Below are 144,179 nucleotides of genomic sequence, written 5' to 3'. Positions count from 1 at the left end.
AATTTTTTCAAAAGAACACTATATCGAAAGTACAATACATTTTATCGTCTGCTAGGGAAAGTCTGTGTTGAGGCGATAGTAGCGATCCTGGTGGCTAGCAACTATCTAGGATGCATATTTCAACTGTATATGTTTGCATATTTAGTAAGTATTGAGCTTCGTGACTGTATATACTAGGTGTAGTCATAGGTTAAACTCAAAGACGTTGTAGTTATATATCTAGACACATAACTGGCGCTGGTGTCGTGTACAAATTTGAAACCTCTCGCGCAGGTTCGCGCGACGCCATGTTTGGGGAGCACAAATGATTGTTTCTATAAATCATTCCGAGTTTAGAAAATACCATTGTGTATATAGGCGTTTTCTTAGCGGACATCCAACTGCACTGTAATATAACTAAACTTATTTACGTATTTTCTAACGTATAATAAATAAATATAAATACTGTAACTAAGCATTGCTTTAAATATAAAAGCTTTATATTGCTCATAAATAGACTTTTTAGTTTATTTATATTTCCAATGACAGAAAACATGGGATGTTTTTACTTATGTTATTTTATATACGTTAGAAAATACGTAAAGAACTTATTTAAGTTATATTACAAAGAGGGGGATGTCCGTTAAAAAGATGGCTATATACTCAATGGTATTTTCCAAACACATAACGCACTTTAATAATAATCCTCAATGTTTTGAGAATCAGAGGCGATATCACTCTTTAGAACTTTCAACTGCAGACATTCATTGCAGTTCCCTCATTCTTACATCATTCTCAATGACAATATTGTGAAAATGTGTTTGCATTGCTCGCTTTGTTCTTAACATTAAGAAAATATGGTCAATTTATCGTACATATTAGCAGTAAACAAAATCTCTTTTCTTTTTTCTTTAACGAAAGAATAATCGGAATCTTATCATATCATCATTTGAGATTATAGAAATGTGTCGCTTAAATGAAAGAGCGATTATACAGATGTTGAGAAAGAATATGGCAGATTACCATTCAAGGGTCTCTCTTACATAGTGTGAAAAACAATGTGATAACAGTAGAACATTTGTACTATCTTTCTACAACTATAGAAACATATTTTAGAAAATGGGTTCCCAGATTCCCCCCGAGAATCACATTTTAAACTTATTAAACTGACCATAGAAGTAGGCTTACATGAAGAAGAGTAGCTCAGTCCAATAAGGCCTGCCGATCCGAAGTTGCGCTCGGGAGCGGGTTCGATTCCCGCTTGGGCTGATTACCTGGTTGAGTTTTTTTATTTCGATATCCTCAATCGTAAGGCAAATGTCAGGTAATCTATGGCGAATCCTTGGCCTCATCTCTCGAAATACCATCTTGCTATCATCAATACCATCAATTTTAAATAATCTAATAGTTGATACAGCGTCGTTAAATAGCCAACTAAAAGAAAGTACTACATAAAGAACAGGTGTCACCATATAGCTTAAAGTTACCAGTACAACACGACTTTACATAAAAAAGTTCAAAGACAAGATTTAACGAAATCAATAATAATATTGATGAACCAATAGGCAAGATGTTCTGTAAACTACACCTCAGTTCTATTAGGCCTATATGACTGATTCATGCATGTGACGTTTATTTCCTACTACAGTTGTGATAATAAATTAATGTATGGTAGGCCTACTTATATTTCAAACTAAACATTATGTACTTGTTTTTATTTTACAGGTGTCTATTATGTGAAATGAAAGCAGATAAATAATAATTGTTCGTTTCTTGTTCACATGAAAGCAAACCTGTGTTTAAAATATAGGCCTAATGTAATGTCTTACATAGCTGGCAGTGTTTTGTTAATAATAGTTAATACTGATAATTTTCTTTTCATCTGAACTATTACTGCAATATGCATTTGTATTTCTGTTCGCTATATATGTTATCAAATAACTATACAATGTCTTTGGTTAAAGTATCAAATTGTTCCAGCCTTCTTTTGTTTCTTGTCAAACTAACGTAACTACTGTACGCTTGATTATGTCCATAACATGGTTGCTTTAAATGTTAATAGAATTTTTTCATTTATCCATTCAGATTGATTTATAAGATACACAAACATACGAATTAAACATTCAACATTGCATAACACAGCCTTCTGCTATCCGGCGCTTTCCTCAAAACATGGCGACGGACGCAAGCTTCAATTTGTCCGTACTCTAAACTTCTGCGCAGCCTCGGCTGTAGGGGCTCGGTTAAACTCAAAGAGTTTGTAATACTTACTAGAGACACATACCCATGAGTGGCAGGCAAGAAAAATGTCACAAATTGAATCGGCTAGAATCCGCCATTAAAGGGAGTGTTTACGGCGCGAAATTCGAAAACAGTACCATAATACATTGTTGTAGCCTGGTGATAGACACATTTAAACATCTTTTACAAAGGATGAGTCGTGATGAAATAAACATGAATGCAGAGGAGTGCTATATTTATTAAAGTATTATAATGATTCATCTTTGGCGATATTCTAAAAAATAAATTAAATCACCCATATATACTCGGGATAAGTATGTGAAATATTGAATAATGGCAATGTCAACATTAATTTTCAGTGTTACTAGTATTCTTTTAAGGACATAATAATGGATATTTACTGTAATATTTAAAATGATCTACATTTCAGTCCTTTCATGCAAAGAAAGAGGAAGGTATATGGTGCTTTGAAAATATTTAGTGGTGAAATATGAGATCATAAAAATTCTGGAAACTGATTTAAAATATAATCAGAATAAATTTTATCATAAAACAATCTATTCATTGTGTAGTTAATGACCACCAGGTTTGAGGTCAGTACAGACTTTTTAATACAATTAGTAGCGGTAATAGTAGGCCTAGTAGTAGTGGTAATAGCAGGCCTAGTAGTAGTGGTAATAGTAGACCTAGTAGTAGTGGTAATAATAGGCCTAGTAGTAGTGGTAATAATAGGCCTAGTAGTAGTGGTAATAGGCCTAGTAGTAATGGCAATTGGCCTAGTAGTAATGGTAATAGGAGGCCTAGTTTTGGTAATATTACTAGGCGTAGTTGTGGTAATAGTAGGCCTAGTAGTTTTGGTAATAATAGGCCTAGTAATAGTGGTAATAATAGGCCTAGTAATAGTGGTAATAATAGACCTAGTAGTAGTGGTAATAATAGGCCTAGTAACTTAGTAGTGGTAATAGTAGGCGTAGTAGTAGCGGTAATAGTAGGTGTAGTAGTAGTGGTGGTAGTAGTAGGTCTAGTTTTTGTGACAATAGTAGGCCTAGTAGTAGTGGTAATAGTAGAACTAGTTTTGGTGGAATTAGTAGGCCTAGTAGTAGTGAGACCTAGTTAGTAGTAGTGGTAATAATAGACCTAGTAGTAGTGGTAATAATAGGCCTAGTAGTAGTGGTAATAGTAGGCCTAGTTTTGGTGGAATTAGTAGGCCTAGTAGTAGTGAGACCTAGTTAGTAGTAGTGGTAATAATAGGCTTAAGTAGGCCATCAGCTATATTTTCACTAATATCTTTGCATATAATACAACCAAAAACTAGAAGTACATACTTTACAAAACGGAAATTACATGATTAATTCATTTATTGTGAAACAAAACAGTGTTAGACAGATATAGTCTGAGGATTTTCTTATGCACTCTGCTATTATAATCCACTGTAATGTGATGGCACCTAACCCTTACATACATTGTTGAAACCAACCTTATAAACCTGATTAATGTGTTTCTGGAAAAACTTTATCCAAGAAATATTCCGACAATCTGTAAACACATTTAAAGGAGGAACTGCATTTGGAACATTCTTTCAAATATTAAGATATGTATGCTTTCCTGAGCATCCTACAATAGTAGCTATGTTCGAACAATTATTTGCAACGCAGTATTTCACCATTTTCTTATTATTTTCCTTCAAGTGTACTTATATTTATTCGTATTCCGCAATAAACATGAACTGCTCGCACTCCCGGCAAAGCATCAACTCCCTTTAAGGGCGGCCGAACAGCGGTTCAATTTTGTACGCGAAACTAGCGCCGTTGGTGTCTCTAGTTATATATTACAAACTCTTTGGTTAAACTATAAAACGTCTTTGGTTCTAATCAACGAGATAGAAAGAGAGAGATATAGAGTGGCCATTGCGCCGCCATGTTTGAAGAAAATTGAACGACCGTCCGCCATTAACTTAAGCTCCTAAAACAAAGTGGGCGTGGCGATAAGTTAAATTACAATCGCCAGATGTCAAAATTTCGTTTGCAGGAATCAGTTAAACTGAAGTGGAAAAACCTAGTATTTCGACAAATATGTGCTAGTAACTTAACCTAAAATAAAGACCTTATGTACGCTAAATTCAAAACACTTGCGCTATTCCTAGAAGGAATAACCTAAGCAAAATTGTCATGTACGTATGATAAGAAGCCTAGCAAATATACTGAAGAAAATATTAATATTCCTAGGTTGTTTTAAATGCGACCCGCAAGATTGCCTATAAAATGAACGAGTATGATTCGGTTGATTTTATTAAATTGTTTTCCCAGTCTCTACACGTTGCAAAACTATTTATTATATCATAAGTTATAGAATGAATGTAGGCACTAATTCTAACTGTAGCAAACACCCTTTACCCCAAGCTTGTAATTTGGGTAGAACTAAAGTCGACCGTGAGCAGATTTGTCTATGCAAATAGAGTGAAGAGTACTAATAAATTATGTGGAAGTGTGACACTTCCGTTTTCAAAAAAATCATTAGAACACATCAGTGGCGGCTCGCAACCTCAAAAGTTGGTGAAGCTCTTTTATTAAGGAACATGATGTACGACTTACCTATTTTTTGTAGATTAAGTTGATTCGTTTGTCTCTACGATGGAGGATTTGTCACTGATGTCGTCATGAAATGGCTGCTTCTCAATTATATCATGTAGCAAGTCCTTGTGAATGGAGATGCACGCCAATGATGTTAATGTCCCTTGTGCCATTGAATTGCGAAAATTTGTCTTTATGCGGTTGAGTGCACAAAAAAAACACAAAAACGTCGCTCCACTGCAACGCTTGTTGACGGTAATGTCAAAATAAGGGAAAAGAGCCTATAGGTTTCTTCAATACGTCTTTGTTTTCTGTTATAAGTTTTAGTGCTTGTATCAGGGGAAATGTTCTGGTACTCATGATCTGCATAGAGAAGCTCTAGTTCTGTTTTCAAACGACTTAATACTTTGAACAAATTTGGGAAAGTCTTTTGTAGAGCGGCAAGAGCATTAGAAGGAAAAATATTAGAATACTGAAGAAATTTTAAAGTATTGGCAAAAGAGCAAAACTGAAGCTGTTCAGTATCTTGATATCTAGTGTTAACTTGCATAAAAATGACGTCAAGTATTTCAGAAATAATTGTATTTCTGAGAAGGTTCACCTTCTGACAGCTTAACATATTTCCGCCCTGAAAATTCACCCCTTTCTTTAGCCTTTTCAAAAAAAACTGACAAAAACTTAATCTGTTTTCACAAAATCCATCCGAGTTCCATGCCTATTTTTATTCCAACTAACAAACAGGACCAACAAAACAATTTTTCCAAATAAGAATTACTGCACAGCCACTGATATTCACTGTACCACGCACTTTTAAAATGTTTGGTGTAAGATCTTTCACCTTTCCTTTTCAACTTTTTTGCCGATATATTAATAACAAGTGTTGGTTTCCCTGCTAACAATTTTTTTGTTTAATTTTAGTCAGTTATTTAACGACCCTGTATCAACTATGAGGTTATTTAGCGTTGATGAGATTGGTGATAGCGAGATGGTATTTGGCGAGATGAGGCCGAGGATTCGCCACAGATTACCTGACTTTCACCTTACAGTTGGGGAAAACTTCGAAAAAACCTAACCACCTATTCAGACCAAGCGGGGATCGAACCCGCGCCCGAGCGCAACTTCAGACCGGCAGGCAAGCGCCTTAACCGACTGAGCCACGCCTGTGGTTTCCCCGCTAATAATACATCTCTTTCATCACCTTCAGCCCATCGCGAAAATGGTGTCTGTAACACGCCACACACTATATCGTTTATAGGATACATTCCTCGTTGTTAATAAATATATCTGAGTCACCACTTTTAAAAATAATTATAAAACTATAACTGAAAGTAAATAACTGCTTAGTTAACGTAATCTTCTAATATATCGTTTTTAGCAACAAGACATAACACAGTCACTCTATTCACACGTCTCACAAACTGAAATTAACAGGTACAAAGAAGTGTGAACACTGTGAAAGACAAGGAATTTTATCTCATTGTATTCGCGTGCCGTTATTTTCCTTTCAAAGGAGCCAAGCGAGGAGGCTATAAGCTGTTTGAAGCTACAAGAGAAATGTTTTGTCAGCGATTCAAGTACCCTCGCAGACAGGCTCTATAGAAATCTTACAAGGGTTCGTTGCCATGGTTACCCGTAAACAAATCCGCAAATTGAGCAGCTCTACCTCTGAAAGAGGGGTATAGCTCCAATTGTCACCCTTCCCCACTCTGCGGCAAGACTATGGGACTAGTGTTCCATAATGCAGAATACCTAAGTGCAGAACATGTCACAACGCAGAACGTAAAAGACAAAATTGAAGTGAAGTAAAATAAAATATTAAAATATTTATAAATAAGTGAAGTTGCGCTTAGTAAACAGGTGAAGTGTCGCTTCACGAGCTTCACCCGAAAAACCGTCCCTGGAACACATCATTCAAACTTTCGGACGTTTTAGAACACATTGAAAAAATCGTCCGGAAATACGAGTAAAAAATGGCGATTCTACAGTTATCCGCGCGGCACGTAAACATCAGATACCTTGTTAAAAAGGTAGTCTACATCCTGAAGCAACGGTAACTAGAACAAATTGTGGGTAGATATCAAACATGCTGTAAACATAACAACATTAACCTGTATTTGAAAATCATAAGCTACAAAATTAAATTGTATTCGGTAGAACCACAAGAAGAAAGAGAACATTAATAGCTAATGTTGAGAAGTCATCATGTTCATAGCTGAGAACATCAATATTGCTTCCACTTTCATCTTGGAACACGTAAACTTTGATTCACAGATCTTCTTCGCTAGGCCAAGAGTTGAGCACGGGTAAACAGTGGTCCTCCAGCCGACTACCTGTACAGCAGTAAGCCTATCAGCGGTCCTCGTGAACTCTTGCTTCAGAGTTCGAGCTCGAGGCAATGAACTCTAGCCCAACAGAGACCGAGACTGCTAGCCCGCGGAGCCCAAGCAGACCTGCCTGCGAACCGCAGCGATTCCTTCACAGTTCGCTTCTTTACTTGGTGCATAATATTTCTGTAGCATAAACAATCTTATTCATTTGGGAATAGTACCTCAAGTTTCAAACAATAGTCCCATACCTGGGTTGGGTGAAAAGAATTTTAGTACATCACGTTATTGTTTTACATCGAAGCTCCATAGTATAAGAAATATTTCATACTTCATATAATTTTACTTTATTAATTGTAAAATATTTTTCATTTGTTTTAGTAAGACAACATTAATTCTGTCATTAACAAAGGGATTGCAATACCGCATATTTTATTTCAAGATACAAAGTTACACAACATGAATTATGGTAGAAATTGCACAATTAAGTTATTAAATCGTATCCACATATCAGACCTAAATAAGAAATTTTCATATTTCAAGCGTATGATATATTCATATAGGTACGTACGTTTGTATAATTTGTATTCGATACATTCCATTCGGTGAAATCGCACAGAAAGAAATTCGCCTTATTTAAATTGTTTGCCTACTTACTTATAAATGGCTTTCACAGAAACCGGCCCTCACATAAGCCACCATCGGTCCCTATCTTGAGGTAAATTAATCCAGTCCGTAGCATCATATCCCACCTCTCTCAAATCGATTTTAATATTACCCTCCCATTTATGTCTCGGCTTATCCAAAGTGTAGAGCGCTGAAATACACAACACAGTATGACGAAATGATATTGTTACGTTTGCATGGTTACCAATTACCTTTACGGTTATGGACATCCATTTCAATCGATGCATTTAATATCGTGCTAATTGTGACTTGATTAGTGGTTAACAAAGCGCGTGAAATGTGAGCAGGATCAATCTACATCTGTAACAAATATCTAAAAGTAACGCTGTGACGTAGGTATAGCCTACACTGTGATCCGTAATCAAGTCTTCAGATAATTCAAGCAAGACATGGCATGGATCCTCAATCTGCAGCCTAACTTTAGTGATCAATGAAACTTTTCATCAGAAAGATCAGTTATATCCTTTTTATTAAATAATCTAAGGTTAGAAGTTTAATTGGCATTAAATTAACAAAGGCTATATGCTATGTATGTATATTACTTCCAGCACAATATGATTAAAAACGTGGCAATAATTATATAACTTGTGAGATACTAAAATTCGGAAGAGGTATTTAGTAAAACTTTACTTTCAGTGTACTTAAAAAATACAGCAAGGGACAATAAAATATAAATTCTTCCTACAATGTGATTTGTAATCAAGCCTTCGCTTACTTCAAGCAAGACATGGCATGAATCCTCAGTCTACGGCCTAATATGCAGTAGCCCTATAGTGATCATCGAAACATTATATACCGATATCTAATATTAGAAGTTAATTCACATTAAATTAATAAGGTTTCATTCTATGCACATTATTTCCATGTAGACCTACTTATGTTTTCAGCGAAATATGGTTAATAACGTGGCAATTCTTATCAAACATATGCGAGTAGTAGTAGGGTTTAAGAAGGGCGCGCCAGCTACCATGGCTATTTGCGCCCTTTACATATGCGATAATTAAATTATTTTCTGTGTAAATATTTCAAAATGCTTTGATTTTCAGAACTGTAGGGAATAATAGGCCTAACGTACAATCTCTTACTACAATGTGATTTGTAAAGAAGAAACACGTTAATTCAAGACAGATATGATATGAATCCTCAATCTACAGTATAACGTGTAGTGATCATCAAAACGTTTCATCAGGATCGCTTTTAATTTATATTGTAAGTAGTCCTATACTGTATCTAAGATTTGAAGTTTCATTCATATTGAATGTGAATGAATGTATATTTGTCTTCAAGCAACATACTTTTTGGTGAGGCGGCACTTCACATTATTAGTATACAGTGCCGACTCACAGTTTTACACGCCTCACGTACAAGTCATTTAGGAAATTACTTATTTTTAATTTATTACTGCAATTCTTTCACTAGTCTTTACTTGTCTGTCATCAATCCCTCCACAAGTTTACTCCTAACCCATTATTATACCAAAAAATACTATAACCCCCTCCTGTATGACACATTTCCCCTCACTCAACATCTTTAATTATTTGCACTTTTCACTACTCACTTTTCCACATTGCTACTTTTTAGGTCTTAGTTTTCTTTTCTCACGATTTATTTCCCCTCCACACCATTTCCTTAAGTCATACTGTTTCTTCACCTCGTTTTCCCCTCTTCCTTCATCACTACTCTCTGAACTATCTCCTACTTGCGTTACTCCACTTCTCGTCAGCCTCGATGTTTCAGTCATATTACATTATAAGGTTTTATTTCATGTATACTATTTGCGTGTAGGCCCTACGTTTCTTTCCAGCATAATATGATTAATAACGTAACAATTTTGTAGAACCTATGCGATATATAATTTCGGAAGAAGCATTTAGTACATAATATTTCGGTATGATTATTTCAAAATACTTTGATTTTCAGTACAATAAGATACAATCTCTTCTTACAATATGATTTGTAATGAAGTCTCCGGTTACTTGAAGAAGGACAGGGCATGAATCCTCAGTCTGCAGCCTAATATATAAGTTAGTGATCATCGAAACGTGTTATCAGATAGGCAAGTTCTGTTTTTTTAATATGTTTTCTATATTTAAGATTGGAATTTGATTTCGGATTAAATTGTGATTTTTTTTTCCTATGAATATTAGCATTTCTTCAGAAATTGTGCGATAATTTAATTCGAAACGTGTATGAAGTACGAGTTTATTTTCAGTGTATGTATTTAAAAAAACTTTGATTTTCAGTACAGAAAGGAACAATAACGTAGAATCTCTTGTTACAATATGATTTGTAAAGAAACATCGCGTTAATTCAAGATAGATATGTCATGAATCCTCAATCTATAGCCTGACATATAAGTTTAGTGGTCATCGAAACGTATCATCAAAAAGACCAGTGCTATGTTGGAATTCTAAGTATAATTCGTATTACATTATAAAATTTTATTCCATGCGTATTATTTGCGGGTAGCCTACTTTTATTTCCAGCGCAGTATTTTTAATAACGTGGCATTCTTGTAGGCCTACAACTTATGCGAAATTTAATTTCGGAAGGAGCGTTTAGTAGATAATTTTTCAGTGTGATTACTTCAAAATACTTTGATTTTGAGTCCAATAAGATACAATAACGTAGAAACTTCACTGCAATGTGATTTGTAATGAGTCTGGCGTTAAATATAGACATAGCATGAATTCTCAATCTGAAACCTAAGGTATAGTGATCATCGAAGCGTTTCTTAAGAAAAGCCAGTTCCATCCTGGGATTATAAGTTTAATTGGTATTACATTATAAGATTTTATTTTATGCATATTATTTGCGTGTACTATTGTTTGCAGCATTATATTATTAATAATGTGGCAATTCTTATTTAAATTCCGAAGGAGTATTTAGTACATTTTAGTTGTTCTTTGCAAAACGTGTTATGTCCACTGATGATATTTTGTTGGTTTTTTGAGACATGTTGTTCCTTATTAGCTTCTATATCGATAAAGATACAAATAAAGCTACTAAACGTGTTTTGTCCATGGTAGCAAACGATTGAAGAAGTTAGGTGCAGATGCAAGAAATGTTTTGTCCTCCTACTAAAGTTACATAATGTATTAATTCCTCAAATATGTAAAATGTGATTTGTTCAATCATAAATACTCTGCTACCATTATTACATCTGCATCCAAAGTAATTACTGTCCAATAAATGATTCCTTTGTGTATAATTCATGCTATTTCTTCTTTGTTGTGGTACCATGTTATTTTAATGATTTGAAGAGAATTTTTAAAATAATGTTGTAATGTTTTCAGCATTGAAGAACGGCTATGTACTGATTATTGTTAACAGGAAAAGTGCTTTTGTAGATACGATTGGAGTTTTAATAGTTGCCATTTAATACAGTGAATTGACAGTAATCATGAATGAGGAAAATAGAGTGGCAACCTCAAACAACAAAGTAACATCTGTTGCTCCCGACAGAGCTCGAAAAAAGACGAGAAATGAACAATCCTTGAAAGGAAACAAGGCGAAACGAATGAGGTTAGCTGTGTTCAGTTACTGCCTACTGTATTCAAATATTAGTATAAATAATTTATTTTATGCTCTATGATAACTTGTTTAGTTTATTATCGTTTCTATAATGCACGTAATTTTACATTATTACTATATATTGTTTCAGATACACTGCAAACGTTTCCCAAAACCCCCAACTTGTCAGCATCCACAAATTCAAAATTCAGATGCTTTGAATTTACATTACAGGATGTGAGATTAATCAACCAGAAGTTCTTCCAGGAGCCAGATCTACATGCAAAATGAAATGATTCTGAACTATGTGATGGTGCTATCACCAAAACGCAAACGATCTCGCAAGAATTCTTTCAGACATAAAATTTACTTTGTCATAGTTAAAAGTGTTAAAATTGTTTAAAAATTTATATACCTTCGACATACGGCCCGTTTCGACGCTATGTGTCGTCGTCCTCAGTGTCTCTTGAACCACTGGTGATCTTGACTCTGCGATGTGCAGTTGTCGATGGTAGGGGTGGGGGTGTGTTGCTCCTATGGTGGGGGTTGGCTGTTTGTATGTTATGATTTATTATGACGTCAAATAATGTGTGCGTATCGAACTGCAGTTGTGTGTTAAGTATATATTGTGGGTATGCTATTGTATTCTTATATATTTCGTACTCTTCTAGGATGTTTAACTGTGAACTTTTTGGTGTGATGTGTAAAATTTCCATATCTGTTTCTATATTATTGTAGTCATGATTATTGTTGATAATGTGATCTGCATAATTTGATGTGATGTAGGGTTTGGTTATAGCTTTAATATGTTCATTATATCTTGTGTGAAAGGATCTTCCTGTCTGTCCTATGTAAAAATGTGGGCAACTATTGCATTTTAATTGAATTATATTTATTTGAATGTGTAATGTGGTTATTTAAGTATTTCTGTGTTGTATTATTTGTTTTGTATGCAATTTTGTACTTTAGTTTTCTGAATGAAGTTGCAATTTTGTGGGTATTGGTATTGTGATATGTTAATGTTATGTATTTATTCTCGCGTGTTGTTTGTGTTGGTTTGTTCTGTTTTTGTTTTGCCTTTTTTATTAGTGTGTCTATTATGTTAGGGTTGTATCCATTGTCTTGTGCTATATATTTTATTGTGTTTAATTCTTCAGTGTAGTTGTCATTGTTCATTGGTATATTAATTAATCTGTGTGTCATTGTACGGAAAGCTGCATATTTATGTTGTATGGGATGATTTGATGAATTGAAAGTGGCGTGCGGTGACCATTCAGACAGCCGAAGCACTGAATATTATAATTGTTAGGTAAATAATAGTAAATCAAGGGGCTTGCCTTGATAAAATCACAACTGATAATGATTTAAAAGAACATATATTAAAATAATTAGACCTAATATCAATTTAAATTTTTTAAAGCTACCATTATACAACATTTGATATAAAATAACAAGCTTCTGGCTTTAAACTCACCCTTTGCACTTCTCACAGCAAGATCAACGGAACTGAAATTCAATCCTTCTCTCCTGGGAAGCAAATTTGGTAACCACCTCATCAAAGAACTCTTTCTTCTTCCTGAGTTCTCCTAGTAGACGTGCTTCAATTGAAATAATTCCAAGATGAGATAGTCTCTCTTCTCCAGTAGAATTTCGAGAGTAGTTTTTGATTCTCTTCAGCGTTGAAAACGACCTTTCTACTGAAGACTTACTCACAGAATTGTACACAGTAATGTCACTAACACATTAAACTGCTGAAAACTTTTTTTCAGCATTAAATTAGTACTCAATAGTTTTGCAAGTTCACTCATGGTTTTATTTCTAAACTCTTCACTGCTGTACACTACAATTAGCTCATTTTTCAATCGAATGATGTCGAAAAATTTTCCATATGTATCTATGAGACTTTGAAAGCAACTTTCTGGGAATTGGTTAGTATATTTTTCATAGTTTTGAGGCGACAATAAATTTAAAAATTTCAGTTTAGAAAAATCTTGAAATCTTACATCCAAGTGGTCATCAATATTATCAAACACTACGCAATAGATGCGTTTATAGTTGACATTTTTTCTCTTCGGAGGCTCACCTACTTGAGACATGGTTTCTTGGAAAACCCCTTCATAATCATCACGTAATGCGGCTATGGAATGGCGAGTTTCTTGTATTTTCTCTTGATAGTACAGAATATCATTTGATTGGTTCTGTAGGATGTTGTACAACACATCGGTGAAGGTAAATATTTTGTCAAACGTACTTAAGAGAAAAACAAATTTGAAATCTACCAAAAATATCAAAAAGCCATTAATTGGTGCTAAAATATCTGACTCAATTTCTTGAGGGTGTTCTAGCATAGCATAAAACACATTACAAAGTTGAATTCTGTTCCTGCACACAGTGTTTATCAGTCTTGATGAATAATTCCATCCCGTTGGACAGACGTGTGGAAGACGACGTTGCAAAAATTGATCCAAAAAGTTAGCACGTTTCGGCGATCTTGAAAAAAAAGCTGCAAGTCCATTAAGCGTACTAAAAAATATTTTACACTCAGGTATTTGGCTGGTGCTTTGAGACAAAACGAGGTTAAGTACATGGGCATAACAGTGAAAAAATAGGGCTTCTGGATGTGTGACTTTGATTAATGCTTGTACTCCATTCAAATTTCCCGCCATCGTCGCTGCACCGTCATACGTTTGTGCAATCAATTTTTCATTACATCCGAATTCTGATAAGAAGTGCCGGATAAGTTCTGCAATAGCTTGGGCATGTTTGTCACTACTTATATCACAGAACCCCAAGAATCTTTCCTTTATCTCTCCTTCATGCACATAACGCAGGACAATAGAAAACTGTGCTTTATTTACCACATCTGAAGTTTCGTCAACCATGACGGCTACAAAAGGAATTTCAATAATTTCCTGCTTTATAGCTGATAAAACGGTTGAACCTACAGCTTGGATTAGGTCATTTTGAATTCGATTAGAAATTCCTTTAAACACAATAGAGGTTTCTAAATGCTCCGCTAAAAGAGGATCATATTCTGCAGTGTACTTCAGCAATTCCACATAATTGCCCCGATTAACACAATTTTCTGTTTCATCATGGCCTCGAAAGGCCAACTCTTGTTTTCCCAGAAAACACACTGCATTAATAAGCCTTTCAAGGATGTCCCTGTTCCGCTTTACCTTTTGATTGTGTAGAGATATTTCATTTTTAAGCTGGTGATCAAGTGCAGTTTCTATTCTATTTTCCCCAAAAGCAGTTATAGCTACAGACGATCGTAGGTGGTTAACAGACAGCCCGTGCTCAGCTATAGATTTTACTAAATTTCCCAAATGCGTGTACCCAGTTTTGGTCCAACTAGTATTTCCATCCTTTCCAAACAGCAGACAGTACCAGCAAAACACTGCATTTAGCTCAGCGCTGCCGGCTAACCAGTCACTTTGCTATACATATTAGACTGAAAATGTCTAGTAAATTTACTGGTCTTTTGAGCCAAGTTCGGTAGTTCTGGTGTTGGCCGTCCATTTTTAATTATCTCATTTTTTTTCTTGGAGAGAATGAGCGGAAAAGGGCTTCAACACAAGCTCTTTTATAATACATGTAGACATTGTTCTATATTATGTAATGTATTGTATTATTATAGTATAGAATTCTTTAGTTGGCAGAGAAATTTAGACAGAGAAAGATATATTTCTTACCTCTCACTCACTCAGTGGCTAACCGGAACTCTGCGGGGGGGATGGTGGCAAGAGACAGACACGAGACGATAAAAGTCACCCTCGGCTCCCTTTATTGCGCATGCGCTATTGGTGAAGAAATTCCGCTTCCGGTGTGACGCTGAGCCCCGTTGTAAGCATAAAAATGTTTTATTTACCGCAGTAATTGTGAACTGGATTTCTTTTACTTTCATTCGAGATTGATGGATTAGTTTTCAAACTTCTGTAATAATGCCTGTGGTATGCAAACATTGCAGTACCATATTTAGTAAACAGTCGAATTTAAACAGACATTTAAGACATGTACATAAAATAGAGCACGTGAACATGATATCGTATCAGTAATATTATATCTTTCTCTTGTAAAATTTTCAGTTTTGGAATTACAAGGTTTTGATCGCCACCCGACGATGAGCCATTAATTTCACTGTCATTAATATAACCCAATTTATCATTGTATTCCCGTTCACTGCACTTTCAGTGGGGACAATTTTCTTTATTAAGCATTTATCCATTATCAGTAGTTATATAGCCGTTGCTAATCAATTAACGAGCACACAGCTACGACGACGATCATAACAAAAAAAAATCAACCTAAAAACGAGTGTTGATAATGGTTAGTTTTAAATTTTGGGTAATTAAGTAGTAATCATCAGCCAGGCCATCTTCCCGTAATAGAGATCCAGGATAGATACATTACCAAGTATACACATATATTTTAATAATTGTGTAGAAACAAACCATCGACAGGTCATATCGGCCAGGCCATCATCTTACTACAACAGAGATCCAGGGTGTAAAGTGGATACTGGATGACAAGTTAATCATATACAAACGAAATTTAATAAAAGAAAATACATATGATAACGAAGGTGCCCTGGACCTCTATTGCGGGAATATGGAGGCCTGGCCGATTATTACTACATAATTACCATACACTGTTAATTAACTGTTAGCTCTGTGTTATTTCCGCTTGGTAAGACTTAGGACCATTACTGTTCGATCCCAATAGTTCATAGATTTGAACTGAACTACAAAAATGTGGATCATGAATAGAGAAGTGGAGTCACTCTGTTGCGTGTGTGAAGATTCACCGATCTCAAATTCAGGAAAGATAGCGGCATTGTGAATTGCTTTACTAACATGTTCGACAGCTGACCTCCTCTATCAGTGATTTAGATGGATAAAAACATTTAGGGCCTACAGGAACTCATAAAGTTAGTGGTATGTTTCCTAATTTACCATGATATTTAAAATGCTATTGTTCTAAGGGTGTCCCGATTTGTTCTTTTGGTTGGTTCCTTGTCCATTTTGTTACTCAACTGTGGAATAATAAATAATAATGAATATAGGTCTATACCGGTAATAATAAAAAAAATATATATCTTCTTTTTTCCGAGATGTTCCAGTCGAACCAAACCACTACTCTCTATAGAGTTCAAATAATAATCTTTGGCCTATAACCTACTTCATCTTTCAAACAAATTAATTCAATTTTTGGCTAAACTAGTGCTGAAGTAATTCCCCGCTTATATACATGTTGCATATACGAATCTATGACAGGTTAGATTTGGTTAGTTTAGGGTTTTGTTACGCCATGCATATATTTGTCTATGATGCATATACGATCAACTGTATCTACATAAAAAGAAACCCTTATAAATTCAACAATTTTCACTTCCGAAATCACCAGAACTACTTCAGCGCTAGTTTCGCCGCTTTATTTACATAGGAATATCTCTTCGAATTGTTAACAAGGTTGAGATCACTCTTAATTTTACTGGATGTGATGCCCCTGGTTTTATAAATTTGGACACAAAGTGTCTTGCAGCCCCTCTGAAGTTGGCACCTACGTTTGGTGATATTTATTTGCATATCACGAGATTCGTAAGTTGGTTTACAATTGAAATATCCAGAACTACCTCAGCGCTAGTTCTTGCCGCTCCTCTGAAGTTGTAGATGGAATATTGTGTTAGCCAAGTTTAATATCAATACTACCACCAGAAATTAACTCTTAATACATACAGCCTATCAAGACTTATGAGGAAATATTCTGGAATACAATTATACGAAAATAAGGTTTGACTTGGATAACAGGAGCTGGAGTAATAATTGTGAAATCTATCAATGCACTATTATTATAATTACGTAACTTGTATCACCGAAATGTAAATAATATATGATCGTGACGAAGGTGAATCTAGAATGCGGTGAATAAAACAATTTTTATGCTTACAACGAGGCCCAGCATCACACCGGAAACGGAAATACTACACCGATGGCGCATGCGCAAAAAGAGAGCCGAGGGTGACTTTTATCGTCTCGTTGTTTTATTCACCGCATTCTAGATTCACCTTCGTCACGATCATATATTATTTACATTTCGGTGATACAAGTTACGTAATTATAATAATAGTGCATTGATAGATTTCACAATTATTACTCCAGCTCCTGTTATCCAAGTCAAACCTTATTTTCGTATAATTGTATTCCAGAATATTTCCTCATAAGTCTTGATAGGCTGTATGTATTAAGAGTTAATTTCTGGTGGTAGTATTGATATTAAACTTGGCTAACACAATATTCCATCTACAACTTCAGAGGAGCGGCAAGAACTAGCGCTGAGGTAGTTCTGGATATTTCAATTGTAAACCAACTTACGAATCTCGTGATATGCAAATAAATATCACCAAACGTAGGTGCCAACTTCAGAGGGGCTGCAAGACACTTTGTGTCCAAATTTATAAAACCAGGGGCATCACATCCAGTAAAATTAAGAGTGATCTCAACCTTGTTAACAATTCGAAGAGATATTCCTATGTAAATAAAGCGGCGAAACTAGCGCTGAAGTAGTTCTGGTGATTTCGGAAGTGAAAATTGTTGAATTTATAAGGGTTTCTTTTTATGTAGATACAGTTGATCGTATATGCATCATAGACAAATATATGCATGGCGTAACAAAACCCTAAACTAACCAAATCTAACCTGTCATAGATTCGTATATGCAACATGTATATAAGCGGGGAATTACTTCAGCACTAGTTTAGCCAAAAATTGAATTAATTTGTTTGAAAGATGAAGTAGGTTATAGGCCAAAGATTATTATTTGAACTCTATAGAGAGTAGTGGTTTGGTTCGACTGGAACATCTCGGAAAAAAGAAGATATATATTTTTTTTATTATTACCGGTATAGACCTATATTCATTATTATTTATTATTCCACAGTTGAGTAACAAAATGGACAAGGAACCAACCAAAAGAACAAATCGGGACACCCTTAGAACAATAGCATTTTAAATATCATGGTAAATTAGGAAACATACCACTAACTTTATGAGTTCCTGTAGGCCCTAAATGTTTTTATCCATCTAAATCACTGATAGAGGAGGTCAGCTGTCGAACATGTTAGTAAAGCAATTCACAATGCCGCTATCTTTCCTGAATTTGAGATCGGTGAATCTTCACACACGCAACAGAGTGACTCCACTTCTCTATTCATGATCCACATTTTTGTAGTTCAGTTCAAATCTATGAACTATTGGGATCGAACAGTAATGGTCCTAAGTCTTACCAAGCGGAAATAACACAGAGCTAACAGTTAATTAACAGTGTATGGTAATTATGTAGTAATAATCGGCCAGGCCTCCATATTCCCGCAATAGAGGTCCAGGGCACCTTCGTTATCATATGTATTTTCTTTTATTAAATTTCGTTTGTATATGATTAACTTGTCATCCAGTATCCACTTTACACCCTGGATCTCTGTTGTAGTAAGATGATGGCCTGGCCGATATGACCTGTCGATGGTTTGTTTCTACACAATTATTAAAATATATGTGTATACTTGGTAATGTATCTATCCTGGATCTCTATTACGGGAAGATGGCCTGGCTGATGATTACTACTTAATTACCCAAAATTTAAAACTAACCATTATCAACACTCGTTTTTAGGTTGATTTTTTTTTTGTTATGATCGTCGTCGTAGCTGTGTGCTCGTTAATTGATTAGCAACGGCTATATAACTACTGATAATGGATAAATGCTTAATAAAGAAAATTGTCCCCACTGAAAGTGCAGTGAACGGGAATACAATGATAAATTGGGTTATATTAATGACAGTGAAATTAATGGCTCATCGTCGGGTGGCGATCAAAACCTTGTAATTCCAAAACTGAAAATTTTACAAGAGAAAGATATAATATTACTGATACGATATCATGTTCACGTGCTCTATTTTATGTACATGTCTTAAATGTCTGTTTAAATTCGACTGTTTACTAAATATGGTACTGCAATGTTTGCATACCACAGGCATTATTACAGAAGTTTGAAAACTAATCCATCAATCTCGAATGAAAGTAAAAGAAATCCAGTTCACAATTACTGCGGTAAATAAAACATTTTTATGCTTACAACGGGGCTCAGCGTCACACCGGAAGCGGAATTTCTTCACCGATAGCGCATGCGCAATAAAGGGAGCCGAGGGTGACTTTTATCGTCTCGTGAGACAGACACCCTCCATGAAACTGTTTGTATGTGCAATGGCGGATTCTTCTACTTCTACTTCCATGTTGTCGTCACCGTCATCGTCGTCACTATCAGAGTCCAAACTTATTACGAAACGATCCACCGCCTTGTCAATCATTCCATCCCTTTCCCAATAAAAATCCTCTTCCTTTTTAATATGTTCACACGCATTTTTCCAATTCTCTGGCGTAACCTTGGACAACGCTTCTTCAAATAATTTTATAACTTCACTGGATTTGAAAGATACATTGTGTTTAGCGACATCATTTTTCACTTGAGCCCAGATGAACTCAATGGCACTAAAATTGCAGTGGTATGGTGGCAGTCGTACTACGGTATGCCGGTGTGGTTCACTTTGAGCTAATGTATCCAGTTCGTACCTTACCATTTTTTCCTTTTTTCAATGTTATTATGTCGTACAGTACGATTTTTGTCGCCTTTGGGTCGTACTCTATGTTGTTCTTACGTAACCAAGACTGCATGTCTGATTTAGAAGATGCAGAAGTGGGAGCTTTATTTAACTGTACAGAATGGTAAGAGGCGTTATCCATTACTATAATGCTGTTTTGTGGAATGTTCGGAAGGAGTTTGTTTTCGAACCAATGTTTGAAATTAACGGCGTTCATTTCCTCATGAGGATCGTTGGTAGATTTGGACTTAAAACTGTGATAGGCTCCTGTTATAAATCCAGAAGAAGATCCAGCATGCACAATAATAAATCGTCCTCCTTTTCCTAGGGGCACGTTCAGAGGGATGTCACCATCTTCACAAATCCAAATTTTGCTCTTCGTGTGATTGATGTTTATCCATGTTTCGTCTAGGTAAACGATAGGGCGGCCGGTTATTCTTAAGTCGCGCATCCTCCTTAAGAAATGGAATCGCTTAGCAATTATGTCTGGTTTCTCTAGCAGAAGCTTCCGTCCGAAGTTATTCTTAGCGTAACGGAAATTAAGTTTTTTTAATAATTCCCGGACCGACCATTTACTGCCAGAAAATAAGCCAGACTTATCGAGAGCATCACGAATATCTTCCACACTCGGAATGAAATCAGCCTTATACAAAGAATAAATCTGCCTCTTGATGGCGGCAGCAGTGAATGAGTCTATATTGGTTTTCGTGGGCGTTCTTTGCGGCCGCATTTTGCCCGGAGTTGAAACTCTTCTTCCTGATTCATCTGCTTCTCTCTTTTCATTTAGGATACGGTAAACAGTGCGTTCAGATACTCCACACGCAACAGCAGTTCGCTTTGCTACTTCGACTACGCTTATTGTAGGATTTCCGACTTTCAAGACATCGTACTCCTCTACGAAAAACTTATGTACATTGCGCACTATTTCCCTGGCGTCAGACTGCAGTGGCTTTCCTCTTGTTCCTACACCAAGAATCACAAACACTAGGACAAGTAGGCCTAATATAAAGCACAATACTTCTAACATTTTAATTATAAAATGATTATAGGCACCTTCTCAAACTACACTGAAAAATGTTAACACACAGTTGTAATAACATCCACCACTGACAACGTCTCCAGATGGACTGGTTTGGTGAGGGAGAGGGAGGAAAGAAAGAGGAAATACTGTTATACAAGTGTCTGTGTCCAAGGATTAGTTCAACTCACCCTCCCTGACCCTTCCCAAGGCATCAGGTAGCTCTGCCAACATAGACCTTCCCAAGTATAGTTACTACCTGGTACCTTCACGAACTAAAACATTTTCACACACATTCGACAAACATGTACACTGAAGAAAACATAACTGTTATTGATACACTTTACAATTTCTATATACAACTTCTCACATGTGACTCGAAATTACGGAGAATGCTTATGAGCGCGACAGTATGAACAACACTACAAAAAAAATAGGGGCGAAGTGTGGCATCTTACTGCTCTTAAAAGAAAGCAACACACAGGTATAGTCGGTGACTCAGGAGAAGACGAGCGCGGTAGGGAACAGGAGAAAGGGTGGTAAACAGATATCATTACGACAACAGTGCAATACTTGTGCTACTAGTAGACGGAAATAATGTTTCCACTCACTAGTAGTACAAGTATCGCACTGTTGTCGTAATGTAATCTATTATCCACTCTTTCCCCTCATTCCGTGCTCGTCTTCTTCTGAGTCACCGACAGTACTCGTCTCTATGCTCTTGCAGGCATTCTCTTAATTGACAAGCGTAACAGTGACGTCACAACCAATGCTAGCTTCGGATTGTGGGGTGTAGACGCACATAGCCCGTGGTCTTCATCAGAGGTGCGCGCGCAATTCCTTCGCTGTTCATCCGAAGTAGAAGTGACAATGCTTCGGTTCGCTCACAATGCTCATACCAATAGTGTAACGTATTAAGCTCTAAGTTCTATACGTTCTGAAGAAATCTGACGATTTCATATAGGTAATATTCAGGGAACGGATTTATATGGACTAAAAATATATGAAATATGTAAATATATATGTAGTTATTTTTACCAAAATATGGAATTAAATATGGATTTTTACCAAAATATGGAATTAAATATGGACTTAAAATTATAAAAAAAATGACTATGTACGTTAAATATTGGTACATTTTAATCAAACTAAACAAAAAATATAATGGACGTACCTTATCTTCCAATGTAGTTTCAACAAAACACAATTTTTATTGTCTGTTACCATAACAATAGGTTACAAACATTTCTTTCAAGTGCTGAAAAGTGAATCTTCTTCTATTGTCTCTGAGGATAGATTTATACTGACTAAAAGAGCGTTCGACGTCACAAGAAGTAACTGGTACATAATTCAATTTCACAATGTCTGCTGGGGATAAGTCCAAGTTAATCTTCACTGTTGATTCACCACTCATCACAGCAACAACCTTTTGTAGTTCTTCATATCCAGGGTTTTTTGAAAGTACAGTGTCCACCTTAGCTCTTACTGCATCTGCAACTTTACCTCTACCACGATTCAGTTGTTCCACAGTACTATTTATAATTTCAAAACTTTCAGATAGTGAAAGGTGCCTATTTTGGAGACTTTTGAGCGTTTTTATGATGCATGAAAATGTATGCTGAATGTGAGCTAAGTCATTCTTCACACTTATGTCACAGGTAACTGTTTTCGCAGTATCAATTGAGACTGCATCTTCAGAGTCCAATGCAAGGAGAACATTGTTAATAGAGTCTATATGTTCGGCATAATATTCAACTGCTTCTAGCCATGTACCCCATCTAGTTAAAATTGGCTTTGGTGGCAATGGAATTTCAGGGTACATTTCTTTCAACACGTTAACTCTACTGGGAGCTTTGAGAAATACTTTTTTCACTGATGAAATCAACAAATCTACTTTAGGGAAATTGTCTCTGACCACTTCTGCCACACGATGAAATGCATGCGCCACACAAGTAAAATGAGTCAATTTAGGATATACAACAGATAATGCTTGTCCAGCTTTGACCATATAAGGGGCAGCATCGCTAATAAAGAATAACACATTATCGTACATAATACCCTTTGGCCACAGGATACCCATAGCTTCGTTGAACAGTTTAACTATAGTTTTGTTATTGCACTTTTCTAGAACATCACAATGTAAAAGAATTCGTTCAGAATATTGTTCACTTAACAAACCGATAACTACATTACCAACAAGTCTACCTTCTTTGTCGGGAGTCTCATCAATGGAAACCCAAATTGAACTATCTTTAATTTCATCTCTTATCTTCTGTATTGTCTCATCGTAGATGGATGGAGCATACGTCTTCCTAAGTGTTGACTCATCCGGGATTGTATGTTGAGTATATTTTTCAAGGAATTCCCTGAAGACCTTATTCTTTAGTTTGTAGAGAGGAATATTAGCAGAGATGAGAGAACGGCACAGGTCGATGTTAAACTCAGATCTTACATTCGATGTTGTTGGTTGTGTTAAAAACAATTGTCTCTGCTTGGAATTTAGTTGTTTGTTGGCCTGATGTTTACTAGTTGTAATGTGTTGTTGCACCAGGAACTTTTGTGTAGATGATACTGCACACTGACACAAATTACAAAATAATATTTTATTGTCAGTTGATAAACCATCTTCTTTAAATTCTGAAATGTAACTTGTTAGTTTTGATTTTAAATTGACTGAATGACGTACTTTTGGCATATTTACCGTCTTTATAGTATGATTTACAAAACTGAACCTATGTGTACTCTGACTGGCATTTAACTGTTGAGCTGCACAACTGAAGTCTGTTAAAAATTTTAAATTAAATTAATACAGTTTTGTAACTTACTTTCCCAATTTTCTAATTTTCTAATTTTCAAATAACTCTGATGTTAAAGGGATTACTGAACATGTGTTTAAATCTCTATTGTTGAAATGTATTTTTAAAAGTTAATGGAATTTTGTTTTGTTTTATTGTTAAACCTAATATAATATGGACTGTTTTATATGAAATATGGAAAATATATGGAAATTAACGAAAATATGTACTAAACTCTAAAATATGGAAAAATATGGAAAATAAAAGTAGGATTTTTCAACCCTACACATTGTGAAACATAAAGATAATGCAAAATATAAATTATATTAGCTTTATAAGTAAATATGTATTTACATATAAATCCTTTCCCTGATAATATTGAATAATCGTGTAACTATAATGACATAATATATTGTTACCGAAGCAGTGCTTCAGTAGCTTACCCTGAATGCACGCCACTGATGAATTGTGTATATGTGTTGTGGTTGTAGTGGGCTTCCTGTATATTTTGAATTCGTGTCTGTTATTTGTTTTGGTTATGGTGATGTCTAAGAAGTTTATAGCTTGCTTATGTTCCATTTCTACTGTATACATTAATTTGGGATGTATTTTGTTGAGTTGTTGATGTAGGTTTTCTATTTGTCTTTTGTTTCCATTATATAAGACTATTATGTCATCTACATATCGATGCCAGTACATTATTTTCTCTGCGTGTTTGTTGTTGTCGGTGTTTAGTATGTGTGTTTGTTCTATGTTGTGAATAAAGATTTCGGCTAATATACTTGATATAGGTGAACCCATTGGTAATCCTTCAGTTTGTGTATAGTATTTATTGTTTAGTAATCATTTCTGTGATGTGTATAATTTCGTTAATGTGAGTCTGTGGTATGTTATTTTTGATAAGCATTTTCCGAAGTATTTCAAGTGTTTCTGTTACTGGTATGTTTGTATATAGGTTTACGATGTCAAATGATGCTAATGTTGTATTGTGTGGAATGTGGAATTATCAAAAATAACATACCACAGACTCACATTAACGAAATTATACACATCACAGAAATTATTACTAAACAATAAATACTATACACAAACTGAAGGATTACCAATGGGTTCACCTATATCAAGTATATTAGCCGAAATCTTTATTCACAACATAGAACAAACACACATACTAAACACCGACAACAACAAACACGCAGAGAAAATAATGTACTGGCATCGATATGTAGATGACATAATAGTCTTATATAATGGAAACAAAAGACAAATAGAAAACCTACATCAACAACTCAACAAAATACATCCCAAATTAAAGTACACACCCATCACCGTAAAAAACAGTTTGTTACGAATTCCTACAGTAAGCCTCGGAATAGGACTGATTCTCTGGCACGACCACAGCAAAGGAATAAGGTTTTGAGATTTGGCACTTGGAACGTAACTAGTCTTTATAGAACAGGAGGGGTAACATTAGTAGACGTAGATGGGAGGATAATATTAAAATGGATTTGAGGGAGGTGGGATATGATGATAGAGACTGGCTTAATCTTGCACAGGATAGGGACCGATGGCGGGCTTATGTGAGGGCGGCAATGAACCTTCGGGTTCCTTAAAAGCCATTTGTAAGTAAGTAAGTATTAAAGTACACAGTAGAAATGGAACATAACCAAACTATAAACTTCTTAGACATCACCATAACCAAAACTAATAACAGACACGAATTCAAAATATACAGGAAACCCATTACAACCGCAACACATATACACAATTCATCAAATCATCCCATACAACATAAACATGCAGCTTTCCGTACAATGACACACAGATAAATTAATATGCCAATGAACAATGACAACTACACTGAAGAATTAAACACAATAAAATGTATAGCACAAGACAATGGATACAACCCTAACATAATAGACACACTAATAAAAAAGGCAAAACAAAAACAGAACAAACCAACACAAACAACACGCGAGAATAAATACATAACATTAACATATCACAATACCAATACCCACAAAATTGCAACTTCATTCAGAAAACTAAAGTACAAAATTGCATACAAAACAAATAATACAACACAGAAATACTTAAATAACCACATTACACATTCAAATAAATATAATTCAATTAAAATGCAATAGTTGCCCACATTTTTACATAGGACAGACAGGAAGATCCTTTCACACAAGATATAATGAACATATTAAAGCTATAACCAAACCCTACATCACATCAAATTATGCAGATCACATTATCAACAATAATCATGACTACAATAATATAGAAACAGATATGGAAATTTTACACATCACACCAAAAAGTTCACAGTTAAACATCCTAGAAGAGTACGAAATATATAAGAATACAATAGCATACCCACAATATATACTTAACACACAACTGCAGTTCGATACGCACACATTATTTGACGTCATAATAAATCATAACATACAAACAGCCAACCCCCACCATAGGAGCAACACACCCCCACCCCTACCATCGACAACTGCACATCGCAGAGTCAAGATCACCAGTGGTTCAAGAGACACTGAGGACGACGACACATAGCGTCGAAACGGGCCGTCTGTCGAGTGTTAAACAATTTTAACACTTTTAACGTATGACAAAGTAAATTTTATGTTTTTAACAAAGTGTTAACGAGAACTTTAATCAATGAATTCTTTCAGCATGTCTGTATCAGTAAAATGTTACCGAGTAAATATGAAGAGAGGATAATGTTCACTCAGGTATGTACAGAGCTGTCTATGACATTCTCTACAACACTCGGCAGCAAGTGAGCCCGGCACGGTGTCAGCGCTTGTCATTCCCGGTGAACGGGGTCCGCCACAGTCGCACGTTACAGTCTTTCTTTCTCTGTTCCTGCTTTCTCTCTCTTTGCCTGCTTTCAAGGACATAGCACATGGCCACATTACAACAGATAGCTGCTCTTCAGTTGTCTATGAGTTCTGTTGACGTTTGTATTGATGTACCTATGTCTTAGATGAAGATTGAAGATTGTGGCTTAATAACTGTGGCTTGTAAACTTTTGTGATGCCATACTAAGCCACTATCTTCATTCTTCATCTAAGACGTACGTACATCAATTCAAACGTTAACAGAGCTCATAGACAACAGAAGAGGAGCTATGTGTTGCAATGTGTCCTTGAAGGCAGGGAAAGAGAGAGAAAGAATGTAGCGTCAGACTGTGACGGACCCCATTCACCGGGAAAGACAAGCGCTGACGCTGGGCCCGCTTGCCGCCGAGTGCCGTAGAGAATGTCATAGACCGCTCTGTAGAAATAATTCTGTTCCTAGAAGCACTTCAAATAGGAAGGTCTCGTCTTCAAAATTTATGTAACAAATTTCCCAAGCAAGGTGTTTAGTCAAAAAAACAAGAGGTGGCATTTTTCGAAATAACAAATTTGCCCATAAGAGACAATTAGTTAAAATATTAATTGAGAAGTAACCATCTCAGAGTCACTACTGCAGATTAGGAAAATGTAAACCAGCCATTTAAGCATTTCAGCTATGTGTGATGAGTACAAGAAAGCTCATGACTAGGAGCTTCATGTCAATTATGAATACTTTCGAAGTATATTTGTTAATGAGTACAACATAAGCTTTTTTAAGTCCTGCAACTGATTGTTGTTCAATATGTTTACGAATGAAGGAGAAAATTTAAAACTGTGCAAATCCTGCAACAAAAGATGATTTTCGATTACACCTTAAACTATATATGAAAAGCGAACTGATGTATTTTTCTTCTACTTAAGTCTAATGAAGAAGAGCATCTTACTTTGAACTATGACTGCCAAAGATATTAGAATTAGTAGAATCTATTCCCATGATATCAGCCTCAACACTAAATGCAAATTATATAAAACATTAATAAGACCAGTCTTGCTGTATGGATCTGAAACCTGGGCAGTTGACAGTGCAGACAATTGTAGGCTGAGTATATTTGAGAGAAAGGTTCTGAGGACGATATACGGACCAGTAAATGATGAAGGCAGTTGGAGGAAAAGATACAACTATGAATTATACCAACTTTTTAAAACACTAGATGTTTGCAGAGAAATTAAAGCTAGGAGAGTCAGGTGGCTGGGCCATATCTGTAGGAAGGATGAAAATGATCCTTGCAAGAAATTGACTCTCACTATACCTTTTGGCACCAGAAAAGTAGGGAGACCTCAACTAAGATGGCTGGTGAAGTGGAGAAGGATATAATAACAGGAGGTGTTAGAGGATGGAAAACAAAGGTGTTAGATCGAAGGACATGGAAAAGCATCATTGGGGCGGTCAAGGCTGGAACCCGGCTGTAGAACCAAAGAAAAATAAGAAGAATCTATTCCCCGTAGAATTGATGTTGTAACTAAAAGTAAAAGTTGCCCTATAAAATACTGAAATTCCCTCTCTAAAGAGTGAATGTAAAAATAACGTGAATATTTAAAATAAGTGTTCTTTTTTTTCTCAATAAGTTTTTATTATATTTATTTACTTTTCCTTCTCAGCATAAATTAGTTTAAAATTTTCTTGATATATTTTTAGCATAGAATGAATACTTCTCTATGTAGATGGGTTCTGTTAAATTGTTGTGCGTTTATCAATATGTTTCATCATATGAAGCCAGTTGTGTAGACCAATTTACAGACAGTCATCCACGGTGCGCCATAGAAGACTGGTCTTCACTACACCCACTTTGAGAAGAGGTTGTGGGAGATTTGTTAGGATACCTCAAAGGAACAGGAGCTTCCGGAGAATACCTGTGTTAATGGATGCGTGCTTATATCGGAGATCGAACCTGGGTTCACAGGATTGAGTCCAGCGCTCTAGCCATTGGACCATCGTGATGGTTTTGTATAATATGTATAAATATTATATATATAAGTGCTCTGCCCATGGGCAGGTCTTTCATTGCAAACTCAGCATTTTCCAATCTTTCATCTTTTCTGCCTTCCTCTTAGTTTCCTCATACGATCCATATATCTCATGTCGTCTATCATCTGGTATCTTCTTCTGCCCCCAACTTTTCTCCCGTTCACCATTCCTTTCAGTGCATCCTTCAGTATTCAGTTTCTTTTCAGCCAGTGACCCAACCAATTCCTAAATATAATAATAAATTATTTGCAAATAAAATAGAAATATTTTGTGTCTATTTATGGAATTATTCGATTTACATCTTGAACACATTGCAATATTTGGTTTTCCCCGTTTGTTATAATTCTTACAACTTTATATGCAGCATTCAGAAGTCACCAGACTGAGGATCCTGATTTATGAAGGGAGAGTGAACGTAAGTAAAGGAAAAATAGAGGTAGTGCTCAAATGGTATTAATAGAAATCAAACTACTTTTGTATATTCACTAATACAATTTTTTGTTTTATTTTGTTTCTTTTGTTTCAGGCCCCGCTCATATCCTGTGCCTCATCGTGGCGAGCGGGTGAAACAAAGAATGATGCATGATGCCAGTTTCATTAATGGCTGAAAATATTTTTCCAATTTTCCGTGACTTGCCTTATTTAGGACACTCGATATTTTAATTAATTCATGTTTAGGCCTATAACAAATTTCTAAGATGTCACTTACATAAAATTTCTTAGTAAAACTTTACCTACCAACACAATAAATACTGTAAAATGGAAAGGTTAATGCGTCCTTCTTTGGCTAAACAGGATAACTACAAGTAGTGGTACATACATAAGGCCAGGCCATGGACGCTGTAGATCGGAGACTCATTAAAGTAAGTTAGAGATTACAAATTGACTTATTTTGTTTTTAAATATAAATGCATCATTGGTTATAATTTGTATCACACATAATTGACTTGAAATTATTTTTTTCAGTAGAAATATTCAACGAAGTTCACATGAAATAGGTTTATAGTGAAATCTTCTCTGTATTTATTTCCATTTTCTCCTTTCGTCCATTTTCCCTTGACTCAAGGTTTCTTCATTTCCACACCTTCTCTGTATTCTATTGTTTCTCCTACTGGTATATTTATACAGCTTTTTAGACGAGTCCAGTATTCATTGCTATTCTCAGGTGTGGATTTTAATGTAGCAGCTTTCTCTCGAAAATTTCGTCACCTGTTTTCCTCTTATCTTCTTCAGACGAAAATCTACTTCGATTACCAACAGGACATGTTCTGAGTTAATATGGTAAAGCCTTTGCATTTTTTAAGCAATTTCGGAATATTTTCTGCACCAGTATGTAGTCTAATCTGATATCTGATTTCGTACCTTGGGCATGTCCAGATGTAACTTCCTCGTTTATGTTGTTGGAATAGTGTATTTTCAACATTCACTGCATTTCTCTTACAGATATTCACCAAAGATTCTCCTCTGTCATTTGTTTTTCCCAATCCACATTTTCCAACTATTCGTCCATCTTGTCTTTCTCCTACTACTGCGTTCCAGTCGCCCATTAGGATTACGCAGCTCCCTTCTTCTCCTTCTCAACTACCTCTTCTATCTTGTCATCGCTTTCTTCCACTTCCTAATCTGCTAATCCACTACGTGGCATGTAATGAATCCACAAAACCGGGTCGTCTTATATGGCAGATAAAATAAAAAGAGATATTACAATTTACATTAAATCCATTATAAAAAACAACAGATCACATTCGTTGTCTGAGGAAAAGAGCTCGTAAAATATCCTGACTTTCACTGTTGACAGCGCCATCATATAGGTCACATTCTGAATGTGACGAGTCGGTTTCTACTTCGCCATCACCAGTTCATAACAAATCGTCCTCTGTGCTATCCATCGCGTTAGAAATTCCATATTTCTTTTAAGGATTTTATCACTGTTTACAATTTCACTTTTCCCATGACAGTTGATAGTTTGAGGGTATTTTAAAGGACAGATCTAAGCAAAACCATAATATTGTGCTTCAAATTTATACCTCGTATTATCTGAAGACTTATCTTATTTGCGGAAATATATGACAGTATGAATAACAATGGCGGACAACTGAATCCTATAGATTCAAAATCCCCTATAACTACTTTCACAAACTGAAGGATGAGTAGAATGAGTAGTGAAAAATTGAGGGAGTTTTCAACCTGATAGTGATTTTTAACAAACCTTTTGCTTCAAATTTAGTGGCGTTCTTAATTCAAACTATATAAATCATTATAATTCATTCTCTGCAAGTAATATGTGGGCGTAACTCAATTATGAACAAAATGGTTTTAAGGGGTTTTGAATCTAGAGGATTCAACTCATAGTTGTCCGGCTTTTTGTTACTGCTACAGAAAAAGTTTTTATAACTGTCATGAAAAACAGTCATGCTGTCTTTTCCTGTTATTCATCTTCTTGATTAATTCCTCGTCACGTACAAGGGCACGAATTTGAGGTCCATTGATCTTACAAAGCAGAAAAGGCAATGTTGCAAACAATTACAATCAGTATTCAATGCTCTGATAAACTGTTTCATCAAGTCAAACTTGATGTGAAGTGAGGGAAAAATGATTCTGTCTCGGCTAACGATTGGTTCATATCATATCATGAAGTCGACCGTGGTAAAACATGACCAAACACGCTTTCAGTTTTTTTTTTTTTTTTTTTTTTTTTTTTTTTTTTTTTTTTTTTTTTTTTTGTTACAGTAGAGTATAATTATTATCGAAATGTGAACGTGAGGCCAACACCCGGCTGGTCTGTCTGAGCTTTTCAAGGGCTGTGGCACCACAGATTATTATGAATGTTAATTGAGCACCCACGTGCAATAATGGGGTAAGTAGTTACGAAATATATTCATACTTACCCCATTATTGCATGTAGGTGCTCAGTTATGTTCTTTCATGTCCTTCCAGTCAAAATACTAACAACAATACGGCCTACCACAGAGTTTTACGTTATTTTGGATGAGAGTGTCGAAATACAATTTTAATATTGTATTGCTATCATTGGGTTTGAAACGGAATTGTAGCGGTTTTATCCGTATTTAGTTTAACTTTATTACTAGTGAACCATTTATTTGGTTAATAGTTTGTCTTTGAAATAGGCCTACTTTTTATAAGCTACAGCTCATCGTCTTCTTCTATAAGCAGTAAGGACACAAGGAGCAGAAATAAAGGATGCCGGTGTCGAAACACAATTTTAATATTTTATTGCTATTTGTTTTTCATTGGGTCTGAAACGGAATTGTGGTGGTTTTATCCGTATTTAGTTTAAGTATATTACTAGTGAACCATTTATTTGGTTTATCGTTTGTCTTCAAAATAGGCCTACTTTTTATAAGCTACAGCTCATCGTCTTCTCTATAAGCAAGATGGACACAAGGAACAGAAATAAAATATATTACATAATTTTGTTCATTAAGAAAGCACTCAACACTTAAAGATTTTTTCCTTCAGAAAACATATTAATTACATATTAAATGTAAGAGAAAAACACTTTTCAATAACTACAAATATAATAATAAAAATAATACACTGCAATTACTTACGCATTAGGTATATACAACAGAGAAACCTACACTTTTCCTTTAGAAAACAAAGATTTGTTAAATCAGTGAATAAAAAACACAACAAGGGTTAAATGGCATCCCACTAAACACAGCTTCCTATGCTCTCCACATTCAGAAGACAAATATATGTACATGACAAGGAGTAGGAGGCAGTTATTGACAAGGCAGTACAAACAATTGCTGGTTTTCTTGCACATTTACAGAACAACATGAGCTTCAGATCCTCACCTACGAAACATAAAGCTTACGATATAATGAAGACAGTGTTCATTTAATTTTTATTTTCTAGAAAATGCAGTTCACCAAAACTACAGTAAATAATTTAGGGACTTGAACAATAGGTTGTGTGAAACTGCATCATAAATTATAAAGAAATGTTTTGATGGAGCACTGAAAGAACGTCTAGAAATTAACAGCTCGGAGAGACACCATTTATTATCCACTGTTTCAACAGTTCCTTTTTTTTCAATCTGCAAGAAAAGAAAAATACTGTACACACCGCATGGTATGCCGGGCGTTGTTACACATTTATGCATGAAAAGAAATGGAGCTAATAACAAAAGTATGGACTTAACTTCATAAAATTTACATGAAATATGATAAATCAGTTGTCTTTTTCCTTTTGACATTACAGTTATATGCAGCACATACAACAGGCATGTTTTTTCTTTGTTTTTTCGTAGCTCTGCCTCCGTATACACAACATTGTAAGCAGACGAATTTTTACAACGGTGGGCGCTTAGTTCATATCTGCCGTGTTTCGAGGTGGCACCGCAAAGAGCGCTCTGTACAGGACAACATGGCCACTCTGTCTTCTCCAACGAGCTAGATACTATAGAGAGGCTAAAGACCTCTGATAAGCGCTCCCTGCGGAGGCCAACAGTACTATGGATCGTTCCCTAAAAAACATGGCGGTCTATAGTACCGCCAGCCTCCGCAAGGAGTGCTTATCAAAGGTACACTGTAACGAGTTGGTACATGTATTATATTTTTCAGATACATCAATATTTAATTTAAATATTTCGCTGTAGGTTTTGTAAAAAGCTGATTTATAAATGAAAAAGTAATAATTTAGACTTTAAAATTTCCAAAAATGTCTCATTCCCTCGGATTTAAATGAAATGTACCGTAAATCATAATATTCGTTGCTGGATAATTAAACCCTCTCAATACAGGTACCATTGCCGCAGAGAATTATAAGATAAGACGGACTGAGCATAAGCGAAGTATCTGTATTAATAAGTCTGTACCATCAAGAGTTTAGTATTTATTGTGTTTATAGGGCCTACTCCAATTTTCTTTTTATTAATGCGTAGGGCTCTTTTTGTTACAAAAGAGGAAAGTTAGCACTTGCATCACACACAATTTGTCATTATTGTTCAAAATAATGTAAGAACAGTTTTATTCTGCAAAAGCCTCTGCCTAGTTGCGAGACACGTGTGAGATCAATGTTTGTTTCAAATTATATTAGACTACACGATGTCTCCATCACGCGACAATATTTGTTTCAAACTATATTAGACTACACGATGTCTCCGTCACGCGAAAAGAAGTGTACCTAGCTGTGGCTCCTGTTGTTTCTGATAACAATGTTAATCGTAAGTATCTTATCGTTTCAATAAATGTGGTGAGTTATGATCATCAGTAACTTTCTATTAGTGTAATTCTTTAATTATTATGTTGCATGCTAAGAGGTTATTTGTAGTTTTAATAATTTCAGTTTTCGAAAGTTCTCTGTGTTAATTCCAATTTCAAATGAATTTTTCTCAATAACTTAATTACTGGATATTTTTTTTAATTTTCGCCACTACCTTTCCTATATTTTACTACTATTAGTTACACACGTCGTCTCTCTTGATATCACCTGGTGAGCACTGAATTACATAATTTCATATTAGGTTAGATTAGCTGTAAGGTAATTAAATTTGTGACGAAGTCAAAAAATTATTTATTTTTCTTCTGCCGATTAAATTCATCGTCTTTAGGTGCTTTGCTTTGGTTGCATCGAGTATAGCTTGTCATTTAATATCTGGGCTATATTTAGTGAAACTAATAAAACATAGGCCTACAGCTGTTATAAAACGTAAAGTTTTGTGTGTATTTTACTTTTTACTTATTAACACAGTCTTAATATGTAACTCAATTCACAATAATACTAACTTCATCACAGTCATTTCCTACAACATCCGAGCCACGCCCCTTTGTTTTGACTAACCGAAACATGGCGGACCAATGTTCAATTGTCTTCAACTTTCTGAGGTATTTGTCCTCTCTATAGTATCTAACTCGTTGGTCTTCTCTTTCTAACTCGTTGATTTCGAGGGTAGGTTCCTTGCTATTTTTCGTGATGGTTTGAGGGCTGGAAACCAAATTTGATCATATAATATCATCACTGAAAACATGTCGCCATGTTCGTTGTTTTACAACTAAACCTGTTTCTTCTATATTCCTTAATTTCTAAGAAATAACAATTAAATATCGGACTTTAGCTGTTTTGCACTTATGGCTTAATTGCTTTATTATGACATTTACTACTGTTAATGTAGGACTTTAGTTGTTTTCCACTCACGGTTTAGTTTCTTTCTGACCATGAGTGTTGGCAACAGATGAAGCAGCAGATGATTTTCCAATTTGAACTGTGAAAAGAGCCAGCTCCGTGTGAACAACTACCATCACCGTACGCAACACGGGAGCCAGCCAGTCAGCACGCAGGGCAGCCATCCGCGCAGCCACTTTACAATCCATCCCAGAAACACGCACTATCGTATCGAACGCATTGGACGAATCGGAAAAAGACTATCTTTGCTGTAATTGTTATGTAACCGCGTTCACTACATCGTATCGGACGCATCGCCTCTCGGCAAATCCGTCTACTTTCCTCGGGTGGGAAACTTTTCCGATGCGTGCGATCATGGCCTTTTTTAATAAATCAATTTTAATTGGTCAACTGTTACTATTATGTTGTGCTATGTTCAATATCGCGCCAAAATGGCAGACGGAAAACTTATTTCGCATGTAGAAAATTGCTAAGAATGATATAATTTGAGGCGTTCCCCAAGTCATTTCTTGCAAATATATTATGTAATCTTTCGTTTCTTCCTCTTCAATTAAGACGCATGAAGCAATTACAAATTCTTATTCGCTAACAGACGTAATTAATAGACGTAACCTCAACTCCTCTGCTTTCAATAATGTCAATATCGTACGACGTCATGTTTTAAACAGCTGATAGGGGAATCCGATGAGGTGAAGCCGTTGCAGTGAACGCACGGCCATGGATAAATATATAATTATATATTTATCCATGGCACTGCACTTAAAATATCCGTTGCGTGCGATTCGTGCGAGGAGTGCGATATGATGTAGTGAACGCTTACCTTAATTCTGACCATTATTTGGTAATTGGAGAACTTAGAGAAAGACTATCAGTAGCCAAGCGGGTAAAGCAACAAGTTAATATTAGAAGATTCAATATTCCGAAATTAAAGGACGAGGAAACTAAAGCCCGGTTCAGACGGTGCGTGTTTCTGTGATGGATTCCAAGGTGGCTGCGCGGATGGATCGCCTGCGTGGTCACTCACCGTTAATAATGCGCTCTGGTGGCTCCGTGGATGGCTAGCTTGCTGGATTTCGAGGGTAGGTTCCTTGCTATTTTTCCTGCGTGCTTCTGTGCTGGTTCAATGTGACCAAAATAGTTGTTCTCCAACTAAATCTTTTTATTTTTATGTATTTCTTAGTTTCTAAGGATAGAATAATCAAAATATAGAACTTTAGTTGTTTTAAACTTCTTGTATAATTGCTTTGTTGCAACATTTACTATTGTTAATGTAGAATTTTAGTTGTTTTCCACTTACGGTTAGTTTCTTATTTATCATGAGTGTTATCTAGACTGTTCTGGGACCTTGGGAGCGAGAAAACAACAGTGTTGATCAACCTCGGGAAGGTTGCAGAAGCTACTATTTTAAGGGAAGAGGATGGTATTTTTGATGAAAGTTACTAAATTAAAAAAAAAATTCTTTAAAATACTCTGTGATATGTGTGGATCGCCATTTTTAAACTTCCTGCATCATGGATTTTAAATCACTCGCCCACTTTTTTTGTTGTTTCCGGTAAATTAAATTTTCAAAAAATTGTTTTTTTCTTTAAAATACCCTTTGATGTGTGTGGAATACATTGCATAGCATTTTGTGGGTATTTGTGCCCTTATCGGATGTAGAGACGTCATTTTTAAACTTCCTGCGCTATGGATTTTTAAATCACATGCCCGCTTTTATTGGTTTCCAGTAACTTCATTTTTTTGCTACATTGCCAGACAAAATGTATATAATTTCTGAACTATTAACGATACATGCATGATATTTTGAACACACATTCTTTAGACTATTAGGAAACTTTTCTCTGTAACAGAATTTTGTTAATTGATTTCATTTAAAAAATACGTGTGTTTGTTTGCAAGAAAGGAAATCAGAAAATTGTTATTAAATTTTAATTGTTTATTTTACCAACCGTAGGGACTAATATCAAAATTCTGTTACAGACAGTTTGTAGAACATACTTTTGCAAATACATTGCAAAAACTGTTTGAATCTATCTTTAAAAACGGTTTAGATATATCGGTTTTAGTACAATCCTGCATTGGGTATATATTTTTTTTTTTTTTCAAATTTGGGCCCCCAAATATTTTTTTTTTATTTTTATTTGGAGCTCTCTACATACAAAAAATTAATAATTTACACGAAATAGGAAAAAAAGTTTTGAAAAATACCATCCTCTCCCCTTAAGAGAGCAAGTCGAAAATTTTGATTATGAATTCCTACGGTTGGACCAAAGATCAAGTCAGAACTTTAATTGAGGCGTACAGAGAAGAAACATGTTTATGCCATCTTGGCATACGCGGTAACCATTTTCGGCTCCACATTCTACTCTTTTTAATTTGATCCGTCTCCTCAGCGTTCAAAGCTAGCAAAACAGCAAAGGATGGTAAATGTCTTCTTCGTACAGCTTCCATATTTGATGTTTACAAATCGTACCGCGCCAGCATCTCCAACTTCCAAACTGGGTTGCAGCCAAAGAGTTTGTAATACTTCAAACTCTTTGGATCCAGCATGCAAGGCAGCTCGCTCCGTGTGAACGAAAACCATCACCGCAGCCACCACGGAACCCAGCACCGTTTGCCACCACGGCACCCAGCCTGCTAGCCACCTTGGAATCCATCACAGAAACACGCACCGTCTGAACCAGGCTTAAGCAACATTATCAGGTCGAAATTTCAAATAGGTTTGAAGTTCCGACGAAGTTGAGGAAGAATTAGATATTAATAGCACATGGGAAAATATCCGAAATAATATCAAAATTGCAGCTGCGCAGAGCATAGGTTATTATGAAACTAAGAAAAAGAAACCTTGGTTTGATGAAGATTAGCTACATGGTAGTAGAAAGAAGGAAACAGGCAAAACTGAAATTCTTACAGGATCCAGTTGAGGCGAATAGAGATAATTATTTCAATAAAAGACGGGAAGCAAATCGTACACTTAGGAATAAAAAGAGAGATTGCTTGAAGGAAAAACTGAATGAGGTAGAAACAAATAGTAAAAATAAAAACATTAGAGATTTCTATAAGGGCATAAAGGAATTTAAGAATGGATATCAGGCAAGGGTAAACGTGATGAAGGATGAGAATGGTGACTTACTTGTAGACTCTCATTCAATCCTGAACAGATGTAAAAATTACTTTGGGCAATTACTAAATATACATAGGCGAAATAGAAGTGATCGGGACGAAATTAAAATGCAAACTGATGAGTCATTAATACCCGAACCCACACTTTCTGAAGTCGAAATTGCGATAGAATATCTAAAAAAAAAGTACAAGTCTTCAGGTATTGATCAAATTCCAGCAGATTTAATAGAAGAGGTTGGAAGTGCATTATCTAGTGAAATTTATAAGCATTTAACTTATTTGCTTTTTGGGAAAAAGAAATTGTACCAGAAAAATGGAAGGAGTCCATAATTGTACCTATCTTTAAAGAGGGGGAAAATATTAACAGCAGTAACTTTCCAGGACTATCACTTTTGTTGACGTCGTACAACATTTTGTCCAATATTCTTTTGAGAAGATTAACTCCATATGTAGATGAAATTATTGAGGATCATGAGTGTGGTTTTAGGCGTAATAGATCAACTATTGATCAGATATTTTTTATTCGACAGATAATGGAGAAAAATGGGATTATAAGGGTACAGTGCATCAGTTATTCATAGATTTCAAAAAGGCATATGATTCGGTTAAGAGAGAAGTATTCTTATTGAATTTAGTATTCCCAAGAAACTAGTTCGATTAATTAAAATGTGTCTCAGTGACATGTACAGCAGAGTCCGTATAGGTCTTTTTCTGTGAGATGCATTTCCAATTCACTGTGGGCTAAAGCAAGGAGATGTACTATCACCTTTACTTTTTAACTTTGCTCTAGAGTAGGCCTATGCCATTAGGAAAGTCCAGGATAGCAGAGATGGTTTGGAATTAAACGGGTTACACCAGCTGCTTGTCTATGCGGATGACTTGAATATATTGGGAGAAAATTCACAAACGATTCGGGAAAATACGGGAATTTTTCTTGAAGCAAGTAAAGAAATAGGTTTGGAAATAAATCCCGAAAAGACAAAGTATATGATTATGTCTCGTGACGAGAATATTGTACGAAATGGAAATATAAAAACAGGAGATTTATCATGTGAAGAGGTGGAAAAATTCAAATATCTGGGAGCAACACTAACAAATATAAATGATTCTCGGGAGGAAATTAAACACAGAATAGATATGGGAAATGCCTGTTATAATTCGGTTGAGAAGCTTTTATCATCCAGTCTGTTGTTAAAAAATCTGAAAGCTAGAATTTATGAAACAGTTATATTACCGGTTGTTCTTTATGGTTGTGAAACTTGAGAGGAACATAGGTTAAGGGTGTTTGAGAATAAGGTGCTTAGGAAAATATTTGGGGCTAAGAGGGATGAAGTTACAGGAAAATGGAGAAAGTTACACAACGCAGAACTGCACTCATTGTATTCTTCACCTCACATAATTAGGAACATTAAATCCAGACGTTTGAGATGGGCAGGGCATGTAGCAGGTATGGGCGAATCCAGAAATGCATATAGAGTGTTAATTGGGAGGCCGGAGGGAAAAAGACGTTTGGGGAGGCCGAGACGTAGATGGGAAGATAATATTAAAATGGATTTGAGGGAGGTGGGATATGATGATAGAGACTGGATTGGTCTTGCTCAGGATAGAGACCTATGGCGGGCTTATGTAAGGGCGGCAATGAACCTGCGGGTTCCTTAAAAGCCAGTAAGTAGTAGTAGTAGTAGGACAAATTTTTATATGACATATTCAGCTCAGAATGTCTTCGGAAATAAGCCCCGTAAGGGACGGTGAAGCCGCGTGAATCACCCTGTGTGTATGTATATATGTATATGTATATATATATATATATATATATATATATATATATATAACATACACGAAAATAATGCAATATCATAGATCGTATTTTATGAAAAAAAACCAAAAAACAAAAAATTTTCTCGTGAAATTAAAAAGAGAAATTTATGGGAAAAAATGTATTAAATATTATGTTAATATATAATTATGTACTTATTTTGATTAAAATATGGAATTAAAATGATAAAAGCATGACTACGTTAAATATTACTACAGTTTAATCAAACTATACAAAGGATATATTGGACGTAAATGATAACAAATGACTATCTACATTAAATATTACTACAGTTTAATCAAACTAAACAGGAATATAATGGACGTAAATAATAAAAGAGAATGACTATGTTACATATTAGTACAATTTAATCAAACTAAACAAAGAATATAATAGACGTAAATGATAAAAAATGACTATCGAGACCAGCGGTCGTCAACTCAGTGCACTCTCGGGCTGGCGTCTCTTACAGCACCAGAGTGCATTTGTGGCTGCTGGCGAGTATGCTCTCTACCTTTTCCTGCTGCACGATGGGGCAAATAATGTTGCTCCGCTTACCCTTTACCCATTTCAGTGAGTGCTGATGACCACTGATCTAGACTATCTACGTTAAATATTAGTCATTTTAATCAAACTAAACAAAGAATATAATGGACGTAAATGATAAAAAAATGACTATCTACGTTAAATATTAGTACAGTTTAATCAAATTAAACAAAGAATATAATGGACGTAAATGATAAAAGAGAATGCCTATGTTAAATGTTAGTACAGTTTAATCAAACTAAACAAAGAATATAACAGAGGTAGGTACAGTAGACCTTATTTTTCATTGAATTTATTTTTTGCTATTATTTATACTCGCTTTAACATCTCTAATCATATTGAGAGTTAATATTTTGGGTGAAATCCGAAGGTCTGTGTACTATTTTTGAGACTGGTTCTATTGTTGTGAACTAGATGCCGTCTGTAGATGTATTATTGATTTGTTATGAATACGATTTTGGTGATGAAACCAGTGATATTCAGAAATGTTGCGGCCCGAATTTCCTGGCATGTCTTACAGTTGAGGGAAAACCCTGAAAATCCTTAATGAGGAAAAATTCAACCTGACTGGGAATCGAACCCGGGTCCTTTGCGTAAGAGACCAGCATGCAGACCCCTACACCACAGAGGTGGTCTGTACTATTTTGTTGTGTGAACTTCAAACAAAACAAAATTTTCATTGCCTTTTACCATAACAATGAGTTACAAACATTTCTTTCAAGTGCTGAAAAGTGAATGTTCTATCGTCTCTGAGCACAGATTTATACTAACTGAAACTGCGTTCAACATCAGAAGTAGTAACCTGTGCATATTTCAATATTTCACAATGTCTGCTGGGGATAAGTTTCAAGTATACCTTCACTGTTGAATCACCACTCGTCACAGCAACCTTTCGTAGTTCTTCACATTCAGAGTTTTTTTAAAGTAAAATGTCCACCTTATCTTTTACTGCATCTTGAACTTCACCTGTACCACGATTCAGTTGTTCCACAGTACTATTTACAATTTCGAAGCTTTTGAGTGCTTTTATAATGCATGAAAATGTATGCTGAATGTAAGTTGTCATTCTTCACACTAGTGTCACAAGCAACTGTTTTCGTGGTATTAGTTGAGACTGCATCTTCAGAGTTCAATGTAAGTAGAACATTCTTAATAGAGTCTATATGTTCGGCATAATATTCAACTGCTTCCAGCTACATACCCCTAGTTAAAATTGGCTTTGGTGGCAATGAAATTTCAATTACATTTCTTTCAACATATTAGGCTAACTCTACTAGGTACTTTGAGAAAGACTTTTTATTATGGATTAAATCAACAAATCTACTTTAGGGTAATTGCCCTTTACCACTTCTGCCATATGATTAAAGGCATGCGCCACACAAGTGAAATGAGTCATTTTAGGATAAACAACAGATATTGCTTGTCCAGCTTTTAGCATATAAGGGGCAGCATTGCTAATAAAGCGCAACACATTATCATACATAATACCCTTTGGCCACAGGATATTCATAGCTTCATTGAACAGTTTAGCTATAAATAAGTGATTAAATGGCGATCTTACTCGTATTAATTATGTAAGCATGTGTGGCTTACAGCTGTTTCGGTGTTACTTGACACCATCCTTAGAGCTTACTAGATCTCTATCTCAACTTCGCTGCCTGTTGTGTGGGTGCATTCGTGTGAACAACTCTTCATCATATGAACGCACCCACACAACAGGCAGCGAAGTTGAGATAGCGCCACATCACATGAATGCACCCACACAACAGGCAGCAAAGTTGAGATAGCGCTGCATCACATGAATGCACCCACACAACAGGCAGCAATGTTGAGATAGCGCCGATTTCTAGTAGGCTCTGAGGATGGTGTCAAGTAACACCGAAACAGCTGTAAGCCACACATGCTTACATAATTAACACAAGTAAGATCGCCATTTAATCAATTATTCATAATCAAGTGTTAAAAGTAGTATACGAAAGATTCAACATAGTTTCTGTTAAAAACAATCGTCTCTGCTTGGAATTTCGTTGTTTGTTAGCCTGATGTTTACTGGTTTGAATATATTGTTGCTCCTGGAACTTTTGTGCAAACGATACTGCACACTAACACAAATTACAAAATAATGTTCGTCAGTTGATGAATCATCATCTTTAAATTCTGAAATGTAACTTCTTAATTTTAAAGTGGTAGAATATGGTACTTTCGGTATATTTACCGTCTTTATAGAATGAATAACAGAACTGAACCAATGTGTATTCTGACTGGCATGTAACATCTGTTTTCCGTTACAAACTTCACAATTAAAATGGTTTTTAACTTGCTTTCCCATTGTTGAGAGGACTGTTAAGTTTTTAAATAACTCTGATTTTAAAAGAATTACTGAAAATGTTTAAAACTCTATTGTTGAGATGTATTTTTAAAAGTTAATGAAATTTTATTTTATTGTCAAGTTTAATATAATATGGAATTATATGAAATATGGAAAATATATGAAAATTAATTAAAATATGTACTAAACTCTGAAATATGGAAAATAAAAGTAGTATTTTCAACTCTACACATTGTGAAACATAAAGATAATGCAAAATATAATAATTATTAGCTTTGTTAGTAAATATGTATTTACATAGAAGTCTTTTTGTGTTTATTAGCAACATTTTCTGTTGCATTGGTATGCAAGTATCGTATAAAAATTATACCTGGTTATTGGCGGAGTTACGGGGGAGGGAGGGAGCACTGCCCCCCCCAAACTTGGCCGAACTGCCTTTTTTTTTTATTGTTCGAAAATATTGAATTAATTTTTTTTTTTTTTTTTTATGATTAAGTTTCATCTGGCCATGTGTCTGTACTATGATATTTATTTTAAATTTCTGAATGTATAAGAATTTCTATACCTCATTTGAGGAATGGAAGCACTGTAATGTTTTTTTGTAACAGCCTGTATTGATGTGTTAGAACTCTGCTGGTGTTCAAGCAACAACTTGGAGAAATATGAATAACATACTGCACAACAATGCAGAAAAAAAAAGAAAAATGACCCCAGTATAATGTGTAAACTTAAAGACGAGATTAAATAAAAATAATTAGAATTTACATTTCATATATCTTGCTTTTTTAAATAAACAGATGAAGTAAATGTAAAATTGGTCCATCACTATGGAGTAATGGTTAGAATGTCTGGCCATGAAACGAGTGGGCACAGATTCAAATCCTGGTTGGAACAAGTTAACTTGGTTCGGGTTTTTCCTCAACCAATTGAAGCAGAATTGCTGGGTAATTTTCAGTGTTGGACCTCGGACTCATTTAGTCATCATTAATTCACATATGTTCGTTTATCCTTACAATAGTACAGATTAAGTTCATGGTGAGGCGTGCTGTACTTGTACAAGAGCATGGCTGTTCAGCTACCAAATCATTCACAGAATAGGAGTGATAAGGATAATAAGTCTCAGGCTGCAGTGCAAGCCTTCGAGTCCCTCTTCCATACAAGAAGAAAGTGAAATTGTTTGTATATTTTATTACAATTTTACTTTATTATACAATATCTTTATTAAATGATCATATTCTGATATACTGTACCAAGGTCAAGCAAGCTATAATGGGGGAGAAGATAAATGATGTCCCGCATAATCTTGTTATATCTGGATTCTGTTGTTTTGCTTTGGCCCCCCAAGGAAACGGTTCTCTCACCGCATATGTACCTGGTTTATTAATAAGACTCAGTTTTATAAAAAACAAGTAACAAAAATCTTACCTTAAATTAACAGCTCTCCTCTGCATTGCAACAGATGACAGTGTACACCAGGTCTGTCCAGACTTTGAGCCACAGGTGTGATACTCAGCTGCGCTAGTGTGCGACAAGCACCGAGGTCCCACCACTTGACTATCAGAGTAGTAGTGGGGACAACGACCCAGCAGAGAGGCATTTCAATTGCATGTTGCAGGAGTCTCAGAATTATAAATTGATTTCGTTCACGTACTGCTCTAAATGTTGGAGCTGTAATTTACACGTGAAGTACATGATGACGGAAATATTACATATAGGAAGCAACAGATTTACAGTAGTTTACCCCTGATGTTTTTTATTTACAATTTTTTCTACATCAGGAACAAGTGTCCATAAAACCGCCAGTCACACACGGTGGCGGAGGTTGTCATCTGTGAGAGATCTCGCAACCTGAGCTTGATGAGGTTTCACAGATGAATGCAGAACCGAACATGCAGAGCACTTTTGCCACCTGTGTATCAGTGGCGGCTCCTGCATATTTCTTAAGAGGAGGAAAGAATTTAACAGCGCAAAATGACACCTTCTTGAGAGAAACATGCTACAAATTAGCCTACATGCATACATGTAAGACCGGGTAGTTTTGGGGTTGGCCTTCCTTTTTGTATAGCAATAATCTGTTCTTGTAAACTGAATTTCCCAAATTGTCCAAAATATGTTTTTTCACTTCCATTCATTGTCGAATAATTGCACAAATTAACAATTACAAGGAAATTCACAACCTCGCAGCATTTTTCGCGCGCACTACAGCATCACACGTGTTGGAAGAGATCAGCTACTAACACATAACCGAAACCGTTTTACGGAAATGGGAATGGTAAATAATCTGTTAGGAAAACGAGAACCCGACGCTGCAAGGCATAAGGGATAGATAAAGAAGAAGAAGAAGAAGAAGAAGAAGAAGAAGAAGAAGGAAAAAAAACGAGAACACTGCATCCACCCACATAGTCTGTGTTGTCACATGTACATTTTACAAGTTCAGTATCACATGCTTTTGAAGAATGTCAGTTCTTGTAAAGTCGTACTACCATTATTGTTCAAAGCTGCCGGTGGCCGATTAATTTTTCTTATGTTAAAAATGATGTAGTTTACAGTACTTTCAATTTCAAATATATTTGTACAAAACTGACAACTTGGCTGTTGTTCTGTCTAGTAGACAATGAATGGAAGTGAATTTCAGGGGTCGAAAAGCTCTGCGATACTAAAGTAGAACTACTTCCTCTTTGTTTTATATAAATCCAACTTCAACTTTCAGATATTCTCAAAAGTTTCAAACCATGAATAGTAGTTTATATAAAGTGGAATGAATAATATATTTTGATTTATAATTTAAAAAAAAAAAAAAGTTTATATGGTGTATTTCATAGCTATGCGTTAAAACTGTTTTTATTGTGCCTCCTCCTAGATGTGTTATAGTCTGGTTGAATACAGCATCGTTAGATGGCAGCGGTAGCGAGCTTTGCTGCAAGACCAGGCGGTTTCTATTTCCCGTCCATGCGCTGATTCAGAGAGGATCTCCTCCCTATCCGTTCATTTACTTGCTTTAAAACTCTGCTTCTTTCTCTGGCCGCTAGTGTGCTGTTGTCTGTGTGTGTTAACTGCAGTAAAGGAGGAATGGATTGACTTTCGTCCACACAAACAATCTCGCATCTTTCTCACAGTTTTCTAGCAGCACATGAGTGCACGTTGTTTAAAACTCGATCAACCGGGGTTTTCTTATAGTTGTGAACTTAAAAATTATCGAATCTTCCTCGAATTTCAAGGCATATATTTCATTTGGTATTTACTTTCAAAAGAAGAAAAACGTGAAGAGGACATTTCTCCCTTCCCTCCCCCGAGGAACCGCCACTGCTGTGTATGGAGTCTCGGATTTTCTTGTTGAGGAAATGTGCCGTAAAACTGCTGCAACGCAGGAGAATTATCTTTCCACGCCTCCATCTGCAAGGTATGCAGAACTGACACGAAAAAAGGTTTAACAAATAAACCAAATGTGGGCTTGTGCTCTGCAAAGTCATTAAACTGTGTGAAAATGCTTCTTTTAAACATCGAATGACTGCAACATAATCATTTTGGTTTGTTCCATTATGAACTGAATCTAAGTCTGGGAAGTGTGCCACATTCTTCTTCATAGCTGCATTTCCCACAGAATCAGTTTTCTCTTCAATGCCTCAATTTTGTCAAACATCTCTGTAATCAGATGGCCTCTACCTTGCATCAATAAGTTTAGAGTATTGAGGTGACCTGTGATGTTGGAAAGGAACTTTAAGTCTGCAATCCAGCCACGATCATCAAGACTTTTCTCTGGCCTTCCCTTCACCTCCAGAAATAGTTTTATTTCTTCTCTTAGGTAGAAGAATCATTTTAAAGTTGTTCGTCGGCTCAGCCATCGGACCTCACTATAATAGGACACATCACTGTACTGCATTCATATCTCCGATTTTCGCCTCTTTTGCTCAAAGTTCTTTCTGGTGTATAAGACAGTGCACTGATGATATGAACGTGATGCCCAAAGTACCTACTTTAGCTCATATGAAACTAATGAAGCCACTATGTTGTCCTCGCATGGCCGATGCACTGTCTGTGGTCATGGAGAACAGTCGATTTGACTGAAAACCTATTGCTTCTGCAGCCTCCTCCACCACCTTAAAAATATCTGCACCTGTGGTAGTGTCCTTGAGAGGCACAACATCTAGTAACTCCTCAGTCACACAAAGCCTGCCATCAACACCGCGCACATAAGTATCTAATTGCACTGTGTCCAGTATGTCTGCAGACTCATCCAAGGCAAGCGAAAATGTGATAAACATTCCACATTTCTCTGTAAGCTGCATTTGTACATCCTCAGCCATGTCAGCATTGCACCGAGCCACTGTTTAACAAGAGTTTGATGTTATCAACTTTTCCAACTTCTGACGGCCATACAAGTTCTGCTGCTTCAATTAAACATTCCTTCACAAACTCACCCTCCGAAAATGACTTGGCTGATTTAGCGATTTTTAAGGATATTTTGCAGCTCGCATGGACAGATGGACTCATCACTTTAGGTTGCTGCAAAAGCAAACACACTACGAGCATGTCAAGCTGCCAGAAGGGTGATTGCACACACAAAATGAACATAATTTAAAACCACCTATCTCTAGGTGTGTTGTCAACTGTAATGCCTGCTTAAGTTCGCTTAGCTTCATTTCGCGATCAACGCCTACCAGAGCAGCATAAGTATCCTTGTGTTTTCGATTATAGTGATGTTTCAAGGAATGTTTCTTTAAATTTAAAAGCACAAGATCACATACAAGGCATTTTGTGTTTCCGCTATGTGGAATGCAGAAATAGACTACCTCCCACTCCTATTTGAAGATCGACAACTCCGCTTCTCCATTTTTTTTCACGACTCGCCATAGTTATAGTTTACCTTTAAATGCCACCATCAGGCATACACATATCACTCTATAGTCTATACAGCAATCTTGTAGTAGATGCAATAGATACTCTGCAGCCTGGCAAGGTAAGTGAGGGGGGGGGGGGTGATAGACAGACCATGTCAGTTGTGCGTTCTGGCACACTGTCTAGAGCAGTGTTCCGCAACCGGTGTGCTTTCACAAGATGAAAGGTGTGACGCGAAAATCTCAGTAATTTTATGGTTCTCAGTAAATTGAACGACATTTGGTAACAAATCATTCTTTTCTGTCAAACAAAGATGTATATCGTTATCGTCGGTTGTTGGAACAAAATAAAAAGAAACAACAGATGCTCATGACGATGTCGGTACAGGTTTCACAAAAAGTACATGAAGCTAGCTATAAGGCCAAAAAAACACACATAACAGCTGAAACGATGTTAATGCCTGAAAATGAGTCGTTTGAGATCTTCCCAACTGTATGACCCCTTGCTGACAGTAATAAAGTGTTGATGGACTTAAAGAACATTTAGTAATCTTGCAGCAGAAGATGAAGAATTATTTCGGAGAGTGTGTCCAAGATTTTGACTGAGTTCGTGATCCATTCAGTTTGGATTGAAAACATCTTCCGAATAATATACTCGTACAAGAGGAACTAGCAGATTTAAAAGCAGACAGAATATTGAAATTAAAACTTCTCGAAGTGCCTTTGGAAACATTTTGGTTGTCAGTAAGGAGTGAACATCCGGCTATCTCAGAGATGGCAGTTAATATGTTATTGCCATTTTCAACCACATATATGTGTGAACTGGGCTTCTCAACGTTAACTGAAAATTAAAACATCAAAGAGGGAGAGACTCAGGTCCATCGATGAAGAAATGAGGCTTGCACTGTTAACGATTCCACCACGGATCAGCTACCTGTGTGTAACTAAGCAGGCCCAAGTATCACATTGAAGATATGAGTAAAGTTATTTACTTTAATATTAGTAATAAAAATGCGTATTTTCTACAGTGAATTAAAGTTCATAAATTGTTAATAAATACAATAGTCGATTTCTGTTTTATAATAATAATAATAATATGTTTTTGAGGGGATTAATATTTTGGTGTGCCGTGTTGAGTCTAGGTCCATCTAGGGTGTGCCGTGAGTATAAAAAAGGTTGCGGAACACTGGTCTAGAGCATGACTGGTGCACTGTTTGGATGGGCCTGGTGTACACTACCATTCATTAGACTTACCTGGAAAATTTTACATTGTTTTTCGAGGTCTCAAAGGAACACAGCAGGGTAGAGATTAATACAGAAAAATCAGTCGAAATAAAAGTCACATTTAATTACTATTTTAAATTATTGTTCTCAGTTTCTGTATACTCAATAGATATAATAAACTTTTATTTTGCAACAACAATTTTAGCCACTGGCATAGCTCAGGTGGTAGCATGTTTGTTTGCTGATTCTGAGTTGCGCTTGGGTGTGGGTTCAATGCTTGCTTGGGCTAATTATCCAGTTCGATTTTTTCCAAGATTTTCCCCAACTGTAAGGCGAATCCTCTGACTCATATTGCCAAACACCATGTCACTATCACTAATTCCATCAATGCTCCAGCAGTTGATACAGCGTCGTTAAATAACCAAGTAAGTAAACACCAATTTTAAAGCATATTCGTAATTATTAACAAGGATTTAAGGGTTCATGTATAATAAAACTTGAGACATCACTGCCTATGTTATTAAATGTTATGTTTTATTTAACGACACTTGCAACTGCAGAGGTTATATCAGCATTGCCGGATGTGCCAGAATTTTATCCCGCAGGAGTTTTACATGCCAATAAATCTGACATGAGCCTGTTGCATTTAAGCACACTCAAATGCCATCGATTTGGCCCGGGATTCAACCCGCAACCTTGGGCATAGAAGGCCAGCACTATACCAACTCGCCAACCAGATCGATCCTATGTTATTATCTAAGATTAATAGAATAATAAATAAATGAAATGCGATATTCAATTGTTTAACTTTTACCAACACATGGATTTTAGAAAGAAAATGCTAATATAAACTAAATTATCACAACCTTATTGAAACATATGATGGCTATATATTTACATTCCAGATTGCTGTTTCTTCGTCTGGTGTAGGTTGTGTTGGCCTCCTCCATGACCTTCACAACATTTGATCCAGTAGTTTACAGTCTTCACTTTTCGCTGGACAGCCTTTGCAATTGCATTTAACAGGACAAGGTACCTACTCAGACTCATCAAAAAATTCAATTTTTTGCTTTTAACAGAAATAAATTCTCTGAATCTTCCTGATCAAGAATACACACATATATATATATATATATATAGCTTTATAATGTTGCGATGTGTCTAACCTAAAAAAAAAAACTTTTTAATTGAAGCAGGTGTCATTAAATCAGTAATGCCACGCCCCTTCCCTGAAATGTTACAGTGAAAAAGTTGTGCAGGATGTAAATACCATTAGTGATAGTGTTGTAAATTAACAGTAATGATGTAGGCCTAAATAGTAGTGGTAATATTATAATTAGTGTAGATTTGTAAGTAAGTCAGAAATTGATGTTAATTTTTAAAAGTGGTTTTCTTAAAACAACATTTTTACGTATATATGCACATATCTCAGAAACTATTAGTGTTTCAGAGCTGAAATTTTGCACGCTCATTGTACATCATATAATGACTTAAGGGTATATGTATGTGAACGACCACAAATATTATCACAAAATGCAGGCTCTAAATTTCTAAAATTTTATAAGAAAATGAGCTCACAATTGAACAAAAATTACAAGGTACCACAACAGGATTTATTAGAACTTAAATATCTGATAAAGGTATAGAAGAAGGTTACTAATAATATTTTTCAAAGCAGTTTTATCAGAGTATAAAAATAAAAAAACAAAAAAATTCTGCAGTTACATCATTTGGTAACCATATCATTGACATCTTTAAAATTTTTCCTGCATGTAATAAACACTTACTTCTGAAAAGTAGACTACTCTCAGACATGTAGAGTTGTTTATTTTAATACAATTAATTTTTTATTTGTCCTATATAAAATATAATAAAATTTACATAATTTTTTGTGACCTAGTTTTTCTATTTTCAAAAAAATGGGCATTATTGTAGTCTACCTTTTGCATAAATTCATGTTAAATCAGTGTACTAAATTTCAGAACTCTAATTCTAATGGTTGTGGAGTTATGAAATAATATGTGTGAAAATTTTCAAATTTTGGAAAATTTAATTTAAAGTAAAAAGTGAATTTTTAAAAATATTAGTAATTTTTTTTATAATTTTATCGGATATTTAAGTTCTAATACGTCTTGTTGTGGTACCTTCTAATTTTTGTCCAATTGTTAGTTCATTTACTTATAAAATTTTAGAAATTTAGAGCCTGCATCTTCTGATAATAATTGTGTCTTCACATACATATACCCTTTGGTAGCACGTTTACATTGATATAATATGTATTACAAGATTTAGATATATTTTTGTGTTGAAAATTTCAGGTTTTTCTCGGTAGAATTTTTATAAAAGTATATTATTTAAAAAAAAAGTCGATAAAATCGAGCTAGATCTATAATTTTGATAGTGAACGTAGATAAGTATATTGCAAATATGTATGAAAAATTTTAGCACTGTACGTTAACCAGTTTTCAAGAGAAAGGTGCATGAATTTAAACAATTTTTTTCTTCTTTCATTAGAAAACAATTTTTTTAAAACTCAATTATAGCAGTTAATATAACAAGCTAACCACCAATATAATCCTAAAAGCATGTAAAGTAACATATTAAAATTTGAAAATAACACCTTTTATACTTTCAGAGAAATAACCACTTATAATCAGCATTGCACACTATGAAAACCTAGTTGAGGTTTTTTCCAGGGTTTTCCTTCAACCCAATATGAGCAAATGCTGGGTAACTTTCAGTGTTGGACCCTGGACTCATTTCACCAGCATTATCACCATCATCTCATTCAGACGCTCAATAACCCCAGCTGTCGATAAAGCGTCGTACTACTATGATAACACCTTAATGGAAGGACAGCTTTCCACATTCCAACAATTCGTCTGAGCATCACTTATAAGTATAAAGCATTGTAATTTGTGAAATTAATTTTCAATAATAATTAGAACATAAAAACACACTAATGTTATTACAATCACAGATCAACAATAGGGTGTGCCTGTGCACATTCTAAGTAAAACTACATCAACAAAAGTATTCCCATTCTTAAACTTGTATTTTTGTTACTTTGTGTGTTACAAAGAAATACAGGGTGTAACTAAATTCAATACTCAAACTTCGAGAGATGACAGAAGAGACAAAAACAAAAATTTTTTGTTAAATGAACATGGGTCTGAAACTAATTATTGAATGACAAAACCAGAAACTCTACCGTACTGTAAAGAATAAGTTCTACAGTTGTAATGTTACTTATGTAACTCACTATTCAAAACCATCAACCATTTATCAGTAAACACGCCATGACATCAGAATGCAATGTTTGTGCTGTGACCGCACAGTACATTATTCATTGAGAGTAGAAAGATGGAACAGTTCACTTCCTTCAAGACATTCTTCTTGATTGTGGTCTCAACATGATGGTGCAACTCCTCATCTCTCTCGTGAAGTCCGAGAAAATTTGAACTGCAGATTCGGTGAGCAGTGGATTGGCAGCGGTGGGCACATTGGATGGCCTGCTAGTTCTCCCAACCTCACACCACTTGACTTTTGTGTATGGGGGCATTTGAAGAACCTGGTGTATAGTCCAGGTCAGCTTACTTAATACCGTAAGGATGAAACCTAACTATTTTTCCCCTATTACTACATATGCTAGTGAATTATAGTGATTTTCTAGCTCTCAGGTTCAATTTTCTTTTACTAAATTCGTTTCGAATTTCGGGTACTGACAAATACTACAGGAAGTCGTGCCATCTATAATATTATACTGTAACTAATACTCAATACTTAACATTGTGCCCATCAGATACCACCAAATCTTTTTAAAATTTTGGGGCAAAGTAGCCCCCATAGGAGCAAAGTAATGGTAATTTTGTGGTGCTATAATTAACATTTCAGAGCATTATGTAGAACTGGTTTCACGTAAGATTTGTATATTGTATTTAGTGCTGATCTGTGGAAACAAGTTTTTTTTTTTCTTTTTTTTTTTTTTCATGATCATCTGTTTTGTGCTGATGCTGAGGTTTTGTCAGCATGAATTTTGTAAGTTAATTCCTAAGTATTTTGGCTCAGTGGTTTGTTGGGTAGGTGTATTATTTAATGATATTTGGGTTTGTGATGACTTGTGTCTTAGGGTAAATATCTGGTAGCAGGATTTCCCTGGGTTTACAGTTGTTAAATTTTCTTCACAACACAGGGGTACATCTTCTGCTTTATTCATTTCTTATGATTAGGGGGAGGATGTTGATGATCTAAAACTCTACTTAAAATGATCAATAAAATGCCATTAAAGTAATGGAAAAACGACATGAAATTAAAAGAAAATGGCATTTAAATATTATTCAAAGTACTCGCACCATAACTTCTTAAAAATTAGTCACCTCGTTTCAATGACTGCCCTCCAAACTCTGAGAGAGGAGACACTTCCTGGAATTTGACTAAGATAAAGGAAAATGGCATGCAACAAAATGAAGTTTTCAAGGGAAAACTATAGATTTTAATGAGGGTTTACAATGTGTTTCAATCAGGGGTGGTCCATGTCAATGCCTTCATTCTCCATCTGCTCTTCACTTTTGTTACCAGACCTTCCAGATGAGGGAGTGTGAATGACAAAACAAATTGTGGGCGCAACGTGCATTTTTGGAATCTTTCTGTTAAAATACTGTCTACTACAGTAGACCCCTTCTGAACCATATTACAGACACAATGTTTTTTTGTCCAGGAAATAGTGAAAGTGTCCCCCCTTCCAAACATAAATTCTAAAGACACCCTCCTATCAACAAAAGAATAGTAGCAGTCAAAGTCCTCACTTAAACTATTGTGAAGCATTTTATATTACTTCCGTTGTGTGAGGTGAAGTCTTCAGTGGAATGAGGGATGGACTTTAGAGTTTGTTCCAAACTATAAAACTCAAACTTCATTGTTATTCACTTATTCAGTAGGTAATTATTACTAATCTATTTGCTCAGAAAAATATTTAACAGGACTATCTGTAAAAAAGAAAGTAAAATGCATTCCAAATGATCTAAAAGATGCCCAAAGTATTAAAAATGACCAAAAATTGCCGAAAAAAATTTAAAAATTACCTATTAGTTCAAAAACGTCAAAAAATGCAACATCAGAAATTAATTTTTTAAGTTCACATTAACATAGAAAGGATTTCCACATTAATAGGCATCATCCCAATGTGAAAAATAAGACTACTTTTCATCAACATCTGCCCCCTACTTATGATAATTTTACCAGTAACTCTTCTTTTTGCGTGAGGCTCAACCACAATTTGGTAATTTGCATCACTTATAACCAGAGACAAATATATGATATGTGTTAACATAGAAACGAGAAGGAATATGAAGATCTATACTTACTCCCTTAATATTGTTAATATATATTGTATATATTTATACGATTCCATTTCTTTTGTAATGAGGTTTGCTCATTCATGCACTGATGTACTTCGTTTGACCTTTCTCTCTTTGTCCTTTGAATGTACAGTGTATTTGTATGAAACTTTGTGTTGTGTTGTGTTGTATATTGCAAAATGTGAATAAAATTATTAAGCAAAGTTTTAACCTATAGGCCTATTTGAGTTATAATTTTATTTACAGTACCCAAACATCTATCCCTTTCTGTTGATGTATACTTGTGGAAGTTCTTCCCCAGGATTTGATGTGTATGTGTGTCATTTATAGTGCCAATAATCTAAAAAATTACATTAAACTATATCTAGTAAATGATTAGTTCTTTTCAAATTTTCTTCAAGCCAAGAATGTACAACTAACGACCACATAGAGGTGATGTAAACCTGTCCTTTTAAAATAATTAGTTACTGTTGACTAAGGAAACCAATATGTTGTGTGTGGTTCGTAATTCCACGTCTTCATTATGTCTGTGTTTTTTTATTGAAGCATTCATAGCTCAGTCAGACATTAATACAAAGTTCTACGTTACATTATATTCAATATGGTTTATTGTTGTCTGAGAAAACTGTCCTGTGTAGTTAAATTCAAGATCAAATTTATTTTTAAATCATAATCAGTTCTTAATTACATGTGTAGTTTTCATGTGATTGTGTAATACATATAATATGTATTGTGTAAATGGTGACTATTTGGTGAGCTTAGTAGTTCAGCCGATCAGAAACGGCGAGTGATAATATCAGTACAATTACAGAATTTAACAAAATCAAGTCTAAAAAAAATTGCTTACTGAGAGGAAAGTTTTTAATTATAAGTACATTATTATAAAACTTAGTAAAATCGATAAACTGAAAAATACTGCTTAATAAGGGAATAATTATCAATGTATAATTGTATCAGGACAGTCATAATATTTAGCAAAAATCAATAAGCTAAGAAAATTGCTTGCTAATGGAAGCATTTCCTGAAAAAATGTGTAATTAAAGTATATCAGCAAGATGATAAAACTTCGCAAAATCTGGCTAAAAACTGCTTAAAAGGGAAAATTTTCAGGAAAATATATAACTTAGGCCTAATTATATCAGAACAATTATAAAACTTAGAAAATCAGTATGCTAAAAAATGCATAATAAGAGAAAAATATTGAGGAAAACCTTTCAATATTAAATTTTCATCATGACATAATGTATAGGCCTAATTATATCAGAACAATTACAAAACTTAGAAAAAACAGTATGCTAAAAAAAAGGCTTAATAGGAGGGAAATATTGAGGAGAAACTTCTGATATTACATCTAGCGTAATAACGGAATGCAGTTAAAAATTGCGTCTAAACTGAAACTGATAACCTGCGATCATTTTCGTTTTCATAAAGGTTAGGATGCAACAACACTATCAATCTCGCATTTTCCATTGTGAATCTGATAAGTTTCTAAAACTGATGTCATATGTTCCAAATACATCTTTTTCCTCCATCTCATTTCACGAATTTGACTAACAAAAGCCATGTTATAAACTTCATAGTGAGCATTTTGCAGAGTTAGCCCACCTTTTAAACTACCCTATCGACGTAGTCTAAAATTTAACCAGCCAAATCCTGATCAGCATTCATACTATCGCTAACACTGGTTTATTTGTTTGTTAGTTCACAGTTCATCCACCGAAAGCAGCTATTTAGCCCACACTAAGAATGTCTATGAATACGGCCCCAAAATTTTTTAAGTGGTAGCTGTCCATCTTTCAGTTGTAGGGTGCGGTCTGTCAGCAGATTAGCAAGTTAAACAATTTCCAGCATGACATGATTTTCTACCTCACATAATAAAGCATATAAATTGTGCTTTCCATCGTAAGAGATGTTGCGAATTTTAGGGGTGAATTCGCAAAATATAAGTTTTGAGATTCTTTGTCGAGTTCATCCCTTATATCTGCAGTGTCTCATATTTGTTGACAGTGGAAAAGAGAAATATTATTTCATTTTACGATCGAGATATGTTTCAATATTAATTCAAATGTAATTTATCCTTACGGATCTATTTCAGTGTAAGAGAAAATGCTTGCAACTGCTTCCAAATTTTCCATCTTTAGTTTTCAAAAGTTTACGAATCCATTAAATTTGTATCACTTCAAGTTGACACATTTTCTTCTTTCTCTTGTATACTTGCAATAACACTATTTTGCACACAACTCATTTAATTGCAAAACAAAGTTTAGGTTCTCAGCAGTAAACACATTAATCCATTATATTCACAAGTCTTGAAATTATCTAAAAGACCAATAAATATCAATGTGACGAACTAATATATCACGACTGAAGTATTTATTTACTAACACATTCGTTTAAAAAATTGTACTTTTATAACTTGTGAACGAACATTAACAATGGAGTCCGAACTAGCTTTAGGTATTGGTGGGAGAGTTTTCACAATTAGATTTCAAAATATGAAGCAATGACTGATACGGACATTAGAAATACTGTATTTTACTGCCTTCAACTACATTCTAAATAATCCATAACCCAAGACAAATGCAGGATAATAAAGATAATTATTTCTTCACTGAACTACTTAAAAAGTACATAAACTGCAGTATGTCAAATCACATCCTCAGTTTCTCAGTTACAATTGTTCTTTTTCTATAGCATTTGCATCACATAAAAAGCTAAACTGATCTCTGCTTGGTATTGAAATGACTTTTTAATTTACTCAGATCATGTCCCACGCATCACACGTGAATCCAAAGTTCAGGTAACTATCACTGTACAAAGTAACAGTGTGGCCAAACAAGCACATCATATGAAGCTTACACTTATGACTGGTCATTGTCACTTCCTTTTCAATATTCCACATAATCATCACGAATAAACACGAAAACCTGTATACAGCACGTCAAAATACATCTGTTCAGCGAACAACTCACGAAATTCTCAGAATAAGTCAATATTTATGGCTGACAGTGCATACATGCCATCTGCTCGAAGTATCGCCAACCTACCGATCAGGGTGCAGTAATTCATCTTAGGGATATATATTGTGCCACAAGATAAGGTAATACCATTTTTAAGACCTACAAACTCCATCAACCTGGAAGAATTTTTATAGAATTAAAAACTTTGTAAGTTCTATACTGGAGGACTGTGAGCAGAGTAATTAAGTCATTGAAAACAACTTGCAATGTTGCTTTTCTATTTTTAAATGCAGAGAATCTGTGCATGTCATTCACAATGTATATGCAAACTGATTTCCTTCAGCAGTCCAGCTGATATGTCAATGTTTGATGGTATGGAACAAGAATGAATAATCTTATCTTTACTTTAAGTTAAACATATTTGGTGGCATAACAAATACAATAACAAGGGAAAATGTGAACAATAAAATGTATAATTAATACGTGTAATCTCAAGCCAGATGGAATATTTTTGCAACCTTCAGTCTGCTGGCCACTTGTCTCACTCTGAAATATGCAATCCCACCAATAGACTTCCGTAACTTTGAAGAAAAAATTTATAGAGGCTATTATCTACTGCTACATGTAAGGAAAAGAAGATCATCACTAAGAACTAATCGGCAAAACAGGTATGGCTTGCACCCTGGACACTGCCAGCAGTAATCATCGAAGAAAGAAGCAAGTGAATTAAATTAGGAAAAAGTTAAATTCAAAATGAGTGCAAGCAGGTTCACAACTCTTTTCTAGACATCATCAATATTTCTCGTGCTAATAGCAGAACTATAAAAAAAATCATACACGAAATTAATTACACCTGAGACCTGTTCAATTTCCATCTTTACGACCCTACATTAAAAGGGTTCGATTTTAATCAGGACTGGAATCTATTACTAATAAGAAGTAGAACTATTATTTACTGGAGAGGTGAGACAGATACCTTCAATTTGAATATTCAACATCAGCAAATATTGTATTATGGTATATGAGATTATTCTATTCAACTGCAAACAAAAACGCATTTCTTTATATACAAAAGACATGTCAAATAGAGTCTTTCATAAATTCCAAATTATTTTCTAATGTGGCAAGTAAAATACAGGAATTGATGGTAAAGAATTGGGAAAGGAAACAGAATCAGTGCTTACAAGTCTGGTAAATAGAGGATAATTTTATCAATTCTACAATGTGATTCCACAATAAAACAAAAATTTAAATATGAAACTAATTATTTTGCAACACAAATGATTGAAAATTACAGATTGAACATTACACATACATTACTTATTTACAAAATTGCTATAACTAAGCAACTATATCATTTACTCTTATGAAACAAGATGTCAACACATTTACAATGAGATGTTGAATTGTATTTCGTGCTGTGACAAATCCACTTTGGTATCATTCTTTGTGTCAAGAGCAACAATTGTTCAATCTACAATATTTGTAAATTTTGTAGCATGAACAAAATAATATATTGTGCTTCATTACACCAAGACTAATGTGGAATAACAGTAAAACAAGTAGAATTTAAAATAAATATGTATTTTAGTAATACATACATACATTCATGGTACATCAAAACTGTCTCCAGGAATTGACAATGGCATTAAATAAATTCACTCCAGAACTAAACTGTGAATTAAAGAAGAGGGCGTGCAGGAGAATGCTAAGATAATACACGGACAATTTTAATCTCATTATACACACAGTATGGGCTGTTAATAGTATTCACAGGTCCCTGCTATTTGTGTGAATGGAAGATAGCAAATAATAAAAATACTGAATATTCAAAGAAGGCCCACAGTCAGATGCTGCCATTTTAAATCTTTATTATTTACAACCATAAGTGGTTCAGCAGTGACAACAGTTGTGTCAGCTACATTCTGACAAGCATTGTAAACCTAAAAGCTAATACATCTATTACTCACTTTTAACTTTATATTCATCCAATTCTTCAGATTCTGTTTTCACATGGCCATCTCCATTTTCTTCGCTCACTCTCCGACTCCGGGATGACTCCCTACTTCATAACAAAAGTATCTGTAAGGTTTCATACTTTTTACGTCTGCTATTCACTGTCTCTGCGACTCCGGGGTGACTCCCTACTTTGTAAGAGAAATAACTATAAGGACACATTCTACAGCCACATCTTAAAACTATTATATTACACAAAAGTAAATTCAAGATTAAACACAGATGATCTTTCTTTTCTCTTGGCATTTCCACGTATTCTGCGTGATTGCCAGAACTACCTGTATCTTAGGCCATTTTAGTGTGCCGATCTGTTGTGGAAGATACTATGTGTGATGAATCTGATGATTAAGCATTATAAGATGGAGTAGCAAGTAAGTTGTGGCCTGGTACTATTCCAGCACTCACCTGCGAGACTAGAACCACGAAAAAATGAAAGTCAGGATAGCTGGTCCTTGGAATCGAACCTGGACCTTCCGAATAGAAGGCAAACATACTAACCACTGTGTTCAGTAAATATTGCATTACTTAATATAAACATCATTTTGTAAAACTTGAAGAACTGCTCTATACCATCATAAATAAGGAATTTAACAGTATTATTAGTACTATATTAATATACTACACTACACTTTTTTCAATTGTTGCCAAATTACTCACATTAAATAATTATGTTTTAAATTGCTTGTAATACACGAAATATTTTATGCTTTCCTTTATTGTAACATTCTATGTGCATATTGAAAATGATCAAGTTTTATCAATATTAGAGTTTTGAATTAATTAAATGTTACATCACTGAACATAAATTGTATGTAAGGTGATGGGATATTTAGTAGGATAATATATTCGGAATAAATTGGAGCTAAGTGGGTGGTTTTTTGGAGAACATGGATTCAGAGAGCGGTTTTTTTGTGAAAGACAAATTGCATCTTTATTGCAGGATTTAGTATATGAAATGGATGGGAATGGTAGAGTTGATACAAATGTAATATAATTCTGCAAAGCCTTCGATGTGGTTCCTCACGAAAATCTATTTAAAAAAATTTAAATTGGTCTAAACAAAAGAGTAATAATATGGTTTCAGACATTCCTACAAAGGCGTAACCACTGATTTAAAAAAAAATGAGAGAGACACACACATACCCACCCACACAAAATATTATTTATAGGCCTATATATTTTTTTCACTACAGATCGTCCTGGATAATCATCCCGGTTACTCGAGAGTATACTGTAGGCCTATTATCGTCCCCTTGTAAAATGCAGGTGTAAACTTCGGAGACTTCATACAAGTACTGAATATAAACTAAGCTAACATAGCTTGCTGTCGAGGTTACATATATTTTTATTACATTTTTCTTTGCCCTCTTCCAAAATTGAACTGTAGCCTTACTTGAAGTAGTTCTATTGTTTAATATTGAGACGCAATTTAATTAGTTACATTTTTTAAGGTTGAAAGCATATATTCAGAATCTTTTGGGACCTGATTCAAGGCAAAAAGCTTTCCTGGTTTTTACATATAGGAACACAACAACAATGTTTCATTTTTAGTTGTTTTTAAGAATATTTAATATACTAATACACTACGTAAATCCTCAATGTTTTTATATACTGGAAAACAAATGCATATGCAAATCGCATCCCTCAAAGTACATGAGTGTTATCTGTTGGTGCTAGTTCAGGATATCCCTATTAGGTATGGATGGAGCGTTGACCAACCTGAGGAAGTTCACCAAGGAAAGGAAGACATTTATAAAACAACTATTGAGTACTTAAAGAAAAATATCACCTTAAACACATAGATGTGATTGGTCTTTTTATCGGGGATTGTGGTGTTATTCCAAAATTCTTTAATATGTTTAGGAAGCAATTTGGTTTACCCAAATCACAATAGTTTTGAAAAAAATAATTTCAAATTCTAAATAATTGTTTACACTCCTAAATACGAGGGCTGTTTTTTTTTCAACCTCCAATCATGCCAGTAAATAGCCAATCGAGTGGTAGGAGACAGTGATGCTCGGAGGGTGACTGTGCATCTCCCCCAGTATAACCTCTGCTACTTCCAACGTCATTACTCCATTTTGAGCTGAGTTGCAGGTACATAAACATGACTGCTAAGATTGAATCGCCCGCCAAGTGCAATTTGCATAATATAATTCGGTTTCTTCAAGCAGAAGGGAATAATTCTCCCACAAAGTGCGAGTTGCGTAGTGTAATTCGGTTTCTTTAAGCAGAAGGGAATAGTACAGCAGAAATTCATTGAAGAATGAGTTGAGTATACAGCTTGCCCAAGTTAAGTCTGCGAGTGGAGATATCGGGATGAAATGTAGAGGAATGTAGAGGCAAAACACAATTGCCACTTAGGTGATTTGACACTCAGATTTCAACGTGTGCACATAGTTTAAATACACTACGGAGTGCACGCATTTTTTGTTCTTGTCTTCAGATAAAGGCAAGCTGTGACAACAGTTATGCAACTTTGCCAACCGGAACGCCAAACCTCAATGTCGAGAGTGTGTCAAGCAGAAGTATAGTACAGTCTATTTCACAGCATCTTAAATTGTTCTCGGAGTGTTCGAAGTTACAGTTGTGTTGCTCATACCCTAGATCAGTCATCATCAACTGATCTGCACTGTGCATCTCCCTAGCTCACTCGCTTGCCCTGAACAACCGAGCGTGTGGTAACGGAGCCGAGGTGCAGTGGCGGTGTCTCTGTATTTTAATGAGCAAGACATTGGAGATGATTTGAATAAATGAACATTAACTTTATATTTAACTTATGCAAACGGAATAAAGTATTAAATAGCGGCAGCACAATTTAGTATTTAGTATTTATTTATTTAACCTGGTAGAGATAAGGCCGTCAGGCCTTCTCTGCCCCTCTACCAGGGGATTACAACTATAACATGAACAATAAGATTACAATTAATATTAAATTTACAATTACAATTACATTAAAAATTAAAGTACGACAAGAATACCTGATTAATGAAAACTAGACATTTTATCATAGAAGTTAAGAACAAAGAATATTTTTGTATTTACTAAATTACAAATTAAACCTACAATAACAAAATTCTATAGTGATGAAATTATTGGATATTGAAATATTTTGTTACGTATTACTGGCACAATTTCGATTAATACTTAATATGTTATTCAAATTAATAAAAACCGTGTATGTATTTCTAAATTAAACACTGATAGCCACTACATACATAAATATGCATTAACTAAACCATGAACATAATGAATGGTACTATTTTAGGTTTGAAAGGAGATAAATAATTGGAATGAGAAACTATAAATTGTTTATGAAAGAAATAGAGTAAAAATAAGTATTGTTGCTATTTGTGTAACACGAATAGAAGTTTACTCAACAATGGCAGCGATTTTTCGGAATTTTTTATCCGCTTTTCACCCATCAACTTCTCAATGTTTGGAAACACTGTTTGAGTGGTGAACAGTCTCAGTGCACATTTCAAATTGTGATCTGGCAGTTAATTTTCATGTCGAGAATTGCTAATTTTCATCAGAGAAAAAAACTGCTTGCTAATGTATGATGATCCAAATAAACACAAGATTCGAACAGCATGTCTGTGCAATCGTGGAAATCTGACATGTGAAAGATTGTTATAAACGTCACACGAACTTTTCTTGGTTGCAAATTTCTCCTTCAATTCCCGATCACATTGTCGAGCCAAGAGTTCCAACTGCAATTCAATTGAAGCACGTTCAACCTCCATGGAATAAGAAGTCGCGAATATTTCAAAATTACATTCAAGATTTTCCAAATCCTGGAATCTTGAGTGTAATTCCTGATTTAGTTCTCCTATTATTTACACATATTCCTGCAAGTCTGTGGTCTTTACAGAAGTGTCAACCGTCCTTAGTTTTGAAAAGTTGTCAAAGTGATAACGTAAGTTTAAAGACCTTGATTCTGTCATGCATTTGGGTGATTATTTGACCTTTACCTTGAAGAGAGAGGTTCAAAACATTCAAATGCCCTTTTAAATCTGTTAGAAATGCTAAGTCTCAAGTCCATTTAACATATTCTCAGTTCCGGAATAGGTTTATTTATTTGTTCCATGAATAAAGCTATCTCTTCTCGTAGTTAAAGAAACCGATCCAGCAACATGCCATGGCACCTGACATGTTTGCAGTTTATAAAACCGTCGAACCGTCACAGTCACTCAGAACTGCTGTGCTGCTTGCCCCTGCAATGAACTCTGCCCGCGTACCAATACACCGCAGTTGACGACCACTGCCCTAGATCATATATGTAACAGAGTGTTAAAATCAGCAGCACTTTGAAGAGAACAACCACCAGGATCACCACCCGTATGCCATAAATGAACACGAGATGGCAGTGCAGTCACTAATGCAATTCAAATGGGAATTATGACGCGACTCTCTATGTAACAACTAGACAACAACTTTACTGTCGTATGTGACTGTATGGGTCTCCTCTCGTTACCGCCTCCTTTCACTACAGAACTGCCTCCAACTTCCCCTCTCGCCTCACAGACTTAACTTGGTCGGGTAGTATGGTGAAAACTTTACGAGTGATGGTTGTGCGTGAATGGTGTAGGAAATTTAAAGAAGACCGAACCAATGTTCACGATGAAGAGGTGACAAGGACTCATGTCTGTCACAATAGAAGACATTGTTTAATGAGTTGACCAAGTGGTAAGAGAAAAATGGAGATTTACCGTAAGTGAGTTATGTGTGTGTGGAATTTCCTCAAGTTTCAAGATAATCTGTTTACACGATCATAACAGAACACCTATGCTACAAAAAGTGTGCACTCGATGGCTTCCGAAGATGTTGTCTGATGACGACAATAGTCGCAGAATGGCATCAACACTGACATTCCTCACCTGTTATTAGGCTGAAGGTGAAGATTTTTTAAAATCAATTGTGACTGGAGATAAGACCTGGATTCAATATGTCACCCCCAAAACAATATAACAATCACAACAATGGATACACTCAAATTCGCCAAACAAACCGAAAAAGTTCAAACAAACCTTCACCAAGAGGAAGGTAATGGCTACCATGTTCTGGGACCAAAAAGGTGTGTTGCTTGTTGAGTTCATGGAACTGGGGACTACAATCAATGCAGCTGTTTATTGCCAGACTATGACTACTGCGGAGAAACATTCAAAACAAAAGAGGGATGCTGACTTCTTTAGTTCTTCTGATTCATGACGCCTGCCCTCACAGTGCTGCTATAACCCAACAGCTTCTTCAACAATTTCAATGGGAAGTGTTTGAACACCAGGATATAGTCCCGGCTTAGTGCGGAGTGACTTCCAGCGCTTCCCTGAACTGAAAAAGTGGCTAAGAGAGCAGACGTTCCACACTAATGAGGAACTTCAAAACAACATTAAGGTCCATCTCAACTCACTGGCGGCAAACATTCTATGAAGAGGGTATTGTAAAGCTTGTTCACAGATATGACAAATGCCTCAATCTTCATGATGTCGAAACATAACCATGTTTGTACTGTCAGTGACACAATTCATCTGCCCTGGAAGGAATGCGGAGTTGGGGTAGTAGTTTCGCACTAGTAGTGGATGGAGAGAAAGAATTACAATGTAGCATGCATTATAAAAACATTGATTTACCAATTCTGTGCCACGTTACTATGGAGTACACTACACATGAAAGTTATATTGCTACATCTTAACTTTGAAAATATACTTACACCAGCAATTTTATTAACCAAACGTTCACCTTCGTCTTCCAAGTACAAATGAAGAGAGAGAAATGTTTTTTTTTTTTTTTTTTGGAGAAAATAGAAAGGGGATTAAGCAGAGGGTATTCACACCAAAAGTACCGTTAGCCAGCCACTTGCTCCAAAGTTAGCTTCTCACCCCTCTAAACAACACCCCTAACTTCCCCAAGGTTCAGGGTAGATGAGCTCTGTTGTTGACAGTACATGACTTTTGGTAATAAATTCATTTTGTTATTTACACTTGCATTTTTTTATGGGCCATCGGAGGTTAAAAAAAACAGCCCTTGTATATACATATATATATATATATATATATATATCTTTTTCCTCCTCTTCTTCTTCTTCTTCTACTATGTATTTATATTTATAAATCATATGTCAATATACTAAGGCTTAAGAATCTGGCTCTGTTGAGAGGCAGTTTGTAATAAATAAAATAAGTATTTGGAATATTGATTGAAGCACGTGGCACAATCCCACAAGATGTACTTAGTACTTCGAAACATTTCCAATTATATCTATTAAAGTTAAAAGAACTCATTTTATTAGCTATTATAGGCTCAATTCGTATTTACAGGAATCACAATTATCAAATATAATCTTTATCACTGAAACACAAGTGGAAAAACAATATTTTATTCAATAAAGCTGTATAGTTTCTTCATTTTTATTTAAAAAATAAAAATTTTTTGTATGCTCACTATAGTTTGTCATTTATGGAAAATTTTCAACAAAAATTTAGAACCATATGTTACTTAGTTACTTACTCAATCCCACATCTAAGGACATGAGGCTAGATGATGATGAAGAAGAAGATATTATATAGCTACTGTACTTTCACCAAATTAAAATAAGGAAAAAGATATCAGTAAAAAATGAGAGATAAAATGCAAGATTTTATCAAACAAATTTCTACATTTATTTGTGAATTAAATTCACTTACCCTTCACGTTTTTTATCCCTTGAATGTGACCGGTCCTTTCTCCGATCACCAGAACGAGAACGGTGCGACCTTGAACGTCTGCTACAGCTACTGCTACGAGATCTGTGTGACCTATAAGAAAAGTCTTCTAGCTAAACTTCGGTTATACACTTGAAGAATAAATCAATTTTTATATTGTACAAAATGTAATCAGAAGAATCTAGTATTACTCAGATTTGTGTATATCAAGAGTATCACATATACACAAAATATTGTATTACTACTCTTCTTTCATTAACTGGAAGTGCCATTATGAATTTTCACAAGTTTTCATTTAGGAATGTATTAACAAACAGTAGTAGAAGAAAAATACACAAGGCTATGACACAAAAAGAGAAAAAAATTCTATGTAAATGTTAAATCCTTAATTTACCATTATACAAAGAACGAGTTTTCACACTCAATTTAAAGCTGCGGTTTGTTTATGGTGATCATCGCCGGACGCACATCGTTGGCGATTGTCGCCTGGAGTTACTAGCAGTTAAAATGAATGTGCACAGTTTCTTTACAGCTTCGATCGTTGGACGTGACGCAGATCACTAGAGGTTGCTTCTGAAGCAAATTCAGGATGCACATCGCCCCATACATTTCAGTAATCGATATTTAGAGAAGGCCATGTAGAAACATTGAATCGAGTTATGTCAGCAAAATAAATGAGAATTGACAGCGATGTACGGTGGTAAAGAAACCACTTCCTGATGATCATCGCCAGCATTTATAATCGTCAGTGATGTGCGTCCGGCGATGATTGCTGTAAACAAACTGTAGCTTTACTCTTCATGCTTTCAAAAACTTATACAATATGCAATACCTGGAGCTGTGGGATTTGCTACGTGATCGTGACCTCTTCTCACTGCGACTGTGGCTGGAACTTCTGCTGCGCCTGTGAGATCTATCACGATCTCGAACTCTGTCTCTGCTACTTGAGCTACCAACACGGTCCCGATCTCTGTCACGTTCTCTCTCCTTTATGCGTTCCCTCTCTCTATCTTCACGTTCTCTCTCTCTTTCACGATCCCTATTGCTCATTTCCTGCCGTTTTTGTTGTTTGCGACCTTCAACAGTTTTCTGCAATTAAGAAAATGTTAATAAGAACAAAAACACGCATTTACAATATTACCCAGGTGAGCCAAGGCTTGACTAGCAAATGAATATCCTATCATAAATTTCAGTCAAACCAGTCCATATGCCTGCCTTGAAAAAATTACGAAGAAACGAATCCTGCAGTTTATGGTGAAAATATGATTACCTAAAAAATAAAATTGAGACCAAAGACAGAAAACATTGAAAATAATGTTTTGAGTCAAAGAAATGGTTTGAGGTATGCTACTTGTCTGTGTACAGCAACTTCTTCTAACAATTGAACGGTTTTTGTTCATTTTCAGTTATCTAGGAGTCAATTTATTTAGAAATGATACACACTGAAATGAAATTTTTAGTTGAAAAATAAATAAATAAATAAATAAATAATAGGTAATTATTTTAAATGAGAAACAAAATAGTGAACTCGAAATCCAATCTAACGATTTTTAGTTTTGCTTCTTGAATGATGAAGAGAGAAATTAAATTTACTGGTCAGTATATTTTCAGAGCACGAAGACATATTGGTTATACAAGTGACTCAAAGCAAAGATTAACGTATTTTTACACTCATGTCGTTTTGAAATGCTATTTTCATGAATAGGAAAATACATACATTTGTGAAAAATTAACTACATGCAGTATATGAAGTTCAGGGATGCAAAACTGGGGAAAAGAGAGGTGTAAGCATGGGGAAAGAGTTTGTTCCCCTGTCCACAAGGCCGGAGTCTTCAATGACGTATGTGTGACGTTTGGGAAGCACACTGAATACATCTCTCTTCTCTCCCCTACCCTACAATGACGGGAGGGTTGAAGGGAAGGGATGAGTTATGTGTTCCGGCTTGTGACATTCTGTCACAATCCTGCTCGAGACAAATTACTTGGTTGGGGGTTTTCATTTTTACTGAGGTTTTCCCTCAACGACTCAAAGCAGAATTGCTGGGTAACTTCCAGCATTTAACCTTGGCTTCATTTCGCCTTCATTAGTATCATTCATTAATCATCTTACTAGTTTACAGGTTGATCAGAAGGACATGGCGGACGTGGTTCCAGAATCTGCCTATAGGTAGCATGTCTGTGGGAGCAGCGAAAATGCATGTGTCCCACATCTCCACTTATTTTCTCCTAATCCAGTAAAGCGAAACAGTGCTTGCAGTACTGTTGTGTCATTCATTTCACTCAGTTCTCTAGTTTTAGTACCTACAGTACCTATAAAGTGTGAGTTTATCTATTGCTTTTAACTAACTAAAATGGCCCCTGTATCTTCAACCCTAATGACAAAAATAAAATCATGGATTACGATGGACGAAGCTTTCACTACAGATGGAAAAAATAGTAATGTGACAAGTGTGCGGTAAAAAAAGTCAGTTTTCTATGAAATCACAACTGGAGAGTCTTACCTATCCTATACCTGCCAGATATTGATATTAAATATTTTCATGATTTTACATATTTTGGTACATATTCAGCTTATTTTTCTTACATAAATATGTACATATTTCACACCTTGATATTACATAAAAATCCGGTCCCTAGTTATAAGATTCAGGTCTGTGTACACATTTACACATTGAATAGGTAACCACTGCAAAACATAACATAATGTAATAAACCATACTTATTCTTAGCTGACAGTTACGAGGTCACTACGTGAAAAGCTGCATGCTTGGTGAATCTCCGTCCCTGAAAATTAGCTGTGCCAGTCTGTAATCTGTCCTTGACAGAGGTAGAAAAGGCATGCAGTGACTCAGCTAGGAACAAGTTACATTTGTCAAGATTATTAATTTTCAAATATTTTTATATTATAATGCATAATGTTACATGGAAATGAGAGGTTAATTACAATTTAGCATTGATGCAAATATTGTTAACGTTCAACTGGGATTACTCACTTAACACAGAGAGATCTGATGATGCCTGAAGGGCGAAAGTGCTTGTCTTATAAGGTTTTTTAACATATTTTAGTTTATCAATGTGATAGTTGTAAAGTATGAGTTTGTGACAGTTATTCAAGGATTATTTAAATAAATTTATATTTTATATATTTTAACTTTTCGGACTAACATGTTCACCAAATCTTAGTGGGGGTTTACTCTAATTGATAAATTATATTCTTTCTGTAAAGTACAAGGACCAAGGCTTCATTTGAACAGCCTCCCTTAGTAACTGAAGCCTTATGATTAGGGATTTTTTTTTACATCTTGATTACACAACTTTTAACACTGTATCAATTCTGAATATGTATTACATGACTTTCTTGCGTTAAATTCTATCGTACCTGGTTTACATCGGAATATGTATTATTATGACTTTCTTGTGTTAAATTCTATTCTATTCCTCAGAACTGAGGATGACCCATAATAGGTCGAAACATGTAAACCAGGTACGACAGAATTTAACACAAAAAAGTCATATAATTACATATTCCGATTTTTTTTTCTTTTGGTGAAATGGCTGATTTCTGTGTTAAAACTGCCACTGTTTCGGTGGACATTTCGTTAAAGAAGTTGTCATTTCAGTGGGTATTTCCTGAAATAAGTTGTCAAATGTATTGTTATGTTATGTTTGATATAAAACTTTTTGTTGATTTTTTTTTGTTTACACCTATCATACATCAGCAACGCCAAAATATAAAGTATGACTTCTGCATTGTTTGCACGAACATTTGTGTGACAGTGAGTATTTTCGTGTAAGCAGAAAAAGCCTCTTTCACTGCCCTCAGACTGATGTAGGGAACCACACTTCCTACAAACAATTCACATCATATTCATTGTGATCTTCTACTAGTCCTCCCAAAACCTTTTCCAATCAAAATATAGCCTACAGCGCATAACACACTGTAGCAAAGGCTGAAGTAGACTACAGAAATCAATCTTTTCTATAACCATAGAGAAAATACAGAAATATTGGTTAAACGTACCAACGCTCTACCAACTGAGCTACCTGGGAACTCTACCAGACACCGACCCAATTTTTCCCTCTATATCCACAGACCTCAAAGTGGACTGACAACCGCCAAGCAACCAACACTGAATGCACACAAACTCTGTGTGACTTAAATATATTGTGGTTTTCTGTTAACGAACAGTGACGTGTATTATGCAAATCAAGCTTTCAGGTATAACTCCCTGTAAAGTTGATTTGAATAATTTCGAGGGAAAAACCAAAGGTCCCGGGTTCGATACCCGGCCCCGGAATAATTTTTCCCTCGAAATTATTTAAATCAACTTTACAGGGAGTTACACCTGAAAGCTTGATTTTCAGAAATATTGGTGTTATTAAGAGACTGACTAATCGACTGAAACAAAAGTAACTGAAATTTTTTCAACAATATTTTGTAATTTTTGCGACAGAGAATCATTATGTCGTGGTTATTGACATATTTCGCACAATGACCCAAATTTCACGCCATTTCGCGAGTTTTGCTTGAATATGGTAAACATGGTTTTTTAATAATATTAAATAACATTTTGGGGCATATTTCGTAGTTTTTGTTATAGAGAGGGTATATTTTATGGTTACTGACATACGAAGCAAGGTCAATAAGTTTGTGGATGGGTGGCACAGTTTCACTGTGACACACTACGACAATAGATTGTGCTATGGGGTGGTGATGGTCAGATATTCTCTCAACCCAGCAAGAGAGAATTTCGTGCATACAGTGTAACTAGAACTATGGTCTCTGTTGTGAAGGGTAGTTGAAGGCAAGTGGCAGAACTCGAGAATATCACAGTTTGAGCAACAGGCAATTGTCAAGTTCTGCCAAAAATTAGGTAAATCCACTAGTAAACATTCCAAATAATCAAACATATTGTGACAGCGACGTGAGATTCGAACTCACGACCAGCGTCCCGCGAGAGAGAGCATATCGCGCGGGCTTCATGAAGCATGAGGGACGGCGCGACGAGGGGAAAGGGAAAGGCCCACGCGACGAGGGGAGAGTGCACGCGCAACTGCTGCATGCGGAGTAAGGGGGAATGGACCTTCTCGACCCTTCCAGAAAATGCGTCGAAGTGGAGATATCCAGATAATTCTCTACACACCTGTAGAAGGTTCTCGCAACTATGATTTTGCTATAAAAGAAGAAGCGCCAGCGAACTAGAGCAGAGTTTTCAGTTATTCCGTCAGTGAGTAAGCCAGAGCAAGCAAGCCAGAGTTCGACTCGAGTGTGCGTCCGCATCTGCGTCAGCATCCGAAGGCCTGAGTTCGAGTGCAGTGGACCGCAGTTGGAGGGACCTGAGTTCGAGTGCAGTGGACCGCAGTTGGAGGGACCCGAGTTCGAGTACAGTGAACTGTCTCTGAAGGTCTGTGGTTCGAGATACTGTGAACTCGAGTGACTGAGATAGAAGAACTGAACTGAGAACTGGTAGTTCTGATTTGTAAATAGACTTTGTAAATATTAGTTAAGATTAACAGTTCATTGTTGTGCGTAATAATCCAAGTAAACTGTCATTGTCGTCGGTGGAGTGCTATAACGAATACTTTGTTGAGTGAAGATCCAATTGTTGACGAGAGCGTTTAAGGTGAATTGTAGAAAGGAATTATTGTTGTGACGAATAAATTACATTGTTGTTACTAATAAAACTCACAATATATACGGCAAAGAAACCTTGGGCCACAGTGCTATGCTTAAATGGCATCAATGTTTTGCACAGGGCAGACAGTTTGGAGGATGATGAGAGTATTGATCAGCCAAAAACAGTTCAAACTGAATGCAAAATCGAAGAAGTTGCAACCACTCCCGATCAGTGGTAGCAGCAGTAGCAGTAGCAGCAGCATCAGCAGGCATTAGCCATGGTAGGCCTACATGTCACAAAATTTTGTCTGATGACTTGAATATGTCGCATGTTACTCCTGATCACATGTAACAGATTGATCAGCTTAATGGACTTTCAAGACAACAATTTTTATCAATTTCACTATGCTGCCATCTAGCGACTGCAAAAGAAGTTACATTATAACTCTTATGGAATTGCATGGGATAATAGCTTGAACTGTACTTCCATCTAGTGATTTTTACCAAAAAATGGCTTTTCGACAGTGAAGGCTATGGTAGTTGTTCTCTTTTTATGTTTCCATTTCATAACAAGGGAATGGTCAATTTAATATGTATGTGAACAGGGGTGTTACCCAGCATAGTGTTCCACATGTATTGGTGCAAGACTCACGTGATGATCGCATGACCATTTGTGATGATCAGTAGTACTGACGACACATTTGTCAACTGAATCATAACAAGAGACGAAATATGGTGTTTTCTGCACAATTAACAACTGAAATGACAACTGGCCACCTGGAAATCACCATTATCGCCACAAAGAAATAACAGCGACAGGACAGGTCAAAAGGCAAAGTGAAGCTTGAACTGTTTTTCGACTCATCAGGAACTGTTCACATGGAATTCATCCCACAAGGAGCAATTGTAAACAAGACCAGGTACAAGGAGATCCTTTGCGGTCTATATGATTCAATTCGTCATAGGAGTCCTGAGCTTTGGCATAGGAAGAACTGGCTGTAGCTACGCCTCTGCACATCGATCTGTGCTTGTTCAAGAGGAACTGGCTTTGCCACATCCTCCATAATCGCTTGATCTCGCATCATGCGATTTCCTTCTCTTTCCCCGCTACGTGGGTATAGATATCAGTTATCCAAGGAGATCACTGCTGCAAGAGAATTCATACTGGATCTTCCAACCAATATCTTTCAGCAGTGTTTCCAGCAGCTGTACCAATGTTGGCAGACATGCACAGCAGCCATCAGCGACTAATTTGAGGAATTATGTGGATCTGTGTGTGTGTATGGAGATCTTGTAATATGGTGCATCAGAACAACAGTCCACGAATTTAATGACTGCATAAATATGGTATTTTAGATATCTAAGAAGGTAAATCCGGCCTAATTGTGGAAAATTTCGTGTATATCGCTATTATCAGAAAAATGTGGTCTCTACTTATGATACACAGTAATCTCTATAAAATTAAAACACATTAAACAAATAGGTAAATAGTTACCTCCAGTTCTGATAGCTTTTCTCTGATTTTAATGAATCCCAAATGCAGTTTGCCGCCAAAGTGATCAGCCAGACGCCTGTCATTATCATGAATTCCCAAATATGCAGAACACACTTCACAGACGCGAAGTTTCTGTTGCTGGTAACTACTTGCAGGCATGGAATTTCTATATTCACCTTCTGCTGCACTCTTTTTCTTACGTAGATCTTCAATCTGCAAAAGATGATCAACTCAATGAAACATATGAATTAAACTAAAGTTTACGACAAGCTAAAATATTACTTATGAGGCCTATAAATAAAGTAATGAGACTGGACACGTAGCATTACAGCCTGTAACACTGCATGGCTGTCCTTGAGAGGGGAGGCAGATCAACATTCCATGTACTGTTAGTGTGAGTTTCAACTCCTTAGCGTCACAAGGTGCTTTGTAGCAACTGTGGTTGTAAAGGTGTTTGTTGCTAGTGTGTTCTGAAATGTGTGATAGCAAATTCAGCAACATTGTGCTATAAAATTTTTTTTCAGACTCGGGCACACTGCAAGTGAAACTTCTGCTAAGCTTCAGCAGGTGTATAGACATAGGCTTTTAAATGTTCAAGGTATTTTCGGAAGGCCGAGAATCAATTGACAATGAACCTCGCAGTGGAAGGCCGCAATAACGAGAATTGATTTAAAAAATGTCGCCAAAGCCTGAGATTTTGTGCGTTCTCATGGTTGGTTTACAACAATGATAGGCAAAGAGTTGAATATGAACAACACCACCGTTCATTAGATTTTGTCATGTGAATTGGGGATGAGGAAACTCTACTCCAAATAGGTTTCAAAGAACCTTTCTCAGCAACAAAAGGCTAACAGGAAGGTGTGTATGCAGAACATATCCATAACCATAATTACGATAATATAAAAACAGATAAAGAAATATTACACTGTACCAAAAAGTCAACAGTTAAATATACTCGAACAATATGAAATACAGTTAGAGTAATTTTTTTTGTTTCCATACATCGTAACGTTTCCATACATCGTAACAAGTGTCTGTATGACAGATCAGTCACACAATCTTGCTGTGACCTAACTCCGGTATTGTCTGTTTGGTACCTTTATCTCTACTATGCATTAATCAGTGTTTGTGAGAACAAGGCCAAGTATGGACATGTATGAAGTGGCAGGGCTCTATCTCCCGTTAAACAACGTATCTACATTTACAGTAATTTTGTAAAGACACAAGAATGAGTACAACCATTTGCTCATAAATACCCAGTTACTCGAATACTGCATAAGACGACAACACAGAACAATGAGAAAAATGTGCAAAAAAACTACTGTAGTAGTTTAACAGACATAAATTCGTAGTGTAAACGAAGTGTTCTCACAGAAAAAAAGCTTGACGAAGTTGGTAAAGATTTGAACATTTACCATGAAAATCATTGAAATGTGTTGTTCAGCTAACTGGAGTAAATGCAGTGTTTGCTCACATAGCTATGAAACTGTTGTATCTTAAGCCCTATGAAACACCATTAGTACAGCAACGAAGTCCAGATGACTCTGATCAATGCCATAAGTATTGTGAATAGATTTTGTAGTCCTTTCACAACGGTAACATCGACTCACAGTTAATTCATCTTATTTCAGAGGACGAATTGCAACATGTTGTTGTTTAGTCAACTGTTCAAAGACATGTCTGAACCTCACAAGTGATACCAACATAGCATCAAGTATGAGGCAACCAGGCCAGAAGATAAATGGGTAGGGTGGCTAGTTCCACTGCATACATCATCGATTAGCTACATATTACACATATCAGACTTCAGATGTATACAAACAATAATTGTTCTTCCTCTAACACATATCGTCAAGTGAGATGTACTGCCTGATAATAGAGGGCAGAAGTGAAATAACCTTGCACATTGAAAGGGCCAATAAGGTACTCTTAAATGAATACAAAACCTATACTATGTTTTATGATTAAATGAACAGTTAATTAGAAAATTAAGTTTTAAGTCTCATAAGTCCGATAATATCGCCGCTAACATACTCTTCTCGTAATACAGAGGTCAACGAACTCTTGGGATTTAGATACAGGAATATGGGCTTATAATGCAATTAAAGAAGCGGAAAAATTTGGAAAAGTAAGAATCCTTTTTTCTGGAAAAAAAAAAAGGACTATAGTCTTGCTAGATGAATGGAACATGAGCTATTTGCTCTGAAACTCTGTAAGATTATTTCACTTCCACCCTGTATATGTACATATCAGCCTGATCCTCACGTGTTAAAACTAGGTTACCTTGTTGACTAAACACATTAGAACAATACGAAATATAGAGACACACAAAAACACATCCCCATGAAATCCTCAACACACAACTCAATTTCAGAATACACACACTTTTTGACTCCACATTACATTACACAAACACACCCCCACAGGAAGCACAATCAGAAGGTGCGAAAACCAGAATCAGCCAGTTCTGAGGATAGCCTATAACAGGCCGAAACTAGTCAACAAGGTAACCTAGTTTTAACACGTGAAAGAAATAAATTATATATATTATATATTCCGAAACTTATAAATTTATTATTATATGGCTAGTAAAACATAATGATACTTACTTCTTCCATCAACTTCATACTCTCCTCCACAAAACCTTCTGCTCCCAACTGCTCTGCTCTTGCGAGCTTTTTGCCAATTTGCTCTGCTAATTCATGCACCTTATTAGCTTTCAAAGCAACTTCTGCAGACAGCTCCTCTTGTGTTTCAGCAAGACGCTGTTTTGCTAATTCAGTTCTACGATCACAATCAGCAATGAATGCTTGCAGATGTTCCATTGCCTTTAATTACAATCAAATCACACAGATATAAAAATAAGGTACAAACTATTGTACTTTAATAAATGTACCTACAATAAAGCCTCATTTTAATGTTACCATTTTTATGTTCCCAGCAGAACTACCAAAGAACAATGGAATTGATTCTCCTCTATAAGGAACATCCCGCTACCAAGGTATACACTTGAAAGGATTTGTGAATACGCAATTTGTTTTTTGAGAGTTACCACATACAAGTTGATTTTTTTATCACACTGAATGATTTTACCAGAGAGTTCTCATTGCTAGTTGACTTGCTGCTATAAAATCGCCAAATGTGACCTAGGCAAATCAAATTTGACTTGTGTAAAACAATTATTAGCTATATTTCATGATTAACCTATACAATAAGTTATAAGACATTCGACAATATACCTAAATAAATAAATTGTAAAATAAATAACTTCCTAGTTGTTTTGTTATCGTTGAGACATGATGTGCCATTAACTAATTCAAGCAATTGCCATCAATCTCTATCACTTTACAAATGAGAGAAAACTGGTGAGTTGTGAAGAACGAAGTGTATATAACTAAATATGATGCAGAAATAAACGTAGTCAAGGCAAGGAAAGTGCAATCTGTTATGTATAGGATGTTAAAAAAATGCAGTAAACAAAATGGTAACAAGGTGTAAGTCCCTAAGATGTAGGGCAGTGGATGTTTTTTTTAACACACTGTAGCTACATGTTATATTACACAGAAATGGGTTAAAAAGCTGAAATACATTTTCTATGTTGCCAAGACGAACTTTGTGTGAGTTTCCTCTTATTAAAACAATAAACATGCCAGGTTACCCACCAGTGCAGAAAATTCATGGAACCCTGGGGTTCCATCAAACACCACTATTGTAGATGACAATGTGGAAAGTGAATAATTTCGAGGGAAAAATTGTTCCGGAGCCGGGTATCGAACCTGGGACCTTTGGTTTAACGTACCAAACCAAGGTTTAACGTTAAACCAAAGGTCCCGGGTTCGATACCGGCTCCGGAACAATTTTTCCCTCAAAATTATTCAAATCAACTTTACAGGGAGTTATACCTGAAATCTTGATTTGCAATGTGGAAAGTGTTAACAAAGGATCTCCAAATGTGGCTGTACTGTCTGCAGCCAGGCCACAAAGCATGCAGACCATGTACTACATAATATGAACTTTGGCATCGAAATGCAGGAACACGCAATTGCTAATTTAGATTTCTTTAGTCGTTATTTTCATGGCTTGTTGATTTCACATGAAATAGTAAATTTAATGGGTATTAATAACATGTAATTACAGTATAATGTAGTTAAATGGTGTAAGGGATCTTGAATTTTTACTCTCAGTCCTTCCTTCCTCATATTAACTGAAAACTCCTTTCATGAAGAACCAACAATTAAGGGGGGGGGGGGGGGACAGTCTTCAGAGATTCGTTAAAATGGGGTTTTACTATAATTACATGTATACTTGGAAATCACACTACAACTTACTTTTCATAAACTTATTTTAAAAATACTCACATCAATATCATAATAGTAATCTTTTGCATGACTTGCTTTCTCAAAGTCAGCACGAAGAGCCAGATCATGTATTTTTGGGCAATCACCAAGGTCCATTCGCTGAAAATACAGAACAATGTTGATACAATCCAATTGTGTAAGCACACTGTATTCACTACATGCTATGCTGTAATAGTACCTAGGGAACTAACATTTAACATGAAAGTAGAACCAACCCAGCAATGGCAAACAGCTGCCAATAAAATAAAACTCTTCAGTTGAATGAATACAATATTGAAAGCAAATAACCCCTCCTAAATCTAATCAGAAATATTCAGCAGTATATGCAACCATATCCTTCTTTTGTTGTTCATATGCCAATATTGATTTTAAAAAGTCAATGGCTTTATCCATGAAATACTTCTCATTACAAGAAGAAAGAGGAAAAGTAAGAATATAAAATATAATAAAATTATCGCAAAAAATACATTTTCAAAGGATCACAAAGAGTGGGCTGTAGTATAACAAATAAAAGTAGGAATTGTAGTCACTCAACTAGTATATGTCTGTCACAGGATGGTACAATCTTCTCTACAGCCTTGCCTTTGAGGACACCACAAAATTAATCAAGACACGAGCTGACATTGTACTTATGTTTTTTCATGCTGTACCTTTTTCTTTTATAGACCTAATATATTATCTTTGGCTCCTGATACTATGAAATTGCTGCTTCGAAAATATATATATATATATATATAAAAAATAATAATTTACAGAATAACAAACAAAAATATATAAGTGAAACCCTTCATACTTATGTAAAAGAATAATATTTTTCATATTGAATGCATGAATATGATGCAATGAAATATAATTATTTCAAAATTTGTGAAGTGATTTTACTTCACCACACAGCAGAAGCAGCAGTAGTATTTTATGTATGATGGTGCTTTCAACTTCAAAGGTTATTTAGCACCTTAATTCAATTTGGATGGAGAACAGTTGAGCTCTCAATCAGGAACTAGAAAATAGTTTCCCTTCTGAAGGAAGCCACGCTAATAGTTCTATCACTCTTTAAAATCACAGGTTTGAAACTGCAAACCCGATTCAATGGCTAGCAATGGTAATCACTGGATCAACCAAGACTGACAACATATGAGGGGTGGAGGGAAAATGTGAATTTTTTAAGTTGTAACTTTAGGTAACACTGCAGCATAACAAAATATTGTATTATCATATTTACTCACATATTAGACTCCCTTTTTTGCTCTTTTTTATGCAAAAAAAAAAAAAGTATGGAGTCTTATATGCGCATATGTAAAAGAGTAAACCTAAATATAAAAATTAATTTTAAAATGTCAAAACATTAAATTTAAATGACACAGTAACTCTCTCACTTGTTCTTCATTTTTACATTTACACCTGACTCTGATCTATTTCTCTAAATGACTGAATTCAGAAGTATGGAATATGAAAACCAATACTATCAGTATAAGGGAATTTGTCTGTCTGTGCTTCGACAATGGAAGCACTAATGGGAAAGAGAGTATGGTATATAGTTTGAGGATAAATAGACAAAGGGAGATGTTCCTCTTTGGTAGTGTGGAGGCAAGTGAAGAAATAATGGGATGATAGGACAGAGGATGGTCTTGGAAGTGGGTTTTACTTTGCAGTCTTTCCATGAGCATTTATGAAGTACACTACTGTGTGAGTCTTGGGCAGGAATTCAGAACCTACAGCTATGTAATGTACATATTCGGAGGTATGGAGAGTGGGTGTCTTAATATGTGTGGATTTTTTTTTTTTGCTCTTAAAGTAGAGGGAGAGGGTCTTACATGCAAGGGTGTCTTAAGTAAATACGGTACTTTTCCTCTGCACCTGCTTTTTGGGGTAATTTTTTATAAAATACAATTGAATATTCATTAACTTGAGCCTTTGGAATTCCAATTTTAAGTATCTCAAAGCATTCTCGCTTTCCTGGCCACGTTTTATGCAATTTTCGTGTTATTTTTCTTTCTGTAACTGAAATTTCGACCAAATCCTATTTCTCGGTGCCTTGAAGAAATTTATTATTTCATTGTTAGAGAAAGATTATGTTCAGTAACTCGAATTTGTTTTAAAAAATCAGTGCTTCAGCAAAGTTCAAGGGCAAATCATTGGAAGGTCAGAGGAATGAAAAAGGGGCCATGGAATTTAAGATTGTGAGAAAAATGAGTGAATTATTACAAAATGTATTCAAAACAGTTAGTTTGCTCAGTTCTCTTTGAAAATACTGTGAACTGGAGGAGGGTGTGAAAATAAAAATATACTGCAGCTGCACTGCAAATCTTTCAGAACACTATTAACAATAATGAAAGACGAATGTAAGACTTGCTAAGCTTTGAAAAAAATCAATGTTTACATCATGACAAAAAAAATATGGACTTAAAATTCCTGGAAAGTTACAGAGAACAGAAATATCATTTCTGAATCTACAATTCAGAACAACAGAAGTATACCAAAAGCATGAAATGCCATTCTTTCCATGTAGAAGACTGCCATTGTCATGCTGACCTGTCATTTAATGGGGATCACAACACCATTCTTTTCACTATTTGCTGATGACTCTGCCTTTATGACGTAGCCATTTAAAAATTACATAGACAGTTGAATCAAATGGTAATCTAGCTATGTAAGTGGTAAATTAAATTGAATTAAATTAAACATACTAAAATCTCAAATCATAGTTTTCAACAGGAGGAGAAAATTTTTACACATTAGAAATACATTGATTACAGATCAAGTGAAAGATCTTAGCCAAATACATAGTTATTATACTTTAGACAACAGACTGAATGCCTCACAATGTATAAATGACAGACTTGCCCATGTTGGTATTATCTATTTCCTCTGCTTAATAAATGTAGAAACATAAATTTGAATACCGAGCTTATACTATAGAAAGTCTAATGAGACCTATAATAATGTAAGCCAGCATTGTCTGGGGGCAAATGCAGGGTAAATATCTATAAGAAATAAAATTTTGAGACTAACATGGGGGCTAACTTATGTAACCCCAGTATGCGTAATTGAAGAAGAATTAAAAATTTGGACAAACATTTCATATAGAATTCTGCCTTTTAGACTTATGTTATAACAGCGAAAACAAGCTAATATCGAACTTGCGAAAATATAATCCGATATTAAACACACGTCTAAATTGTGTTTTACACGTGCTAGCATGGAATGGCAACATTCTATATAACATACAAATATGACTATCTTGACGGGTACCAGTGACACCCTTTCAAGGGAATTTGCATTGCACACTCATAGCGATTAATAGTACAAATAACTTATTTGTTTCTTTTGTATTTCAGTCTGCAATTTCATTATTTATACCAAATTATACATCTATATAATAAAATTAATAAACAACAAATAAGATCTGATTGATGTTGGTGCTATTGAGAAATTCATAGTCATGAAGTAAGCTAATTAGATTGTCACTACTATGATAACTCATCCAGCCCTTTGTTAAAATTCAAAATTCATATATTACACTGGAGGGGGGGGGGGGACCTGTCAACTGCACAGGGCACACGGTCTAGGAGCTGGTTTCAAAAGGAATGCATTGTAAAGGCTAATTAATATGCAAGCATAAAACAGTAGGCTACTCTGTTGGCCACTGTAAATTTCACTCTCTCTGTCCTGGTCCAGAACAATTGGCATGCAGACAGAAGTGCTTGATAAAATACTTTGTTTGGAAAAATATCAGCACTCATACTGCAAACAGATATAATCAAAATATTTACTGAACGAGACAGCCAAAAGAAGTTTTCCATGCAGTTTTTGTCTTTCAACTATAATACACCATCCTTTGTAATGTATGCTTCAATGTAATAAATTAATAATAAGCACAAATTTCACGAAGGTGACACAAACTTTTTCTTACATTTCTGTGAATTGCATCAATTCAATTCTTTACCACATTACCAATTACATTTCCATTTATAGTTTATTTTCATGAACCACATCACCAATATAGCAGAAATTAAATTATATACTTACTGTGCACTGCACACAAAATAAATTATCTGTAAATCCAAGAAATTGGATGTATGACTTCAAATATAAATTGATATATATGAAAAGAAATTAGTTGTTTGTAATGGGATTCTGACAATGTTAGTTGTCTAGGAACAACAGTACAGAAAACTATTCCAGTGAAAATACGAGTAATTTATGAGCAATTCCTCTAGAATACAAAGGTGACATCTGCAAGTGACTGAATAGCAGGCAATTTTTCAGCAAAAGGAATGCTCTTCTAGTCAAATGACTTAACAAGGCTTTTAAATTATTTGTGAGCATTCCATCCCAAAATATGAGAAATTTTACGTTTCTCTCAATTCTCTAATACCAAATTTCTTCTTCTGTTATTCGTCTTCCCCACCCATTTCCATAATGACAAGGGGTTAAGATTAGACAATTATTTTGTGTAAATAGGTGTCTCTAAGCCCTAGAATTTTTGTCTGAAGAGCTTTCAATTTGAAAGTGTAATTTTCTAGAAATTAATTTTTTAGAGAAAATATTTTTTGCTTCATTTCCATTGTGACTAGGGTTACATTATAATTTTGTAAAGCAATTTATATAGACATATTCAGCACTAAAAGTTTTGTTTAAAAATTCTGTTTACAACCAGAAGTATAATTTTGTAAAGAATTAATTTCTCTTTTCTTCCCTTCCCCCAGATATGTCTGCACTTTATCTCAAAAAAGAAGATACTGAAACAAGGTTAAGAACCATTTTCGAGTAAAATGCCATTTTTTTAACTTTTTTCAAATAAAGGTGTATTAATTTTCTTAGTCTAAATGATTTCACTGCATGTATAATTTCCAACTGAATGACTTGTAGATACAGAATATGATTAAACTTCATCACACAGGTTAGAAGAAATCTAAGTAGGAGAATGCTGGTAAACCACTTTTTCGATATCAAAGATACTGAAAATATGTATCCTATTCCTGTCTGATTTTGGAAATCGATTTATCCCTGCATCACAATATTTTCTCTTTATACTTCCTAAAATGAGAAAGTAAAACAATGTAAAATCATGATTATAACTACATGCCTGCCAATCTGTTGAGAAGTCCTATTAATCTTCACATATGTCAGCTTCCACAACATTTTAACTCTTTTAAACCCAAAAATGACTAAATTATGTATGTATTTATTCACACTGCAAATGGGTAAATACCCAGTGGCAGTGGTAACTAATTACACTCAATAATAATAAAATACAGTCATAATATTAATAATAAAATAATAATAGCAATATATAATAATATTAACAAGGAGCATCCTAAATTAAATGAATCATTTAATATAACTTAATTAATTAAAGTAAATCTAATTTATATCTTAATCCTAAGTTAGAACTTAAAACCACGAGTATATATGATCAAACTTGCATAAGTAGCTTTCAGCGCTACACTCATTTCGCTATCAATTCACTCACTGCACTGGAACTAAGACACATTTTACTGCCACAATTTAAGGCAGAACTGATGTTGAACATCCTTGCAACCCATGTAACTACCTTATACAATAAATGAACAGAAAGCCAATGTTGTGTTTTAGGTGAGAAAATTGTGTGTACACATGTATCACACACACTTTCTTTTTTGGCAATTCTTCACGTGCCTTGTCAAGTATATATCAGCTGTAGGTACGAATTTTAAGTAAATGCTATTTCGCGAATTTGCAGTGTTAGATGCCTCGAAGTTAAAAGCACACCAGGCAAGTCAAGTGATTACACTTCCTACTGCTATTTGCTATGCTGACAGTTTGAAATAGAAAATCAGGAAACAGTTTGAACAATGAAAATATTACCATGTCCACATTGTGGACACATGTATTCAACTACTGAAATGCACATTTATATGCACAGTAAATTTTCACTATTTTATACTGAGTAATCTGAACTTACTTAGTTTGTAACAGGTATATGATTCCATGCCAAGCAATAATTGACTTTTGCTTTTGTATACAAACTTACTATCTCAAATGGTCTGCACAAAAGAACAGACATGTGTAAAAGGAACTTTAGATGGCCCTATCTGGCTCTTAAATTATTTGTAACTAGAAAGTAAAGTGGATTCTAGGAGTGATGCACTTGGGGAGCTATTATAGGTAGCGAAAATCCAATTTCAAAAACCAGCTATAGCGATTGGGAGAATCATCGTGCTAACCACATTCTGGTTGAATGATCATCCACCTCTGCTTCGGCATGTGAATGTGAGACCAGCAGCTGACTGGTCGGTCTTGGCCCTTCACAGATATTTTTATTTTTTTGTTTGTCCACAGTAGATGTTGGGTCAGCATAACACACAATGTTGAGGTGAGTAGGTATATGCCTATTCTAAACAGGTGCACAGTCATACAATCTTGTCCTGTTGCTAGTCTAAAAGCTGTCATTGATTCTTTTCGTGGGCCATCTGGTATTAGTTTTAACAGCTTGTTCATTTCCTCTAATACTAAACGTGCAAGGATCCATCGTAAACTATAATTTTCCCAAATTTTTCAGGAGAGAAAGAGTTTTTCAGCACTGTCACTGTTTTATTTGTGACATGGTAATCAGCTGAAATGTATTCTGTGAAGTGTAAAATTACAAAACTAAATAAGAAGGAACTGATGCAAAGCCTGTTTTTTTTGTGCATGGTCTCATGTGTAGCCTACAGTTTGTTTATAAAGGCGGAACATCTAGTCTTGTATTAATTTTATGTTTTCAGTTTCACTTTTTCACTAACAATTAAAATGAGACAGTTTCATACTTGAAACTTGTCCTGGAAGAACAAACATATTGGGCGTGATTTGTAACGCTGTACACAAATGCATGGATGTCTCTCACAATGGTAACACTCTTAAGTTGACTTTCATAAAATATTGAATCTTGGGACAATGTTCAATATAACTGCGTGGATCTCTTTCTCAGAATTAACTCTACTTCTACATCTGGATTCAGCCAGAGCTGAAAATCTCGCTCATGAAGATAGAATGTGGCAAAAGCAAGAAATATTCTCACAACTTTCTTACTCAATTCTAGGTACTCCTTTGCCACAGTTCCAAAGAGTCCCAGAAGAGAATGCAAGTTTCAGTGTTGAGTCTGAAGACATATCCATTAACTCTTCCTGCTTAGCAGTTGTGAAGGATGATGTTGAATCTGCCATAAAACAGGCCTGTAATCTACTTCTGTTCATCTGCTACTGAAGAAAAATATTTGTCAAATTAAATGTAGAGTTCTTAAATCACAGATTTCAATTTCGCATTTGATAATTATTTCATTTTCTTGTATATATTGATGTAACAGCTCTTTAAGTCAGAATCTTGTCTGATAGCTGCACTGTGTGTGATTCTCTGCCCTGGAGGCCCATATTCAGAGAATTCAGCCTCTCAAAACAAGTTGCATAAATATACCAACTTCAAAATGAAGACATCAATGAAGCATTTAGCACTACTATGTACTACTGTGACGTGTAGTTTGGAAGCATGCACTCAGCTGCCAACACTTTTAGTCAGGTAACACACAGAGAACGTTCTTTATTCTTAACAAAGCAGGTGTCATCATATCTTCTTCTGAACTTGTTCCTTCTCGCCTCTGTAGAATTACTTGCAGCTTTTTCTCCAAATTTCTTAAATTTAAAACTTCCTTATTATCATAAAGCAACAGAGAAGTAACCATGTTCACATTTATTAAACACAGCAGCTCAGTTATAATGAATATTTATACATGCTACAAATGTATCAAATGAAGACTGCACACGAAGCCCAACAATATGGCTGGATAATGTTATCACTTGACCTTACTTAGTCCATTTTCAGACTGTAGGGGAGAGAGATCCCCATGACATCACACCAAGGTTTCAAAGAGCTATGGAGTCCGGAATTCACATGGAGAGTGTTTTCCCAAAAAAAAAAAGTCTTCTTGCAAGAAAACTTCCACAACAATAAAAAAAAAAAAAAAAAAACGTTCTTCTACAATTTATTCCATTCTTTAAAATATGTACACTTGCGGAAAGACAAAATGACCAGCTTAAAGATGTCTTCATGGAGGCAATGCAGAACAGTGTACTGACATTTTAAATCCATGCTATCTTTGTGAATGATGTGCTTACCATTTTTCCTCCCATGCCTTTATAACAACCCTAACCATGTTCTGCCATTTTCTAAATTAGATAATGATTAGGGACCTTATTTTTTGATGAAATATAATGGGTGATTCCGGTGTTAAACCTCCCACTATTTTGGTGGGTGTTTCGTTATATAAGTTATCAATTCAGTGTGTACTTCGTGAAATAGGTTGCCAACTAAATTAAGATTACATTACGTTTAGTATAAAACTTTTTCCAACTTTCTTCTTTTTGCTTACACATATCACACACCAGATTTGTCAAAATATACACTAAGTATGGTTTCTACATTGTCCATGTGAACATACTGTATGTACAAGAACCAATGAGTATTTTCATGTATACAGAGAAGTCCCTCTCACTGTCCACATTAGATGTAGAGAACCACACTGCCTGCTAACAATTCAAACAATTGTGGTCCTCTACTAGTTTCTCCAAAATCTCTTCGCATCAAAATACAGCCTCCAGTGGTTAACATACTGCAGCAAAGATTGAAGAATATTGTATGTTACATACTAGAGACCTGCAAAACAGCGCATACAATCGGTTTAGATTCGACCGGTTGAAGCTACAACTGGCTAGGATGAACATCGGACCAGATACTCGGTTGTCGAGTGGTTACGCCTGATGTATTGCAGAGTAGACAGGACATCAGGCGCACTTACATGAAACTAACATTTTTCGAGTACACAACTGGAGTAACAAAGAAATTTACGCTGTCTTATTGAAAAAAAAGTGTTTGCAAGTACTCTTACAGTTCATTCGACACTATAACACATATATTTTCTTTATTATTCTGAACTTGCAGTAACTTTATAAGTATCGTTTATATTTTAAACTTTTAGAGTTTTACTAATGAAAGTTGCTTATAGATATGTTAAACAATGTTATAGTTTTTCACAGAACAAGACGTGCACAAGCCATCTATATTTTTCTTACCAATAAACGCTATATAGCTGGCGTTTTTCTATACTAGTGTTAAACAGTATACGTCATAACTTCATCATTTGATTACGTTGTAACTCTTTCTCATTACATATTGACTGAATCTTGTTCGATTTGTATAACCCAATAATCGATATTACGTAAGTTCATGTAAGATCGCGAATTATTTAGAACACAAACAGAAAGAGATGGTAAGGAGGAAGAAAATACGATCTCCAAATAACACCAGGTACATTTCATCATACAATAACTCTTTAACATTTTCTCAGTAGGCTATACAAACAGAGTAATAATATTGAAGGATATTTATTTTGTTTAATTACAAAAATATCTTTGTTTCAAATAGGAATACAATAATTTGACACTTTAATACATTTATTTTTGTATTTCGAACTTGCAGTAATTTGACTAGTAACAAATAAATTAACAATGGACACAGTGACATCGAAGGAAATAGACGTAATGTATAATGTGAAATATCATAATGTAAACATATTCAAAAATATAATTACAATTCATTATAAAACAAAATAGGAAATAAGTAGGCCTACATACAGTCCATTATGACGTTTGTAAGTACAGGCCTACCTCTAAAACAATAGTTGCATGCTTTTTAATTATTCTAAGCAGTTGCAATATTATTCATTAAGAAATCAATTTAAAAAGATAAACAGTAATGTTATTTTCAACAATACGATTACTTTGGCTCCCAATAGTAGTTGTTCTGTACAAAATAAGTCTAATTTCCACATCTCTAAACTACGAATAACAAAAGAATAGCAAGTTTTAGAAACAAATCATTCTGTATAGAAAAGATCTACTTCAGAGAAAACAAGTGTCATTCAAAGAACTATTTTATTGCACACGTGCTAATATCAACTATTTGATGTTCACAATTATTATTAGGGCCTATTATCATAAACTACATGATCAGAGTTGACTTCTTGTGTTTATGTATTAATAAATCTGTTTTACTAGTCTAAAGTTACGCTCGGTGGAAACACTTATTCATGGAATGGCCAATATTCGTTTCACAAGTGTTGCTAGAGAGGCTAGAGTTGTTTGGTGATCTTTCCACCAATTTAATATGTAGAAAATCAAATAAGCATAATGTATAATGTGAGATATAATAAGTAAATAAATCCAAAATAGAATTACAATTAATCACAAAACATAAAATTAAATAATTATTAACTCTAAATGCATTCCTCCAAAACAGTAGCTATTCATATACAGGGTAGAAGTGAAATAACCCTGCAGATTGTACGGGGCGATAAGGTTCACTTAAATGAATGGAAAACCTATATTACGTTTTGTGATTAAATGCACGGTTATTATAAAATTGTGTTGGAAGTTTCAGCAGTCTGGCAACATTACCGCTAGTTGCACACTGCTTTTTCTTCTTGTAATACAAATGTAAGACGTCAACGAACTCAGGTCTGTCTCCATAGGTCAAGCATGTCAGTGGGCCATAGATAGTACTGTATTTGTCATAGCTGTGGTTCGACTTTTCTACAGTGGCCAGATGATTGACAACTCAGCTGAGAGTTCGATTGCTCGAAAATTAGTTGCTAGACTCTAGTCATAGTAAACATACTAAAAGCATTGGTTGTAGTAGGTTTCAGAAGATATAAAGTTATTTTTGTTTTAGTTTTACTATTGATCGAGTTTACTGTTTTTAAGTGTGTCATTATTGTAATATTATAATTCAGTTCTAGTGTAAGCAAAAATTACAACCTTGGTAATTTGTGGATACCGAAAGTTTTTTTCTGCAATTTACACTTTACGTCTGTAGTTTCACACTGCATGCTGTTTGTTCCTCTTGACGATACGCAGCTATAATATCTGGATGGTACACTGTGATCTTCCTTTTATACGCCAGACCCATCCACCCACATAGAGATCGAATCAACTCAAATACTCGTTAAACCGAATACTGAGGCAGTACGCAAGCAGATGTACTTTGCATACTGCCTATAATGCCAGGCGTTCAGTAGCGCTATGTAGGGTTTCTTTGGTTACAACCGGTTTTGCAGGACTCTATTACATACACAAATCTTCTTGTGGACAATGAAGAAATCATGCTCATGCTTAGTTAATATTAATAACAGTAAAATAATAATAATAGTAGTATTAATAGTAATACTTTATTTACAAATGGCTTTTAAGGAACCCGCAGGTTCATTGTCGCCCTCTCATAAGCCCTTCATCGGTCCCTATCCTGTGCAAGATTAATTCAGTCTCTATCATCATATCCCACCTCCCTCAAATCCATTTTAATATTATCCTCCCATCTACGTCTCGACCTTCCCAAAGGTCTTATTCCCTCTGGCCTCCCAACTAACACTCTATATGCATTTCTGGATTCACCCATACATGCTATATGCCCTGCCCATCTCAAATGTCTGGATTTAATGTTCCTAATTATGTCTGTACAAAGAATCCTGTTCCTAATTGGTGATTATTGTTTCCTTGCCCATAATACAAGTAATCTCGTATTTGTGATATGCCATTCTCATTTAACCTAACCTCTTGTACTCCCACGAAGTCTATCCTATATCTAGCTAGTTCTTTTGCTACTAATGTTACCCCTCCTGTTCTATAAAGACTAGTTACGTTTCAAGTGCCAAATCTCATAATCTTATTCCTTTGCTGTGGTCATGCCAGAGAATCAGTCCCATTCTGAGGCTTATTGTAAGGTTTTGTAACAAGCTGTTTTTTTTACGGTGATGGGTTGTTAGCCCTTCGCCCAACCCCCAAGCTGGAGCTTTAATTCTTGTATGTTTTTGGACAAGAGAAGGTTTGAAAATGTTATTAATAGTATTCATTGCATAGTTAAAGTAATTCACTTTTGTAGACATAATCTTTTTGTAGTTCAAAGCTCAAATGATAACCCAAATATTTAAAACATGAGACCTGTTCTACAGATTTATTATAAAGGCAAATTTTGCTGCAGAGATGATTTTTTTCTTATGAATCCCATTACTTTAGTTTTATTAACTGAAATTTCCATCCCAAATTCCTCAGAAATGAGTTGTAATTGGAAAACAGAAAGTTGGGGGGCCATCTTCAGAATCTTCTAATAATATTACATCTGCAAACAGTATTACAGGGCTGGGCACAGGGAGTGAATCCAAACTCTAAACGAGGACACTTAATATTCATCCATCACGGCATCAATGCTGCACAGTGTTTGGCAGGGGAGAAAGGGGGTTGAAGAGAAGTCATATTATTGTTAAGATAGGAAAATCTCGTATCTCAAAAATTGACGATTTCGAGCTGTGAGTTTCGTTATATTAAACAACACGTGCAGCACAAGACGCAAGAACCCATACCTCAATATATTGAATGATAGCATCACAATGTAGAAGTATCAAAATCTTATATTGTATCTTGCAATGTTTGTACTTAAGGTGTTAAAACTCGTATCTCCGCTCTTTGCTCCAATTTTAAGATTCCATAACTCGTATCTCAACATTCAATTTACTGCATTATAATATGCCGCCCTTTTCTGTTTTTCCATTACTGAATTTATTAATGGAAGATAATAGAATTGTTTAACAGGTGAAAACCTATTAAAACTATTAAAGGGGAACAAGTTCCTCCAATTAAACCTGGGTTAAATTAAGAGGTCTTAAATTATTTATTTATAGACATTAAACCATACTGGTGTTACACAGATTGAATCAAAGTTGTGGATATTAGTTTGTAGGTTTTTGAGATACGAGGTTTTGCTACCTTAACGATATGGCTCCCCATGAGATAGTAGAATTTGCTCTTGGTGCCCAGCCCTGCAGTAATATACAATAGCGTGCAAATTAATCCGAACACGACAAATTTTTACATTTTCTGTCATTGTTGGCCTCACAGCTGCTCATACCGCTTTAATTGACATCTGTGACATCTGTAGTACGTGTAATTCCATTGTTGAAGGTCTGTCATTTTTTTTTTATAATATGTGACATTTTGCCTGTCGTTTTGTACTTATAAGCATTTCAGTTGTGTTGAAGACTTAATACTGCAATCCTGTGTACATTCTGTCGTTTTCACAAATGGATAAAACTCCACGAAAACAGTCTAAAATTATAACATTAGCGGAGCATTCTTCTATGACACAGAGGCAAATTGCTACAGAATGTCACATCGGTTTGGCTACTGTTTATTTGATCATAAAACGATATAGGGAGACTGGATCCATCACACCCCAGAAAAAAGGAAATTGTGGCCGGAAAAGGAAGACTTCACCTCCAGATGATCGTTTAATTGTCAGGAAAAGTAAATTAAAACCTAGACTAACTGGTGTCGACTTAATCCGCGAGTTAATGGCTACCACTGGGGCGAATATTCACGTCACAACAGTGCGGCGTAGGCTTTTGGAAGCTGGACGAAGGGCTCGTAAGCCTATTAAGAAGCAACTGCTAACCCCTGTTATGTGCAAAAAACGCTTAATGTGGGCAAAATTACATCAACATTGGACAGTGAATGACTGGAAATATGTACTTTTTCCCGATGAGTCTCATTTCGAGGTCCACGGCCACCGTGTTTCTTACGTATGGAAAGGATCCAAAAAAGTAACAGCAGCTCATCTCCAACAAGCACCCAAATACCTCCCTAAAGTAATGTTTTGGGGTTGTTTCACACATGAAGAGCCTGGAGCATTAATACCTATCAAGGGAATGATGAATTCTGACAAATATATTCACTTACTGGAAACCAGAATCGTACACCAGCTGCAAAAATCATTTCCGGATGGCAGAGGTGTATTCCAACAAGACCTGGCACCATGCCATAAGTCTCGAAAACTACAGAATTCTTCAACAAGAAGAATATTCAGGTACTCCCCTAGCCAGGCAACTCACCCGACATCAACCCCATTGAGAACTTGTGGTCAATTTGCAAAAGAAGAATGCAAAAAACGGATTGTTCTACAAAGGAGATGATGATTTCTGCCCTCATTGGTGTATGGTTTCGCAATGAAGAAATGAAGAATATTTGTGGGAAATTAGTGGAATCCATGCCAAATCGTCTCAGAGCTGTTATTAGGAACAAGGGAGGCCACATAGATTACTGAGGTATGTCTTAGATCCTTTTTTTTATCCCGTTTGAGTGTTTTTGCATAAGTAATTACGTTGTTCGGATTAATTTGCACGCTACTGTATCTAACTGTGGTGGCAATCTCACCACTGGACTTGCTTTCTCTTGGCTAGCAACTAATTGGAAGGACTAAAGAATTGCTTTCAAGTCTCATTACAGTAAAAGTTGGATGGAAAATCATAATTAAAAATGTAATAATAAAAATTGTCACTGTGGTCTGAATTTCAAAATACATCCATGTCTAGTGTTATTCATTTCAAAAAGAGTGGTGGGCAGTCTGCAGTGTGAAAGTCAATGCGACCATCCCTTAAACAGGAGTGGTCGAGGGAGATTTATGATCTTGCAGGGTTACTGTTGTTTATAAAGATTGCTGGTTCAGTTGGATATGAAAATTCTCCGAATGAATACTGGTTTTTGTCTTGGTTTTATGTTAAATTCATAACATTTTGTGATGTTGTATGTAGGCCTATATGTGACTACCCATTTATTTATAATCTCGTCATGGCAGATCAGATGCATTTCAGTTCTTAATCTGCCATTCACCACTTCAAATACAAATAAAAGACAAAGTTTGCTTTGTAGTGGGTCAAGCTATTGTATTTAATCCGTTACAGAAGGAAGACATTTGTCTTTTTTCTTTACAAAAAATATATTAAGAACACACACATTACAATTACGTTGTTTATACACCATAATACCCTTTAGTAACACTCATACTATGGTTCAAATTGACTTTCGACATCAGAAGAATAAAGGGAGAGAAAACATTTCCTGTGTTATGGAAAGAACTGAAAAAGACATGGATCAAACAGGCAAAGTAATGAAGTCATATCTGCTCTGTATGTGGCCGGAAGAAAAATTGAAAATTTTATTACAAATACATATATATTTAAACTTCAAATACACATTACTGTCAAATTTTTGTTTCCATGTTTTAACAATGGAGAACTAAAATCGTAATTATTTTAGAATCATATTATGGGAGGAAAAATGTCCAACCTTTTATTGAAGTGTCTGTATTTGGAGATTTGAATAATCAAACATTTACATTACTATAATACTTGAATATGTATGAAAGTTCATGTTAAGATTCCTTAATATCAACTGAAACAAAATAACACACACATTTTGTTCCGACCACTCATGGTTTTGGAATGGTACTGGTTATGTCCGTTTTCGAAATCACAGGAATATCATTCACTGCCTTTTTAATAGGTTTACAGTATTGTTTAATTTTTATAAACAGCTTTCCCAATGACGGGACTGCCTCATTGGACAAAGCATAATAAACATATTGAGTGAAAAAAAAAAAAAAAACAAAAAACAAAAAACAAAACAAAACAAAAAAAAAAAAAGACCATAAAAGAGAAAGGAGGGGATTTGTCTATACACTTAGTTCCATTAACTTTATATTCATCATCTTCCATCCAAACATTGCATAAACAGGACCTACCTGAAGAAAGAATCTTGTCTGTGAGAAGAAAATTTTGTCAGAACATAAGTATCTTCTGAAATCATTTCTTCAGTATGCCCACGAATATAATTAGATTCATATTGATAAAAAAAAGTACTGCTTTGTCATCACTCTTTTTCAGAGAAAAGCAGGAATTCTCTAAAAAGCAACATATTGTTTTTAGGCACAGCAAAATTAATATTTCTGGTACTGTGGACATTGTTACATTTCTCCCAATGTGATTTTAATTTGGCTGTATTTATCTCATGGATATAAAGAAAGTTTACTGATGGAGTCAATTTCATTGCTGCATTTCATTGCAGTGTTCAGTTATTTTCTTCTGCAGCTCTGCTCTTAATAATATTCCATTTACTTCACCATCAATGTTATGTTGGTCTTTCCCATGCAAGGTGCAAAAATAGCTTCTGTCTGCTGTACAACCATAATCTAGCTCATGTAAAAAACAAATCCCCCAAAATGAATCTGTTCTTGAATTGAGTTGCAACTCCATCTGTGAAATAATATATGTGGCAATTTTAACCAAGGTAAATGGAGTGCTAGCAGACTACTGCTGCCTCCTAGGTCCACAACAGCAGACAAGCTAAAAGAATACGTCTTTGATTAAAGTAAACTCAGTCTAATATTATAGATTTAGGAAAGAATAAATTAATTCTCATGATTATGTTTCAAAATTACGAGAAAATAAGATCACATCTGACAATTTTATTACCATTTTCATGTTCAGCATACAAAAATACATCGAATTTCAGTGATTTGGTTCCTTGTAACAGAAAAAAGCTAATATCTTTATTCCAGTATAATTTATTGATTTGGCCATCTTTTCAATTTCTTCCTAAATGTCTCCTGCCAATAACTGGTACATAGTGTAGAAATGTCCTCGGTAAACTGTTGTTCATTGTTACTACATGTTGTATTCCTGTGTTCTATATTGCTCGATTTTTGCATTTCATTCGTCTATTGCTAATTATTTCCTTATGTCCTCATTTATTTGTCTAGCATCTGTAGCCTCCAAGTCCTCTTAGACATTTTATTCCTGAAAACTATATTTTCTGTATATAATATTTCTTCAAAGTCATGGTCTTTGATCCATACAATAATGTTGGGATTGTCATAATTTCATACATTTTGATTTGAATAAACTTCATTTTATTATGTAAATTGAATAATAATAATAATAATAATAATAATAATAATAATAATAAAATATGTATTTTTTTTGGGTATGTACTGTAATACTTGAGGAAGTAATGGACTTCTGAACATAATTTTAAAAATATTGTTCAAGTTGAGAAGATGAAACGAAGTATTTTTCCAAATTTCAATAATAGAGTATACTAGCTATCCTTATACAGGAATGAACTTAAGACTACGAGACACTGTCTTTTGAGAGGTTTTATATTCAATCCCTGATTATGAAACATGGAAAATTAAAAGAGATGTCACTGTTACTTGCAAACATAATAATATAAAAGTCATGAACATAATGTCTTAAAACATTTACATTTACCAACATCAAATGTTCACTTAGTAGCACTTTTATGTACAATTTGTAATACATGAGCATACCATGTAGAGACCTGATTTTCTGGTAAAAGTAAACGTGATATCATTCTAAATATCAGTTTTAGTGGCATCCCACCTTTTAGGCATTTACATGTAACATAACCTGGTGGCGCATTTTTGTTCCCAAACAAGTTAGAGAAGTTATCAGTTAGTACATCCTGGCCATTCAGAGTTCACATTCTGACACTAAATGCTTACGTCAGGATGCTACAAAAGATATAGTTCAGTACATAATAATAATGGTTCATGACAACTGTAAATGGGATTGCTACTAATTTGAAATGGTCTGTCCGACTACGTTTTAACCACATAAACGCACTAAAACTTCGAAACTAGCGCTCTACAAAATATTAGTGCTACAATTAGATAATAATACTGAACTAGTATACACAATATATATTATACAACATAATAGTAAACATAATACACTTTAACTGTATATTGTCGTCGTTCCTGCAATAACTCCTATGTGCAAAATACACAATTTATCAGTAGGCGGAAAAAACACATTTATTCATCCTATGGCAGTTGTATATAGGGAATTGTGAATTCTTACATTTTCGAAAGAAAGAAATATAATTACATATAGGAGATTTTATTATTTGCTGTATCACTATTTAAGTTATTTAATAGAGCAAAAATCTGGAAATCGATAAATGTCACATTGGAGTTATTGCAGTAACGACGATATATTCTATATACGATATATGCAATTAATTCATGTAACAAAATTAGTTCCATTAAGGTGAACAAAACATATATTCTGAGATTATGAAATTCATATCTTTTACTATAATTGTCTGTAAAAAATTTATTTAAGCTAAGGAAATGTTCTTCCTACGTTACATGACGTTACAGGGACACAATTATAATAACAAAAACCAATATATAAATTAACATTTATATTTTACACAATATATATACAAATAATTCATTTATCAAAATCTATACGCGTTGCAGTAAACTAAAACATACATTCTGAGTTCAAGAAATGCAAATCCTTTATGAACGTCACATAAAATTTGTTTAAACTGAGAGAACATTCTTTCTACAGCACATGACATTACAGGGGAATATTTATAATACATTACATCACAGCACAGATCATCATTTCACATAAAACACAGTATGTTTCCATTTCTTATGCTGAAATAGTTCTTCCGAAATTTGAATATAACCAACTGTAATGTAGATCTTGCTGAAGGTATTCTTTTGAAAGAAAGAAAATAAAGAAGAAGTAAGTATTGTATATTTTACAAATGAAGTTTAATTTGGACTCTAGCGACATTGAAACGAGACAAACTTCTGTTCAGAAACAAGTCCACTTAGAAAATTATTTTTAAAATACAGATCAAAATTAAACACAACATAACATACTGATAAATTAAAATAATATTAACACAAAAGTCTGAATGAAAATTCAACTTACTCAGTATAAGAATCAGATCACATTGCAGTTGTAACTTGGTGTTTTACATAAACATCTTTGATGATGAAGCATCTGTATTGTACTATGATTCATAATCTATGCATACCTGTTTGCAATTCTACCCTACTTATGAATCCATGTGACGTAATAACGTACCAGAAGAAACTACTCTATCTGCTGTACATTTGGGAACACAAATGCGCTGTCTGATCATAACCAAGCAAAATAAAGCAGAAATTTGTTGGTTTGTGCGAAATATGTCGGCTGCCACGAAATAAGACCCCTGTTTCATAAAATTACAAAATATATCCCAAGAAAACGTAATTCAGTGCAGTTCTAGCCCTCCTTTCTCTTTTTCGTCCCCTTCCTAGATGCTCTGTTTAAAACATCCAATTAGAAATGCTTGTATAACGCAGGCAACTATGATAGTTAATTTTTCTGTTGCTTGGAGGCATTCATATCTTTTGGCTTTCTCTGTGTTTGACATTCATTCACATTTTACAACCTACATACATCAAAATACGGACTGTCACACAAGCCTCCACGCAGATAATGTTGAAACTATGCTAGTGTGTTTTAAGGATGTATTAGATTGCTGAGAGTGTTGCATTGTGTTTTTGAGTGTGTAAAATTTTAAACAAATAGGCATCATAAATAAAACTTGATCATGAAAAAAATGCGTTAAAATTACTATTTATTTCACAGAATACACACCAGATTATAAGCACGTATAGCACAGAAATTAAGTCTTATTTCACCAGGAAACTAGGCCCCTAATCATGTAACATTGATTATTTGTATTTTACTCAACATACCAAATGAATGACATAAATGTTTAACTAGAACTCATAGGTGCCAAAGTTAATTATTAACTAGTGTAACAATATGATCAAATATTGGTAGCAACAACACACATTGCCATGTTATAAGCCTCAATGTTCAATCAATATACAATCATTCCTTACACAAAATTTTAATTTGCGTATGTAAGAGAGGGGAGAGGGAGGAAGGGGGAGAGGGGGAGGGAGAGAGAGAGAGAGCATGCATGTTTGTGCACGCACACTTGCATATATTAAACAAGCAACAAAATTTCAGTTACACATTCCACTGAATATTTCTGACGTCTTTATCAATTACTGTAACTTAAAATGTCTTCCTCTCATTGCTTAGGTTTCACAACTTACAGACTCTCAGCTTGAATGGTGTCGCCGAATGATGTAATGGTGACAAAATCCCATCTAAACTATCCGCATGGGTGTGTGTGTCAAATAGCATAACTTTATCTCCCTAAGGGTGAAAGAGACCAGTTGAAATATGTGAGTCTCAACACGAATTGTATACATCTAGATTGTTTTGAGATCTCTTTTTAAAAATTGCAGAACGGGTACACACCGCGCAGATGTCCCGGGCAAGTCAGCTTCGTTCATACTCACAGAATTGCTTTGCTCCCTCAGAGGAGATTACTGGTGAGCATCATGCATACGACTTTGGTTACTTACAGGACGTAGATCTTGGCAAGTTTTCAATGAGGATATTTCCCCCTCCCCTTTGACACTGGTATTGCAACTCAAAGACATCAAATCCCCTTCAACAAGTTCCCAATTCAACACATATCTTTTAAAAGTACAAACTGAAGTAGATTTCAACCTCAATGAAGAATAGTATGAATAAAATAAAATGTTTGTAAGGAATTTCTGTATTAAATAGCACCAGTGAATTCTAAAATTCAGAAAAGAAATATTTCGACCCAAGACCTGAGTTAGGTTTACTCTTACAATGTATATAAAAATGATTTCTATACCAATAGACATGAACTAGATGTTTCATAGTACAGTAAAATGCTGCTATTACAAACACCGCAATTATGAATTTTTCAGAATAACGAAATAATTTTTTAGACCCAGCCATTTTACTATTAATTTACATATTAAAAGTGCTCAGTTTAAAGATGCATAAGTAACAAACTGTTCGGTTTAACATAATAATTCAGCCTGCTGAAAAAAATGTTATTTTAACGTAATTTGGTCTAATAAGCAGTTAAAAATTACTTAAAATAAATTCGAAAGAACATAAAATAAACGAGTCATCGCTAGGCATTGGGTCACCCATGGTTTCAGTGAATTTTCTGAACGCACTTCCATAGATGCGATGTTGTGGTTTGAATTTATATTAAAATGAAATGGTTTAATAAAATTAAAGGCAGTTTGTTCCTAAATGTTGTTTAAGGAAGAAGTAAAGAAGCAGGTATGGCAGAAAAAAAAAACAAAGCAGTTTTCGCTAGACGAGAAGAGAAAAATCATTGAAGAAGTAGAGAGAGGAAAGAAGAAAAGCGAAGTTGCAAGAAAATATGCCATAAGTACATCAACACTTTCAACATTTCTCAAAGACAGAGTGAAAGTTGAGAAAAGCATTGAATCTGATGCCATTGGACCTCAAAGAAAGAACTCAAACTGTTAAAATAATACATATTACTATATCAATCTCAAAGATAAAATTTCGAGTGATTGATTCAGAACCCAATCTCGTGGATCGTAATATTTAGAAAAATCGATTCAACAAGATGGCTGTAAATGTAACAACACCTAACCTATATAAATAACTCTGTTCAACGTATTTTCTGCTCTGTAGAACTTAATTTTTGGTCCTAACAAGGCCATGATGAATGAAAAACATTGTAAAATATACAAGAATAATTATTCAGTTGTCGAATATGCAGTAATTATCATTATGGTACCGATTCTTATTGAAGTTGCAATATAGTATGGATATACAGTATAACCTAACCCAGGTACAGTATCTGTTATTCTATAATATGGGGGACAATTTGTAGGCAAATTTAATCAATTTTCGGTTTAACGAAATTTCACTATAATGAAAATAATTACTGTAGGCCTACCCCCTCAAGTTCGTTAGACTGGCATTTCACTGTTCAGTGAAACCTCTCATTTACAGACATCGAAGGGATGTAACAATCTGTCTGCATCTGGGAGGTGTCCTTTATTGGGAGGGAGGCTCCTCAATCTAATAGTTGATTTATAATATGCATTATATATCCCTTTACACTTTAAATTAACAGTCTTACTAATAAACCGTGTATAGTTTTTATGCAACTCTTATGCAGAGTTGAGACAGAAAACTTTACTAATAAACCATGCATAAGCGATGGATGTATAAACAATCTGTAACTATACAATGGGAATTCCTTTGCAGTAGTTATATACACGAAACCCCTTGTTTAAGCGTTATATATAGAGAAAAAATGGCCACCCCTCTAACAGCTGTTAGTGTCGACTGTCATTTTATGATGATGGTTGCCTTGTAACCACAGAAGAACACACCAAAGAGCACAGAATAATTAGAATAATATTGCTTTAGCTTGTACTCTTTGTCCAAAATATAGTGTGGTAATCGATCAGAGCCAGTTGTACTACAGATACTTAACACGCCACACTAGAGTGCTCTACCGTATGCAATAGAGAACCTCGGATATTCTATTACCTATCCTAATAAAGTAATGACAAAACTATGATGTAGCTGTGTAAGAGTTATACTGTTATACACGACGAATGTAGTGATTATTAGTAAGGAATTTACACATGATTTATAAACGAGCTACTCATTGTGTAAGTATAAGGCAGTTAAACGTCTATATATAGAGTTTTTATTAGTAAGACCGTAAATGTATTACTGTAGATTAATTCTAAATACAATCTACTGTACTACAGTAAAATCTTTGCAACTCTGAACTACAGTAGATATGATCGAAAAAGGAAAATATAGTACTGTGCCATGCAATTTTATTCTAGGTCTACAGTTATGCAATACTGTAATTTATAGTTTTCAATTTAACCTTTATGTTCAGGTGCCATGCGTCTCGAAACAGAACTGATTAAAATGAAGAGAATAATCCTACTAGCCTTATCGAATACAATTTCACTGTCGCAGAAACCTTGGACCCATCAAACAAGTTAAATTTTATGATTTTGTTTATCCACCCACTTCCAGCTAACAAGGGATAGCTGGCTGGGCTATTGGTAACCTACGAGACCCTTATTGTCTTCTTTCATGTTAAGGAATTTCTGTACAGTTCTCAAAACTAAATTTTCCATTTTTGTACCACATTAGATCTTGAAATCCAAGTTCTGTCCGCAGTCAGGAGGTAAAGCAAGCTTTAAGACTGTGAAACAGTCCGTGTTTGAGAATGTCCATAAACGAGAGTTAAATTTATCATTATTTCTATATTATTTCAGTTGGGGCATGAGTATATGAGGAGTGTCCGTATCTTGGGGGTGTCCGTAAGGAGAGGTTTCACTGTATTTAACATATAAAGAAAATTACAGAGACAGAAAATCTGGGTACAAAAGAAAATTAAATAAAATGGAGCACAAAGAAATACTCATATAAGCTTCATTTTTGGTTTAAAGAGAATATATTACAGTGTGCTTCTGAAGTGTTATAATTCTACTGTGTACAGAACATCAACATTTCATTTGAATTTTGTTACATTTACACACTGCTTTACTGATATGTTGCATACATGGAAGTACTATTCAAACATTGTATGATCAGATCCCATTCTCAGTTTATGAAGACATGAAATGTTATTGATTTTATTTAGAGTAACATGATACATTTTAGTGGAATGTAATTAAGGGTGAAAGATAAAAAAGTAGGAAAAGGGGAATGATGAAGGGAGAGACTACTGAAAGGAATTAAGGAAGGAGGTAAGAAGGGATGGCAGGATAAGTGAATTAAAGAAGAAAATAAACGTAAGGAGCTAAGAAAATAAGATAGTAAACATTAAGTAAAATAAAGAATAAACATTAATGTAAAATTTAAAATGTTTTTATATCTTATTACCTATGAACAGCAGCCTTTCGATTTAATACACAGTCTGAATACTAGATTTGGTGAATTGAACATTAGAAATTTGCCCCCCCCCCCTTTTTAAGTGAAAATTTTATGACAAAATACAGTAAATTCACGCTCTTTACAATGACTGTTTAAGAATTAATTCTATACTGTTACATATAAATTTATATGTAGTCACAGGAGAGATGTCAACACTTCTTTGTGGGCATGTCATTACAGTAAATGCATCTTTATTAACAGGAATATCATATCACTAGACACACCTAGTTTTCACAAACCACGGATTTGCAAAATACGGGTTTTCAGCTGAGAGAAGCAAAAATGTATGTTTCAAGCCCTTCCAGGTCAAAATATTGTAAGTTTAAACTCTCGAAATAACGCGAAATTTTTGTTTTCAGCACGAATTTATTCGTAATTAATATGTTTAAAGAGATTTCAATTTTTTAAAGAAATTTTAATTTGAGGTGTCCAAAAGTTAACAAATATGTGCATGAATTAACACAACAACCTTTAGCAAAGCTAAGTTCCCTGCATGCTATATTGTTGGCAGACATGGCAGTGATTGCAGTTAGCTGAATTTACAACTACATTTTAATTAGGTAGTAGAATTTTCTTGAAAGTTATTATTGTTGTCTGATCATGTGAATCGGAATCGATTCTTGGCTTCATTAATAGTAGACTCCATTGATCTCTTCTTAATTGTAGGACTATGCAGTGATATTTATGTACAGAATTTTGAACCTAACATTCGGACCTAATTTAAAGAATTTTCACTCTAATATTCAAAAGGTACTCTGAGTAACTATATTTTTAAATATATAGTAGAAATAGCCTGAATGTTTTGCAGTGCATATTAGTTTACGTTATTCACGCACAGAATAGGAGACTTACACAAATTTCTCTACACACAAGTACTGGAGGAAAACTGAAGTATTGTTAAAATGTACAAAAATCCTTAAAATGTCTTTGATAATAAAGACCTCTAGTCTTTGTGCGAATATTCAGTGCTGTATTTTGCACGATGAAAGTCAGAAAGTGACATTTTTGACGTGTGAAATAAAACAGAATATACCTTTTTTTTATTTTATTTATTTTTTTTTTTTTTTGCAAAATAACACCAGACTTTACCAAAATTGTAAACCGTAATTTAAGATTTTTATTCATTATAAAATAGGATCCCTACTTATAATGCTTCAATAAAAAACCGCAACATCAACAGACCCATGACACTGTTTATTCAATATACTCTAAGCTAATGGTATTCAATCTATATGGTACGCAGTGTTGTCTCAAGGGGTACGCATTCCACTGATTATGTACGGTATGTAAAAATACTGATACATATGTTTTATTATACTTATTGATAATTATTGCATTATATTATAGTTTCTTTTGTAATAACTTCTGTTTTACTTTACTTGAATAACATTTTACATAAATCATTATTATTAAAACAATTACTGTAATAATAATAATAATAATAATAATAATAATAATAATAATAATAATAATACTAATAATAATTTCTTTTTAGTACAACATTGGTCATAGTCGTTTGTTAATTCTCATATAATTGCAATGCAGTTTAAGGGTACAAATATATTTTGAGGTACGCTAGCAAAAAAGACTGAATAACACTGCTCTAAGCTATTGCTGTCTCCATTGCTTAACATTCGGGCATTCCTTCTGACTAGGTAACCAGTCAGGCTACCAACTACCAATCAGGCCCCGTCTTGCACGTACCCTTAGGACAATCATGATCTTTTCTTAAAGTGCACTGCAAGTGATCCATTTCTAGTGCCTCATATTTTGCAGTAGATCTTATGTCACTAGCAATTTTATTAAGTAGCTCACATCCATAGGTTCCCAACTACTGCTCTAAATTATACCATTTCTTTTTCAACAACACTAACCAGATTCAAATTTTAATTTTACAATCTCTATAACCGTTGCTCAAATCTCAGAGAATCCCCTACATTAATTTCTCACTATTTCAGTAACTGCCCACAATAGGTTTCTAAATACTGTGCGATCCAACAAGCAGTGAAGTTTCCCAGCCATGCACACAAGGTCACTAAAGTTGTGTGAAGGTATGAGAGGGAATTCCCCTGTAGTCAACAGCCCAGGTCAGATGTATCGGTCGTATGTTATGTTCATTGTTGCATTTGTGAGCGAGTGTTAGGGCCGATTGCAGAAACAGTATTAAGACATTGTTTAAGATTAAACAATGCTTAAGTATGGCTGTCACATTGCGAAGACAATGTTTAATAGTAGACACGTCTAAAACCGGTTTAGCAGTCTATGTTTAAACAATGCCGAGGACACTGTTTAACCTCAATCGCATACAAGACATGAGCGTATCAGTATAATTTTGATGGAACACTTTAATTATATAGGTGTGTTGAGACTAGGTTTGCCAGATTTGTTTAGAAAGAAAAGGAAGACTGTAACAAAAAATAAGAATGCCAACTTCCTACGAATTTAGTAGCATAAAAATTAATAAAATTTATAGTAAGGTGTACGATGTAAGGTCATTACTATACTTAACAAGCCACTAGATACGGTTTCTATAACAATTTCTTTAAGTGGTACAAACACACACAATATTATAAAAAATAAATCTCTGAATATAGATCAATAGACTCCATGTTCAAAATAAATAATTATATTGTGGAGAAAAAACATAGATAATACTCAAATTATGAAAGCTGTATTTTAAGATAAAAAACGTAAGAATACAGGAAAAACGTACAATCTGGCAACCCTAGTTGATTTGGTTCTGAAGATATTTATTACTAGTTCGACACTTCCTCTATGTCGCAATCTTCTGCTTAATCAGAGTAGTCATTTTGAAATAGACAGAGAAGCAAAATTTAAATAACGCTTTCACTGCTTAAAGGAAACTACAAGAGACTTCTTGCACGATATCAGACATTTACTTGAGCATAACAAGAGAGATTGTCCATTACTTATCACACTGCAACGTCTGACATCATTTAGCACCTATTCACTCAAGTCAATTTTCCGCATTTATATACATTACACTGAATGACGTAATTGTTATTCTTGTGAATAAAATAGCAAGATTACTTTAACTTACCCAGTAACGCCTTGGTATCACTTGGTGGTACTGGGGAAAATTGTTATTGAAAACAATTATTTTTCACAACACTGTCTTCTTCTTTTCGAAAGTATCACTGTTGTACGCTTTGCTCTCAACATCATAACTTCCCACTATGTCCAATAACAACATAATCTCTTCTTCCATTGAGAAGTTACCTACTCGTTTAGCCATGGTGTCTGTTCCATAAGTCAGCTGATTTACATTTGGTGCTTGCGTTAATGAAGAATTTTCATTGTTGATCTGAAAAGAATCTAAATGCAGATACTGCATATTTCCTCTTCCCAGCTGATGTCGCAACTTAAATGATGTCTTGCTAAACACCGGTTGAACATTGTATAAGCGATGGAAATTTGTATGTAACTTAGATGTAGTTTAGTTAAAAGTGTCTAAGACTTAAATTACCCATCGTCTCTGCAATTGGCCCATAATGTTTGGCAAATGAAGCAAGTCAAATGGCTTTCACTGTAGCACCGAAAATTTTTACTGTGGGACATTTAGGGAGAAAGAAAGGTTACAAGAAATTGGAGCAACTTTTTAAACAAAATTACACAAGTTCCTTCACAACTGTACAATTGTAAACTCCATAAGCAGAGGTCTAAGTGATGTGTGAGTAATAAAAAAGGACTGGTGTAAACAAGAAACAGGGTTAATAACAATCGAGTACAGTCCTTTATTTGAAGGTGTAAGAAACGTTTTGAATATGGGGTGGTCACTTTGAGCAATATATTTAAATTTGGTAAGTAGGCCAAACATCATGCTTATTATTCATTTTGTAGATTCCTTCATTATTCATTAATTTAATTTATTATCCATTATTTCATATATTTATTAATTTAAATGAATATTCTATATACTATATGAGATGAACAGTGATAAAACTGGATTGCTGATGGCAGACTCCACTTTTTGTTGAATCTCTTCGTACCAATTTCTTATACGTCTAATTTACTGCCGATGTAAACATTTTAAGAATTTCGATCATAAGAACCAATCTACAACTTAATTTACTAATAAAATGTTATTTTTCTTCATAGACTGTATGAGTGTTATATTCCTTTTTGAAGCTTAATTTCACACAGTTTTTGTTCATGGCATTGTTTATTCATGTCACGTCTGTAACTCAACGAAACATCAATAAATCATATAGGAATACATTTCACATTGCTTATATGTGATCGTGTCTTTCAGAAACTGACAAACATACTAAATTATATAAAAATAAGAAGTTACACACATCTCTCCTGGAACATTTTCAATACAAAAGATTTTAGTATACGAAAATAGTAGTTCTGAAAATATTTTCTCTCTCCATCAGTCAATTACTGTATTTTAAAACTGACACACATGAATACAGAGAAACAAAAATCCATGAAGGATATGATGATGATTGAGATGCAACACACAATTCCCTACCAAACTGACAGCAAACTACGTAATTATATGGGATAACTTTTTAAATCCTGTTATACACCCTTTCATGCACATTGTTACTTGTGCTGCTGTACTACATTTCCCCAAGAAAGAGTTAACACATGAAATACCATAATATAATAAAACAAGTTTCAAAATTATATTCACAAGTCAAAAATATCCTATTTCAAACAATATTATTAAATATGTTTATATTTTGTAAAAATCTAATCTTGTGCAGTTGACAATGATATAATTTGCTCTCTTGCACTCCATACCATATTTAACGGGACGTGCAATATATTTTCTTTTCATATAAGCTGACATTCCGAAATTATTACTCCCAGCTCACAAAACATTTTTCAGTGTAATTCTTCAAAGTGTATCATGTGTGTCTATTATAATTTTAATACTGTAGTACTCGCGATGACAAATCAAATGAGTGGTAGGTCTGTAACTGCTCTTGATGCCAAGATATTACTGAGAGGATATGCAGCATGGCTAATTTTATATGCAAATTCGCCCATGAGAGGAGGTGGCATCATTGGGCAAGGTCACACAATTACATCAGTTCACGGCCTAACTACTAATAACATTAGCATTCGACTCTGGATCATAGTGTTGTTACTGTAAATATTTGAAATTCTGCCATTTTTTGTTTCACCACAAATTCTGAAACAGATGACCATACTGAGTGTGGGGAAAGATGTATTTTACATCAACATGAATTCTGCATTTATTTTAAGGAGAGAATTGAATATACAGTTTCAGCTTTCAAATATATTCGCCTTGCCTCATGCTGAGCAAACTGATCAATGATTGTGGACAAGTACATTTTCTTCAAAATGTTGCCCTCTATGGAGATGATAGCTAGTGAATTGAGACGATCCTCAGTCATGTTTGCAGAGAATTTATTTACTCTTTTCAGTCACGAGAAGGAAGCATTTCTGCTAAGCATTTGACACTGGCATACACAAGAACATCTGGAGAGCAATGTCAATGTTTGGGTTAATCTGATATAGTTAATGTCCTCAATATTATTTATAAGTAAAATTGTCTACGAGTTACAGATACCTTAAAACTACCTGAAAATTCCATTTAATTCTTGTAAATGTTTAGATGACAATAAGTAAAAGTTTTTCATTTACCTAGTCATGTAGTGCTACAAATGAATAATAAATGTCATTTGCACTTAAAAACAACATAAACCACTATAAAATCTCAACCAAAGCACATACCATAACCAAAAATTGTGAAAAGTCCAGTATCTGGCCAATCAATTTCAAAATTACCAACTTTCAAATTGTCGAAAAAACACGGAAGTTTTCGTAATTGGGTATTGAAACACTTCCTATAGTCCAAAATATTAAGTTAATATATACTAAAATCTGTAACCGAAATTTTTCTAGTACTCTTCGATTTTTCAAGAATAAATGATGTTAACATGTATAATTAACTATCCTGAGACCAAAAATCGAGTTTTTGAAATTGTTGTTTGTCTGTCTGGATGTTTATTATCTTTTCATTCAATAATGGCTGAACCGATTTATATGAAAATTAGAATATAAATTAAGCTCGTAACTTAGATATTAGGTTATATGGCATTCAAAATACTTTATTTAAAAGAAGGGGGTTATAAGAGGGGCCTGAATTAAATCGAAATATCACCCTTATTATCGATTTTCATGAAAAATGTTAGATAGCAAAACTTTCTTTAAAAATGATTTTCGATAAGTTTTATTCCATGCAAAATTTTGATAGGACTGATATTTAACGAGATACATTAGTTTTAAAATAACAATGCTTTTATGTCATTGCCACCTCAGATTATACGAGTAATAAAGATAAAACAAATGACTCTGCACTAATTTAAAGCGTCTTGGACAACATTCGAATTAATATTCGTGTGTTTATAATATATTAAATATTATTATAAAGAGAGAGTGTTTGTTTGTATGAAGCAATCTTAGGAAACTATTTAATCGATTTCAATAGTTCTTCCATCATTGGGAAGTGTAGTTCCTTCAGATGCAGGAGCAACAAGAGGTGTGTCGTGAAAAACAAGTCACATATGAGCCTTGTTGTCAGCATCTTGGAGCACAATACCAATACCACACCACATTGGACAGTTTTTGGGCCCATGTTCGATGCCCATGGCACGATCCCACAAGAAACTTTAAATCAACTTAAACAATTTAAAATTTCTGATGCAACGATTGATGCCATAGGGTCTCATGTATTAAAATCATCCTTAGCTATAATTAGTAATCATTTGTACCCAACAAACTTTTATTGTAAATGATTTCCTATGTTTTCGTATCATTTATCTTAATGTTTTCTTTTTCCATTCAAATTGTCACACAATTGGTTTTAATGATTATTCTTTATGAATTGATTAGTAGGCCGATCTATTTGAACCATTATTTAGGGCAGCTTTTTTTTTTGTTAAATTTTACAATACACAGAAGATCCTGAGTAAATCGAGGACTGGGCACAAACACATGATAAGGTATGATTAAAACAGACTCTTACGCACAGAAAACTTGATATTCTGTCGAAACTAACAATGAATGTAGTTAAATTTAATGCCATTATATAGTAATAAGATTTTATGTCTGATTTGCGTTGTGTTTATTTATGAACCAATGATAGAGATGGAATCATTTTACAAATATATTGTACACATGACACATACATAATATGAAGTATTAATTATTCAGTAAGATAACGGTACATATTTTTATTGCTTAATTACATATTTGGGCGAACTACCTACAGTAATGTATGTTTAAACTTTATTTGGTTCACATAAAATATTACTTTTTACTACATTTTATTTTTTTTGTCCATGGAATATAATCGTATTTTTACGAATGTTGTCGTAAAAGGCAAGTAGGCCTATTTCACCTTGACCAAAAATTCATGCATCATTAATACTACTATGCAGGGCAGATAAAATTCTGTTTATAATAAGCTTTTGATGTACATTGTGTAATTTATATACCAGGTGGTCCAAAAGTCTCTTTCCATTTTGTTGAAAACATAGTCCAACATTAATGACTGTTACAAAGTTATTTGTCAAAAGATTATATACAATATTCAGTACAGTTCAATCTGCCTCCCTTCCATTTCGAAGCACTGCTCCGAGAGTTGCACTATCGCTCTAAAAGCATTACAAAGCTTGCATAGTGTAATAACTGCTACTGCTTCGTAAATGGGTTGCCATAAATAAGGAAGGTCACGAATATCATTGTCTTGTACACGACTTAATAAAACCCCAAGTAAAAAAATTAAGCAATGGTTAAGTCTGTGAATGTGGCACCCATAGTCTTGGCACAGCTCTGCCGATCCATTGATCAGGAAAGATTTGATTACGATATGCACACAAAACCATAGCAAAGTGAGATGGAGCACCATCTTGCTGAAAGACAACAGAGTGTAAAACACCATCCTGAGTAATCTGTGGTTCTAGGAATTGTTTAAGCATGTTCAACTATGTGACTCAAATGACTGTGGATTCTTGAAACATGATGTATGGACTAGTAATTCTGGATGTATCCCTTTGCTATTCGTAAGTAGCATTAGGTTGCTCATTGGCCCATATTCCACAGTTATCAATAACCCATTTACCAATAAGAACTGTCAAAAAAGATTATGCTGTTATCCCTAAGGTAATTTAATCTTATAATCAACAAAAACGAATCAACTATTCATAAATAAATGTATATACACAAAAAGAGTTAATTCAATCAATTACCAAAACTCCAATTATAATTGGTATCACTATAAAGAAAATTATAATGAAGGCATGAGCACTAACAATTACATTATAAATTTGATCATCTCCTATTCTGTGGTGTGCCGGAATGCTTTTCATCAAGAAAAATTCCTGTTCTTTTGAATTTGTTCACTAACATCCAAATATTGGCTCTAATAGGTGCTGGTTTATAAAATTTTCGTTCACACTCCTGACGCACTTGTTCATAGCTTAATAATCGTAATCATGCGGAAACAACTGTTATTTGTTCTTCAATAGTAAGCATATGTCTTGATTAAAGTGAAATAAAAAGAAAATATTGCCTATTTAATGGAAATGGATTGAGATTTTTGGACCACTCTGTATTTATACATCGGCTTACTAGAGCACTCAACATGTCATTTAAATGTACTTACAAGTTTCTGTTTATTTTGCATTAGCATACAATGAAATATTTATAGATTCATTCATTTACAGAAAAAACATGCCAGTTATTGCACACAGCTTCCAAATTGTGCGAGATCTGATACTCAACCATTATTTGTGTGTTCAATCAATATGTTCAGTTTGCTCAACAGGACTTTAATGCAAGGCGTACAAATTATAGTTCAAATGTATCTGCTGGTTCATATCCTGTTATAAAACACCTTAGGCACAAACAATGAAAGTAGCACGAATTGATACTACATGAATCAAACCAAGATGTCAATTACTCCATTTTTAATAATGCCACACACAAATGTTGATATTACTACATATTAATTATCACATGCTACTGAGCACATAAAACATCACTCAAATTTATTTATTATAAGAATAACTAAACACTGCCAGGAAAATTAAACGCAATTCATAATAATGAAACTAGTATATAAACTGATTCAGGAGTACACTTGTGTGGCTCCTCTGTGCAAAATGCGTATCCTGAATTGTCAGTTGTCTTCTCTATTTCCGAGATTCTGTTATGCACTTAACACACATATTGCATACTATTTTTTGGCCGATCTTAATAAAATAAAATAAATTATTATTAATAATTTTTAATGTATATAAAATAAAAGAAATACTAGAAATGTACTATAGTTAATTATAATAAGTTGTGTACAGAATTTGCTTACAATTTTAACTTGTAGTTTATTATTTCCAGTTCAGAAAATTATAAACTGAACTCTGCATCATTTTACTGGTTTTTTTTTTTTTTTTATTATTTCAGCTAGCAGGCAACCACATCAATTACACGAGAGACCTGGAGAGCAAGACAGAAAACTGTTTGCAACATCTAAACATCATACCAAGCACAAAAGCTCCCTTTACAACAAAGAAAGTTATAGAAGAACTAAGAAATCGAGAGTTCGAGAAATGGTGCACAATTCCACATAAAAGATGTAATACTTTACAGGCAATATACACCAGCCAATCATTGGATTGTCAATCCTAACGGTTTGAGTGGAACAGCATGGCAGGAGGCTATTAAAATACAAACTAATGTGTGAGCAGTCAGAACAACACAAGGCAGATACCAGGACAAATACCACTGTAGGTGTTGCCTCAGCGAGCCAGAAACCCTTGCTCATGTTCTGGGATCTTGTCCCTTTAGGGAAATGCTGCGTAATGTCATTATGTCATCACACAAGAATCTTAAGTCAATGGTCTCCATGAAAAAGGCCTCACAGTGTATGAGAAAGTGCACGGGATTGCTGAAAACTGAAACACCAGACGTATTCACATGATAGCCATTATCACCTGGCACTTCCGTCACAATTATTATTAGTGACTTGAAAATTTCGCATTTACCAAACCCGCGAATGGGGTAGAATGTATTTTTCTTCATCTGTAAGGTGATTTAGCATGATTTTCTAGAGAAGTGCAAGTGCACTGAAAGCTAATTTGCATTATATATATATATATATATATATATATATATATATATATATATGTCACTAAGGTAGTAAACAGAAAACCACAATTCAAGTCATACAGAGTTTGTGTGCTCTCAAAGTTGGCTTTCAGGCATCTTGTCAGCCTACTTGAGGTATGTGGAAATAAAGGGAAAAGTTGAGATGGTATCGGGTGTAGTTCCTGGGTAGCTCAGTCGGCAGAGAGATGATGTACTAAGCCAAAGATCCCGGGATCGATACCCGGCCCCAGAATAATTTTTCCCTTGAAAGTATTCAGATCTTGCTGTGTTCGCAGAAACATTGCTATGACTTTGCATCTGTCTTCACATGCAACAAATTTGTCATCCCATTCCTAAACCCTCCCCCTAATCTTCAAGAAGGCTATTCTGAAATATTTCTGCTCCTGCTGCAAGCTGTGAACCAGATAGATTAGTAGGTGTTATATCACGTTTGTCCCCTGAATCCTCGTCTGTTATGTCTTCAGTGGCAGTTGTAGACTGCATTGTAGCGATATATCTGTATTTGAGATGAAATTTCGCTCGTAGCATAATTTTCAAACATAGATAGCATTTCATGCACGGAAAATCAACTAGAATTTGAAAAAAAAAAAAAAAAAAAAAAAAAAAAAAAAAAAAAAAAAAAAAAAAAGAAACAATTTCAAAATATATGGGAATATGCCTACTGTCCTTCTAAAAGGACACGTAAGTTTCCGTCATTGTAATGTCGCAATGAATAGATATTTCGAACGCATTGTGGTTTCACTTTATATTTATGTTTATTAGGAGTCATTTGATCTACAATTTGTAAAATAATTTCGTACTGTAACAATATTTAACTTTCATATCCGATTTGAGTCTTGGATGCCATAGCTGAAATAAACGAACAACTCTCACGACCACATCTAAAACTCAACAGTGACCAGAACTCTCATTACCAGTCTTACCACACCTAGCAAGCCTCTAATTAAGGCCAGTAATAGTGACACCTGTGAAAAAGCAAATGGTTAACTGTAGAGAGGATAATTTGAAACACTGACCACTGTCCTTTTAATAGGACAGTAGGCACATCTGGTTATAATAGCAAACTAATGAACTCAGTTCTTATATAATAATGAACTTATAAATATATTTAATGCCTTTGGAAGTATTTCACGTTAATTGTATCCAAGTATAATTTTTAAGGGTTTATTCAACGAATTCGTAGCATAATGGCTATGATGGTAGTTCACTGAACGAGAAGTCCTAGGATCAAATCCCAGTGTATTCAAAGGTTAAGTCATGTATTCCAATTTAAGATGAAGTATTTGTAGAATAAAGTAGGTAGAAGGTGAAATAGAGGAAAATATCTGAGGAAGAAAGTGTAGTGAAGTGATGTAGGGAGGGAGAATGAAAAGTGGGGATAGTAGGGGTGTCGGGGCATGAGTCCCCAAATTCTTTCATAATTTCAAGTATTGTCATCATGTGTAACATCACATATTGTGTCATGGATCTCCAATTGGTTTGGAAGAATAGTGACTGAAACTTGGATTTTACTGGAGTGACTAGGAAACAACGTAGGTACCTCAGAACCTTACTCCAAGGGGAGATATTCAATGTTGGTATTTGCTCTACAAAACCTCCAACATCACCTCTAAAGCCAACGTCTCCTGTTTTCCTGGAATATGCATTCCAAAATCAAATTGAAAGTGCCTTCCTGTGATCTCCAACAGAATGTAAAATATATTTTCGGACTTATCTCAGAGAACACTTTCAAGTGACACAGTTTTACTAGAAATATGTTGAATACTGGCTAATCTTCCAAGGTTTGAATAGTGTCTGAAAAACTTACTACATTCTTCATAATACCATTTAATTTCTGGGGGATTTTTTAAAATTATTGTTCAGTAAACCCCAATCTTTCAATATTTTTGGAATTTTCTTTATTATTCAAACAATTAGATACGTATAACTCACACTTTACGGAAAATAAAAATAAATCAATATTAATGTGTCATCATTCCTATTATACTGAAACAATACTTATCAATCATTTGTCTATGGAGAATACAATTTAAAATGCACCAGAGATAACTAATGTCATTAGATTAAATTAAATTAAGAATAATGGTTGTTCATGTGTCAACTCTTTCAGTTAATAACACTTCATGAGTAGCCTCAATAATTATACCCTACATGCAAGTAAAACATAGATCCCCATATTTAAGGTGCTGCTTAATTGAAAAATATAATGTCCACATGATTTTGTCACCTTACAAGAATTACCACCTACTTACCAACTCTGGAGTATTAATTGAACACGGGTAACAATGCTTTACATACTATACCGTACCTTCTAGATGAACCTAGAGTATTATAAACCAATGATTACAATAGATGTACTTACAGAAATTCTAACCCTCAAATTCAAACTCACTCTTATTTCCTCACTTTATGATGTCAAATTCTGGAAAGAACTACAGTTTGTTGCATTAATGTCTTTCACATGACATGTCTGGTTTTGAGATATCAAGGCCTAAAAGAAATACATAAATATATCAAGTAGATGAACACATCCTAAAGGAAAAATAATTAGAGGAATGAAAGGTCTCGTTAAGACTGTTCATATAATATTATGTAAATACACTCACACTGTTCAATTACCAAAACTATGAACAGAATTCATTAAATTAATAAAGATACAAAAAACTTTACTTCAATTTAGAACATTCCCGTAATTTAGTCATGAAATGAAATGCTTAGGATGAAAGTAGAAAAAGTAGAATATAAATTTATGTTTTAACAGAGATTTTAGTGTTTATAGTAAATACCATATATTTACATATGCAGTACACTCAAAAACAATAAAAATGTAGCCTAATACAAGTAAAATATTATGTTAATTTAAAAATAAATAAACACAATTTAATGCAGTCATATGGTATAGGCATAACGATTCCATTATTTTTTTTAATTACACTCTTCACGAAAAGTTATTTCAGGAATGTTCAATCACTCTGGAAAAGACCAGAGAAATACGTTCGGACACAGAATGCAGTTACAAATATTATGGCTTTTGAATTACAATAAAACACAAAATGTAAGGTCAGCACATTTTAAAGAAATATGCAAACTTTTACATTATTATTTTATCAAAACGTGCTGTTTATTTTTATAAAGAAAATGAGAATTAAATTACTTTCATTACGGTCTTCTCAATGCTGCAAGATTCAAATTAAATCTACAATCTTAAAGAGATTTTCATGAGATTTCATTCATCTTTTAATAGCAAATACAAAGTCGATTATAATCACAGGATTTGAAATCTGAGGGATAACCAACATGCCAAATTTTAAATAATTTATCGACTTAATCAACATTAATTCTATTACGGATTCAGAGGTCACAGTTTCAATGCAGATCAAGGTATAGCCTATATTAAATCTTACAATCTAGGAGAAAAAAAAGTACTAACACCAAAATAATCACATTCGTCTACCAAGATTAAATTATTTTTTTTGTTATTTAGACCTACCATTAAAATAAATACCGCATTTTAAAATCATATTTTTATTCAATAAATTGGAAAAATCTATCATCTACATATGAATCAAACAGTATGCTATATTAATGTATGTTTCAGGTACTCAGGATGACCATTGTGACTGCAATGATATTACAGATATTTGATTACCCCTCTGATTCAACATTAGTAAAATATATTAACGTATAGTTTGTTACCTACCGTTGAAGACAGAATTTCATGGGGACAGCAGCTAAGCAGGAAACTCTTGCACACCTTCGGGTCGGAAAACTTGACTTGGAAGCGGTTGTTTTCACCTATGAACACATTGCAATCAGACCTATACTATTCCTCGTCGACACGGGACGTAGTGAACTCTTTGTTGCTCAGTCAGAAAGGCAAGTAAGAAGTAGAGCCTGTCTTTTATAAGCCTATCCATTAACAGCTCTCAGAATCCTACAAAAAATTCCTGTACTTTTCTACAATATGGAATATATATGCTGCGGATTAATATTAACTACAGTTTGTCTATATTTAAATTTCCATAGGTAACAAGAGTCTACAGTCAGCCAAAGTACAGTTGGAAAAGAAGGAAAAATACCACAGATTAATACACACGTGAACTGCTCTCAGCCGGCATTAACTCTCAATACTTGTCTAAAGCCCGGAAGCCCCCCTAGAATGAAACCAGGGACGTGGCTTTAGATCCAAATTTACACAAAAATTCCTCTTATACACATGCATGTTAAATTTTATTCACTCATACGCAGAAATAAAAAAACTCATTTATAACTCCCTTAAATTCTCTATATTTTACTTCAATTCAAATTTAAAATTTAGTTTGTCCAAATTAAATAGGAAATTTAGAATCAATCTGAAATGCACTGTTATTAATTTATGAGAAAATTTTGAAAGTACTAGCAATTCAACACTACATTAACACAAAACAAAACTCTAGTTAAATTCAACTTTAACAACACTAAGAAATGTTACTACCTGTACATGATTCATTACTACAAATGTGTTACATTTTTCGTAATACGTCAGTACTTGACGCCATTTTGTTGGTAGATTAGAAAAAACATAGTCTAAAAAATAAAATGAAGTCTTAAATTATTATTATTAAGCGTGTACATTGTGTCACTAAAGTAAACTCACCATTTCTTCCTGTGCCCATCAACTGATCCAACATTGCCCTAATTTGATCGTGGGCAGTCATTTTCAAACGTGCATATAAGAATCTCCACAAGCGAATCCTTTCCACGTATTCGATCTATTCGAAGTGATTCAAAGCGCTCAATCAACGTTAATTCCATGCATGGCCTATAGAAAGTGCTCAGCAAAGAACGCAGATGCATGCAGCGACCAAAAAGGCATTGAAATAACTATGTCGCATTAGCACTGTACCACATGGAGACATCTTGCATGTGGCGATCCTAGTGACTCGAACTCTCAAATTAGGCGGAAATTCAAACTCTTCATTTAATTTACGGGACTGGATAAGGAAATTACAGTTCCTAAGATGCATATTTTGTTCAGTATTTAGCTTAAATGTAAGAGGAAAATAATTTTGAAGGAAAAATTTATTAAAAAACAAAAGTTACACAATTCTTCTTCACTTTATTGATTCTAATACATAACATTAATCATGCATTACTTTTATAGCTTTCCGAGTCTTTGATGCACTTTTTGTGATCTTTCTTCCGTTTACTATCTCAGTGACTTTTCATTTAGTACATTGACACATTTGTCAGTAAAAACATTCAAACAATCACAACAAACAACATTTACACATGTCGGAATTTGGATGCATTGTTTCAACTCGGCTTTTACATTGTTCCTCAAGAAACTGTGAATTATACACTCCTGAAATTACAATGTACTATGTACAGGACCACAGCATTGGTGTTTGGGAAGCATATTATATTTCCAGCACAGTACTCTTTATAGAAAATATGAATGTTGTGACCTTTTTCCATTTCACTCTATTTGCCAACGCATTACGGCATAAGCGGGAAAATAACAAAATATTAACTTTAGGAACAGATGCATTATAGGTATCGCCACTTATATATCTCCTAAAAAACGTGATCAGTAGTAGCGGTACTCTATTTGTATTTTATTTTCCATCCAGGGGGAATACTCGTCTTTTACAACATTAGTAATAATACGATTATGCTCCATGAACAACAAATAAAAGATAAAGTGTATTTCCAGATAAGTATATAAATCGATAATATCAAATAGGCTGGCGGTACCTATAACTTTTGATGCTAAAGTTTTCACTTGTTTTTTACTACAGGGAAGATCTAAATCAGCAGAAAAAGTTAACTGAGGAAATTACACAGTTTCATGGAAACAATAAGGGCTAAATATGAATGTTATATTTCATTATAATAATTATTGTGTAATAACTTATTATTTAAAATCGTTACAACAGCGGCAAGATACTAATTGTGGCTTGTTCATCAGAAATCGAAAGAAAGATCGGAAATACATTTCTATTTCCTGATTATTGCAACCGTATACTGTAGGCATGCCAAAACCCTGCACATTGTGGAGCTGTTTCTGTGCGATGTGCACTCTCTATTCCCCTACTTTGAGGGAGTGAATCGCCTTGGAGGGGAGCGCGACAGGGCTATAGTACCTGCAGCAGCATATTAGCTTTTGTTTCAGTAACACAGTTTCAGTACGGGTGCCGATTTGGCTATGTCTGTGAATGGGTTACGACAAATAAAATGAGGAGTTCACAAATAAGGAAGAAGAGAAATTACGAATCATATAACATAATTGTTATAATGTTTTTCTCAGTCAACAATAATTATTTTAAAATGAAAGGCTGTCATCAGCCCATGTCGAGGTAATAGTGTTGTGACAGTTTAGATCAGGTTAGTAAAGTTCTTAAAATATCATATTGCCAGCGCTTATTTCTTAATCAGTGCTCTCACGGCAAAACGAACTTGACAATGGCGTTATTTTGGAGTCTGTACTAACACAGCTATTAAAGGTTAGACCACTTACGACTTTCATTTCATAAGCTGATAATTGATGAGAATTTAGTGAGGAATATGTATAAGGCTCTTGAGGTTGTACGGAGCGAAAAAAACAACTATTTGCAAGGCGGAAAATTTTTCTGAAAAAATATATAATGGCAAATTTTCCATCTAACGTCACCATTTTAATTTAATATACTTACATTAATAAATCTTTAAACCTGACATAAAGAGAATATCGTCGCATCACAGCTTGTGAACTACATTTTCAATTGCTTTCAGTAAACGGCCTGCATTAAATCACGATGGCAATGACACAGTCTATTGTTCCTAGTACTCACAGCGCTCCAAGCGGCTAGCAATTATCGCGAGAAATGCAAAAAATCACCCCAAGCTTCGTGACTGTATATAGTAGACTGTGCTAGTACCACTGTCTACAATATACAGTCACGAAGCTTGAGTTTTCAGGGTGCTAGACTGTGACGGTACTATTTTGCATTGCCTGTAATGAGGCGATATTAGCGATCCTAGTGGTGAGCAACTATCGATTGTTTGCACATTTACTACGTGTTGAGCTTCGCGACTGTATATACTAGACTGTGGTACTAGCTCAGAGCAACACTGTTATTATTCTTTCTTCAACAAACTTCCTGCTGTTCCTGGAGCTGTGACATATAACATTGGAGCAAGATCTTGTCAGCCATCTAGACTTAAAAGGAAACTCCCTCAAGACATCCTTCTTAGGGTACGTATACGTTGGAGCGACGATAAACGATAAAAGAAGCAGCGATGCTATAACAGGGAGAATTGAAGCATGCATTGTCATTGAGGTGTGCATATTGGAGTAACGATAAAAGCGAAGATACACGATAAAAGCGACGAAAAAGAAAAGTACCATTTTCTTCGCTCTTGTCGTTTATATGATCTCTGATTAAGATAATATTAATCTGTATAATTACTAGTGCTTGTCGATATATCCGAATATTAATCGATTTCTTATTATTTCGGCATATTAAATTAATTATTGTAGATATTGGCAAATTGATCAGTTGTGTATTTATTAATTTGTTATATGCTATGTGATCACAAGAACCAATCACAACACAACGAATTTATACTATCTTTGGGATGAGAAACTTGTTTAATTTTGTACGCATTTAACTTATATTAACCACAGTCTACTATATACAGTCGCGAAGCTTGAGGTGTTTTTTTGCAAATCTCGTGATAAAGCGCTCCAAGCGGTTAGCAACTAGAAACAATAGACTGTCCATAGTCGACTTTGGACTGTGTCGTATTTCTATCGAGTGCTAGCTCGTTGCGTATTTCACATTGATGCTTGTGAAATGTTCGTTATTGGTTATAATGAAAATGTTAATGGCTAAAATATAATAATTGGAATAATAATATGGGACAAGGAGGAAACATTTGTAGTGCTATAAATTGTAGCAATAGTAAGAGAAAGAGGCCAGAGTTATCCTTTTTCCGATTTCCGAAAGGTTCCTGGGTTTCCACAAGAATGCTGTGCAGAAACAAAACTCTTAATTTGAAGTTCTTTGTGACTGTTAGAATACATTATATCCTTAAATTTCACAATGAAATGGTTCAGTCTAACCGAAAGAACATTAGATACCGGTTAAACTTCTGTCACTTAGGCTGCTAAATTTCCAGAGAAATAAAGGTTAGGTCTACTTTTTTTTCAGAGGATATATTTTTAATTGTAGCTATTAATTTTGTTATTATTTTATGTGTTATTTTACTAAAGACGTAGAAAAATTAAGTTTGTTTTAATGACATTTATTGATCACGTTTTATTTTCAATTCTGGTGGGATTATTATTGCTTAGGCCTACTTTTTTCTTCAAAGGATATGTTTTTAATTATAGCTGTTAATTTTGTTGTTATTTTTATTTGTTGCTTTACTAGAGACGTAGAAAAAGTCTGTTACAATAAAATTTATTGATCACATTTTATTTCCAATTCTGGTGTGATTATTATTGCTTAACCTCATCCCACTTTGTTAACTACGTAAGCCTACACTACAAGTACCGGTACACGTAAGTTACTCCATTAATTCATATTTCCATTATTATTGTTGTAAAGAGAAATGCAAATTAATATTTATTGGTTTCATAGTTAATTATCGCTATAATCTTGAATGAGTGAAGCTATTATAGTAAATTTCAGTTCGTTTTACACAAACAAAAATTATATTAACTTATTTCTTGCAGATATCTTCGAGTTTATGTTGGAATTTAATATACTTCATTCAAATAATAAATTAACTTTATGCATTTAATATTTCAATAATGGAAGGAAGGTGTTAATTTTTCCAAAAGAACATGACAACGAAAGTGTAACATATTTTGTCGGCTGCTAGGAGAGAGATCTGCGATGATGATGCGATAGTAGCGATCCTAGTGGTGGGCAACTACCCATGTTTGCATTTTTACTACATATTGAGCTTCGCGACTGTATATAATAGACTGTGTATTAACCTTGAACTTGGCAGTTGATATTTCCTATATATCTTCTTTCATTAAGTGAATGCATAGAATATCTTCTACTGATAAATCAAAATGTTCGCTTCCCGCGTTCTCTTTGCTCCGATATGAACACTTGATTCTTTGATAATACCAAAGCGTCGCTAGATCATTTCTCTTATCGTTTAACGTTGCTCCAACTTGTACGTACCCTTTGGTTTTATCAAAGAATCAAGTGTTCATATCGGAGCAAAGAGAACGCGGGAAGCGAACATTTTGATTTATCAGTAGAAGATATTCTATGCATCCACTTAATGAGAGAAGATATATAGAAAGTAACAGCTGCCAAGTTCAAGGTTAATATAACTTAAATACGTACAAAATTAAACCCGTTTCTCATCCCGAAGATAATATAAATTCAATGTGTTGTGACTGGTTCTTGTGATCACATAACATTGGACGAATAAATACACATCTGATCAATTTGTCAATCTCTACAATAATTAATTTAATAGGCCAAAATAATAATAATAAATCGATTAATATTCGGATATATTGATAATCACCGGTATTTATACAGATTAATATTATCTTAATCAGAGATCATATGAACGACAAGAGCGAAGAAAATGGAACTTTGCTTTTTCGTCGCTTTTATCGTATATCTTCGCTTTCATCGTTACTCCAATATGCACACCTCAATAACAATGCATGCTTCAATTCTCTCTGATATAGCATCGCTGCTTCTTTTATCGTTTATCGTCGTTCCAACGTGTACCCGTGCGTTTTTTTTAAAGCGCTTCATGCCTTTGCTGCAGCAAACCGTACGTTTTTTTTTTTTAAGCAAGACGTAAAGCGCTGTAGCAAGACCGTTCTTTTATTTCATTTGCTCAAAGAGTTTGTAATACTTACTAGAGACACATACCCGTGAGTGGCAGGCAAGAAAAATGTCACAAATTGAATCGGCTAGCATCCGCCATTAAAGGGAGTGTTAGCGGCGCGAAATTCGAAAACAGTACCACAATACATTGATGTAGCCTGGTGATAGACACTGTTTTAAACATCTTTTACAAATGATGAGTCGTGATGAAATAAACATGAATGGCAGAGGAGCGCTATATTTATTAAAGTATTATAATGATTCATCTTTGGTGATATTCTAAAAAATAAATTAAATCACCCATATATACTCGGGACAATTATGTGAAATATTGAATAATGGCAATGCCAGCATTAATTTTCAGTATTAGGCTGCTAGTATTGTTTTAAGGACATACTAATGGATGTTTACTGTAATATTTAAAATGATCTATATTTCAGTGCTTTCATGCAAATGAAGAGGAAGGTGTATGGTGCTTAGAAAATATTTAGTGGTGAAATATGAGATCATAAAAATTCTGGAAACAGATTTAAAATATAATCAGAATAATTTTTATCATAAAACAATCTATTCATTGTGTAGTTGATAACCACCAAGTTAGAGGTCAGTACAGACATTTTAATACAATTAGTAGCGATAATAGTAGACCTAGGAGTAGTGGTAATAGTAGGCCTAGTAGTAGTGGTAATAGTAGGCCTAGTAGTAGTGGTAATAATAGACCTAGTAGTAGTGGTAATAGGCCTAGTAGTAATGGTAATAGGAGGCCTAGTTTCGATAGTAACTTATTAGTAGGCCTAGTAGTAGTGGTAATAATAGGACTAGTAGTAGTGGTAATAGTAGGACTAGTAGTAGTGGTAATAGTAGGCCTAGTAGTAGTGGTAATAGTAGGCCTAGTAGTAGTGATAATAGTAGGTGTAGTAGTAGTGGTAGTAGTAGGTCTAGTTTTTGTGGTAATAGTAGATCTAGTTTTTGTGGCAATAGTAGGCCTAGTAGTAATTGCAATAGTAGGCCTAGTAGTAGTGGTAATAGTTGGCCTAGTAGTGGTGGTAATAGTAGGCCTAGTAGTAGTGGTAATAGTAGGCCTATGAGTAGTGGTAATAATAGGCCTAGTAGTAGTGGTAATAGTAGGCCTAGTAGTAGTGGTAATAATAGATCTAGTAGTAGTGGTAATAATAGACCTAGTAGTAGGGGTAATAGTAGGCCTAGTAGCAGTGATAATAGTAGGCCTAGTAGTAATGGTAATAGTAGGTGTAGTAGTAGTGGTAGTAGTAGGTCTAGTTTTTGTGGTAATAGTGTGTCTAGTTTTTGTGGCAATAGTAGGCCTAGTAGTAATGGCAATAGTAGGCCTAGTGGTGGTAATAGTAGACCTAGTAGTAGTGGTAATAATAGGCCTAGTAGTAGTGGTAATAGTAAGCCTAGTATTAGTGGTAATAGTAGGCCCAGTTTTGTGGTAATGGTAGGCCTAGTAGTAGTGGTAATAATAGGCCTAGTAGTAGTGGTAATAATAGGCCTAGTAGTAGTGGTAATAGTAGGCCTAATAGTAGTGGTAGGCCTAGTAGTAGTGAGACCTAGTTAGTAGTAGTGGTAATAATAGACCTAGTAGTAGTGGTAATAGTAGGCCTAGTAGTAGTAGTAGTCATAGTAGACCTAGTAGTAGTGGTAATAATAGGCCTAACCAGGCCATCAGCAATATATTTTCACTAATTTCTTTGCATTTAATACAACCAAAAACTAGAAGTACATACTGTACAATACTGAAATTACATGATTAGCCTAATTCATTTATTGTGAAACAAAACAGTTTTAGACAGATATAGTCTGAGGATTTTCTTATGCACTCTGCTATTATAATCCACTGTAATATGATGGCACCTAACCGTTACAGACATTGTTGAAACCAACCTTATAACCTGATTAATGTGTTTCTGGAAAAACTTTATCCAAGAAATATTCCGACATTCTGTAAACACATTCAAAGGATGAACTGCATTTGGAACATTCTTCCAAATATTAAGATATGCATGCTTTCCTGGGCATCCTACAATAGTAGCTATGTTCGAACAATTATTTGCGGCGCAGTATTTCACAATTTTCTTTATTATTTCCCTTCAAGTGTACTTATATTTATTCGTACACCTCAATAAGCATGAACTGCTCGCACTCCCGGCGAAGCATCAACTCCCTTTAATGGCGGCCGAAACGTGGTTCAATTTTGTACGCGAAACTAGCGCCGTTGGTGTCTCTAGTTATATATTACAAACTCTTTGCATTTGCTTCACCGTCGCTGCAGCAGGGCTGTAGCAAGCGTGCAGCAAATCAAAACTTCGCTTTACGAGTTTGCTGCACGATCCATCATGGCGGGATGTGTGTTTTGGTCCTTTGCAACGTTTATTATTGTCAAAATCGTCTAGTAATAATAATCCAATGTCATTATCATAGAAGTCGAAATTATTTAACATGTTTGGTTCTTTTAGGGTTAAATTTATTACGGCAGAAATAGAAGTCAATATTAATTGTCCACAATTTTGCAGTCATTTGACCTACTTAGGTTTTTTTTTTCGACCCTCATTTTGCTGCAGCAAAGGCATGAAGTGCTTTACTGAAGCGCTTAAAAAAAAACGCACGGGTACCGTAACTCGTTGGCTGTTACTTTTTGGAACAGTTCCAAACAAGGAACGGTTTCAAAATAACCGTTACGTTATTTTTTTTCCCCACCTCTAGTTGAATCTGGTGTCTGAAGGACGATATACAGGAGTGGGTCCTTCCTTCGTTTGTAGTAGAAAAGGTCACCATTTACCACTGTAAAGACTAAACGCTCTTCTATATGCTTCTCCTTATGTGCTTCCCTAGGAGAATCATTCCATGTTAAATCGCACAAAATTGTACAAATTTTGACCTTCATATTTCTGTGTTTATATATATATATATATATATATATATATATATATATATATATATATATATATATATATATATATTACCAATTCTATGGGTCTAATACACTAACAAGACAGTGTATTTTTATTTCCATCTAAGACCACATGTTTTTAAAATATTGCGTGTTAAAATTCGTGAAAAATGTCGCACAATGCAACATTTAAAGCTTCATATTTCTGAGCATATTAATGTTAAACATTTTTTGAAAAATGCATTTAAAAGTTTGAAATAGTGTCTTTTGTTAAATATTTACTAACTGATGTTAATATAAATATTTTTTTATGATTCAGTTATTAAACGTTAGATATCAATGTGAAATAGCTGTATTTAAAATCTGAAAAAAAAATGCCTACTAAGTGTACTGAAGTATTCCTAATAATTCCAGAAAAAATCACAATGGAAGAGTACAGGGGAAAAAGGGGGGATGTCCACTTTCAGGCAAAATTCAGATTTCCATTCCCTGATATACTTCATATGAAGTGAATTCATTCTACATTTAGAACAGGGGAAGAAAGTTCTTAGTCACAGAATAAATGCTGGTTAAATTCTCAGTATTATATTCGGAATGACAGAGTTTCACATTTTAAAATTGGTTTCCTGAGAATTGTTTCAAAGTGGACATCCCCCCTTTTTCCCCTAATGGAAATTTGATTACTTACAAAACAATGTATAGCAGACCATTGCAGCAGCAGTGGACAGGAAGCGCTGACGCGTGCTGGGAGATTTATCGGCACTGGATGATCCAGTGGACATTACAACATTACACCCAGTACGGATCAAGTCAACTCGAGGAAACAATGCTAACTTAGACCTAGATCCACTTATTATGATATCTTCAAATATTTGTACATTTTGCATTTTAAACGTCTGTTTTCATTCACTCTACACTTTAAATTTTCACTCACCTACCTTCTTTCTCGAAAGAAAATTGTTTTACTAAAGCAGCTTCAGTTTTTGACAATGGAATGAAAGAATGTAATTTTAATGTACCAGTTCTTAGTTTTAGATTATGATATCTGGCCTACAAATTTTCAGTGTGGTTTTTGTGCTTATTCAGGAGACAAAATATAAATGACATATTAGAAATATTGTTTTGTGCCCAGTCAAACGTTTTTTTGGTGGTGTTATAGGATCTTGACTGGGTTGTAGACTAGCTCTCGTAGCAAGTCTTTTAACAGTTCCTCCAATGCCATCACATGGACCTTTGCTTGGATTGAAAAAAGTGAAAGGAATCAGTGTCATGTTTCATGCTTTCTGAGATGGCAACAATACTTTTGTGACGAATTTCTGTATACCTTCTTTGAAATATACTACAAAAGGATGTATTGTGGCTTGGCAGTTGTTCCAGTGCACACCTTGTACTGAATCTTGTATTACAAAAGAATAATTTTCAGAAAAGTCTGCAATATCTATGTAATTTTCAGGTTGTACATTTTCTTTGCATTCCGTCAAAAATTGACTTTGCTGCTGTGCTATGAAAACGGCAGCAATAAGGACAGAAGTCTGCTTGACAATTTGTCTAAAAGTCATCAGTTGAAGACTGAACTGTTTCCAAATTAGTGCGATCAACTGTAACCCATTGTTTGTATGTTATCTGCTCAATAGCCTCGGCGTCACACTGTTCTTGGATATGTTTGAATATATTTTCAGGTCCTGGACAACTAGAACATTGTTTAAGGCAGGGGCGAATACTAGTCACGAAAGTTAGGCTTGCTCTTTTATTCATAGGGGAAGATGGGAGGCTATAATAATTCATAATTAATAAAAATAATCAGACCCACATGAATAATTTATTTTATAATTATGAAATCATTATGAGTCATGGATCATATTCGCTTATCAGATGTAGAAGTTCGATATAATATAACAAACATGGCCAACAAAACAGTTTATTTAGTTTTTTCGACCCTGCCAACCAATGCACATTGTTGTATTGAGCTGCACTGAACTAGTGCTCATATTCTCTATAATGTCTGTCTTCTCTTGAATAGGTCTTAGGGAAAATGGATTTAATAATAAGGTTTCAATAACACACAATTCCGAACTCATTGCAATACTTCAAATTAATGTTTAAGAATTAATAATACATGCAGCAGCTAACACAATTACATTGCACTCGCAAATCACAGCACATTCCCGCTGTCAATACTGCTCTGTGTAACGTTAAATAGTCGTTGGTGTAGCTCTCGGACTAGAGCTTCAAACAACACATAACAGAAGCATGTGCGCCTAGGACGGACCAAGGAGAAAGGTACTTGCGCACGCATCATATTCTCGCTATTTCTACGTCTTTCCTGTAGCTCCAAGAAACGAGCAAGCATTGATGGAGGATTGCAATGTGTGATATCGCATCTTTATAGTTATTGACAACTATACTACAATTTAATGTTAGTATTGGAATATTTGCACCATCTATAAGTAATTTTACATTTTCGTAATGTGTGCAAACACATACACTGTGCGTTCCATTAGCCCCTGGCAAAATACATTCTTTTGGTCTCAGTTCTGCAAATTTAGAAAAACTTATTTTTACCAGTGGATTTGTCCTTGAAACACTTGTATGTTTCATTAAGATTACATAAAATTAATCTTTTCTGCTTATGAACTTTTTGACCGCCCTCTTTCACACTAACAAAATTCTTTTTTCCAGCCATTACCCTACTCACTTCATCTGATCTGTAGAACTCCAGCACCTTAGTCACTGTAGACAGTTCCACAACTTTACTGAGTTTTATTGTCAGGAGAGGACAAAATTCCCTTTTCTTCAGCCAGTTTCTTTGCCACCCTTATCATGTGATCAATCGCTTCAAAGTTTTGTTTAATTATTGTGGACCAACTTTAAAAAGTTGTTAAAATCTGAATTTTTACCATCTTGTCATCTGTTGTGTGAAAGGATTCAATCAATTTGTTAATATAATTATTGTCTGACTTTTCAATGGATGTCCATGAATCTTCTACATGAAAAACTTTACTTGCTAGGGTGCCTTTTACTTTTTTAAACTTTTCACGGGGGTATCATTTTTGTTGTACTTTCCTTCTCTTGACAGGGGATTCTCCTATTGATACCAAACTCTTGTTTAGTTCCTCAATATTACTGATTTCTAGCACTGTATCCATAGAACTGCTAGAAGAGGAACTGAGATTATCACTTTCTTTGTTCACACTACGTTCATTTGATTCGTGTTTATTAATATCACAAGAACTACCGGCTTCACATATAATTTCGGAAGTTGATAAGACTTTTCTACGGCATGAATCACATATTTGCACATTCAAAGACTCTGGTTTATCAATAAATCGCGACTTAACGCATTTTAGTGTACTTTTCTTTTTAAAAGCGTGATTAGGAAGGTCAAGTGGATTTAAACACTTCTTACATATTATGCGATCTTTACCGTCACTCATATTGTAGAAGTCACATCACAAGCATTAATATTCGACACACAGAACTTCACTCCATGAAATTCAAACCCTGACTGATTATTTTTCTCTTCTATATTTTGTCTTCGGCCATCTGTTTACTGTCACGAAGTTTGCCTTACCTAGCCTTGCTATCGTTAAACACTTGACTATTTAGTACAGTATAAACACACAACATTGTGAAGGGCTCCCCCTCTTAGTTGAGCTGACAATAATAAAATAAGTTTAGATAAGATGTTTACTGTTGCTGAAGGTATTAATCATTTGATGCATGAATGCATTTGTTGTGTAGTGTGGCGATATCAGTTATTATATGCAATGGGGGATTTCGTAAAACTTTCCGCGCGCAACCTTCTAGCACACATGTGCTATGTAGGCCTAAGCCTAAGGACACAAATGTTTCATTAGCTGGGGTTCGCGAGCGGGTGCATGCCTCCGGAAAATAAACTGTTGCAAATCCCACATATTTAAATGCAGTAGTTTACAGATAATACATCAGGGAACACATCTATATTTTTTTAAAGATTTTTAACTTGGCTATTTAATGTAGTAATTTTGCTTTGAAAAAGAAATGATTAAAAAACTAGGCCAAATTTTAAATTTATTTGTGATAAGCCTAAAATAATAAAAAGTGTTGTATTTAGTCTTTCAAATGCGCCAAACCTCAAATCTCAACTATATGCAGACAAAGAGTTCCAAGTGAGCTTATGTAACAGTGCACGCATAATTTGCGTGATTTCAAATAGTCATAACTACACAAATAATTAATATTTGTGGAAATAAAACAATATGCCTCCTTATTTGATGTCTGGAATTCATTAAAAAAAAAATTCGAACATTTACGAGGTCGTGTTTTGTTGCTGTGAGATTTGACATGGAATTACTTAGGAATGGTATGTTGAGATCTGAAACTGGTGGCCCTTAAACGATTTCTCACAGTCTGGTTGTGGCCAGGGAAATTAACAACTGCCTTCAAAGTAATAGCGTATGAAAGAGATTCCTTTCAACCTCTGCCACTAATCTGGCGTCTTGTTATGGTGTTGAAATTTTCCTTCTATCACTCCCAGCTTTTCGGCCAAAAATTGCCGAATTGCAAAAATATGTATCCCATCTTCGAGCTGTCCTTTCTGAAACATGGAAACGCCTACTTGCCTCGGATGCCAAAAAACCAAGGTGTATCACAGCCCATATTACACTTATTTTCGTTCCTGTATCTCTTTGTGGAGCCATGTCAGTCAAAGTCGCAGGCAGAAATAGCATCGTGGTTTCCTCGAAGAGTCTTAGCCTCTACCGAGGTCTTAAAATAATGGCAAAGCATTCACTATAATCAAAATATACATTTTTCAATTAGGAAATAATAATTTACATACATGTTAGATTCTTATTAATAACTATATCATTTGCAGACATAAATTCCACAGAGTTATACGTCCTTAATCATTGCTTTAGTTAGTTACAAATACTTCTGCTGCTGCAGCTGCTACTACAACTAGGATGCGAATTAACGGGGGGGGGGGGATGGGGGGATTTCTCCCTCTGTTGGAAAGTTATCTCCCTCTCATAAATTCATATTAACATCCCTGCCAGGGATAACTTCTATCCCCCCTCACAAAATATAATTGTTTTAATATGAGTATATGTACTTTATAAAGTACAAAGTAAGCAAAGAAAATAATATTTCTGTATTATCATAATTACCTGACATAATTAGGAATATTAAATCTAGACGTTTGAGATGGTCAGGGCATGTAGCACATATAGGCGAACCCAGAAATGCATATAGAGTGTTAGTTGGGAGACCAGACGGTAAAAGGCCTTTGGGGAGGCCGAGACATAGATGGAAGGATAATATTCAAATGGATTTGAGGGAGGTAGGATATGATGACAGAGACTGGATTAATCTTGCACAGGATAGGGACCAATGGCAGGCTTATGTGAGAGCAGCAATGAATCTGCAGGTTCCTTAAAAGCCATTTGTAAGTAAGTATAATCATCACTGGCAAACTGACAACAATCAATAATTAAGGAATTACACATCTTATCTTAAGCCTGTTCACGGATATAATTTATTATTATGATCAAGATGCAAGACAAGCAACTCAGTGACCAAGCATTGAGCCGTATATAATAATAATTTTATGTATGTATTCTCTATCTAGGATTCTATCCCCCCCACCCTCATCAGAAATCTTAATTCACACCCTTACTACAACTACAAATTGTCATAAATGTAACCTTTCTATAGCATTATTAAATATTCAGAATATAATTTAAATGAATGTAAAGTTGTAGTGTTTCTGAAAATGCGTTGCATTATGTCAGTACCAAGTAAATGCCATAAATCAGTCGGATAAACGTCGGAATTTAGATGTCAACGTCTCAGGTTCAAGTCCTCGTCACTCCTTTTCACTTTATTCTGTTAGAGGACAGTATAATGTAATAATATAAGAAGAAAAAACTAACACTAGTACTGTATTATGCAACTGTACTGTTCCAAATCTAACATTAAATTTATATTATTTGTATTGCTAAAGAATGATAACAGAGTACAAATGATAACTTGAATATTATTTATATTGCTAATGAACGATAACTAAATAAAATGAGAACTTGAACAAGGCTCGAACTCACAACCTTTGAATCATTAAACAAGCACTCTACCAATGCTCTACAAGACGCAGATATCGAATGACTCCTGCTTAAACACCATAGTTCTGAAAGTGCTTCAAATACATGCATCGTGTAACATCACCATGATCCGAAGTGGACTTAGAATATATTCGCTGTTCATGAGTGCAGTCACTTTTTTTTTTTTTTTTGAAAGCTGTACATTGCAAGCTGCATCTCAAAGGCAACTTGAATTTTTGCTAGCTCAAAATTTCAATCTCACTTTTATCCACAACACCCATAGGTTTTCTAGCATGATTGTTTCTTATCCTGTACATATTCAAAAGGAAAATTAACAAAAATGAAAATAAACAAGCTATATAATTTTGTAGTAGATTGTCAACAATGCATAGTCAATAATGCTATCACCCAAACTTTTAATTATGAAACCTTTGTTGTCAAAAATAGCTTACAAGTTTACAACAAAACAACTTAAAAATAGTTCCTGTCTGAGATTATGTTAGCATGTAATTTTGCTTAATGTTCACTAAGCAAGGAGCAAAAGTAAGAAAGAAGCTCAAAAAGCGTTAATATTCACTTAAACTTACTAATTTAATTCCAGTTATCATGAAATGTATTTAAATATTCAAAGCCTATGATTTTGGATTCAGGAACAAAATAGGAAAATCCTGAGCTATAATGATTTAATGAAGCAACAGTGAAATGTCAGCAGGGAAAATAGGAATAATCGCGAAAACCTACCACCAACAAACAGCAGCCTCAAGTGGAAAAATCATGGCTTAAAATACCTGTACCCACAAATATCTTTTCAATTTTTGGTTTTTAGAGGCTCTGAATTTATTTTAATTTCAACACAAGTGTGGTGCTATATTTAATTATACAGTATGACTACAGAAATCCTCTGTGATTACAAATGGCTATAATTTCGTAACAGTGTACACTGAGAACTTTATACTAGTGTCATAAGTAGACCTCGGATTTTGAGACACTTAAAAACCAACTTTTAAGCACCTAAAATAGGCCCTGAATTTATCAAAATAGCCACTAAAAACAAAGATTTAGTCAACTAAAAATACTATTTTATGCATCTAAAATGTAATTTCTATCCACACAAACTACAGTAACTATAAAAAAATAATGTGATTAGAAACTTCATTTTTTTTTCTTTCACGTGTTAAAATTAGGTACCTTGTTGACTAGTTTCAACCTGTTGTAGGTCATCTTCAGAATGGGTGCTCCTGGTTTTCACGCCTTCTGATTGTGCTTCCTGTGGGGGTATGTTTGTGTAGTGTAATGTGGAATCAAACTGTGTGTGTTCTGAACTTGAGTTATGTGTTGAGAATATCATGAGGATGTGTTTATGTGTCTGTATACAGAGTCCGCCAAAAAAATATATATACTCTTTAGGGGTCGAGAACTATTTATTATGTGCTTGTTTTACATTTAAATACTGATCACACATGTAGTACTGTCTTCAGTTAAGCACATGGTTACTTTAGATGTTCAAAATGTTCGCCGTTGGCGGCCAGACACATAATGCAATGACAAGCGGTTGCCAAAGCTACGTCAGTCAATGTTTCAATGGAGATCGTTGCACATGCTGCTGTACTCTCCTGGCGAAGGTCTGCCAGCGTGTGCGGCTTACATCGATAGACTTGATCTTTCACAGTTCTCCACAAGTAAAAATCCATAGGGGTTAGATCTGGCGACCGTGGGGCCCCTCTTCGTCCAATCCAATGTCCCTGCAAACTGGCATCCGGGAAAGCTCGTATGGCTAGGTGGTAATGTGGTGGCGCCTGGTCCTGTTGGTAGAAGACCTCATCATCAGCTCCATAAAGTGCACGTACACCTGGTAAAATTGATGTGCGTAACACTTCGAGGTACACTTCTCCAGTGACCATCAAACAAAAAGAGTCCTACTAAGCGCGTAGATGACAGTCCACACCACACATGAATCCCTGGTAGATTGACCACCTTATCCACATGAACATGCGGATTTTCCGGTGCTCAGTAGATGCAGTTATGCCGATTCACTGTTCCATTAAGTTTAAACTGGGCCTCATCAGACCATACTACCTTTGTCACAAATTGTCCGTCTTCAGTTACCAATCGGAAAATTGCATTCGACTATCAGGATCGTCATCATTAATCGCGTGCAGTAATCGTGGAATGTAAACTTTCCTCTTAGCGGTTTCAGAATTCCTCGTACACTTGTACTCCTAATTCTCACTTCACGTGCACATTGCATAGCAGACTTCTGTGGAGAAGTAACAAACCTTTCCAACACTAGAGCCAATGAAGCAGGATTTGTAGCTGTACGCGGTCCTCCTGATCTTTCTTTGTGAATATCGCAAATCGTTCCATGTGCCTCAAACTTGTCAATAATGTGTTTAATTGTTAGACAGGTTGGGGGTTCTGTTTTGTACTTCTGCCTCCACTGACGCTGCACTTCAATGGCATTATCAAACCTCATAAACCTCTTCAGAATGTATTTTCACTGCTCGAACACCAAACATGCTCCAGCCATTTTGTTTTCTCACTATCATGATGAAGTACCGACATCCATTGAGCAAAAGACCGTACTACAGCATACTCGTAATTCAAATCAATTGACAATATCAATATCCCAATACAGTCTGACAAAGAATGTATACATTTTTTTGGCGAACTCTGTATTTCGTATAGTTCTAGTGAGTTTAGTTTTTGGTTTTCTGGTTGAATGTGTAGAATTTCCATGTCTGTATTTATGTTGCTGTAGGTGTGGTTAGCATTTGTGGTGTCTTCTGCATATGTGGAACTGTTTTGTGATTTTGTTATGGCTGTGATGTTCTTTGTAACGTGTTTGAAATGATCTGCCTGTCTGTCCTATGTAGGAGTTGTTGCAGGTGTTGTATTTGAGTTTGTATACGCCTGTGTGGTTGTATTTGTCTGTTTGTGTGATGAGATGCTTTTGTAGAGTGTTTTTTCATTCTGTATGTAATGTTGTAATTTAATTTCTAATGAGGTTGCAATGTTGTGTTTGTTTTTGTTTTCGTATGTTAGTGTGATGTATTTTTTGTGTTCTTGTGTTTGTATTGTATTGCTATGTTTTTCTGTGTACCATTGTTCGGAATGCAGCTTGTTTGCATTGTTTTGGGTGATTGGATGTCTTGTGTATGTGTTGTTGTGGGTTTTGTGTAGATTTTGAATGTGTGTTTGTTGTCAACTTTTGTTATTGCGATATCTAGGAAATCTATGGATTTGTTGCTTTCAATTTCTATTGTGTAGTATAGCTTTGAGTGTATTTTGTTTATGTGTTTATGTAAGTTTTGCATCTGTTTTTTTTTTTTTTTTTTTTTCCCTTTGTACAGTATTAGTATGTCGTCTACGTACCTGTGCCAATATATGATGTTGTCTGCATATTTGTTATCTTTGTTTAGTATACAGGCCTGTTGTGATTCATTCATTATGCTCCTTGCGAGCCTGCCTCGACTTTTTCTTTATTCTCTAGTTTCGCCCGCCATATGGCAAATCTTAGAGAGCAGATGGTCATCTCCCCCTGCCTTCTACCCTCGCCACCCTTGTTAAGTAAGGGGAGAACAGTTTGACCACCCAGGTAGCAGAAAGACTTTACTCCCAATGACCGCCTACTTTGCCTCGTCAACATTGCATCACCCACCCTACCAATGCAGCCAGTGTAGCCCACACAAGGAGTTTACTTTAAAATCCACAAGAGGGCATTCAGGCAAGACACGGATCGTTAAGTGGGGGAATTGCCTTCTCCCCATTGGTCCGCACCAATGTGACGTCACTAGTCACGTGATGGGTGGGGGAGCCAGCCTTTATAAGCTCGTTTTGAACGTGGTACAGCATGTGGGCCTTTCATCTTCAAACTAACTACTTCTCTTCTCCTCTAAGCGCTTCACTCTCTCACCTTCTCTTCCCACATTCACCCTGGCTTGCTCAACTCTAGTCCTTCCTTCAAACCCCCTGCAATGGTCGTAGTCGCTGGGCCATGTTTAGCGAGCTCGATAATTGCATCCCATCTCTTCATCGGTCGGAGTCGCGGGCCATGTTTGCGAGCTCGATAGGTGAAGGTACCTAGTTCACATCTCCCTCTTACTCACCTTAGTCGCCCCCTTTTCTTTCGAGCAAGTTTAGTTTCACCTCTTTCCAGATACTCCGTTACCCCTAACTTCTTATATCTCCTGTCTAGCTCTGTCAGCTCTTCAACTAGTCTCAATCAGAGTCACAGGAACATATATTTCAATATTCGAGATTTTTTTAACGACACTCCCGTTTCCCTTGCCCAAGACCGAGTACAGGAACTAATTATTGAAAAAAATATCTGTATCTGGAAGCAGAGTTTTTCCTTTCAACATCGCAACATCATCCCCACACACACACTTCGGCCCATCGTGTCTTGTCACTCCCGTTTCCCCTCTCAAAACTTGCGACTACAGCATTCAGCAGAGGGACATCAGCAGAGACCGGCACACTACAATTGCCTAACATCGTTCCATCATCACCTCAATAAGCTTTGGCTCATTTTGTCCCATCACTCCCGTTTCCCCTCTTAAAACCTGCGACTACAGCATTCAGCAGAGGGAACTCAGCGGAGACCGGCGCACGACAGGCCTATGTCTGTTCTATGCTATGTAAGAATATTTCTGCTAGTATACTGAAAATGAGTGATTCCATGGGTAAGCCTTTGGTTTCAGTGTAATATTTGTTATTGTATGTGAAGTAGTTTTGTTTTGTGATGGTGTCCGTAATTTGGATGATTTCATCAATGTGTTCTTGTGCTGTGTTGTTTTTAAGAATTTGTTCTGGTATATGTAGTGTTTCCTTCATGGGTGTTTGTGTATAGGTTGGTTATGTCAAGAGTTGCTAATATTGTACTGTGTGGGATATGTTTGTCTTTTATTTTATTCACTAGTTCTATGTTGTTTTTTTATTGTTGTCTGTTTCTCGAATTTTATGTTGTTTCTTATGATTTTGTCCATGTATGTGGCCAGTTTGTGTGTTGGTGCATTTCGGTGATTGACTCATGGTCTGAAGGTATATTTTCTTCATGTATTTTCGGTAGTGCATTTAGTTTTGGTACTTCTGGTTTGATTGGTTTCAGTTGTTGTTTGGAATTGTGTGTCTGTTTATGGTAATTGTGTTTTTTATTATGTTGTGGGGTCGTTTTTGAATTCTGTGATGTTGTTCTCTTTGAAATATGTTTCTATTTTATTGTGTATATCTTGTTTGTGTAGGATTACTGTGCAATTTTCTTTGTCTGCTTTGATGAAAGTTAGGTTATGTTCTTCTTGTTTTGTCTTTAAGGTGTTTATTGTTTTTGTTTGTTTATCGTAGGATTGTTTATTTTGTTTGTTTCTTATTATATATTGTCTTAAGCATTCATGATATTGACTTTGTGTGTTCTGTATTGCTGTTTCTATGTTTATGATGGTTTGTATTTGTCTTGTCTCTGTGTTATTTTGGTGTATGTTGTGTTTCAGTCCTTTTTCTAGTAGTCTCAGAGCCATAACAAAAATCACAAAACACTTCCACATATGCAGAACACATCACAAATGTTAACCACACTTACAGCAACATAAATACAGACATGGAAATTCTACACATTCAATCAGAAAACCAGAAACTAAACACACTAGAACAATATGAAATATACAGACACACAGAAACACACCCTCATATTCTCAACACACAACTCAGTTCAAGAACACACACACTATTTGATCCCACATTACACTACACAAACACATTCCCACAGGAAGCACAATCAGAAGGCGCGAAAACCAGTAACAACCAGTTCTGAAGATAACCTACAACAGGCTGAAACTAGTCAAGAACAAGGTACCTAATTTTAACACGTGAAAAAAAATGTTGTTTTGTTGTTGTTTTCTAATGCCAGGCGTTTGACAATAAAGTCATTTGACCTCTTGCACTCCAATATTTTTCAAAGATATTATCATGGTCAGCCATTGAAGCACAGATTTACGTGAAAAAATACAGTATACACCGTGTCCCACTTAGGGGAATTGAGAAATAAGTGCTAATTTAAAGTATAAATAATGATTTTATAAAATAACTTTTTGTACAATTTGATGTAAAAACTCTCCGAGTTTCGGAGAATGGTCAGTGCAACTCGAGCTACCCTGAAGACATCTAAAAGGTACTCAACCTTCTGCCAAGTGTTCCATAACATTTGTGGAGTGATTAGCACAGCTGCATTTATAATGCATTGTCTCAGTTTTTTCAAAGTGTCAACTGTACCACCTTGGTACACAACATTCGTCATAAAGCCCCAGGAAGAGGTCAATGGGCGTCAAGTCGGGTGACCTAGGTGGCCAGGCAAAGATTCTCCTTGTTGCCAAAAAACCGATCCCGGGGGGAGTTCATCAACAACAAAAGTTCTGTGCATGTCCAGATACACATTCCCTTTGATTGTCGCCTCGAGGAAGGAGAATGGTCCAGTGACGGAATGTTCTACTTAATGGTGCCAGGCTTGTTTCCACGATAAACGTTAGTGCGCATGAACATGCAATGGTTTTTAAATCATTGGTGCATAAACTTGGACAGTTTCCGCATCTTGTCAGATGTAAATCAAAACAATATCTTCATCTGATTTTAAATGGTGAGCATTTAGGCTATTTCTCGATCTCTCTAAGCGGGACACGATGTATATTCTGAAGTGATATAGTGTTAAAAGTTGTGTAATTAAGATATATAACTTTATTTTTGTTAAGTCTTAAATTATCAAACCAATATCTAATTTTTAATGAATTTATCGGACTCATTGCTCCAAGGCTGCTAATACACAAGTGCTCATATTACAATTAAATTAATTAATTTACCAATGAATTTACAAGTAACACATTATTCTTAATTGGCACTGTAATACATAACGTTTTTCTCAAATTCTGTATTGTGAAACTTTGCCTTTTCTTAGACAGAATATTTTATAAGCGAAAAAAAATTCTTCCCAGTGATACCAAAGCAATGGATGCATATTTCAATCTAGCAATATTTGCCATGCTGATTTCTTTAGGGAGAACTACATCCTCCTGATTCATCACATTCTTACTGTCTGCTCAATTGCTCAAGAAAACCAGACACCTTCCAGGAATTTCTTTATTCCTACAACCAAACTATTAAAAGATATTTTCAACCAAACCCACCCCATGACATTCAAAACTTTTTCTTTCACTGCTACACGAAAATTAAAAAAAAAATGTCGTCTTCCTAACAAGGATTAGGCCGAGTGGCCTATTACGGTCTCAAACTAGAATTTTCAGTCCATCTCTTCTTCAGACGACCCAGAGATCTTTTGCCATGCGGGTGGTAATGAAACAGTGCTTTTGGAATTCTGCATCAATCCATTCATTTGAGATGACCCTTCCACTGAAGTTGATATTTGCTGATGAACTGCATAATGGGTTCTATTTGAAGTTCTTGCATTATGTCCTCATTTTTTTTTATGATCCCAGCGAGTATATCCAGCTGTTGCTCTCATGAACCTCATCTCACTTGCTGTTATTCTACTGACATCTTTATTCTTCACAGTTCATGCTTCACTACCATAGCTTAATACTGGCTGTGCTAAGGTTTTATACAAGCCTATTCTTGTGTGTCTTTGTACTAGTGAAGGTTTCATGATTTTATTAATGATCCCCATTGTTTTATTATATTTACATATTTTTTCAGCAATATCTATTTCCTCATAAGGTGATAGTGTATAGCCAAGGTAAGTGAAAGTATTTACTCTTTCTATTATTTTATTATTCAAACAGATTTTACTTGGTATAGGGAATTTCCCACAAAACGACGTGATTTTCGTTTTTTCAATATTAATTTCCATGTTATATTTTTCACTGACCATATTTAAATTGTGTACTGAATATTGTAAATCATCTTCAGTTGATGCTATGAGAACTAGATCATCAGCGAAAAGTAAAGCATTAAGTTGCAAATTTCGATTAATTGGAATAAATCCATGGTGTGTCTGTCACCAATCTTGAAAGATTCTGTTTATATATATAATGAACAGAAGTGGTGAAAGACCACAGCCTTGTCGTACTCCACTATAAATGGGTCCCCATTGTGAAAGTCTATTGTTGCTTCGAATTGTTATGATGGCTGTTTTATATATGTTGTAAATATTTTGTATAATCCGTTGAGGTACTTGATCATCTGCCAGACTCTGGTAATTTATTCCGATTAACTTTATCAAAAGCCTTTTTAAAGTCAATGAATGCCATATGTGTTTCTAGATTAAATTCTCTATGTTTCTCAACCAGTAATTTCAATGCAAAATATCCATCACAACAGGATCTTCGACGAAAACCATTTTGTTCTTCACTGATAATATTGTCATAATGCTCATTGAGTTTGTTTTTCAAAATATTTGCATAAATTTTATATCCTGTGTTCAATAAACTTATTCCTCTATAATTATCCGTAATTTTCAAATCTCCTCTTTTATGTATAGGGATTAGAATAGATTTAGTCCAACTTTCTGGAATTCCTTGTCCTTCTCATATCAAATTTAAAAATCTCAAAAATCTTTGTAGACATTTATGGCTAGCATATTTGAATAATTCACTATTTATTAAATCTTCTCCTGGAGACTTATTGTTTTTCAATTTAGCCAAGACCCTTTGTAGTTCATCCATAGAAATTAACTCCATTAAAGGATTAGCAGAAAATGGAAGCGTGAGAGCTTGTGTTGATGTAGACCATAGTTGTTGAAAATACTGTAACCAATTGTCCTGAGAAATAACATTTATTCTTAGATTATATTTAACTTCACAATTTAATTTCTTAAGAATTTTATAAGTCTGTGGTTGAGGCCAAGTAATAGCATTTTCTAAGTATGCCACAAAGTTTATCCAGTTCTATTTTTTTTTCGAACTTCTCTCTTTGTGATTGCGCGTTTCTTACGGTAAATAATCAATTTGATCTTCTTCTTTCTTGGTTGAGATATACTTATTGTATGCTTGTCTTTTATCTGCAATTATCTTGCTTATATCATCATCCCACTGTCGCAATTCTTTCTTTCTAAGCCACGCCTTTTTTTGTCCCAAACTTTCTTTGGCGACTTATGTTAAAATTTGTTTCATATTTAACTATTCATCTTCAACATAATCAAGAAGGGGTAATTGATCTACAAGAATATCCATTCTATTTCGGTAGAGATTAGCAATACTAAAATCTCTAAGTAAACTGACTTTGAAGAGTAAATTATCATTTTTCATATGCATTTTCTTTCTCAACCATCTTAGTTTTAAACGTACTGGGCTAATTAGTAGATAATGATCCGTTTCTAATTCCTGGCCTCTAAAAACTCGGGCATCCATAACCATGTCTGATAAACGAAAATTACGTATGATATAATTGATGATAGATTTTGAATTCCTGGCTTCCCATGTATATTTATGACTTTCTTTATGTTCAAACATTGTATTCATGATTTTGAGTTGATTATACATCACAAAATCAATTAATCTGTTACCATTATTATTACATGTTTCTTCACCTACAAATTATTCAATTTTTATATTTCCTACTCTAGCATTAAAATTTAAAAATTAAAAGCATATCTGATTTGTTAACTTTACTGACAATTTTTTGTAAGTTAGTATAAAGTTCTTCACTTTCTTCTTCTTTCCCTTCTACTGCAGCATAGATGCCAATAACTGTAAGATAACCTCTCTGCAATTTTAATAGTAATTGAATCATTCGTTCATTCCAGTAATAATAATGATCTACAACATGCCTGAAGTGTTTATGTATCATTATCATTATCATATATGTAACAAACAGAAGTAGGCAATTTTAGGCTCTAACCTTAAGAATAGGTCTCAAATGGCAAAATAGACATTTTTAGGCACCATAAAACCACTTTCAAACGTTCATATTGTATATAACACGTGAATATATTTAACTAGTTTTACTTCATCCCTACAGAAAAAAAAAATAGACATTCAACCTAAAATCCGAGATCTAGTCATAAGAAAAGATGACTCATAGAATTCCTATTTTGAATATTGTGGTATATCTAACTGGTGGAAAAAACAACAGATGGCAGCTAAAGTGAGTAGAAGCTCTTAATATGGGTTTTGTTTGTTCGGGTTTGCCAGTCTTTTGTTACTTTTGCTTTTTTGCATTGTAGCAAACGTTCTTAACAAACAACTAGCAGGAAAGTGAATTGGGTGCGTTGGAGACCAAGATGTCTTCTGCAAGTGGCCATCGAGGTTCCCTGACTTGAATGTCTGTGATTTCTTCTTATGGGGTTACATAAAAGATTATCATCAATGTAACTCCATTGTCTCAGAACCTTCAAGAGCTGCGACATCATATCTCCAGTGCAACTGAGTCCATTCCAGTAGATATGTTGAAGCGCGTGTGGCGTGAGTGGGATATCACCTTGATGTCTGCTGTGTGACACTCAGGGTGCACATTGAGTTTTTGTCAAGTATGCACTGTAAGATTTTTGAGTGGCTTTTTTGGTGTTTTTCATGTGCATACAAATACTGACAGAGACGATATACCTGTTTATAATCACAGAGATTTTCTGTGGACACTGTATTATATTATGAACATTATTATTTTTTTACTTTAATTAAAATATTATACACATTTAACACAAAAATACAATTTTTGTTGCATTCATATAGACCAAGTGAACAAAATATACTTTCTTCTCATACTGTAAATTGGTAAACAATGCAAACACGTTTCTGTTAAGAAGGGTGCAATACAGAAGTAAAACACATATTGTATAAGTTTTTATCTTCCTTTATTGTAATGTGAAAATCTCTTGTAATCAAGAAAACACCACACATGGGCATCTCCTGAAGCAGCTTATAAAAAGGCAAAGAGAAACCATGTACCAGCATCTCGTGGACAATGGACAAACTTCCTGACCATTGGCAGTTTTCAAAATAATATCATACCAATCAAAATACAATTCTAGATTCAGCTCTAAACTCAATAAACTGCATTTCAAAACAAGGTATCATGTAGGATTGTTTCCAAATTTGCAAATATGAATGCAAATTTATAACAGATGTTATTTATACCAACTGAAAACAATGGTATGTCTTTGCTCATATAAAATTATCCCCTAACCTTTAAAATTAACATATTTATAAACAACAATACCCCAATAGTATAGACATTACCAGCTTACTTTTATATAAAAAAAGAGAACTCACTTTCTTGAGGCACATCTTCATCAACGCCTCGTGACACGTGTGCATTATTACACTGAAAGCGGTCAATTACATTGCAAAAGGGGAGGGTGGGGAAAGGACAACCAGTTCAATTTGTAGCAAAGCAACCAATCCGAGGATGCATATGAGTTTTACATTTCACTTTCTTCAGCAAAATCTTTTTCAATAAAACAAACAGAAACATCTCTTCCCCAAAATTTATTATCAATAAATTTACCTGATAGTATATGCAATCTGAGAATTAGCATCCTTTAACACTATTATTTTTTCCACATTTTGTTTTTTTGAAGTGTATCTCAATGTATAAGTGTCATTTGTGTCATGAAAAGCATTAATGTTGCAACCAAAGTGTTCAATTATACTTTTAGCTGGAGGGCACATGTGCAGAACAGTCATAAATGTCCCCTCATCCTGATGTCTGTCTACTGCCTTCAGGGCTAATTTAATCTATTCTGAATTATCATTTCTCCTCCACGAGAAGCAACATCATTCTGGGGTTGATAGCACTGCCACAGGCTTCGACTGTCATTTATTGTTACAACTGAAATTGGCAATCAGTAGGGAATACTTTTTGGAGACATTTTCTATGATGACATACTATGCTATTCTATGTCTCCACATCCGAAGAAGCTTGCGTATTTTATTCCGACCCTATTCATTGAACTACATTATTACTGGTCGCCAATTGCAATTGTATATACATGAACAAGTCAATACTTTCTATCAGGTCATATCGTACATGGTAGAATTCACTTCTGGTGACACAACATTGCAGTCTTTCTTCAGATTTAAGAAATTCTTGCAAAGAAAAGTTAGCCCTGATATATACCGTTCTGGCCCATCACAAACTTGCACTTTCACACAAAGTTATACATTTACATACAGCCACACATACACACACACAAGTACACACAGGCACAATGCGCACTTGCACACACGCACACACACACATACACATACGCACACACATACACACCCCACTTGTCTTCTCAAATGCACCTCCAGCTACTAATGGAAAGCACCTGTATTTCTTCAATTCAGAATAGTCGACGAGCACTGTATGGATGGTATGATTGGGCATTGTTCGTTCTATCCCATTCTTGTCCAGATGCTTTGCCACTTATAGTAGGTTTGATGGAAAACTGTCTTCTCTCTCATTTTAATTTATTGGCCAAATGAAGCAACACAATTTATTCGATAACTTTTAACACCTTACCTATAGCGATAGTTTTACCTGAAAACAAAATTTACAAAAGATTAAACACATCTTTGAAAGTTTAATACTCAGAACAAATTCTGATACTGTGATATACGAGATGCATTCAAATTCTAAGGTCTCTAATTTTTCTTTCTCAGGACTGGGAGCAAATAGCAACATATAGTTTGGTTTAGAAGACATGGGCACTCTTTGTGAATCCATGGCAGAGATGGTAGCAGCACAGAAACCTAGTGGCAGCAGCTAGAGTGAGAACCAATTCTGAGACTTAAAATGGCGAAGTTCTCGTTACAGGAATAGCATGTAATCATTCATTTTCTCCATTTGCATGGTGTGACACCAATAGAAATTTATCGTCAGTTAGTGAGACATGTGGTGATGGTGTCATGAATGTGAAGAATGTGCGTTTGTGGGTGCGGCAATTCAAAGAAGGCCGAGTATCGTGTGACAATGAGCGAAAAGAACCTTGGCCTCGCACCAGCCAGTCTGACAACATGATTGCACGAGTGGAGTACATCCTACCAAGCTCATTCCTGTATTGCAAAAAATGGCCGGAAAAGACTGCACATGTGCTCTTTCACCAATACAATGTCCCTGCTCACCGGGCAAACATAATGCAAGAGTTTCTTCGTGGAAACAACTTTAAAGTGGTTCCTCATGCTCTCTACTCATCTGACCTGGCTCCTAGCGATTTTTTGTCTTTTTCCAACAATGAAGGTCACACTCCGCGGTCGCACATTCTCCACTCATGCCACTATTGCATCAGTGATTTTCCAGTGGTCAAAACAGACCCCTGAAAAACCATTCTCAGCGACCATGGCATCATGGCGTCGATGTTGTGAAAAATGCCTACATCCACAGGGAGAGTATGCTGAGAAGTGACAGAAGTTTCAAATTTTTAGGGCAAGTAGTTTGTCAGAAAAAAATTGGAGACCTTAGAACTAGAACACAACTCGAAATTACTAAAACAGACAAAGCTGATGTTGCATAGTTTATGTTTTGAAGCAAATTGTAACAGAACAGAGACTTTAATTCCCTCCATATTCAATGACTTTAATTTCTTTCTGCCACTCCACCTATAATCCTCCTGAATCTTTCTTTACTTATCCTTGTTAGGTACATGTCAATAGTAGGCTTATTTATAAGCGAATGTCATTTCTCCACCAAAACAGATATGCATTGAGAGAACAAAACAATGAAGTGCATGGAAATTCCTCTGCTAGTACCCAACTAGTGTAAAAGAATTGACTAGTTTTATGTATATGAATACATACAAGCACATCATGTTAATTACCTTCATCTCTAAGCGTGAATCTTCCCATCTGTGGAAAAAGTTTAAATTGTTCCATACAGATCACTCCTGCACATTCTACCCTCATGATGGCTACTTGATCTTGTTTCACAAAACGAGGTCGTGTCTTTGATTTATCACCAGTCTTCTTGTCTACGAGACATATTAAGGCCTGAAACATCCAACCCAGATCGAACAATTATATAAAGCAAGAATACAAATTACTAAATTAAGCTAGATACATACGTTAACATACAAGGTGAGCTAATGAAATGGGCGATTTTCAGATTCATGTCTTTTCGGCTGTTGTCGGGTATTTTAATTATTACATGCAACAATCTATTCTTCATTCGATAACATTTGTTTATAATGGATTCTTGGATGAGTGAACAACGTGCTTTTGCTATTAAGGCATATTACAAAAATTATGATAGTTTCATTGCTAGGATTAATTTTTGATGAAAAACTTTTATGGAAAAAACATTTAACCAATGTTGCTTCGCAGTGTCTACCACGATTAAATCTCTTGAAGATCATAGCTAATAGGAAATGGGGATCAGATATCACGACAATGCGTCTCTTTTATAATGCTTATATACGATCAAAATTGACCTATGGATGTGAAATATGGGGAGGAGCATCAGCAACTCATCTACAAAAAATTTCTGTTCTTCAAAACTCAGCCTTAAGATTACGCCTAGGA

General features: G+C 34.9%; 2 protein-coding genes across 8 annotated transcripts in view; both read right to left on the bottom strand.

Moving 5' to 3' along the window:
* Positions 1-58,253: 58,253 nt before the first annotated feature.
* LOC138710468 (putative RNA-binding protein Luc7-like 2) lies at positions 58,254-115,717 on the bottom strand. Of its 6 annotated transcripts, XM_069841385.1 has the most exons (9): positions 115,563-115,698; positions 115,023-115,080; positions 114,627-114,721; positions 77,194-77,292; positions 75,445-75,663; positions 72,836-73,048; positions 66,556-66,812; positions 65,706-65,816; positions 58,254-59,071 (listed from the first exon to the last, which is right to left on the bottom strand). In XM_069841385.1, the coding sequence occupies exons 2-9, from the start codon at positions 115,042-115,044 to the stop codon at positions 58,969-58,971; spliced, it is 1,119 nt and encodes a 372-aa protein (XP_069697486.1). In that variant the 5' UTR covers positions 115,045-115,080; positions 115,563-115,698; the 3' UTR covers positions 58,254-58,968. The 6 variants fall into 6 exon arrangements, with proteins under 6 accessions (XP_069697486.1, XP_069697488.1, XP_069697484.1 ...); XM_069841387.1 differs by lacking the exon at positions 115,023-115,080 and having other exon boundaries at positions 58,254-59,150; positions 115,563-115,717; XM_069841383.1 differs by lacking the exon at positions 115,023-115,080 and having other exon boundaries at positions 115,563-115,717.
* A 24,794-nt stretch (positions 115,718-140,511) lies between these two features.
* Positions 140,512-144,179, bottom strand: part of eRF3 (eukaryotic translation release factor 3) — an 87,544-nt gene continuing 83,876 nt past the window's right edge. For both annotated transcript variants that reach the window (XM_069841368.1, XM_069841369.1), the window contains exons 10-11: positions 143,480-143,648; positions 140,512-142,203 (exon numbers count right to left, since the gene is read on the bottom strand). In XM_069841368.1, the coding sequence (XP_069697469.1) occupies positions 142,160-142,203; positions 143,480-143,648 (213 nt within the window). In that variant the 3' untranslated portion in view covers positions 140,512-142,159. The remainder of the gene's footprint in view (positions 142,204-143,479; positions 143,649-144,179) is intronic.

The sequence above is a fragment of the Periplaneta americana genome, chromosome 12 (genome assembly GCF_040183065.1).
Source record: "Periplaneta americana isolate PAMFEO1 chromosome 12, P.americana_PAMFEO1_priV1, whole genome shotgun sequence".
NCBI classification, from domain to species: Eukaryota; Metazoa; Arthropoda; class Insecta; order Blattodea; family Blattidae; genus Periplaneta; species Periplaneta americana.
The sequence above is the reverse complement of the archived record's forward strand: the minus strand, read 5'-3'. Positions and strand labels throughout refer to the sequence as shown.

What these genes read in the sequence shown, in the direction of transcription:
- LOC138710468 (XM_069841383.1), bottom strand. Translation starts at nt 115,623, where the DNA reads ATGACTGCCCACGATCAAATTAGGGCAATGTTGGATCAGTTGATGGGC. An exon ending in GATGGGCACAGGAAGAAATG is followed by an intron (nt 114,722 to 115,562) that starts GTGAGTTTACTT and finishes ATGTGTTCATAG; the next exon opens with GTGAAAACAACCGCTTCCAA. An exon ending in AAAAGCTATCAGAACTGGAG is followed by an intron (nt 66,813 to 72,835) that starts GTAACTATTTAC and finishes TCTTAATTGCAG; the next exon opens with AAAACTGTTGAAGGTCGCAA.